Below are 129,637 nucleotides of genomic sequence, written 5' to 3'. Positions count from 1 at the left end.
TACTATGTATTATACCATATACCATACTGTATACTATACTATGTACTATATTATATACTATACTGCATGCTATACCATATACTATACTGTATAATATACTGTATACTATACTATATACTTTACTGTATACTATACTACACTGCATGCTATACCACATACTCTACTCTATACTAAACTATATACTATACTGTATACTATACCATATGCTATACTGTATACTATACCATATACTATAGTGTATACTATACTATACTATATAATATACTGTATATCATACTATATACTATACCATATACTATACTGTATACTATACCATATACTATACTGTATACTGTACCATATTCTATACTATATACTCTACCATATACTACACAATATACTATACCATATACGATACTGTATACTATAATATATACTATGCCATATACTATAATGTATAATACATACTATACCATATAATATACTCTATAATATACTATATACTATTCTGTATACTATAATATATACCTTACCATATAATACACTATATACTATACCACCTACTATACCATATACTGTACTGTATAATATACTATATACTATACTGTATACTATATACAATACCATATAATATACTGTATACTATACTATATACTCTACCATATTCTATACTGTATAATATACTATGTACTATACCATATACTATGCTTATACTATACTATATACTGTAACATACACAATACTGTATACTTTACTATATATTGTACCATATACTATACTGTATGCTATACTATATACTATACTGCAAGCTATACCATATACTACACTGTATACTATACTATGAACTATACCATATATTATACTATATACCAAACCATATACTCTAGCATATACTATATTATATTCTATACTATATACTCTACCAAATACTATACTATATATTCTACTATATACTATACTATATACTTTACCATATACTATACTATATACTACATCATATACTACACCATATAATATACTGTATACTGTACTATATACTACATCATATACTATACTATATACTGTAACATATACTATACCATATATTATATATACTATACTATATACTATATCATATACTATACTGTATACTATACTATATGTTATACTATACTATATGTCATATTATACTATTCCACACTATGTCATTCTATACTAGTCTATACTGTATGCCATACTATACTATACTGTATACTATACTGTACCATACTATACACAAATCCTATACTATATACTATACACTATAGGCTATACTATACTATACTATTACTATACTAATTACTGTTACTGTAACTGTAACTTTAACTATAATTATAAGTATAACTATAACTTTAACTATTAGTATTACTATTAACATTACTTTTATTATTACTATTACGATTATTATTACTATACTGTACTATACTATACTATATTATACTATACTATACTACACTATATTTTACTATACTATACTATACTATACTATACTATACTATACTATGAATTGTTGCTGCTTTCTATAGGTTTTTACAATGAAACATCTCAGAAGCGACATTCAGATAGTTAATAGTTTCAATATTCCAAACTAAAAATGTACGTGTATATTAAAATAACGCATTTTCTGCACTCATCTTAAAATTTATGTACCCTGTGATTTCCGAAAGAGCTTACACAAATACTCACCAACTGTGTATTTAATAACAATTCTTTTTTTAACTGTAACAGAATTGCTTAACTGTGATCAAGTGGTGAGGGAAACGTAGGAACATACCAACGGCGCTCTATCTGAAAATGGCTCTGAGATATGAATGACCTCTTTGTGGGAAGGTTACCCTTACAGAGTGAACTCGGTGACACATGTGCACTAAAATAATGTAGAAATCTCAAAACAGTATAGTTTTTATTTTGCCCTGCACATGAGTAGCAAAAATATTTCAAGATGCTTCACTTCGGGGAATATAATGAAAGAGCAGAAATGGTAGACATGGAAACAACACCATCTACACTTTTCCTTGCCGTGATTTCATCATATGTGTACGAGTACGACCTAACTTAGTACTTAAGATTATAGTTTACGCACACAATGTGCATTTAATCTATGTTTTAACAAATAGGTTGTCTCATATTTTTTAATTATGTTACCTTCATAAAAATATGAGCAAATGTTTTTAACATAAATAACCAATAAGTTAGTATTATGTAACATTGACGTTCACTCTTGTTTTAATATACAGTTTTATCACTCATTAATTATGTAATTATGTCTTTATGTTATAATGTGGCATGGTATAACTCCTAAACTTTTTGTTCAAAATATTTGTATTATTTATTGTACTCATATAATCACCTGAAGATGACCAATGATATGGTCGAAAACATTTGTGATTTAAACTTGTTGTGTACATCAATTCTCGATGCCCGTGCGTCCTACTTTAAAGGGTTCAAACCTACCCGTGCAAATGAGAGTCGCTGCTTTCTCTCTCTCAGAAAGCAGGTTGGCTCGCTTTTTTCCCTCTTGTGAGGGAGAAAGCAAAGATTGCGCGGCGACGAGTCACGTTGGCAGTATAGATACCCCCCAGGCACTGTGACGTCAACGGCGTCCTCAACCACCATTATTCCGAGGGGTATAAATATGGCTTGGACACAAGGCCAGGCCACGACAGAGAGGACAGGAGTTCGGGTTTAGCTTCTGAGCAGAGAAGACGTGAATTTTTCAATTCCTGTCTGCTATCCCGTGCTTTCTTCTTTTTTTCTAGGTTTCGGCGAGGAGTCAACTGCGATGAGCAGCGCGAGCGGTGGAGAACCTCCCCCCACATCGACCAGCGGCCAATCAGGGCCGACCTTGGACACCACTCGACCAGCAGCGGTGGCGAGGAAGAAGAAGAAGCGTTCTCGCCCGACAGTACCAGCTGCGGAGACGACCAGACCAGCCCAACGAACTTCAAGGATGCCACTACCGACCGACTGTCCCTTACCGACCAGCTACCAATCTCTCTCCCAGTGGACCGTGGATCAATCCAACCGATCACTCATTGTGAAGTTCGGCAATCCTGATATCCTCTCATCCTTCCCAATCACTGACGACTATTCCGGTACCTCAACCATCCTATCATCGACCACCTACGCCTTCACTTTTGCAGACCGCGGCCAGCTGCAAAAGTTTACTTCCAAACTACCTCCAACGACCTTCGGCCGGGACGCAGTTTACGAGACGCCACCTAACTCGACAGAAAGACCACCATGGCAACTGCCCGACGACAACCACCACCACCAGTTCCCGAACCAACACATTCTTCGAGTAGGGCCACGCGGCCCTCAGAAGGGTCATCTGACCTTGGATCGGACAGCTCACTCAGCGAGGGCGAACTGACGAATACAACAGGCGACACAACTCTAGACACAGAACGTGACAGCGCCCCGTGGAAAGTGACCAAATATCGAAAAGTCCGCCGCAAGGTCAAACCAGCAGCACCCGGTTCAATCCCGGCTGCCACCCAGGCCCCAACCCCGACACCCAAAGCTCCCCCTACTCCCCTGCCATCATCCTCCCCAGCCATTGGTCCCTCACTTCCAACCACCAGCCAATCCGACCGACCGATTGTACAAGTCAAAGTTACCCGCCACACGACTGACAACAACAACCCACTATTCATAAGACGACTTATACAGACGAACAATCTAGATATTGAACAGCCACGACAATACTGGGCTTATTCCAGCTTGACAACGACATTGACTTTCACAACGCTACAAGACGCTGAACGTTTCGTGCAAACGATACCTGCCACGACTTTCGGCCCGTCAGCTGAACTCCACATCCATTCACCAATGACGACACAACGACCAATCAGACAAAACAAGGAACTTAGTGTCGTCATGAAAAATGTCGGCACGCAAATTCCTTTGGACGACCTTGGACAGATACTCGGCGAGAAGTATCAGGGAATTAAATGACTGGACCGCATCACAGCGGCAGGAAGCGATACCCCGACACAACTTGTACGAATCACGGTGACTGACACACAGACGGAAGACGCATTACTCATGGGAGTGAACATCTGGGGACGTGTATATAAGGTCGAACCTTCACGAGAATCAGTGTTTCACCGCCCATGCCTAAACTGTGCCCAGTACGGACATACCAGAGACGCCTGCACTAACGCAAAGACTTGCTTTAAGTGCGGCAAGAACCCCGACGTGTGCAAACACCACCCGGCCCTGCAGGTTAAATACTGCGCAACGTGCAATACTGCAGACCATTACACAGGACAAGCACGATGCCCTAAGTACCCACGCAACACCACCTCCACGAAACAAGTACCTACACATGTCCCAGTCCGACCACCAGCACCGAAACCAACGACCATACCTAAGCCATCTGACACCACCCTGTTTCCCCCCCTCCCCCTCCCACGACAGTATCCTACGCACAAGCGACACAACAGACGGAGCAGAGACAGAACACGAACCAAAGACCCACAGAGACACGACTACCCGACATAACACCGAGCACGAGCAACAACGAACCCGCAAATATAACAGATCCCAACGCAACCTCCCCCTCCACAATTGAGAATTTGGTCGAAATGGCAATTCGATCAGCTTTGAAAAAAATGGAGCTATACCTCGAACAACGACTGAACCAGATAGAAGACAGACTTGCAAATTTTGCCATCTCCCTACTAACCACGGACGCACAGCCACTAAAATGACGCAGACGACTAACAGCCGCCAATCAGGCAGCGAAAAGGATCCTGAATAAGAGAGTGCTACACCACTTCTTAAACAATCAGATCCAAATTGATCTCGCACCATTCATGACACGAAACACGCAAGACAGACAGACAGTAGACCAAACAAACACGCTGACTAATATACTAAATTAACATGGGACACATCATTAAACATGACATGACGATACTACATATGAACATTCGTCACCTGTATTCCAACAGGGCTGAATTGACTCAACTACTAAACGAATTAACGCCCGACGTAATAGCACTCAATGAAACGCACTTAGGGCAACAAGACAAATTTACGCAAAGAGGCTACACGATCTTTCGACGGGATCGGAACAGACGTGGAGGGGGCGTGGCACTGATGTGCCGAGACACGCTCCCAGCATCTCACATTAACCATCCCCCGCAATTCAACCATATTGAACACGTCACCATTAAAATACATATCACTAATTTTCCCCTATACATCACCTCAATCTATCTTCCGCCCGACGCAAACTTCCCACGCGACTTTTTCACACACATAGACACCTATCATAAGTCAATTATCATTGGTGACGTAAACGCGCACCATAAAGACCTTGGTGACGATCGTAACAATCGCGCAGGCTCATACATACTCAACTTCATCAGAAATTCCAACCACCATCACATTCTCACAGGCCCTACAAGACTACCAGACCAGAGACAGCACTACAACACTACTAAACCTGACAAAGTACTTGTATCCATTCACATCTCACATAGAATTAATGACATCACTACAATAGCGCCATTCGCAAATTCAGACCATTGTCCCATTTTCGTCAATATAGCCACACGGCACTGGACACCCACAACACAACCCCGAACTAGAACAGTATACAAGTACCAACACGCAGACTGGGAACTATACAGAAACTACATTACTGACAACTTACCACAGCCCACGGATATCAATAATATGGAATCCCTAATTAGGGCAGACGAGCTGCTACTACAGGTGACGAATGAAGCACGACTACGGGCGGTACCACACAGACAAAAGACCGCTACAAACAAACGTGAACTACCGCCAGACATAATAAGACTAATCAGGACCAAGCGACGCGCACATAGACTCTACATGCGTACACGAACAGACGATGACCGACGCCTATACAGAGGGCTACAAAACGATGTCAGGAACGCTATAACGGACTTTGAAGCTAACAAACGACTAAGGCTAGTCACCAGCCTAGACAATAACCTACGCCACGATCCTGCCAAATTTTGGAAATTACTTAAGAGACTCAGAGGCAACACCATCCCCCAATATCCAATCAAACTTAACAACAACTACGTTTTCAACACGACAGACAAACTAGAAGCATTCCATGACAGACTACAAGAGATACATAACCACCAAGACAGACCGGAATTCGACCACGCCCACTACCAACGCATCACTGACACAGTCCAAGCGCGACCTGACCTATATTTCCCCCTCGACACACCAGCTGTGAACGGGGCAGAGAACCCGCTCACAAAAGACTTCACGATAGAAGAAACACGACAGACAATACTAAAGACAAATAACAAATCACCTGGACCCGACTACATACCGAACGTCCTGATAAGACAATATCCCGACCAAGCCATTGAGTTTCTAACAGCGATCTACAATGGTAGCTTGCGCCTCGGGGCATTGCCGCCGAGGTGGAAGCATGCACATATTTTGCTGTTTCCGAAACCCGGTAAGGATCTGACAGACCCGGGTAATTATCGTCCCATTAGTCTCACAGTTACAATCTGTAAAATTATGGAACGTATGATCAACCGACGACTACTAAACTACCTAACAGAGACTGACATAATACCAGAAACCCAAGCCGGGTTCAGACCAGGAGTAGACATTGTCGAGCAAATACTTAACATTATCACACCAATCGAACTCGGCTGGACACGCGGAATGACATCGATAATGGTGGCATTAGACATGCAACGGGCCTTTGACTCTGTCAGGCTTGACGGGCTCCGTTACAAACTCCACAACACAGGAATACCGCACATGATGATTAGATGGCTATCGGACTTTATCCGCGACCGCACGGCGCAAGTGAAAATCAACGATTCACTCTCTACGCCCATCACAATACGTGGGGGCGTCGCCCAAGGCACGGTATTATCTCCGGTACTATACAACATCTATGTAGCGGACATCCCACAACCGCAACGACGGACTTTTAAAGTAGGACAATTCGCAGACGATACTATACTCACTGCAACAGGACAAGGAATACGGACACTCGCTATACAACTAAACCAATCCCTAGCCCGACTAGTAGCATGGCTCGATCAATGGAGACTTACAATTAACACAGACAAAACACAAGTCATGCTACTGAAACCACGACGCTACCCATCACTCACGCAACGTAACAGAAACCGCATGCGAATTAGGAATACAAGACTTGACTATCGAAACGAACTGACGTATTTAGGCGTGACTATAACCAGAAAACTGACGCTAACTAAACAAATTCCTAAACTTAGACAACGAATTATTCTTGCGACGTAACTACTACACAACCTAACCGGGCGCCCACGCGAACGAGCCAGCTGTCTCCCGAAAACCAACATCATCATATATAAATCCTTTATCAGACCAGCCATCCTATACGCCTCACAACTATACACCCGATTACCTGCCTCTAGCCTCAGCGGCTTAGGTGCCACGGAAAGGAGACTAATCCGCAGAGCCCATCTCCTCCCCCGCAACACGTCCAACGCAGCTACCTACAGATTGACAAAAATCACTCCACTAACAGAATACATACGCCGCAAAAATATCCAATATGTCCATAAAGCCATCCACAGACCTTACTCCCAACATTTCTTCGTACCACCACCACCGGTAAACCCGACAATCACAATCTCAAACCTATACCAGCAATACGTCCAACACAGACACCAACCCCGACAACCAAATCCCATTAGGCCCTAACAGAGCGGATATAACAAGTTAGTCGACAAGACGATGACACAAATTAGACTCACGAACACACAAACTGACACAACCACCCGACAGCGGAAGTGATGGCGGCGCTGGACGTCGGACCCGGCTGAGCCCTCCACTGAAGAAGAAGAAGAAGAAGAAGAAGAAGAAGAAAAAAAAGAAGAACAACAACACACCCCTCCAAACGAAGCCTCCCGAACCCACCAGCTGTGCGGCTCGTTGTGACAATATCTACGAATATATAATATCGCAACCCGAAGAGGGCACTTAAGTCCCTAAAGCGGGCAGCCCCTGTAGGGGCTAATACCAACTTGGTTAGTTAGTTTTAGGCCAGGCCACTCGTTCGTCAGATGGCAAAGAGGTAGCTCTAGCGCGACCTCCGTCACTGGCAGCAGTCTCCCAACCAGGCTTACGCTATGGTTGTCTTTTGTTCGGACGTGTCTGCACACGGCCACCACTCCGGGAACAGGGAGCCAAGCTGCGCCCCTGTCTCCTGTATTCTTTCCTACACTAGCCTCACTTCTTACGTATTCTAAACTTATTTTATTCTAGTCTCGCTACAAGCCTCATCACCACCACCTCCAACCCGCACACTTCTCTCCCCTGATTACCCTTATCTCTCACCATCCTGACTTCGACTCCCAGCTCTTATCCCGGCTTGTTCGATTAAACACAACCATCTCCTTAGCCTCCCCTCTAGAGTCGGTAAGTCGCGAGTGCGCTCTGTTGATCCGTCGATGATAGAGGTCACCCTTCCCCGCTCCTGAAGTCGGTAAGTCGCACAGTACGCTGTGTTGATCCTCCGATGCCAGGAGCTTGTTCTCGAAGTCGGTAAGTCGCACAGCATGCTGTGTTGATCCTTCGAACTAGAGAACTAACCTCCTACCTCATTCCATCTCTCTCGTTATACTACCCCCCACAACACACCTGAGAGCAAGCCGATTTTCCCCAGGCACTCCCGTTACCCCTACCTCCCTCTCATTCAAGTCGTACTTTACTATCACCCCTCATAACTCTCCTCGCATCGAAGCCTCAGGACGAATTTCTAAACTATCAATTTCTATCACGACTCTCCCGTTACCCCTACCACAGGACTAGGAGGGAACCACAGTTATACTTTCTTTGCTAGCTATTTCTGTAATAAACAAATGTTACTTTAAAACAGTCTTTCCTTTAAACTTCACCACAGTTCCTTATTATCACCCCACCCACAAGCGACAGCCATCTTGTCACGTCACTCCCGTTTCCCCTCCCCACCTCGACAACACGTCGGAGAGGAACGACCACGGAGACCGGCGTACGACAATTGGCGCCCAACGTGGGGCCCTACTCTCAGTTGGTACTGAGACGAATCCACATACACCCCATAGCTCTTCACTCTTCCGAGAGGAGTAATTTTCTCGGTGGCGCCCAACCATGTTTACACGCACCAGAGACCAGTGCTGCCAACGGGGTTGCCCCGGACGCGGGCAATACTACGTCGACTGCGGTACCTGCTCCACCTTCTACCATGCAGTGTGCCTCGGGCTCGAGGACGAGCCCCAGCTCCGAGAAAGCAACCCGTACATTTGCGACTGGTGTCGCAAGAAGAAGAACGAAGATCGGATGGAACTCGTGATGCTGCGGAGACTCATGCGCAGTCTTCGCCCCGCCGAGGTTCCACAACCACTTGTGCTCCCCGAGTTCCATGGATTGGAGCACGAGGATCCGGCCGGCTTCATCTCCAGATGCCGCGACCTACTTACCGAGGCGCACACAGACCCCTCCCAGTGGTCACGTCTCGTTCAACAGCAGCTGAAGGGACCAGCCAGGGACTGGCTACGGCTCTTCAGTGGCATTCCTTTCACCTGGGAGGAACTGCAACAAAGACTGACTCACCGCTTCGACAGCCCGACTGTAAGGGCTACTCTCCAAGCTTCTCTCTACGGGAAGCTCCAGCGAGAAAACGAGGCTGCCGATTAGTTCATCACGGGAAAAATTTTCCTTTATCGGCGACTTTTTCCTAATGCCGATCCCAACACGATCATTCCAGTGATCATCGAGCTTCTGCGGCCACAAGTTCGGCCGTTTCTCAGACATCCGGTTCCGACAACTACAATGGAACTGATACATCGTGCTGTTCCCCTGGAGGGCGACATCAAGCACACCGCTGCCAAGCATCATTCCACTTCAACATCAAACTCTCCACGGTGCCACTACTGCCCGGGGTACCACTACAATCGGGACTGTCCGGTCCGACAGCAGAGACGCACCAATCATGCTCGCCACATCCCGATCTCCAGCCCCGTCGCGCAGATGACCCTAGCTCCCGATGAAGAGGAAACGGTCCCGAGGATTGACATCCGAATGGGACCCCTCGCAGCCACAGCGGTCGTCGACAATGCCGCCTCCAGGAACATCATCAATGCTGCGAAAGTTCCAATTGGCAGCACCATACGATCCCGACAGGATGTCATTCATCTTGCCCAACGCGAGCAGACAATGGCAACCCAGGGCGAAGCCGATATACCCGTCACACTTGCGGGCACAACGAAGCCCATCAACTTCCTCGTCGCACCAGAGCTGCGTGCTGATGCGATTTTAGGGAATGCATGGTTGCGAGATTAGTCAGCGCAACTAGACTATCGACAAGGACAGCTGAGATTGGGAAACGGTGCAGTAGTACCGTTGATCAACAATCCCAGAACTGGAGAGGGTACCAAGCCAGAACCACAAAGCGACGCCGCTCCTGGCGAAAGGCAACAGCCACAGCTACCTGTCAAGCCTCTAGCCGGAGATCCCGCTAAGGAGGAACGGTACTAGCATCTCTCCGGCCATGTCAGTGGCCCTCCCTCACAGAGCAGACGCAAGGAGGTTCCTTTAGCGTCTAGGCCACTAGAGCTCCACATGTTGGAGATAGGAGTCACGAGCGACAGCCACGCCCCCACTGCAGCTGAGGGGATCTGTTGCTCTGAGGAGGTACCACAGGTGGAGGACCCACTTGAAAAGGGAGACCCTGGCGGGTCCCAGACAGTTGCCCAAGACGTCGCTGACACCAGGCACAAAATTACTGCTCCTACTGCTACAGAAGGGATGCCGGATCAACTCCGAGGCGGCAACCCGACATCAGATGGCCCATATTCCGAGGTCACAAGCAACACCAACATCCCTCGGTACATCCGGTCTCCCGAGACCACAGGGACGACCAACGAGCTCAGCGGTCCAGGATGTTGGCGCGCTGTGACCACCTGCAAGGAGGCGAAACCTTCCCCGCCTAATCCAGACCGACCTGCGGACACACCAACACCATCCCAGACGACGCCGGACGCTGCTAGGAGCGACGCTGCAGCACCATTGCCGGTGTTGCCTCCACAAAGAAGAATACGCAGTGGCCAACCTGATCAGATCGCCGTGTGCGCGCTCGCGATGTGTGATCAAACGGAACGAGCTATTGATGCGATTGTAGTGGTGCCTCAAGGCAAACAAAACAAGATTGTTGACACGCGATCGGTGTTCACAAACCATCATCCAAACATACAGACCAAATATGATAAGCACAGATTGGGGCCGAGACCTCCATAGCTTAAGAGACACGGACTCTCGGACTAGGCAACCTAATTTTTTCAATTTATTGTATTAATTCATTGTATTTTCTCATGTTCAGTGTATTCTTTTGTTTTGTGATGCTCCACTTCTGTTCATTGTATTTAATTGTCTTGTTGTAAGGGTTATATTACATAACTTACTAGTAGTACCGCACGGGAAAAAACAGGAGAGGCGATTGTTGTGTATATCAATTCTCGATGCCCGTGCGTCCTACTTTAAAGGGTTGAAACCTACCCGCGCAAATGAGAGTCGCTGCTTTCTCTCTCTCTCAGAAAGCAGGTTGGCTCGCTTTTTTCCCTCTTGTGAGGGAGAAAGCAAAGATTGCGCGGCGACGAGTCACGTTGGCAGTATAGATACCCCCAGGCACTGTGACGTCGACGGCGTCCTCAACCACCATTGTTCCGAGGGGTATAAATATGGCTTGGACACAAGGCCAGGCCACTCGTTCGTCAGATGGCAAAGAGGTAGCTCTAGCGCGACCTCCGTCACTGGCAGCAGTCTCCCAACCAGGCTTACGCTATGGTTGTCTTTTGTTCGGACGTGTCTGCACACGGCCACCACTCCGGGAACAGGGAGCCAAGCTGCGCCCCTGTCTCCTGTATTCTTTCCTACACTAGCCTCACTTCTTACGTATTCTAAACTTATTTTATTCTAGTCTCGCTACAAGCCTCATCACCACCACCTCCAACCCGCACACTTCTCTCCCCTGATCACCCTTATCTCTCACCATCCTGACTTTGACTCCCAGCGCTTATCCCGGCTTGTTCGATTAAACACAACCATCTCCTCAGCCTCCCCTCTAGAGTCGGTAAGTCGCGAGTGCGCTCTGTTGATCCGTCGATGATAGAGGTCACCCTTCCCCGCTCCTGAAGTCGGTAAGTCGCACAGTACGCTGTGTTGATCCTCCGATGCCAGGAGCTTGTTCTCGAAGTCGGTAAGTCGCACAGCATGCTGTGTTGATCCTTCGAACTAGAGAACTAACCTCCTACCTCATTCCATCTCTCTCGTTATACTACCCCCCACAACACACCTGAGAGCAAGCCGATTTTCCCCAGGCACTCCCGTTACCCCTACCTCCCTCTCATTCAAGTCGTACTTTACTATCACCCCTCATAACTCTCCTCGCATCGAAGCCTCAGGACGAATTTCTAAACTATCAATTTCTATCACGACTCTCCCGTTACCCCTACCACAGGACTAGGAGGGAACCACAGTTATACTTTCTTTGCTAGCTATTTCTGTAATAAACAAATGTTACTTTAAAACAGTCTTTCCTTTAAACTTCACCACAGTTCCTTATTATCACCCCACCCACAAGCGACAGCCATCTTGTCACGTCACTCCCGTTTCCCCTCCCCACCTCGACAACACGTCGGAGAGGAACGACCACGGAGACCGGCGTACGACAAACTAACTAAAGTGTCATGAATTGATAGGTTGTTAACCTTCAATATACCTGATAAGTTGATGACTGAAATAACAATAAAATACATTATAAACATTGAGTGGAACCAAGGGACGGAGCGTCAGATTCAGACATATTTTTAGCACATGAAGAAAAAGGCCGCCAAACAAAATGAAAGTTTTAATGGTTAGTATCATTAAGGCGTGCACATAATGTAGTATACTATTGCTGGAACAGACTTGCTTAGCTGTGAACAAGTGGTGAGGGAAACATAGAAACAAGCCGAGAGGGATCTATCTGGAAATGGCTCTTATACATAATATTTATAATAATTATAATTATTACTTGGACCTCTGAAAAGACGATAAAGCCTGCGAAATACATATCCCAAACCGGACCAGAAGGAACTCTTCGTTCTTCTGTCCTCATTTTCTTCTTCCGCTGGAAGGTGCTCCAATGATGCTGCTGGCGTGCGAGCTGGCATAGGTGCTGGTATGGGAGGCATGGGGGCTGTAAGGGAGCTCGAAAGGGAGCTGGTGTGCGAACTAGTATGGGAGCTGGTATTTAAACCGGACCAGAAGGAACTCTTCGTTCTTCTGTCCTCATTTTCTTGTTCCGCTGGTAGGTGCTCCAATGATGCTGCTGGCTTGGGAGCTGGCATAGATGCTGGTATGGGAGGCATTGGAGCTGTAAGGGAGCTCGAAAGGGAGCTGGTGTGCGAACTAGAATGGGACCTGGTATTTAAACCGGACCAGAAGGAACTCTTCGTTCTTCTGTCCTCATTTTCTTGTTCCGCTGGTAGGTGCTCCAGTGATGCTGCTGGCATGGGAGCTGGCATGGATGCTGGTATGGGAGGCATTGGAGCTGTAAGGGAGCTCGAAAGGGAGCTGGTGTGCGAACTATTATGGGAGCTGGTATTTAAACCGGACCAGAAGGAACTCTTCGTTCTTCTGTCCTCATTTTCTTGTTCCGCTGGTAGGTGCTCCAATGATGCTGCTGGCTTGGGAGCTGGCATAGATGCTGGTATGGGAGGCATTGGAGCTGTAAGGGAGCTCGAAAGGGAGCTGGTGTGCGAACTAGTATGGGAGCTGGTATTTAAATCGGACCAGAAGGAACTCTTCGTTCTTCTGTCCTCATTTTCTTGTTCCGCTGGTAGGTGCTCCAATGATGCTGCTGGCTTGGGAGCTGGCATAGATGTTGGTATGGGAGGCATTGGAGCTGTAAGGGAGCTCGAAAGGGAGCTGGTGTGCGAACTAGTATGGGAGCTGGTATTTAAACCGGACCAGAAGGAACTCTTCGTTCTTCTGTCCTCATTTTCTTGTTCCGCTGTTAGGTGCTCCAATGATGCTGCTGGCTTGGGAGCTGGCATAGATGCTGGTATGGGAGGCATTGGAGCTGTAAGGGAGCTCGAAAGGGAGCTGGTGTGCGAACTAGTATGGGAGCTGGTATTTAAACCGGACCAGAAGGAACTCTTCGTTCTTCTGTCCTCATTTTCTTGTTCCGCTGTTAGGTGCTCCAATGATGCTGCTGGCTTGGGAGCTGGCATAGATGCTGGTATGGGAGGCATTGGAGCTGTAAGGGAGCTCGAAAGGGAGCTGGTGTGCGAACTAGTATGGGAGCTGGTATTTAAACCGGACCAGAAGGAACTCTTCGTTCTTCTGTCCTCATTTTCTTGTTCCGCTGGTAGGTGCTCCAATGATGCTGCTGGCTTGGGAGCTGGCATAGATGCTGGTATGGGAGGCATTGGAGCTGTAAGGGAGCTCGAAAGGGAGCTGGTGTGCGAACTAGTATGGGAGCTGGTATTTAAACCGGACCAGAAGGAACTCTTCGTTCTTCTGTCCTCATTTTCTTGTTCCGCTGGTAGGTGCTCCAATGATGCTGCTGGTTTGGGAGCTGGCATTGATGCTGGTATGGGAGGCATTGGAGCTGTAAGGGAGCTCGAAAGGGAGCTGGTGTGCGAACTATTATGGGAGCTGGTATTTGTACTAGTAGGGAAGGTAGTATTTGATCTAGTAGGGTAGCTGGAATTGGAACCAGCAGAAGAGCTTGCAGAGGTTCTGTTATAGGTTCTGGCATGGGAGGTGGTAAGGGGAGATGTCGGAGGGGCGAGCCTGAGATCTTTTGTAGGAGGCATCAAATAAGTTACTAACCACTCTTCTTTTAAGTACTTGATCATATCCTCCATATCTGCAAGAAGTAAAACGAAATGCATGTCATTGCATTCACAGGCATATTAATAGGGTGAGAATTCGTATGCAACTGCATATTTTTACTGTCCATTTGCAAGTCATACAAAATAATTTTTACATGTTTTAAACGAATATTCAGAATTAATTGTACGTATTTTTGCATATTGCAGGCGTTCCTATATATAATAGACTATTGAGCATGCAATGTAGCATATTTTCAGTATTTTGTGGAAAAAACCCAACATAATCATATTTTATAAAAATAATATTCTGAATTGTTTATCAGCAAGTAATATTTTTATTTTAACTCTACGTACTTGATGACGTAAAATTCCTTGCATATGCAGTGTGGGTGTGGAGAAACCAAAACAAAGACACTATGCTTATGTTCCATTGTGCTACGGCAACAACAAGAAGCATTCCCAAACACCTCTACCTACCTGAGTTAATCATCATCACCCATACAAGTATTACGCCATGTGAACTATTGTGATCTCACAATAAAGAGGAATATTTCCCAATCTCTTTTTGAGACGCCCCAGATATCTCTTCCCTTGGGGTTGTAGTGAAGTATAGCTTCATACAGCGCAAATGACTCATCCAGTTCTGATATTTCTATATGAAATGGAGTACTGATTCTAGAACGAGTTCTTCCATTATTTTGTCGTTATGTTTATGGCTCCATTTTGTATACCATGCTGTTCTCGTATGTATGTATGTATGTATGTATGTATGTATGTATGTATGTATGTATGTATGTATGTATGTATGTATCTATGTGTATGTATGTATGTATGTATGTATGTATGTATGTATGTAGGGGAGACTGTTGTAGCTTTAAACACTTTTCATATTTTATTTTTTTCAATTTTGGGAAATTAAACTCTTTAAATGAAAAAATGCATGAAATAATTATTGAAGGTTCCTTTACAACTTCCTGTATGTAATTTCCTGTTTTACAGATCTATTAAGGATGTAAAAAATAAAATTAAGGGATATGTAGTGTGTTCCAAGGTACAACAGGATCATGTACCTTGGAACATACTCTCTTCTAAGTTGAAACACATGGAATATAGGTGGGAATATAGCTGTAAAAACTGACAATCATATTTAAAATGTATTTCCAATCCTAAACCAGAGCAGGCTTTTCTGATTGAGATTTTAATTCCTGGAGGAGCAATAACTGCTTCAACAGCTCTCTTCAAGGAATCTGGATCAATTGTGAGTCTCTTAACTTCAAACTTACTTCGTGACATGACCTTAAAATAAAAGAAAAACAAAAACCGATAGTATCATGTACCTTGGAACTTGTTCCATAAATACAAGATGTTTTGTGTTCAAAGGTACAAGAGGGTGCACGTTTAAACAAATATGGCTCCCAAAACTAGAGATTCGAATAAATCATGGAAATTATAATATGTTATTACTCACCAGATGATAGGGAACAGACTGTACTTGAAAGATAGTAACAAATACAATCTGGTTTTGTGTTAGAAAACATATATCAATTATCGAAATGTTTACTTTTGGTACTAAAAAAAATTCTTTTGTGCACAGAACTCAGACTTTGTAATAAATCAAACCGAAACTACGATCAGAGCTACCTAGCGGCTTTCTCTACAATCTACTTCAGTTTGAGTCCTCTAGATAGCAGCAAAAATTAAAAAATAAAAAATGTTCAAAGGTACACTATGCTAAAGGTACAACAGTCTCCCCTATGTATGTATGTATCTGTGTGTATGTATGTATGTATGTATGTATGTATGTATGTATGTATTCACACTGCAAATGGGTAAATACCCGGTGGCAGTGGCAGGTGGTATAAATCTTATTTCGTTAGCTGTCATTCTACTTTCATCCATCCGCCTTAATGTCCATGCTTCACTACCATAATAGAGTACATAATTTGTTAAAGGCGTATTCTAGTGCTTTTCTGTAGCAGGGAAGGTTTCATTACCCTGTTTATTTTTGTCATAGTTTTGGAGTAGGCCTACTTTATAATTTTGCTCATTATTTATTCCAAAAATATAGTCAAGATAATTATGTAAAATCATTAACTCTTCCTAAAATTTTGTCTTCTAGACATATTTTACTAGGGACAATGTATTTTTCCCAGAAGGCCATTGCTTTATCCTTTTTTGTATTTATTTCCATTTCATATTCTTTTGCAATTATATTTAAATTACGTAGTGAGAATTGTAAATCATTTTCTGGAGATGCTATTAAAACTAGGTCATCTGCAAATATCAATGAATCTATTTTTAAATTTCGTTTTTCTGACCATGTCGCATTTGTCTCCATTTCTGAACAATTTTATTCACGTGTATTATAAACAGGAGCGAGAGACCGCAATCCTGTTTTACTCCTCTGTTAATTTCGTGTCATTCTGAGGTCCTATTATTAATTTTAACTGAAATTAAATATGTCCTCCCTGACTTAAAAATCCTATTACCTATTTTTCTCTGTTTCACTTATTCTCAGTTGGTACTTTTTGCGAAGTTTCTCTATACACATTTAACATCTGCGGTCATATCACGTGTACAGGATCTTTGGGTATGTCACTAAGTCGTGTACTTTTGTTCTGAGGTTTTGCATTAATTTTTTTGGCTGAATATGCTAGAATTTTGTTTATGAGAATATTATTTTGTATTATTTTTTAGGTAGTGATATTAATTCTGTATTTGTTTATTTTAAGCTTTCTTTTATTTCTTTTATATTCTGTTTTTTTTTTGTCTCATAGCTTATGTTCATGTAACTGATTTAGATTTTGTTTTAATGTTTATATATTGGTGATTAAGGAGGTCATGAATAGGGCAGCATTTAATGACCTATAAATTGGTAAAAAATGCATTTATGACCTAAAAATACAAAAAATTACCTAAAAAACAAAAATGACCAATAAAATGTAAAGCATTGCCAATGAAAATACTTTTTAATTACGTTAAGTACTCACTTGATTACTGAACTACATAGAATTTTAAAAAAAATACATGTTACAGTACCTTGTATTGCCGAAAATTCATTTCAAGTGCACTTTTACAACAATTTTGAATTGCAGTTAACAATCAAAACTTGGCAGAGATTTTCAAACAAAAATGATTGTCTTTTGTCTGCTAGTACCGACTTATAAATGGAAAAGCTTCTCTCTACTTCAACGGCAAAAATTGGAGCAAACTGAAAGCAAGCAATATCTCCTGGATTTAACTCACAGTCAGGAAGAGAAAAAATTTCACCAGACAAAGCTCTGCCAATTGAACACAATGTTGTGTACCCCCTGGTCTTGCTTAGACAGTTTTTCATTTTCATTGACATTGCATCACCCACTTTACCACATGCACGGCTCAAATCATTCACCACTTTATCCACTATTTGTAGCTGTTCCACTAATGTCACTTGGGATTTTTCCAGTGCAGTTATGACTTCAGGAAGAATCCAAAATTAGTATTTATGTAAGAAAGTTTACCAGCAATTTCTTTATCAGCTAACAGTTCTTGCGCCTTTTTTATTGACACTGACTCACCATTATCAAAAAAGAATCAACCACTTTCTTCACAACATCGAAATTCTTGCAGTAATAACTGCAAGCTTGGAGCCATGTTCCCCTCTAGTCAAAACAGGTAAAAATGGCAATTGGATTTCTGGAGCTTCTGTTTTGAATGCTGAAATTCGAGAGGGGGCTTTCAAGAATACTTTCTTCACGCATCCAATTAATTTATCCACTTCAGGAAAATTTGCACGTACTCTTTCCGCGACCCGGTGTAATGCATGCGCTAAACACGCCACTTGTACCATTTTTGGGTACAGTGCTTAAAGAAGCAGCTGCTTTCATCATGTAGGGTGCTGCATCTATTATAAAAAGCAATACATTGGAATTTCGAATCCCATCAGGCCAAAGTATTCTCAATGCATGGTCAAATACTAGGCTGATCGTTGAGTAGTTGACTTTGTTCAGCTGCTCACAATGTAGTAGAAATTTTTCTCCAGGGCTGTGTGCTTCTAAAACTCCAACAATAACATTAGCTACATAACGGCCCATAGAGTCTGTTGTCTCGTCAATGGATACGAATATATTTCTTTCTCCAATCATTTCTCTTATTTTTTTCAAAGTTTTGTCATAGCACCGAGCTATGTATGTTCTTCTCAATGTTCTGGGATCTGGAATTAATTTTCCGGTCTCCTCTTCTAAGAAAGTTCGCAGCTTAGGATGATTCAGTTTGTGAAGTGAAATATCAGCCGATAGAAAAGCTTCACATAGTTTCTCACAAAATGGCGAAAACGTTGAACACGTATCCCCCAGACGCATTTGCTGTAAGTTTACATTGGATTTATTTTCAAGTCTCTGCAGGCCACGTTTATGTTTCTCCCGTGACATGTGTTGTTCTATCGTAAACTTTTTTCAGCAGCCACTCTCACATCGCAGATCTTGCAGAATAAAATACGACCGTCCGTTGAAAAAATATTTTCTCCATATTTTGAAACAAATGCCTTTAATTTAACACTAGCACTTTCCTTTACTTTAGGCATTTTGCTCTTGACCTGTTCACACAGACGACTATAAACAACTGACCACCTCAATTAACAGCATAAAAATGCCAGTTTACCTGGAGAAAGGAATCTCTGTGGGAGTGTGGGTAAATTCCTAGAAGTGGGCAAGTTCATTATGCCTTGAAAAATAGGGGTACAAGCTAGCATACGCTCTAAGAATTTGAATAAAATTCCAAGAAGTGGGCAAGTTCATTATGCACATACCTTGAAAAATAGGGGTAGAAGCTAGCAAACATCTACTTAATTCCAAGAAATTGTATTGACAAGGAAAATATTGAATTATAATAAAAATCTGAAATCAAATACAAATAATGTCACAGCCTTCCTGAAAAGTGTATAAAAATGCTCAAAATGACCTAAAAATTGCTAAAAAATGACATATCCGTAAAAAAATTAAGAAAATGCAAAAAAATGCCCTAACGAATTGCTTTTATTTAACCCGGTTTTTAATGTCATACATTCCATATATGCTAGCAATGTTTAAACCTTCATAAGAAAAAGATGCAAAACCATTAATTGCCTTGCCCTAGTCATGAATAATAGTACTGTAAATTTCCAATCCTGCATGTGCCTTCGTGACTGAGGGAACCATGAAAAACTCAATCAGATTGGTTGACGACGGTGTTTGAACCCGAGACCTTCCCAATACGAGTCTCAAACACTATCGTCTGAGCCAAGTCACTCGGTTTTCTTTATTGCTTATCCATTTATTGTAATTGAATTGTTTGTTGATTACAATTATACCAATAAACCTTACATTACAGTAGACTACTAAGACATGCTGTGTTGTGCAGTGTTCATCAGTTGTGCAATTACAAGTTCTTCAGAGAAAATTCTGTCATTCTTTCATTCAGTATTCACACAAAGCAAATCATGCGAAAATTTCGGGGCACTGTAGTGGAACGTGACGCTTTTTGTATTGTAATAATGGTGAGGGTATGCCTTGCTCCAAAACATGACGGACTTTCTTCCTGGAATTGGTAAATCCTCATAAACTCCCATCTTCTCCTCAATCCTTAGGCGCGTGGCAGAAATGAAATAATATGGCAATCACATCGAGAATTGGCAACTGAGCTAAGTATTTATCCCTTGCTCGTTCCTTCACTTAAGTGATGAAGAGTGTGAGAGAAGGCCGATTATCCGCAGTAATATCAGACGAAGATATAATTATATCAAGTGTAGCCGTTGTTATTATTATTATTATAGGCAGTCTAACAAAACTAAAGTTAAAAAACAAAAGACAATGGTGACAGACGCCATCTACGAAAGTCGCAATCGATATGGAGACACTGACTTGCTTCATGATTTACGTCGAATTGAATCGGGACAGTTTCACAACGTCTGTCGCATTTCAGAAACAGACTTCGAAATATTACTGTGCAAAGTATGGCCATAAAATTTCTTGCTTCCTATATACATCAATAAATTTGATGACATTTCTTCAGTCCATTCGAGTTTTGACATCCTGTTGGTGAAATTAAACTAACTGCTGCTTTCTGCTATGAACTGCAAACAAGTGGTAAATCCCGTCCACAACGAACACCAACTTCCTTTGATGTACCGAAAAGCGACAGATCACTACCGAAGGCAAATCAAACAATCGATTTGCCTTTGCTACGTCGTCTACACGTTCAAATTTCAATCAGCGAATGCATTCGTTTCTCGTCCGTTGTTCGTTCGGTACATGTGTACGCACCTAGTGAGAAGAAACTAACTAGGGGATTGTAAACAAACAGAATAATTAAATAACATTATTTCATGATATGGATACTCCACTTGAGGTTGTTCCATGTTAATTTATCTACGTAGACCTATTTCTCAATAAAGTCAGCTCCTCTCTCTTTCTGAGTTGTATAGGCTAGTGGCCTATATTGTATAAAATTCCTAATACAGTGCGTGTTCGCCATCACGTCGCGACGACCGACTGGCAAGCGGCAGCAGCGCGGCCCTCACCGGGCACTCGGTCAGTAGTCGCGGGCGTCATGGTGAAGATGCACTGTAACAAGTGTGTATTATGATTATTTGAAACTACAATATTAAAACTTTCGCTTATGGACATGCTTGTTCAGCAGCTTCATAGTCAGCGTTGAAATCCCTGGTCGTAAGGTTAACACATCTTAACTCCAGTAATCACACGTGCAGATCTGTTGATATATCCTGTGGTGTCATTCTAATTTTTTAACAACCGATTCTCTCCCCTAATGACCGAAAATTTGAAAATATTAAATGACGTAATAATACACATAATGGAAAACTGCAATCCAACATGTTCTTGCATAACAAAATTATTTTCATAATTTAATTTTGACTCGCGTCACGAAGAAGGGGAGTAAACTTCTGACACTTCAACTATGCGCTCAGCGGCGGAGGATTGCCTCACTACAGAAACATCATATCATATAAATTATCATACCTACTATACTATTAATGCACAAATAGCATTATATTATATACATAAATTAATTAATAAAAACAACAAAAGCAAGAAATACACGCGTTTATAAGCACAAGGTAGACACACGTGTTCCTTACTCAAAAACAAATGATGTTTCCTGGAAATGCGGCAGCGTGGGTGGAGTGCTATTCTAAGCATGCGCAGAGTCTTTTTTCCTTTCTCCCAACATTACTATCTTCACTACAATAACGGCAGATATTATTAAGTGTGAGAAGTCCACAGAATAACACCAGCTAACTAGCTTTGAATATCTGTCCACACCGATATATTATTTGAAATATCTCAAGATGCCCCCAGCCAGGAATAGGATAAAGTGGCGCTTGTTTGTTGCTGCCCTATGCTCCACATAAGTAGCTAAAGAAAATACTATACTATCTGCACACATACTTATACAACATATTGTTACATCACGTTAACTTAACAAGTACAATGGGGCATTGACGAAGATGAAGAATAGAAACCGTTTCTGCTTCAACTTTTACACAAACACCAACAAGAGTTCGCAACTCCTTCAAAAGCTGCTCTGACTTTTTTTCTTTTACTGTGTTACAAATTATAAACCTCTCAGCCCAGGAGTGACCTGTAAATGGTAATATTTTTAGTGAAGTTTTTGTGCATGTTTTATACATTTAAGCATGATATTAGACTTGTGGGAATTTTAATTTTTGAAAGTTGAGTTTTTTGGCCCACACTACCATGGCAAGGCATTGGAAGAACCTTGTTACCTACTAGCAAACACATTTTATTTTTAAGTAAAGAATTCTCTATTTTAGATCTTTTGTGTGAGATTCTAGATCTAGAATCTTGATGTAACTAAGTACTTGATTGAGAGTATCGAAAGTATTTTGCGTGTTTAATCTTACTGTTTCTAGTTGGACTGCGATAGATTCGTTATCATGTATCTCTGGCAGATTTAGTATTCTCTCAGGAGATAAAAGTTTCTTGGTAGGTGATCTGTTGCAGACTGGATCCTGTTGTTCTCTCACCAGGGATAGCTCGGTTGAAACATGACCATCAACAGTCTTCCTGATGATAAACATTTCTTGCATGACAAGATGGAGGATGCACCTGAGCATTGCCGAATTTGAGACAGTCAAAGTGAAAACGTAAACTACAGGGTCCCAATTCACATCAGACCGCGCACCTCTTAGCTTTACAAACCACTCACTATTGCTCGTGTAGTGTGGATTTGTACGAAACTGGCCTCGCACCTCGCATGAGTCGGTTCTTGAACAGCCAGCCTTTAGAAGACTTGATGGAACGCTTTCACGTTTCATTGTACTACCCTGATTACTGTGTGGGATATAGATTCAAACATAAGCGCAACTTAAATGATACCGACTGCTACCGACCTAGCGACCATAAAGCATTCTGAATTGTCAATACTTTTAATGAAAAAAAAATCTATTCCATTAAAAATGGAATAAAAGATTGTAGGAGTATTATAAAAGGAAAACGAAGTATCTTATTAATGTGCTTAATAGTACGGTATATTTTGTAGTTGAAAGTCTATTTATGTTTTCGAATAATAAACTATGGTTCATGTTGTGTCTGTAGTATTAGCACTCGAAAGAGATATTGGTAGGCGACTGCCAAAGTAATTGTAGTCCGGTTTCAAACCTGCAAACATAATATAGACGGGCCAGTTCAAAAGGGAAACAATTCAAAATTTAAACTTTTGAGAAAACTGAAGTTTAAAGCTTCATATTGCTGTGAAACATCCAATTAACAAATTCTAATTTGAAACTTGCAGCATATTATAAACATGATTTGAATTTGGATTATGTTAAACGATTCTTTGATTTTTCACAGCAACATAAAACTTCAAAATTCAGATTTCCCAAACTTTAATTTTGAGTTGTTTCCCTTTCAATCTGGGCCGTCAATATTGTATTCCTGTTCTGATTGCACACTTGGATAAGAAACAACGATTTAATAATATGATATGATTATGTTTACTGTCGTATTGAAAAGCTAGAGGATTTCATGTAAAAAGGTTAAATTAATGTTCTTCCTTTCTGTCAAGAACTTAATTTGTTTCAACTTCAAACATCTCAGAACAGGTTCTAGGAATTGCGACAAATTCAACAAGTGAATCTGGCGACTGGTGTGAACTGGCTGAATGACACCACTGGATAACTGCCCTATTCGCTACCAATGAGAATTCAAGTCTCCTGAACTTGTGCACAGAGTACGTCGATATCCAGAGTACCGCAATCCTTAGCGCTGGAAATGCCGACAAATCAGCCATTTTTATTACAGCGCACGTTATTTTCCACATGCATTTGTATGGGGAATGAATATAGCCTAAATCAGAATCAAATATTTTTAATTTTAAGAGCAATTGACACTGACCTAAATTGAGTTTTACTTTAAATGGCACTATCCCAAGCGTTTTGAAATGGAATAACAATGGCGACCGACTAGCTGATGGTGATACTCTGGATATCCTCGGATTCTGCTTATGCATAGCTGAAAGAGCCACTAGTTTAGAATTTGAACAGTTACTTACATTCACAGTTATGTATGAAGTTAAAAAGATGATACTCTAGCCTCGCCAGCTTCCTCCACCCCTGATCCATGACGTCCTCCTCCCACTCGTCGTACTCGCTGCTGGGTTCAAACAAGTAGTCGCTGCTCGAGGTTTGGTTGGCAGCGTGTACCATCATGGGCTTTGGTCCCTTGCGTGCAGTTGATTCATGTTGACCTAAAAGGCAGTGTAATTCTGAGTTGAAATCTTCATAATGCACTGATAGCTAACTATGAAGAGCATACATAGGTACTGTCCAGCCGAATGGTTATGTCGCATCCCGGTTTGCCCCACTCGTTTCTCCTGTCCCCTCTGCAAGGGCTAATGGCTAAGCTGTGAGGCTCTTCTCTGCAAATATTTACTGTGCGGAATTGGAAGTTTATGTAGTATTATACAATTGTTTAAAATACTTTAAAGAAAAGGGCCCCTGTTAAGTAAGTGTCATGTGATTTCCCCCATTTTGACGACCGCGTCACATAACCACTCGGACGGACAGTAGCATGACAGCATGTACGTCACCAAACTATTAACAATAAGTGAAACATAAAAGTAAAGTCTATAAAAGAATCAGAAAAAATGAAACACTAAGTAACGGTTAGGCCTACTTCTAATATAGGTATAACCTCAAACAAAAATTCATTCAGGGAACTTAAATAAAGGACTTTTATTAAACATGAAATTAATTTATTGATATTCTTTTATTTACAAATACCTTCTAATTGTTGTGTGCCCGTGTGTACCAGCAATTACCAGAGTGCTATAAGTGAGTGTTATGTTACTGTTTCCAAATTTCCAATTGAAAAGGATAAGTTATGTGGCTAGAATCTACTCGTCTACCCCAAAATGTCTTCACGCCAAAAAGCATTCAGTTGTCAGTATTAAACACTTTGAAGTAAACGATTTTTACCTAGTAGGCCTACATGTTTCTAGAGACAGAAGGAAATGTGCAAGAATACCTTCGAAATAGATGGATATTTAAAGAAACAAGGATATTTCCAGGTTTGCCGGAATGATTAGATACCGGTAATCTTATTCCTCAACAAGAATGAACCCTGCTAATAGATGACAGAAATACGTTCAATGATTTGAGCAACAACAAATTAAGTAGTTGCAAATGGACAAAATTAATTCGTTTGGTGAACTGTGTGACATAGATATTTTAAAGAAGATAGCAGGTCGATCATTAAGGTTATGCAATGTTTGTGTACTTATTGTTGATTAATTTTGAAGGTATTAAAATATACGACAATTTATCTGTGTAATTGTGTGTAAGTAATCAAAATGATGTTCACTGCATCACAGAGACGGTAAGTGCAAACATGAAATACTGCGGCTGCAGTATCTATACTCTTGCGTTGAATGGGGGCAAGCATGTGATTATGAATTAAGCAACCATAAGGCAAATTCCTGCATGACGCAATCTGCAGTAGATTCTGTAATGTAGACTGCGATTACATAGTAAAAAAATTTGTTTAAAAGAAGAGAAGAGGAATAATGCAACAAAAAGTAAAACATTTCCTAAAAAAATGACCAGTAAACAATAGAAGACCAAAAAATGCAAATAAATGCAAAATAAAAGCAAGCTGTATTGGTTCGTGTTGAAGTGAAACCAGTTTATATTGTATCCTGCATTGTCTGTGATATCAATGAAAAAATATGATATTTCATCAACTTCCGAGCCCCATCATCACTCATCAACTCACCACTATTTTCCCACCTCACTTCTGATATTCCTATCACATCCACTCTGTTTCTTCTTATTGCTTCCTTCAAGTTTTCCAACTTACCTGGTACAATTGGAGTCTTGACATAACACGTTGCAGTTGATCTTCTTGTCGATCTTGCTGTCCTTCTTCTTTTCTTCTCTCCGTTGGATTTCGTCATGACATGTCCTTCCCCAGTATCCCCCACCCGGACATCCGATTGGGGGGATAGTTTACGTCCGGAGTTTTTTACCAGGGAAAGACTCATCATGCCATTTTTTATCATATTTTTGTGGGATGTAGGAAAATGCGGAAGCTTCCCACTGCTTTCCGCACACCACTCTCTCTTTCGCATCTTAAGGGTACACTGATGTGAAATTTTAAATTTCTAAACTATTCTATGTAGATCTCTGAAATTTTGTACAGTCGTCTTACTGTACACAAATAGTCTGTGTACAAAGTTTCGTCTCATTTGATGCAGAAATATATGAATTATTAATAATTTTGTCATTTTGAATTGTGTAAATTTAGCTTTTCAAAAATTGCTACTCCTCCCACAAATTCAAATATTTTGGCCTGACATTTTGTCTACATACTTGTCAGACTCTCGGAAATAAAACTTTCTATACAATTTTGCCTTTTATTCTACTAAAAATAAAATAAAAAATATTTTATGCACTAAAGTGTAAAAACGGTAAAAAAAAATCAACTCGAGCATAAAGAAAAATTAATATTAAATAAAATATGAATGTTAGGTATAATCCTGATAGTAAGTTTTGTTAAGAACACATTTAAAAACCTCTACAAAAAATCATGCATGTAGTACAAAATTTGTAGGAAGAGTAGCATTTTTAGCAATGCAAAATTTACAAAAACTGAAAGTGGAGAAAATTGACTTCAAAGTTCGGGATGATAATAATAAACAAGAACTCTATCTTTTTTATTTTCTAGGCATTTGGAGATATATAGGCCTTGCTTATTTTACGAAGAACTTACTCTTATATACACTACCATGCAGTGCACACCTGATCTGTGCTAGTAAATAAAGGTGGCGACTGAAAAATAGATGTAAACTTATGAAAACAAATCACTATAGACTGCAGACACTATTATAACACTAACAATAAAACTGTTAGAAACTTGCAAATATTTCTTGTATAACAAAACAAAAACCAAGCATGGAAAACACGTTGTTATGGCTACTAGCAACAAATGGAATTTTTCTTTAGACAAGAGTTGTGGTCGCCTTGGTTACTGAATATTTTTCAACGGAAAGCATCCTTTGAAGTGATACCTGTTGGATCCTATGAAGAAATATTTCGAGAAGTCGAGAAGCTACATTGTCTGAATTGGAAATCTAATGTACACAAATGCTTGTGGAAATTGCAACACCAAGAAAGATACATGTGACTGAAATGAAATTGATACCTCAGATTAGGTACATAACAATATAGAAATGATTAGAATTACAGAATTGTACCTGATCTGTGACCGTGAGATTTCAGTATGGTGTGAAGCTTCCATGCGCTGCAATCAGAGCTTCTAAGCTTCGTGGCATGGAATCAAAGAGAGACTAGATATGTTCCTGGGGAATCTCCCTTCACGCAGTTTGTATGCGAATCCATAAAGAGTCAAGGGTCGGTGCTGGAAAACAATGACGAACAAATTGCCAACCAACCATTTCCCAGACATGTTCGATGAGCGACATGTCTGGCGAACGTGCAGGCCAGGGAAGAGGATACCCGTCATTCTTCAAAGAAGGCTTGCACAATCCTCGCCACATGTTGCCGGTCATTGTCCTGCTGAAATATGGTATGTGGAGTTGCCTGAAGGAGGGGCAATACTTCGGGCTCTAAAACCTCCCTAATGTAGCGATTGCTGTTCAGATTGCCCTAAATACGTAGAAGGCGAGATCGCATATTGTATTCAATGGCTCCCCAAACTATCACACTAGCATTTCTCCGCTATGCTGCTCAACAATGCAGGCTCTCAGATTGTGTTCACCATAGTAGGATCTAACATGTATGCAACCATCATTGTAGGACAAGTAGGACTAGCATGACTTGTCCGAAAACACTACATTTTGCTACTCAGCACGCCATTGACGGTGTTCACGTGGCCATTATAATCTGAGACGTTGGTGGTTTCTGGACAATGGAACGCAACGGCATGCGAGCCACTAGTCCATCTCTCAAAAGACGGCGACAAACGACGGCGACAAACGACGGCGACGAACGACGGCAGATAGATCAACACATGATGCAGTACTCCAACGTCGACTCAACATTATGGATGAAGCTGTACGGTCCGTCACGGCCAAGTGGATAAGATGGCGGTCATCCCGTGCTGTGGTCACATTACGTGGTCCAGTACCCGCTCGTCTCTGCGTACGAACCTCTTCTATATACTGTTTCCACATACCCATCACTGTCGTAGCAGCATGCCCTGTATGAGCCGAAATGTCACGGTATGACAAACCTGCTTCCCGGAGAACAATCATTCCCCCCGAACTCATTCACGTGCTGATATTGCGCCCTTCCTCGTCGACGAGGCATACCTACACTAGATTCACGTTTCCACTTCCTTTGGAAGCTCTGCACTGACTGAGCAAGGCATAACATTGACCTTGCTGGTTAAACAAGAGACGTCACTGTTGGGCCTATGTGTATGCCATTTCTCTGGAAATGTAATCAATTATTGATGGTACACTTTTCTACACATCTCCCGAGATTGGAGTCGTTCGGGCCATTCTTTCTGGGTGTTGTCTTTTCACAAACAGTAGTGTAATAAATTATGAGTGTAATAAATAATGTATGAAGTACAGCGTAATTTCCACAATCGTCGCAAAGATAAAAACAAAAAATCAATATTTTTGACCAAAAATGACAAAATTTCACATCAGTGTATCCTTAAAAGATCCCAGGGGGCCCCAGCGTGGAGGTGAGGAGAGTGGATTTGACTAATTAGGCCCTCCGGACTTCACCGAAATTCTCCACAAGGGTAAAATATCAGTTCCATCAGGGTTTTTGACCTGATCAGAGACCGGGAAATCCCAATTAGCCTTTGCCCCCCCTTATTGAGTCTAAAGCATTATAAAGATCATCAATGTAAAAAATCAACTAAGATCCGTCGGCTTGAGTAACGTAGTCTATATTAGCGCAAGCCTTCTGTGCTCGAAGTTGTGGGTTCAATCCCGGTCCAGGTCGATGGCATTTAAGTGTGTTTAAATGCGACAGGCTCATGTTAGTAAATTTATTGGCATGTAAAAGAACTCCTGCGGGAAAAAATTCAGGCACACTGGCGACGCTGATGTAACTTCGGCAGTTGCGAACATCGTTAAATAAACCATAATTTAAAATTTTTCAACTAAGATCCTTGTCGAACATAACACCAAGAAATTAATCTTCAAGGATGATTTAAGATTGAAATAATGTGACTGATATACTAGATATGTAAAATTAACATTATTACTAAAAAAATAACATGATGTTCAATCTGCATTAATAATAAGATTGCTAGAACGACATCATTTTTAAATTCACAAATACTGTATCATTAATTAATTTTCAGTTTGTGCAATACCTAGATGCGAAACAAGGACAAGATGACTTCAGTTTCTATGAAGATTAAGCAAACTAACACTTCAATATTACTAATTCATGTAGTGATAAGAAAAGTTGTGAAACAAATGTTAAGTAAAAGTCGTGAACTGAATATAATTTATTTAAGTAATAATTATAGGATTAATATAATTTTGAGAGAAAAAAGTCGTAACTTCAATTTTTATATTCGTGTGAAGTGGAGAGCACACAGGTAGGCCTAGACATGGGGTAATTTTGATTAGTGCTACGAAAGCCCCATGATTCTTGGTGTCCCTGAGTGAAAATCTGTCTAGCAGAGCTCACATTTGACTTGGACGAGAAATTGTGTGTTTAATGATTATTTTATGTGCTGTGCACTTATCTTTGGATTGACACTAAAGACAGGTAGGCCTACACATTGCGAAACTTATAGGCCTGCAATAAGGGATCTCCAATTTTTTTTTCATATCTGTACATACTCGTAGATCTATGGTTGATACTTTGTACTCAGTTTGTAGCAGCTGGTATTGCCTAAGTTCCAAAAGATATAAAACTCTGTATGGAAGAACATACTGTTTTATCGACATTAAAATCAACATATTTCAAGTATTCGATCATGCAAGCTATCAAAATATCTCTACAAACTAATTTAAAAATTAAGGAGAATTGCCCGTTCAAGACGTTATGAAAATGCAATAATTTAACATGAATATTTCTCAAAACAAAAGCCCTCTATTTCTAGAGGTAAATAATCAAGGGGGTCCGGAAATGTGGAAATCTTCAAATTTTCAATTTTTTGTTTTTTATTTATTCATAATCTACAAAATTTCCCCTTTCCAATGATATATGATACACATATATTATTGTGCTCATAAATTGTTTATATCATTGTTTATAAAATACATGGTGGGGCGTGGCCATAATGGTTTGACAGTTCACACAATAAAATTTTGTATGTTCGTATTCCGCGCCTTGGAGGTAATTTATTTCTTAAAGAGAGATATTTATGCATAGGTTAACCTGTATAGATGTCGCTTATCGCTGTCTGATTTGATTGTTAGTTTCGGTTTGAAATCGTATTTACGTGTAAGAAAGTTGTTTCGAGAAGAAATCTGTCTGAACTTCTGCGATCTTGTTTTCAGTGTATTTTATAGTGAAGTTATAATTTGTGGTTATTTTATCATGGTTTATAGTAAACTGAAAGTGTTCAAAAAGCGAAAAAATATGGGGATACCTATACAAGGACAAGTGGTAGGCTCACATGGAGAGTGTTCCAGCATAAATAACAATCAATTTGCACCTCCACCTAGCAGTAGTCAGAAGAAGTTGAAAGGTTTAGAAGGATACAGTGTCTATGAGGAAGAATGTAGTGAAACTGATGTAAATCATATTTTTAATTTGAATATATTGTGTGATGTGTTTTTAAATTACACCCAATGTAAAGAATGTGGTAAAAATGGTCTAAAACTGGACGCTGACCGAACAGTTGGATTAGCAACACTCTTCAGACTGTATTGTGATAACTGTGAATTTAGTAAGATATTTTGCAGTTCATATGAACGTCACAATGAAGATAGGCCTAGTCCAAAATCTAAATTTTATGATATCAATGTGCGCCTGATGTGTGCACTGAGGGCAATAGGTAAAGGTGCAGCAGCTTCTTCTGCACTTTGTGGTATAATGAATCTACCACCTCCACCTCAGAAGTTTGGAAAATATAATGAATTTATTGGAAACATTGCTGAGGATGTAGCCATAGAGTCCATGAAGAATGCTATTGAAGAGGCTGTAGTTGAAAATAACAACATAAGAGATCTTTCAGTTGCCCTCGATGGTAGCTGGCAAAAGAGAGGCCATACTTCTATGAATGGTGTAGTCACTGCCACAAGTGTAGATACTGGCAAGGTTATAGGTGTTGCTGTCATGTCTAAATATTGTAGATGTCCAAATAAAAAAGAACATTCTGAAAATTGTACAGCAAACTACAGTGGAAATAGTGGTGGCATGGAAGTGGCAGGAGTGGTCAAAATATTTCAACAGTCTGAACCTTGTGACAAGGTGAGATACATAAATTATTTAGGAGATGGTGACTCGAAGGCTTACAAAGCAATCAATGAACTGAAGCCATATGGAGAAAATGTACCCATAACTAAACTGGAATGTATAGGCCATGTGCAAAAACGTATGGGCACAAGACTGCGGCGACTGAAAACATCTTATAAAGGCAAAAAACTACAAGATGGCAAGAGTTTAGATGGCAAGAACAGACTTACTGAGGCTGTTATTGATCAAATTCAAAATTATTATGGCATGGCAATTAGACAAAATGTGAACAATGCAGAAAACATGAGGAAAGCAGTATGGACAGTTTTGTTTCACATCTCCTCTTCAGACGATAAGCCTAACCATGGACTATGTCCTGAAGGAAGAAACTCATGGTGTAAATATAACAAGGCTAAAGCCACTGGTGAACAGTTTACACACAAACGACCCTTACCTCATGCAATTGTAGAAGTAATAAAAGATGTATTCAGGGATCTATCAGATATTCAACTACTGAAGAAATGTCTTCACGGCCGGACCCAAAATCCCAACGAGTCCATCAACAGTGTCATCTGGACAAGGATACCAAAGACAGTGTTTGTTTCCATTAATACATTGCATTTTGGAGTATATGATGCTGTGGCAACATTTAATGATGGAAATATTGCTAGGTGTGAGGTTCTGAAAAGGTTGTTGACAAATGTTGGATTTTTCACAATAAAATCTCTACTTATTTTGGACAAGGAGAGACTGAGGGCTTCAGAAAAAGCTGTAAAAGACATTGAGTCAAGGGCAAGACAACATAGAAGAGCAGCAAAAAGAAAACTGCAAGATGAAGATGAGGAGGATGCTGACAACCCATCATATGGTGCTGGAATGCATTGACAAACTTTGAAGCCAGTTTCCCGTAAGTTGTAAATTTTTCATATAAAATTTTCTTTTTCTCAGGATCTACTTGTCTGAATTGGTTCAAACTTAGAGGATAGAATTATTGAGGCCCTGAGCATATTTTAACACGGGATTTTTTTTATTTTTTGCATTTCAAAGAAGTTAGGGTCTTACAAGCATTGAAAAATGTTGTAAAAATGTCTACTTTTTGAAAATTTTTTTTAATTTTGAAAATAATTAATATTTTTAAAAATCCCTGTGTTGAAGCAATCAGAAATGTACATTATACAACCCATATTTTTTTTTTCAAAATTATAATCCTAACAGTCTCTGAGAAAAAGAAAATTATATGTATGCATATTTAACATTGCTAAGATAGGACCTTTCCGGACCCCCTTACCCTCAATTTCCTGCTAGTGAAGTGTGGACCAGAAATACTGCTGGAATAGTTCATGCTAATTCAATTACTTGACCTAATAAAGAAGATGAAAGCCGCTAGGTCTTACCTGTTGGTGAAACGTTTAGTCCACCATAATTAATTCCGTTGGGTATCCCATTCCATTGCTTGGTATCCTGATGTAGCCAGATGTTGCGGCTGGGTTAGTTGCAGTGTGCCAGTTGTTGCATGTCGATGCCTTCCCACTGCTTCTGTTGTTCCCACAAAATTTCGGAAATGTGCAATATTACATGGTAAAATTTTAATCGACAAGGGTGACGTTTTAAGGACTATAAATGCCGTAATTTGGCTCACTTCAGAACGAATATAATGTAGGGTGTCCCATTATGTAAGTTTACGCAGTTAAATTACTCTTATTCCTGAATAAGTGGATTCTATGAAACATTTATTTATTTATTTATTTATTTATTTATTTATTTATTTATTTATTCATTCATTCATTCATTCATTCATTCATTCATTCATTCATTTATTTATTTATTTGTCTGTCTATCTATTCATTTAATCTGGCGGAGTTAAGGCCATCAGGCCTTCTCTACCACACCACCAGAATACAAATATACATACACAAACAACAAATGCAGAGAAAAGAAGGAAATAAATAGAAGTAAAATTACATAAACAAATACAAAAAACACGAATGCAAGAATGAGAGAAATATTTGAATGTTTATTAATAATAGTTCACAAAAAGTACCTACATAAACATATTACAATTACAATTAACATATACAAGAATAGCAATTATACACAATAAATATACATTTAATACTTCATTTCCCATCATGTATCAATTTCAATTTATGTAATGAGAGAAATATATGTATGTATTTATATATTTATTGTGATCTTATCTTCCTACTTTTCCACACTCTCCTAACCTCTTATTGTGAGATTGGAGTAGTGTGGAATCCGGGCCATGTTGGCATTCCTAGTAACGAAGCAGCGGATGCTGCAGCAAGGGACGGTGCTATGAATGGGTCTGAGGTGTATTGGCGTGAGAGGTGGCAGGATATTCAAAATTACCTGAAACATACAATAAGGTGGCAGTGGGAAGGATAATGGTCTGCACAAGAGGGAAACAAATTACGAAGAATAAAAGAATAAAGTATAGGCCTACTGTTCGAGTTTGGGATTCGTCCACAAGAGCGTTGCGGGTTGCGACACGAAGTTTTACTCACCCGGTCGAGGATTGGCCACTATTATCTGACACATGGCCATCTCCTACGTGGCGAGCCTCAGCCAGAGTGTGATATATGTCATGTTCCACTTACGGTGGAAAATTTTTTATTGCATTGTAGAAAATATATGTCTGTGTTCGTCGCAATATGGAATTCAGCCGACTCTACGTGACGCTCTTGGAAATGATTTTAATTGTACAAATGTAGTTCTGAGATTTTTATCGAATATAGGACTTGACAGGATGATTTAGTTTTTTAATGACCCGTTTTACTTATCCTTCGGACCCTTTACATCCGGAGATTACTTTTATTTAGTATATGTTTTTAACAAACTTGACATTCGGACTTTTTACATCCGAGCATTTTATAAATGCGCCAGATAATTTATTTCTGGTAGCATTTGTTTTATTCTTTTATTGTCTCTTTTTAAAGTCTAGCTAGGGTCTGAGAACTGCTCATTTTTATGTATTCTATGCATGACTTATTGAAACTGCATTTGTGAACCTCGTTTTAACCGTGACAACGCTTTTTAGTTATTTTAAGTATTCTGGTAATTGTATTGTGTAATTTCTGTTTTATGAAGGATTTTAGATAAGGGCGCAAATAGTCATAGTAGCTGACGCGCCCTTTTTAACCCCCATTATCTCTTCCTACTATACTAGGGGCAGAAGAAATAGGCGGTTATGGCGAACCCCTCATTCACTACCCCGACTCGTATACCTCTCAGAACCTGCTGGGTTTATGATCCTGTCCCAAATAACTTACTCTTTCATTCACATATTTTGCACTACGGGAAAACTTAAAAGAACAAATAAAATAACGTGATTTCTAGTAATTACAAATACCTGACTTATTGATTATTGTTGTTTGTTTAGTCAAATGTCCGGACACAGGTCTGAAACTCATAAGTGACAACAATAAGGTATCACTCATGAGGTAACTAAGCCACGAGATAATGGGTTATGGTGGCCAGTTCCCTTTCATCTACCATTGCATACAATAATCAGACTTTAGAGATATCATTTATAATATTTCGCAAGTTAGCCATTTCACAAATGTAATAATTAGGCCTATTATTAGGTAATGTAAACCTAATATAGGAGAAATAAAATTTTTAGAATTACACACAAGTATTTTGTTTTTATGCGTTTTCAGAATATTGTAATGAGATAGTAGATAATAAATAATGTTTATACAGTTATCAACTTTATGAATCATGAGAAAATTAAAAATTAAAGTGCAAAAATGTAATATATATTTTTCCGTGTGTAGAAAATGTAGCCTACGTTATTATAACATGAACGAGTTTCGTAATAAAAATACTTATGTATTAGAAGCACACTTAAGAATGGGTTACTTACTTACTTACTTACTTACTTACTTACTTACTGGCTTTTAAGGAATCCGGAGATTCATTGCCGTCCTCACATAAGTCCGCTATTGGTCCCTATCCTGAGCAAGATTAATCCAGTCCCTACCATCATATCCCACCTCCCTCAAATCCATTTTAATATTATCTTCCCATCTACGTCTCGGCCTCCCCAAAGGTCTTTTCCCCTCTGGCCTCCCAACTAACACTCTATATGCATTTCTGGATTCGCCCATACGTGCTACATGCCCTGCCCATCTCAAACGTTTTGGATTTAATGTTCCTAATTATGTCAGGTGAAGGATTACAATGCGTGCAGCTCTGCGTTGTGTAACTTTCTCCATTCTCCTGTAACTTCATCCCTCTTAGCCCCAAATATTTTCCTAAGAACCTTATTCTCAAAAACCCTCAACCTCTATTCCTCTCTCAAAATGAGAGTCCAAGTTTCACAGCCATGCAGAACAACCGGTAATATAACTGATTTATAAATTCTAACTTTCAGATTTTTTTACAGCAGACTAGATGACAAAAGCTCCTCAGCAGAATAATAACAGGCATTTCCCATATTTATTCTGCGTTTAATTTCCTCCCGAATGTCATTTACATTTGTTACTGTTGCTCCAAGATATTTGAATTTTTCCACCTCTTCGAAGGATAAATCTCCAACTTTTATAGACTTAAGAATGGCTTAGCTTAACAAAACAAATAACACAAGTAACTTATGACTAAAAAATCGTTCTGCACAAATTCTCTGAATCGATCTTAGAGAAACACCACACGCCTTGGCAGTAGCTATCTGCGTTGATGATAGGACACTTTTAATGCCCTTACAATCTCTTAAGTTATTTCAAAAAACAGTAAACTTGATAAATAACGTCTCTAGTATGACTTCTGATATCAGGGCTTGACTGAGACAAGATAGCGATTACTTGGATGATTAGTATTTTAAAATACTGAATATTATTATGTATATATATTTGCGAACAAGCCATAACACAGTAGTATCACAGACGAGCACTTGTCAACAACCAGCATTCGAACGCAGCGATAGGAAGGTCTCTTTGTTCAGGTCATAAACCGCTAGAGAAAGTGTGGAGTGAATAGTTTCCGCACAACACCAAAAACCCGCCTATTTCTTTCGCCTTTACTATAGAATATATATATATATATATATATATATATATATATATATATATATATATATATACACACACACACTATCTACCAAAAAGTAATTGGGCACCCAGGATTTTACGTGCTAGATGCCATGTTTCGGTGGCTACTATGCAATGGTATGCAGACAATAATGTTCACCGGTTGGACTGACTTGCACAGAGTCCTGATCTCAATCACATTGAGCACCTTTGAGACGAATTGGACCGGCGATTGAGGTTTCGGGAAATTCGGCTAACTTCCATTGTCCAACTGAGTGCCATATTGCAAGAGGAATGGCGACGCATTCCAGTGGATATCCTACACAAACTAGTGGAGAACATGCCTGATGGGGTGGCTGCTGTTATAGCAACAAGAGGCGGTACCACGAGGTTCTAAAGAGGCAAAAACAGTGCCCAATTACTTTTTGGTAGATAGTGTATATAGCAGGAAGATAAGATCACAATGGGTACAAAAGGTATTAATACAGTACATTGTTTACCTAATATATTAGTGATTAAGAAAAATGATTAAATATCTACAAGTAAGCTGACTGTGCAAATATAAAGCGGAAAAAACAGTAACAATTTCCAAACAATTGCAATGAATAAAAATAATCAGTTTACTGCATTGCACTCTACGCAGTAAGAAAATGCTTAATGAGTTTGTTTTTGAACACTGTTAAATTCGGACAGTCTCTGATGTCACTGGGTAGGTTTTTTAAATAGGTTATTTTACGACGCTTTATCAACATCTATGGTTATTTAGCGTCTGAATGAGATGAAGGTGATAATGCCGGTGAAATGAGTCCGGGGTCCAGCACCGAAAGTTACTCGGCATTTGCTCAAATTGGGTTGAGGGAAAACCCCGGAAAAAACCTCAACCAGGTAACTTGCCCCGACCGGGAATCGAACCCGGGGCACCTGGTTTCGCGGCCAGACGCGCTGACCGTTACTCCACAGGTGTAGGGTATTTCACAAGCGCTACAGCGAGATTGTATATGATGATGAATACGATGATGTTTTATGTGTTGGTATGGCTAGTATGCGGCTATTTTGCGTACGTGTGAAGAGATTGTGATACAATGATAGGTAACTGAAGCGGGAGGCAAGGTAGGTAAGTGTAGAAGTGTGAAGGACTTTGAAAAGGAGAACTAGGGAATGAAAATTTCTATGTTCTTTAAGCCGTAGCCAGTTTAGAGTTTGGAAGGATGGGGTAATGTGGTCAGCGCGACGGACATCGCAGACAAAGTGAACACAAGAATTATGAATATGTTGTAATCTTTGCGACTGGTTGACATAGGTCAGTAGAAAATCACAATAATCAAAGTGGGGCATTACTAGTGTTTTCACTAGTAATTTTTTTTAGTGATAGTGGGAGAAATTTTCGAATGTTTTTTAAGGAATGCAGTATGGAAAGCACATTTTTGGTAATATGGGGTACTTGGTTATTCCAACTTAAATGCGTTTCGAAGTAAACTCCAAGGTTTTAAACACAGGAAGCCAAAGGGATTATTGAGTCGTTTAATTTGACTGAAAGAACAGGAGTAATATTGCATAATGTAGTTCACTGTCTCTGTCGCAGGTAGATGTCTCTGCAGACCTACAGTACTGCAAGAAATTTCGATGATCGAATCAGAGAATGTAGATTTCTGGAATTGTGTCGAAAGTTCTGAAAGACTTGTAAAGCCGCCTAACATTTTCGGAACCGGCGTAGAAAAAGTTGGGATGTGAGTTTTATTACACTTCGTCTGATTGATTACAGTCCATATGAATATATTTTTTCTTTCCACGCCCTCGGAGGCAGTGCCGAAAATGCAGTGCATAGTGCAGCTTTCCACATTCGAACGTGGAAAGATAAAATGTATTCACGTTCTTTTTATTTTAGACAGCTTGTGAATCTGTTATTTAACGAGGTTACTCAGTGTCAGCTGAATTGGTGGAATGGAGGTGGTATTAAGGCAAAATGAATCGATGATGAGTTACGGGATTATGTGACCCAAACAAGTGATCAGACCAAGTGGGCTATAAGCAATTATGGGAGTCAGTACATTTCAATTTCTATCAACGTTGAGACCGCTTCGATCATAGGTGCACCAGTGCAGTCATGTCAATTAAGCTGTTATTCAAGGAACATATAAGACGGTTTCCGGACGTATTTTCGAATTCTGTTTTGCGAAATCAGACCATTACGAATAGTCATCATTCCGAATGCGTTGTTTCCGATAAACCAATATATACGAAACCAAATATTCTCGATTCCGAAATGGAAATACCAACAATCGTATAAACAATGTTTACTGAATCCATTGTTCTTCGTTGCTTACTAACAAGATTCAACATAAATTCTTTCAAAATTTTAAGTAGTAGTTCAGCAATTATAATGCAGGCAGTACCAAAAATAATCACAGCAACCAAAGGGGGAAAGATGTTGTTGTTGGAAGGATATATTATAAAAGCAAAAGTAGATCCGCGGGTACGGAGTGTTGGGAATGTAGGAGGGTCCGCGTAAAAGTAATCACTACTGCCGCTGGTGGAAATATTGATGTCTCTAAAGATCCTTCCGAGCACACGCATCCTCTCAATAGAGAAGAGGCGGAAGCTGAAATTGTGAAAGAAGGACTGAAGCGGAAAGCAGCAGAACATCCCGAGCGCGCACCGTCCAGCTCAAGTAGGCTACTACGCACCGAACTGCGGCATGTTCCATCCGGAGTGCTGGCATTGCTGCGCTGCCAGAAAGAAGTAGAAGAGAAAGACAATGCCACCTCCCACTTAACCCTACTGCATTGAACAACCTTACAGAGAACCCTACACAAAGGCACTGAACGAGGAGCCGTTCCTGATGTATGATACATACGTTGAGTTCGGGAATCAAAAGGATCGAATGTTAATATCCTGCTCAAGAGAGAACCTCAAACTACTGATGCAGAGTACAACATTCAAAGTGAGTCCATCCTTATTCACGCAAATCTTCACCATCGTGGATATAGTAACGAGGCGTCTCCCACACAAGCAGAGCCAGAGCAACTTGCGTCTCGTATACGACTAGCAAGGAAGAGAGGCAGTATACGAAGGTCCTTGAAACAATCTTACAGAAGGCAGAAGCATTAGGAATTCCAGTAACAGTACCAAACCGTGTGGTGACGGACTTTGAACAAGTCATCATAAATAGTGCAACAACTGTTCTCCCCGATACCCACATATCCGCGTGTTTCTTTCACTTGAGACAGTCGGGTGTATCGTTGAGTACAGGCAGATGGACTGCAAAGGGCCTAAAATTATGGTAATGACCGCCATGTGACAATAGAGACACGCATGCTGCCCCCACAAGATGTTGCTTAGTGCTTCAGGGAATTTCGGGATGACGTTCCCGACGTAATGATGCCAGTAGTGGATTACTTTGATGTAAATTACGTTTCCGGTAGAAGAGCGCAAAGTAGAAGGCGTTCAGTGCCACCACGCTACAATTATATTGTGGAACCAGCACGATGCCACAATACGTAACATCGAACCAACAACCTTAGTGAGGGCTTCCATAACCAATTCCAAGTGGTTGCTGGAAAAGAACATCCAACTTTCTATTACGCCATACAAGAACTGCAGAAGAAGCAAGGAGATACGGAAACCATGGTTATGGGGTCCAAATGAGGCGGACTGTGCGGACACAACCAAAGAAGAAGTGGCGTCGCTACATAAATCCATTCGAAACATCATCCTACAATAGCCCACTTACAAGGAACAAGGTCGCCTCTTGGAATTTCTGCGAGCATTATGACATCAGTATAATCTGTAAATTACTTATTAGAATCTACATAATACAATATATTATTATCACAATTTTCGAAAAAATAAGTCCTTCGGAATCTTTGTTTTCGGAATGGTGATTAATATGTAGGCCTAATTGTTTTCGAAAATATTGCTATATCGGAAACAACGCATTCGGAATAAAGACCAGTCGGAATAGTTCGATTTCGGAAATAACACCGTTCGGAAAACAGGATTCGGAAATACGTCCGGCAGGCTGTAAGACCTCTGATATCGTGAGTTCGTAACATGGATGAAAAATTACAAGCATTTCGAATCACTTGTTCATTCGTACAATATATTTCTGTTAAATCGGAGATAGATGAAGATGTTCATAACAATTACTTGAATTTGAATTAAATGTGATAACTCTAAACATGTTATTGTAATATCATACATTATGCCAGTGTTTCTCAAACATTTTTCCACTGCGGATCACTTTTAACGTACCAGTAATATACAAACTTGGAATTCTTATAGTCCATTTTTATTTTCCTTATTATTATTATTATTATTATTATTATTATTATTATTATTATTATTATTATTATTATTGGACAAGGTAGAGTATTGACCGGCCACTAAAGGAATATTGCACATAAGTTACTTATCACTGCCAATGTGGCGCTATAAACCAATTTTCAGCACTTTTATCACAGCCACAACACATTTCAATTCTTATTGTACTATATATGGCATTATGAACTTTTATAAGATCTTTAAAAGAATTTAAAAAAATAGGCGGAATTGCAAGTGAGCATAGATGAGGCTACAGGATCTATGAAACAAGGCAACAACTTCGGCATCGTGAATTTAAAACCTGGTGTGCATACCCCCAGAAAGGGAAAAAGGATTTGTATTGTTTGAAGAAGTACCTGCAGCCAATTCGTGGATCATCAAGCATGAAGGATTATCTAGTTCTGAGTGGATAGAAATGCTAAAAATGATTGCGATGGTCGCACAGTACCGTACGTTCTCTCCCTGGTCGCTCTACAGGCACAACCCACTGTAGGCACTGCAGTGGTATGAAACTTTACCACATGTGCTTGGGAATTGCCCACAGGGAGAAGTACTCACAACACCATACGTTCTATGATCGCAGATGCACTTCGATCCAAAAGTCTAGAAGTTCACGAGGAAGTTCAGTGTATTGCTGATGGTGGGAGCAATCGTAGGATCGTCATCATAGCTATAAATAAAAATAAACAAATGGTAGTTTCCTAGTACCCAGTACTCGTCACATAAGTCGTTTTTGTGTTTACACAGTGGTTTCTTTCTGAAAAGAATTTTAATAGTTTGTTACTAGATGTGATTTTAGTCAGTTTGTAAAATATTTTTGGTCCATGGAAAAATACATTTTTTATGAATATACAGCAATGGTTGACTTAATAGTACCAGGTGCTAGGAAACTTCCAAACAAATAACCGAAATAATTGATAAATGATAAGAAAATCTACGAGTCCACGATTCAGTACCTATCAGATAAATACAACATTGAAAAATATCACAGTTATCGGTCTCTTCTTCGGAGCGAGAGGCACCATTCCGAAAATCTTTGTGAAGTGGAAGGAAAAATACAAGCTGAAGAGATATCTTCAAGATGCCATCGTCACCACCATAATAACATTCTCTGTGGCGATATTTCGCCAACATCTTTATGGTGTACACTCAATTTAAATTGTACCAGGCTCTATTTTTTCCTATATGTCTTAATCTTTTTTTTTTGTTTGAAACCTGCTTATATAATTGATTATTTAAACCTTATTATGAGCTATTCTGTATCGCAAGGCAAACCCAAAATATTGGGTCAGACTGCTAAATTAAATTAAGTTAAATTCTTGCGATGCAAATGTTAATATATTTTAATAGTATTTAGTATTAACACACGTAATTATACAAAACCTAGTATTTGATTGTTCTGGTGGATGGGATGAATATGTTCCTTTTTAAAAGTTACAAAGTTTTTGTATAATTATCTGATTTCAGGGTGGAAATCTGTAGCCTTATTTCTGCTTCTGCATTTAGTCTATTTCGGTAATTTGTTTCATAGAGAAAACTCAGAGAATCCATATATGAAACTGATAAATATTATATTTCTTTTTAGATTTTAATAGTATTAATGATATTAATAGTAATAAAATATAATAACTATTATTGGTGATGTTTTACGATTTGATTGATTCGTATTTTCGTGACTTTGTATACATTTTGCAGTACTGTGCTTATTCTTCAAATTTAAAATACACTTTACGATTCACAAATTCGAACTTTCAGAAGCGCTGCACTATACAATTTATTTTGTTTGTATTTATTGATAAGGAAGGATGGTTATAAAACAATGTAATGTATTAAATTCATAAACCCTTACAGTCCCCAGTAATTTTTAAATTGCGTCGCGCCTTCGGTAGTGTGTTTTTAAATATGTGTCCAGTCGAGGCTTACTTATCAGCCCCAAAAATACTACACATTTATTCCTAGAATCGCCATTGACGCTACAAAACGTAAATGTTATTACTCCCTAATTATTGTTGCAGTTTTCAAGCAGGAATCGTAATATAATTTAGAAAGCTTACCTCAGTGGGAAGATATTCATCCTGGCTGTCCCATTGGAATCGAACCGAGCTCCTCAATACACATTCTACATAAGGCTTGCTTTAATTGAAAACAAAAATCATAATGGCTCTCCAATATGTCATTTGCATTGTTGAAGATGGCATTGTTACGCATTGAGCAATGAAAGCGAATTCCATAGAGAATGAAAAAATGGAACTACTGTCAGTGAGTACACACACATTTTTAAAAGAAAATAATCTGCCCTCAATGAGGGTGACCATAAAGATCCAGAATAAAAGCACTACAGAATAATTTAGAAAGACAGGAAGTGTTTAGTAAAACATTCAGAGAAATGCAAACCCAACAGAATCATCAATGGCCAAAATATAAATGGTAATGTAATATTTGGATTGAATCCTTAAGAATATTCAACAATTTTTTTTGAATTTCAAAAAATCGGAGTCCGAGTGCTTTTAAAATATCACATGTGAATTTAGGGAATGTGCCACGTGCACCAAACAAAAGACCAGAAACACTCCACTGACTAGTGGGAATGTTATATTTCTCACTTAGATAAGGGATGCAGGACTCATAAATGGATTTCTTCTCCTCATCAACGTGTTGTGCCTGTAGGGCATCCCTCTCGAACCGGATTGTAGGATCAAGGACTAATCCCTTAGACTGAGTCCTGTGGATGGCTACAATATCTGCTCTTCTGTTCGAATCTAAGGATGAAACGCAGTGGACCTCTTCGTGTACCTCCCATCCGCGACGCTTGAGGGCATCAGCAATACCGGTCCTGGCCTTATGGTGGCGATTGTTGCGCAGCGAATAGAGATTACATAGAATGGAATAGCCCCAGCGAATAGGGATTACATAGAATGGAATAGTAAAAAGCTATTGCATAATTATCCAAACTTATATTAATTTTATTTGGGCGGCTAATCGTTGCATATATAATTATGTCTCGATATATTAGCCTTTCAGAGCAGAAGTGGTGTAAGTCAAATTGGGTGATGAGGTTTAAAGTAAACATTCTGTAAAATACAGCGCAAAGTAGCAATTAATATTCAGTTTATTTAAACTATTAGTAGTCAGTGGATAGCACTAAATACATATTAATTGCTACTTCGCGCTGTATTTTACAGAATTTTTACTTTAAACGTCATCACGCAATTTTGACTTACACCACTTATGCTCTGAACGGCTCATATTATATTCAGTGTTTATAGAATTCCACGCATTTCAAACATTTGAGATATGTTGCAAAGCTGTCAGCAGAATACGTCAGCTGTCTGCGAATAGAGATTGCAGTTCATTGACTTATGAAATTGCAGCTAAAGTAACTTCAGAACTGCAGCGAAATTAACAGCGTTGTCAAGTAATGTGAATTTATCATTTGGAATTGCGGAAATGAATCTCCGAGATCCATAAACTATGAAGAAATGAGACAGTTTAGCCTACGTACAATATTGTGATGACAATTGATTAGTATGAATGTATTTCAGCATAGAATGTTGACAAGTACAGTGTTGTATCTCAACCGCAAACCTCAAAGTAGGCCTCAAAGAGTTTGTAATGTAGGCCTACATTGTAGTCATAGAGCCGCGATTTCCGTCGGTTCTGGTGAACCGGAAGGTGCAGAGAGGCAGACTCATATGGCTTACGAATGTCACGGTGACACATACTTCCTCATTTTACTTTTCACGCGTTTCGAAACAAATCAGTTCCTTTATCATTTGCGAATGATATTAGCACTATTGTTCAGAGATTATTTTCTTGAATCTTTATTTAAAAGGCAGACAAATAATCGCTGAAGTAATACATTTGACTTGATTTCCCCATACTTTTCCCAAAGCATTTTTCCCAATAACTGTATTTCCCAATACACTTGTTTTCAAAAACAAATTTTCGAAAGCATTTTCTCCCACTATCCTTATTTCCCAATATAGGATTATTTGGTTCTCAAAATTTCCCAATAGGCCTACCATTTTTGTAGTAGATTTTCCAGTACATGGTTTCAAAATTTACGAAATAAAATAGTGATTGTGGTATGCTTGTATTTACACCTTTCTGACAATTTTATAGTACAAAATTGTGCCCTAATAGAATAGTGATCGTGGTACCTATTGTATGCTTGTATTTGCATCTTTCTGGCAATTCTATAGTATAAAACTGTGTCCTAATGCTCGTAAATAGTCATCAAGCCTTTCTTCTTCTTTCTAGACGTTATATTCATTAACATTATTTTGAATACGAGCTTCAATGCAGAGCCGCTTCTTTTTGGGTTTCTTGCGTACTACCTGACCAATAAACTTTACTGTTTTAGTATCCCTTCCAGTGGCGGATCCCGCATATTTCTTAAGAGGAGGAAAGAAGTTAACTGCACAAAATGACACCTTCTTGAATGAAACATGCTACAAATTAGACTACATGCATACCATGTAAGACCAGATAGTGTTTGGGTTGGCTTCTCTTTTGTATAGCAATAATCTGTTCTTGTTAACTGAGTTTCCTATATAATTGTCCAAAATATAATATATTTTCACTTCCATTCATTCTTGAATAATTGCACAAATTAACCATTACAAGGAAATTCACAACCTCGCAGCATATTCGCGAACACTACAGCATCACACGTGTTGGAAGAGACCAACTACTAACATGTAACCGGAACCGTTTTACGGAAGTGGGAATGCAAAATAATCTGTTAGGAAAGCGAGAACACTGCATCCACAAGCGTGGTCTGTGTTGCCACATGTACATTTTACAAGTTCAGTATCAAATGCTTTTGAAGAATATCAGTTCTTGTAAAGTCTTACTACCATTATTTTTAAAGTTGCCCTTGGCCGATTAATTTTTTATGTTTTGGAGTACTTTCAATTTCAAATATATTTGTACAAAACTGACAACTTGGATGTTGTTCTGTCTAGTAGACAATGAATGGAAGTGAATTTCAGTGGCCAAAATGATCTACGATACTAACGTAGAACTACTTCCTCTTTGTTTTATACAAACCCGACTTTAACTTTCAAATATCCTCGAAAGTTTCAAATCATGAATAGTACCCTATACATATGAAGTGCAATGAATAATATATTTTCATTTATAATTTAAAAAAAGTTTATATGGTGTCTTATAACTTTGCGTTAAAACTGTTTTTATTGTGCCTCCTCCAAGATGTGTTAGTTGGTTGAATGCAAGATCGTTAGATGGCAGCGGTAGCGAGCTTGCTGCATGACCAGTCGGTTTCTATTTCCCGTCCATGCGCTGATTCAGAGGAGGATCTCCTCCCTCTCCGTTCATTTACTCGCTTTAAAACTCTGCTTTTTTCTCTGGCCGCTAGTGCGCTGTTGTCTATGTGTGTTAACTGCAGTAAAGGAGAAACGGATTGGCTTTCCTCCACACAAACAATCTCGCATCCTTCTCACAGTTTTCTACAGCATATGAGCGCACGTCGTTTAAAACTCGATCAACTAAGGTTTACTTATAGCTGTGAACTTAAAAATTATCGAATCTTCCTCGAATTTTAAGGCACATATTTTATTTGGTATTTACTTTCAGAAGAAGAAAAATGTAAGGAAGACGTTCTTCCCTTCCCTCCCCCGAGGAACCGCCACTGATCCCTTCTGTCATATATGAAACCATGCAATAGTAATTTCTTTCCTCCTATTGATGACATAAACATTTCGGGTCTATCCATTTTATTATCCAAAATAGAACTTGTAACTATAGTTAAAAGCAATAGCTAAAGAAGAAAAAAAAACGAGATTATTGGGGAAAATTGCTATTGGGGAAATTGGTTTTAGGAAAAATGAGGATTGACTCTGGGATTGTTAAAAATGTTTTGGGAAAATTTAAATGTGGTAAAAGAGGATTGGGAACAATGAATTGAGAAGAGTATGGAGGAATGATTTGACTTAAATAAATGGGCGTACTAAATAGCTATAACAACTTCGCAGAAATTGACACAAAATAGCTATTTGTTGTTTAGTTAACTGTCCGAAGACAGTCTGAACCATACAAGTGATACCAAGAAGACACCACTTATGAAGCAACTAGGCCAGGAGATAATGGGGTAGTGTTGTCAGTTCGATATACAAAATTTCCAATATTGTTTTCCCTTTTAAAACTCCTCTATTTAAAATTGATATGATTGCAGAAGTATATTATTTAATTAGGTTCTCCACAGAGAATAATTTTTTAATTGTTTATTTAACGACGCTTTATCAACTACTGGGTTATTTAGCGTCGATGGAATTGGTGATAGCGAAATGGTATTTGGCTATTTGGCGAGACGAGGCGGCCAAGGATTCGCCATAGATTACCTGACATTCGCCTTACGGTTGGGGAAAACCTCGGAAAAAACCCAATCAGGTAATCAGTCCAAGCGGGAATCGAATCCGCGCCCGAGCGCAACTTCAGATCGGCAGGCAAGTCTATCTGCAATCAGTCTAAGAACACTGTAACCACAATTCTTACGCAACACACCAACAATTTTTTTTTTTTTTTTTTTTTTTTTTTTAAGAAATTCGTTTTCCAGTCGACCTGGTTGGCGAGTTGGTATAGCGCTGGCCTTCTATGCCCAAGGTTGCGGGTTCGATCCCGGGCCAGGTCGATGGCATTTAAGTGTGCTTAAATGCGACAGGCTCATGTCAATAGATTTACTGGCATGTAAAAGAACTCCTGCGGGACAAAATTCCGGCACATCCGCCGATGCTGATATAACCTCTGCAGTTGCGAGCGTCGTTAAATAAAACATAACATTATCCGTTTTCCAATGCTATTTTGTACTTCATTTTATTTCTTCACAGTACTTCTCATTATCTGTATTTCATCAGCGAGCTCCGTTCCTGATTGTTCTAATTTAACAATGGTGTCAGATAAAAATCCAAAATTTGATTGAGCATCCATTAGATCAGACGCGGGCAAACTGGTAATCATGATTACATCCGGAAGCGGGGAGGGTTCTGACGTCACGTTCCTCCCACCAACTTCCACCCCCTCTGTAAGCGACCCTTAGTCGATATGACGGATTGTTTTTTTGCGATGTTGAATACTCTTAGACGCCCATTCCAAGTAGATCGGGGAGAAAAATTCTTCTGTTGTGCGTATGGAGAAAACGTGATATGCTTACTATGCAACAAAATCATTATAGGAACGCACAGAAGCAATATACACAGACATTATATACATGTCATAAGAATCATAGCTTAATTACAGGTAAATAACCGTAGTTTGAAGTATAATACCTACACAATAAGCTCAACTAATAATATTAGCTAGATAATTTTTCTGTTTTCACAACTTTTTAAACAAAATTTCGCTATATCTTTTCTATTTTCTCTTCTATTTCTCTCTATTTAAATTTATAGGCCGAAACATACGGAGCAGCTTGAAAAATTAAAAACCGAAATATTAAGTAACCGGAATAGAGAGGAGGCGAATGCCTTGACTCAAAAACAAAAGGAAATGCTTGCCAGTGACATAGTTGCATGAGAAGTTGCAAAATCATTTAAACCTTTTAGTGACGGGGAATTTGTTAAAACATGTTTAATCAGTGTGGCAAGTGTTATACCTCCTGAACAAAAGAAACAATTTATGAAAACATTAATTTGTCTCGTCGTACTATAGGGGGAAGAATAGAAGATATTACATATCTGGTGGATGAGAAATTAAAATCTAGTATTTCCCAATTCATAGCGTAGCTATTCACTTGCTTTAGATGAAAGTTCGGACATTGCTCAGTCAGCATGGATCTTAAAGTAATTATCATTTATTTTTATATCAACTTCTTGTAATAAAATGTGTACAGTTAATTTAATTGTAAAACATAGATGAGAGCTTGCTTAACACACGACAGAGATAATGATGTGTGCTCATACCTTATATTATGTTTCTCTTACACTTCGCTACTGCATATGAAAGGGATGAAGTACATGCCCCTACCACACAAACTCTTCTCTGTGTGGCGGGTAGTATCTCAAGATCTGCCCACAACTGCATTAGATCTTTTTCAACTATTGAATCTTGCTATCAATATTGTCAGGCCTGCTGATTTCGCAGTAGATCTCCTGCTTTTATATAAATCTACTGATCTAAGGTAGGTGTCCCTGATATGGCCATGCTAAGGTTTGAGAATTTTTCTAGCCGCCATTTTGAAAAAAAATGTAAACCACTTTTTCTTACTCGTTCTCAGTCTAATGAACTTTCTTAAAACAATTTCCTTTCCCCATAAAAATAGCTTTAATTGTCCAAAAAGTCCCAAATTCCAAAAGTCTACTTAGTGGCCATATCAGGAACATGTGCACATGATATGGCCACCCTTGTTCCATGTTCTACAAATCGTGATTGTTTTCAGTTTGATAGCGCAGTTGTGTTAAAATTAAATAATTTTGGTGTAAAATGAATAAAAATGACACTTAATAATCTTTTTTATAATTCAAAAGTGTAGTCAAAACAGGTTTTTCCATAAAAAATTAAGTTGTTTTTCTTAAAATACAGAATTTTTGCGTAATCCCAACTATAAGGCATGTAAATTTGTCAGGTGAAAGAATAAAAGTGAAATGAACTTGATATGGCCATGGTGCATTTGATATGGCCATATCAGGAGCAGGTAGGCTTTCACGAAAATCGTTTGATTATGAACAACTCGTAAAAGATACGCCATCAACTACAAACACCAATCAACAGAACATTAAAAACTGAATAGAGTACGATGGTTTTCATGAAACAAGTCTTTGAAAAACATGCATAAAACAAAGGAGACTTATCAGAGAAAAATAAGAAAAGGTCACATGAAAACCGCAAAACAGGTAACTGACGCCATATTGCTCAACCTGACTGGATGGAAAACGATCAAGTGACATACCAGGATGCCCTTTCACTGGATGCTGTTGCAATTTAGCGGATTTTTTGGTTAACTAACTCACAATAGGGGGGTGGCCATATCAGGAACATGGCCATAACAGGAGCACCCACCTTACTTCTAAAAATCGAAAAATTAAACAATTCTCCTGTTATTTATCCTTTCACAGATTATTTTTAACAAAACCTTTGTTGAAATGCAATATGAATGGAAGCCTTCTTTAATGCATTACATGCTGTAGGCAAGACTTTCTTTAAAATATAGCAGTCGATAGTGTCGTAAAATAAAAGAGAGAGATCCTGAGTAATTTTTGTACTACCCTCTTTTACGGCCAAATCTTAGGTTTTAGTATGTTTGTTTTTATAATGACGCTCCAAATTTTATATTGGCCACGAAAGTACCAAATATCAGGCATCTCGATCGTTCATCTACTTGAAGGAAGGAATATTTTTATTTTCAATCTATATCCTGGGTAAAGGAACCTGCGCGTCTCCTCTCCAATCTGCATTTTTCGAATCCACATTAGGCCTATTAGAGCGATCGGAGTTTAGAAAATAACATTGAGTATATAAGCATTGTCTTAGCTGACGTCTCCCTCTTTCTACTATAATTAAAACAAGTTATTTGCGTATTTTCTAACGTATATGAAACAACATAAGTAATCTATTTCATTTATTCGGTTATTGGAAATACAAATAAAGTAACATACTAGTGGCTTGTAGCAGCAACTGCTGCTTGATAGAGATTGAAAACCACAATAAAATTCCTATACACAAAATCCCACATTACTGATATCATTCACGACCTTCGAAAAGTCTAACACAGCTTTATTAATAACTCGAAGATGAAGTACATTACGTGAACCACGGCCCTCTGCACAGCACTACGAAATGAACTGGAAGATGTCCTACGGTATACGTTTTTGCTGCGATGGATGCACATATTTTTTAAATTTTTACATCGTAATATGTAATACTGTCTTCATGCATAATTTCACTTCTTGAAACGTTGTTACAAACATCGTTTTCTACATAGTCGTTTGTGAGTTCTTAATGCAGTTACATTTCTAAACGTTCTACCACGTTTTCTTGGTCGACCAGCTACACTCATAATAATGCACTAATAAAGAAGAACTAAATTCACAACGTAACAACACTATTCCTTTTTAAGTAATGCCAGATAAAAAACACACGTACTATATTGAAGCACGAAAAAATACGTGACAGTTGAAAGATGATCAAACCATTATTACGGTATCGAGGTCTCGAAAAGCATGATATTGTGACGTCAACATCTCGCGTGTACAGAAGACTTCGATAACTACATTTGTGAACAATTTTTCCCTTGAAATTATTCAAATCTGCTTGACAGGGAGCTTTACCTGAAAGACTAGATTTGCATACATTTGTGAACGTTTTAAGGAAACACGATATTTGAAATTTCATTATTTGAAACATTGCCTTTCCTATACACAAAGCCCCACATTACTGACACTATGAAAAAACCTCAAAAAGCTGTATTAATAACTCAAATGAAGATAAAGTACATTACGTGAACCACGGCCCTCTGCACAACACTATGAATCGAACTGCAAGATGTCCCACGGTATACGCTTTGCTGCGACAGACACACATATACTTTTTTTAATTTAAAGCTTTTTATGAACTTCGCTACAAACCATTTAGATTTTCCCGCAATATTAATATTATTAGCTTTCGATTGAGACATCACACAACCTCACAGGATGTATAGTTTTCATTAAATTTTCCGCCACAGTTCAAATTAAATATATAGATAGATAGTCCTAAGTCTATTTATAAGCAATATATAGCGTTTATATTTGATGCAATGCTTACAATTGTATTTAGATTTACTTTGTTGTTTTATACACATCAGAAAATACGCAAATAACTAATTTTAGTTATATTACAATGAGAGGGGGGATGTCAGCCAAAAAAACGCGTATATATCCAATGATATTTTCTAAACTTCGAACACTTTATACAGATGCAGATTGTAATGTAGGCCTACTACATCCGCCACATCACACGACTCTCAGACTCAGGAGGCAGCAATAGTAGCTATAATGACACTCCGTGCGTGCACTGTCCCGTGCTGGTCTATAAGACATACGAGATCGATAACAATCCGCATGGAGTTGGACGATGTCCACGTACTTTGCGTGCTGGAACATTTTATACTACTTAATCCTTCTCTTGATATCTTTCACTTTTGCTGTTAACGAGCTTCAGACATTCGAACCGTGAATGGTTACCGACGAGTAGAATTCGAGCTTTTATAGCTATTGCAGTGGGACATTCTTGTTTATATGATGTTACGATGGATTACGTATTTCCATTTTAAAGTAGTATTAATTGTAATATTCTAGAATCACCTGGAATAGAAATTCGGAATTAAAAAGTACGAAACGAAAAGCCGAGCATCGAACCATCCTAGGCAGTCGAAACATTAATACGAACACATCACTCTAGCTGCTAAGAGCCATGAACTATCCTCGAGAGATCTGGGTATTGTAAATGTTTATTTCTTTACTCAAACGCATCGTATTAATTAAAGTATCAATTAACCCTCCGAACCTATGTCTGTTTATTATTTAGCTGTTTTCAATCGTTACTTAAACTAAAATACAAACGCTGCGAGTTAAAGAATTTCAATAACGAAAAGTATTTGAGTGTCCACTCTTAGGCGTGGATACTTAAAACAATTTATGAACTGCTTGAGTTTGACATTCTGTATAAGCGTATAGTATCATAGACTGAGTAATTTTTATTAGTTATATTACGACGCTTTTTTAACTGCCATGGTTATATAGCGTCTGAATGAGATTAAGGTGATAATGGCAGCGAAATGAATCCAGGGTTCAACGCTGAAAATTATTCAGCATAGATGGAGTTAATTGAAGTTATATTCCTTATTATAAATATTCTCTAACCTTTTCCGCAGATGTGGAACGGAGTTTTTCAATGCATATATATTGCTTTTCTCCCAATCGGACAAATTTCAGATTTTTCAATTTGAAAATAATATATACATTGTATTATAATAAATCACAAAATGGGTAAGCTGTTATGTTTCTTGTATGTAGAGTATTTCGTGTAATATATAGATTTGTGTAACTAACACATCATGCATGGTGTATTATTTCTAAATATACTGTTTTCATAGGAAATAGGTAATGTTATGTGTCCACTGTACGTACTCACAGTTATGTAACAATGTTGTTGTAGACGTAGATGATAGCATAGATGGTGTAAATTCAAGTGAGTGAAGTAGATGAAGTGTCACTTCACCTATTTGTATGTAACATGTAGGCCTATAAATTTTATCTCGAACTAATGGGCCTAATTAATTTTAATTACTACCGATACCTTATTTTTTAAATAAAACAAGTTCTTTTCAGCCGATATCAGCAATATTTAGTTGTATAAACAGTACTTGTAACCTCCCACTGCATAGAATAATGCCAGTTGTTACGAATGCCGAGCGCCGAGCGGTGTCTATTGGAACTTGCAATACTGTAGAGGTGAAACTATATTTTGCGTTTCTATTTTCATGCAACACTTGGTTTCCGTCAACGAGCTAGTTTCCGTGGTAAAGTGACGTCACGCACCGGAAAATCATAGTGCCTATGAAGTGCATTAAATTTGTGAGTCTTTCAGTTAGGAGATTTTTTGTAGGTGGAGTAACCAGTTTGCTGATCTAACGGTACTAATAATAGAAAAAGGTTGAAGACGTTGAAGCTAGTCACGAAGGCTGGAGGATACTGTTGAAGCACTGTGGAATTTTAAAATATGTACTACCTGACTCGAGGAAAGTATTTTCATTCCTTCTGTCTAAGCAGTTCCCCTGTGCAACGGTAATTAGATGGCTCTAAGTTATTTTATCAGGAATAAACCCCATATACATTCGCAAAGTTGAAAAGTTATTTTTCCATGGCATGTATTACTTCTTCTCACAAGTTCACGACCTTGCCACTTTTCTCCCAGCTCTTGTATCTGAAAGTTTGACGCGAGCGTAAATATACACATGTAGTCTTAAAAGTGTATAGGCCTACAGAAATATTAATAACTTCTTATTTAATGCAGGTATTTAAAAATACTAGTGATAAGTGTATATAGTGTACCTACTAATCCTAAGTCATAGTGCATATTATATGTAGGCATATATATATATATATATAACCATAGTCCTCTCCGATCCCATACTCTATCTGTAGAGCATAATAATACTATAGGAGCGGGCTATGATATAACATTAAGATTATATTATACAAATACATAGGTATCGTCCTGGTACATAGAAAATATTGATAACTGTGTACGAAATACTTATCCGGAAAGTGACACGGTTTTTAATTTCTTAAAAACACGGTTTAAATAATCCGTGGCACTACAGCCCACGAAGGGCCAAGACCGACCAGCCGGCTGTTGGCCTCACGGCCACATACCGAAGCAGAGGTAGACGATCATCCAACCAGTATGGAGGTATCGTGTGGTTAGCACGATGAGCCCCCCAGCTGCTATAGCTGGTTTGCGTAACCGGATTTCGTTACCTATCGTAGCTCCCCAAGTGCATGACGATGCTGGGTGGGCAACCGTCCCATATACTGGCCGAAATTTCATGAGAAAATTTCTTCCCTCATGAGGACTCGAACCAGCGCGCATTCCGTAACGCGAGTCCTAGGCAGGTTACCTTAGACCACGGCCCGGGACAGAAACATCGTTTGGTAGACTAAAATTTGAGAATTAAAGAGATGCTTTAAATTCTGGACGACCTACAGTTCCATTTGATCTTTGTTTTTAAAAAGTGCTAAGAAAATAGACAAGATGTATAAAATAACTTCAAAAAATTTTGCTGATGAAAGAAGAATTTTTGTTTGAAATGATTGAAAAATTTCACTCGAAATGCTACGTTACAGGAGAGACTTTCATTATTAGCCCCATAACTTTTCATATAGGCCTATATATTCTGTTCACCCTCAGTGAAACTGAAGATATTTTTGAAGACATCATCGACAAATCTGCAGCTTTGAAAGATAGGATTGTCTTCGTATAAAAGAAATAAGGTGAATGTTGAAATAGATTTATTTTCCTGTTTGCATGTGTTCTAGAACCAATACATTTTACGTAGTTTATGAATAGTAGGCCTAATCATGGTATTGGTAAAACTGTACACGCATTTGTGTATGTGAACAGCACTTCACTTACGGTAATATTTTTACTGCGAGCCGCTACTGCAAGTGATGTTCGATATTTAACATTCTCTGACCGTTTCCGTGGGTTTCGAACGGAGTTATTTAATGTATAAATATTTGTTTTCTTCCATTCGGACAAATTTCACACTTTGCAATTTGAAAATGTTATATGCATTGAATTATGCCATATAATAAGTCATAGAATATGTAAACTGTTATGTTTCTTATATGTTGAGCATTTCGTTTAATGATGCATGATTTGTGTAAATAGTACATATAGTTAGGTTTTTTTATAAATCATACATGTTGTATTATTTCAACAATATATTATTGTCATATTGTCATGTGTACCTACCTACCTACTTTTCTATGTGTGTACTCCTAGTTACGTAGCAATGTTGTCGTTCACAACAATGAGGTCAGCAATGTAGGCATGTGCTGCTTCTCACCCCTCGCACTGTATAGGTCTATACAATGTTTCAATATATTATTTAGACCTCCAAACTCCGGTCTCTGCTTATGAGACAGGCAGATAGGGAGACCGGCGTTGTCCCCCGGTTTAGGTAGGTGATCACTCATATAGTCCAGCCGCTAGAATGCTGTACCCACTACTGGAATAGCCTGGAAATAGTTCACCAATCTTAAATTCTTTGTCGTCCAATTTGAGTTGATGGGTGGGACTAAACTCACCTCTAACATCCCAGAATAAAGCGTTGGAAATGGCGAGAGCAGTGACATGTATTTGTCGGACCATCGGATCTGTGCCCCCGTAATATATGCGAACTGAACCCTAATTCCTTCTCAGCCTCGGTAATTCATATCTCTCCCTGCATTCCTATCTCTCTCTTTTCTATCTCTCTCCCTTTCTCTTCCCCACTACTCACAATTTTAGCCTTCTTGCGGGACAGTTTATGTGCACTTGCAGTCCAGTGTTGTCAACTCAACATGAACACTGTAGCATGGAGTGGCGAAAGAAATATTTTTAAGCAAGTACGTAATAAGGATTTTGCGATGAAGAGAAACAGATCAATATCTGTTTCCTATAAATCAGGCAACGAAAAGAGCAGCTGCGATCACAGGTGAGGCTTATTTTATTTCAATTGATTACGTATTAAAATTACTTACTTAACTAATACTAATAATACGTACAACATTTTTATGTAATTTATATAGGCAAGTCAGAGCTCCCAATAAAGAAAATCAGAAGAGAGGGAGTCTGTGCAGGAGATGAAAAGTTAGAATCACCAGGGAAGAATTCTTGTAGATGATATGAACCGATGTATTTTAAGAAGAAAGATACAAGAATTTTATACCGTGCAGAAAAAAGTTCCAACATTGAAGAAATTACTGAAGGTTGCGAGAGAAGCAATAATTTCCAAGGTTGTAGAGAAACGCTACGGAAAGTGATTCGAGACGTGGGATTTAGCTTTAAAACTGTAGAAATACAAGATGTATTTTGATTGAAATAAATGATATCGTAGCATCGAGAACCAGTTATTTATGACACCGTTTGACGGAAGTTTGGCAACATCCCTATTCGGCAAGGTTCGTGGCCTGCTGTTTGAAGTGGTGGGAGGAAAGCGGGCGGAATGGAGTGAGTACAGGAGTTAACTTTTCTAAGAACGACGACAGCGCTGAAGGGGCACAGATCCGATGGTCCGACAATATCAATTGCACGTACGAGTCTCCCTACCCTGAACCACTCCAACTCGACTTAACCTTCCCATAAACACCTTCCAGTTTGGAGTGACAGAGCTTAAATCGGTTACTTGTGACCTGGAATATACCTTCGGGAATGACTCGAGAAGCGACAAACAGTCATTGCTTTTTGGAAGCTACTGATCAGATCCCACCTCCAGCCTCTCTTAAGACAAAGTCACCGCCCTTATTTCCTGTCTTTCCCTCATCGCATTTGAGCGGACGGAACTGAACTCGGTCTCTGGCGACCTGGAATACAGCATAGGAAGCGACCTGAGAAGCGGTAAGCAACTATTGCCTGTTCGAGTCTCAGGATCAGGACCCATGTCCAACTCATCTTATGCCAGAAGCATCCCGGTATCATGTCTCGTGATGAACTGCAATTCGAGCTATTATGTACACACCAAGGATTCTATCTTTCATCCCTACACATGGACATGGGTTTCCTGTCTAGCCTGGCATACAGCGCAGCGCCGGCATAGGCGGAAGAGAACAGTTTCCTGGGGGTGGAAAAGAATCCCGATATAACGAGATTATGTGGGACATAATTTATCTCCTCCCCCCGTTATAAGTTGACCTTGTTGCAGTATATCGGAATATGATCATTTAATAAAGGTACTGTAAAATAAAGTAAAATTGTAACAAAATGTACAGACAATTTTACTTTGTTTCCTCTTATACGGAGGAGAGATCCGAAGGCTTGCACTGCAGCCTGAGGCTTATTGTGCTTACCACTCCTATTCTGTGAATGATTGGATAGCCGAACGGCTGTGCTCTTGTACAAGTACAGCATGCCGCACCATAAACTTAAACCGGGCTATTGTATGGATGATGATATGTGAATTAATGATGGCGAAATGAGTCCGAGCTCCAACACCGAAAATTACTCAGCAATTCTACTTCAATTGGTTGAGGGAAAATCCCAATCAAGTAACTTTTTCCAACCAGGATTTGAACCTAGGCCCGTTCGTTTCATGGCCAGACGTGCTAGCCATGAGTCCACAGTGGAGGACCGATTTTACATTTATCTGTTTATTTAAAAAAAGCAAGATATCGTATGAAATGTAAGTTCTAATTATTTTATTTAATCTCGTATTTATGTTTACACATTATACCGAGATCACTTTTCTTTTTTTCTGCATTGTTGTGCAGTATGTTATTAATATTTCTCCAAGTGGCTGCTTGAACATCTGCAGAGTTCTAACGCATAAGTATAGGCTGATACAAAAGAAACATTACAGTGCTTCCATTCCTCAAATGAGGTACAGAAATTCTTATACATTCAAAAATTTAAAGTAAATATTCTAGTTCAGAAGCATGGTCTGAAGACATTAATTCGTCAATTTAAGCACAGAAACTTAATCATAAACAAAAGCAAGAAAAACGTTTTGAATTCAACATTTTGTAACGTTAATAAAAAAAAAAAGAGTTCGGCCAAGTTTGGGGGGGGCAGTGCTCCCCCATGTAAGAGAACAAACTCTTCCCACATTATGCCCTTACGGCCGATCGGACCATATTTTACTAGAATCTTCCCACAGCCAATGGCTAAACTGAGACAGCTTATCCTGCCTGTGGTTTTCGTGGTGTTCCTAAGGCACTAGGATAATTGTTGGCATGAGCCCTAAACGAAATGAGCATCGGATCTACATCTTTCCTAACATAAGTTCGGTATTTTCCTAATTAAAGCCTTTTGAAAATGGAAGTCTTAATTTTTGCGTGTCGCCTTCGTTATTGCAGAGAGAGTTCACTCGAGTGTCATTCGCGACTTCTTCTCTTGTCAGGATGCGTCTCCCCCGCTCTCCCCACTCGCTGTCCAGGCTTTTAACATCCTGTTGCTGTCCTATCGTGCTTCTCTCCCTTCATGTAGTAGCTATTATGTTACATATCCATTTTTGGCTTTCCTCTTTCAAAATTCTCTAACGTTCCTCCAAATGAAAGGCGAAAATCGGAGTATGACAAGTGGCGAATAGGCTTGGAGCTGAAATAGGTACCACTTCCTCTCAACTCTTAATTTTCCTTGCAAGGACGCGTCTTCCTGTAGTCTATCTTTTAGTTGTTTCTCCTCTCATGTCTATTTGTCTATGATTTAAATCGCACCCGTCATGAAAATTTTCAATCATTATCTTTGCGAATTTATAGCACTTATCCTTGATGTTGAAAATAGCGAGTTAATGTAAAAATATTCTGAAGCTCACTGAAGTAAAGGAAATTTCTTGTATTAACTTCATATTTTTCACCTTTTGTGACTTTTGTCGTCGCTTCAAATCTACCGCATTAAAAAGCAGTCTAGTCACTCTAGTCTCTTTGGCTAGCGTAAGCTGAACGTCTTTAAGAATAACAGGAAACGGTTCTCTTATTAATTCTCTTTGACTAAATAAGAATCATAACATTGACTTTCTATATTTGTAATGATCTGCAAAACAATTTGAAATAATATGTATGTTATAGATTTTTCTGATTACACAGGGAAATTTATGCTGTGGTAGTACTGACGTATTGCAAAACAAAGTGCCGATGCGCAACATGGTATTGTGAATCACATGACAACCACATCGAAGCTGACTCAACAAGAAAACATCACATGACATGTCAACCTGGCGGTAATCGACTGTTACAGTGATTTAAAGCTTTGTTGTGTGCACAGTTAACTTACAGGGAAAGGGCCAATTTCTGTATCGGTACTTTTGCTCTCCCTGATTTCGAGAACTTCAGCTGAAGCATTACATGGCTTGGAATCTTTTATTTTCGGCGGTGTTGGCCATCGTTTTTGTGTCTGGTAAATATAATACTTATTTTCTGTAAATATAATACTTATTTTCTGTACTCCAAAATTATGTTAACCAATTTTTTTAAAGGTATCAAATTGTAAACCTAGGAGACGTCGTTGCATATAGACCACTTTTACACTAAATCTATCTTTAGTGAATACAACGTATACTAAAACACTAACTTAACCTAACCTAATGTAACCTGTCACAAATTAAGGAAAAGGTTAGGTCAGGTTAGGGTTTTAGTATATCTTGCAAAAACAAACGAGTCTCCTAGCAAATTACCATGTATTGTACAATATTCAACGAACAGTTGTAGTACAGTACACATGACAGAATTCTGCTGGCAAGTGCTCACAGAATATAAAAACAACGCTCTGTTCTTTCCACGGAAATTACAAAAATACGCAAACAAAATAGGTATTTGTACAGACATTGTTAACAACGCAATGACTGTTTTAAGACATCTAGACATATACCATAATCTTCCTTCAACTTAACTAAATTTTCTTGTGCTCTGTTCTAGTGCTGGGTGCAGATCCAACACCACCGAACTTCAGTGATACTTATACAGTAAAGGGAACACTTTACATTCCATATGCAGAGATTCGTGAGCCTTTCTTAGCGTATTACGACTTGACTGTTGGGTCTAGCCGCATTGATTACTATGGAGGTAGGTACCGGTACACATAATTCAGTCATCTAGCCTGCTTTGTAATCCATACGACTTGTCATAAATACTAATTTATATTGTAAGTATGTTAATGGGTGATATTTTGTTGACCGTACCAGAGAAAAGATAGATTGCTCTTTCTCCCTTTGCTCAGTTTGGAAGAACTGTATTTGAAATTCCTGAATATTATTAGGTCATGATATAGTATTCACCGGTCACTGAACGAATATTGCACGCTTTTATCACTGCCAATGTGGCGCTATAAACCATTTTTCAATATTTTTATCACAGCCACAACACATTAAATTCTTATTGTACCATATGTATGGAATTATCACGACATTAGCACATTTAATGTATCATAAAACCAGGGGCGATTTCTTTGGGCATGCTATGCTTGCTGCGCAAGCCCAATATTTTCGTAGAATGTGTATTTCCAAAATGAGATTATGTACATTAAAATTTATTTTGATTTTTGGAATATTGTATAGGCGTAATACCATCCGCAGGTTGCACACCGCAAATATCGCAACGCTTGCTCGTTTCCCGGAGCTACAGGAAAGACGTAGAAATAGCGAGAATATGATGCACATGCAAGTGCCTTCCTCCTTAGTCCGTCCTAGGCGCACATGCTTCTTTTATGTGTTGTTTGAAGCTCTGGTCCGAGAGCTACACCAACGACTATTTAACGTTACACAGACCAGTATTGGCAGCGGAATGTGCTGTGAATTGCGAGTGCAATGTAATTGTATGAGCTGAATGCATGTGTTAGCTGCTGCATGTATTAGGTCTATTAATTCTTATACTTTAATGTGAAATATTGCAATGAGTTCGGAATTGTGTGTTATTGAAACCCTATTATTAAATCCATTTTCCCGAAGGACTATTCATGAGAAGACAGACATTATAGAGAATATGTGCGCTCGTTCAATGCAGCTCAATACAACAATATGCAATGGTTGGCAGGGTCGAAAAAAACTAAATAAACTGTTTTGTTGGCCATGTTTGTTATATTATATCGAACTTCTACGTCTGATAAGCGAATATGATCCATGACTCATAATAATTTCATAATTATAAAACAAATTATTTATGTGGGTCTGATTATTTTTTATTAATTATGAATTATTATATCCTCCCATCTTCCCCTATGAATAAAAGAGCAAGCCTAACTTTCGTGACTAGCATTCGCCCCTGCATAAAACATATTTACTTCAAAGTCCCTTCAGAGGTAACGTGTGAATGAAGTGAGACAAATGGCTAGGAGCTCATTTAAAGGTCAACATGAATCTAAAGAGTGGCAATGCTCTTAAGAGGCTTCGAAGCTTATCCTATTTTCTAGTAAGAGTATATAAGTTCGTAATAATAATGTATCGTAACACTTGGTTTCACTTCGATCCTTCCATATATGTTGTTGTTGTTTTCTAATGCCAGGCGTTTGGCAATAAAGTCATTTGACCTCTTGCACTCCAATATTTTTCAAAGATATTAGCATGACCAGCCACTGAAGCACTCTTCCATATATTAAATTCACTGTTGGCAGTCACTCTAGCATGAACATTTCAGTGAAAGAGACTTGTGGCAGGAGCCTCATAGCAAGGCGCGACGGCCTCGCTCACAGGCAGTAGCACTCGAAAGTTGAGAGGAAGCCTGGGAAGAGGTATCGATTCGCTACGACTCAGTAGCAGGAAGCAGGATTAGCCTCAACTGTGATATATGCTGCACTACATTGGTGTTCTGTGAATGCATTGTATTGTAGGCTGACCAGATGTCCCCGATTTTGAGTTGCTGTCCCTGGGGAGCAAGTGTCCCCGTTTTTTTTCGCGAGAAGCTTTGATTTTGTTTCGATAACATTTTGCACATAAATATTTAAGGATTGTGATGGAACTGCTGTGATTCATGCATACTTCTGAACCAGTAGCGGCTGGTGATCAACAGTAGCGGCTGGTGATCAAAATAATAAATGTGCTACAATCTCTTTATCGGCCTACTGTATACACTTATATGTATTTATCTTAATTTGAGACTCGCCTAGTGATGAAATATGAAGTCCATACGACGTTCCTTCCTACTGCAGAACTTGTCAATTACCCTGGAGTTAAACCCCTCCATCTTGGACGTCATACTCTTTTCTGTTGACAGTATTGCAAGAGCAGTGAGGCGATCCTGGGACATAGTGTCCCTTAAAAACGTTTTTATGCGTTTAAAGAAAGAAAAACATCTTTCTGGCTCAGCAGTGGTCATTGGTGTTGTAACCAAAATATTTAACAACTTCGTTACTTCACAGAATAGATCCTGTGAATTGTTGGAGGCTATGTTATGTATTGTAACAATTGAACAGCTCCATCTATATTTCGGAAGTCGGGTCTTCCATATAGAACCCCAAGTTGTGTCTTTAACACTCTTTTGTTCAGTACAGTATAGCTGTTGACAGCAACTTCAAGTTCGCGTTCAGGAAAATTATGCGAAAAATTGTCAAAAAATTTGCTGTTTAACAATTTTGTTGCGTCTAGGTAGGTTAAAGACTGACACGAGAAGTAGTTTCCTGAATTATACTGTCACATACTTCCTTGGCTTCAATTTTCTAGACTGACTGATTCAGGAAGAACCTCAAAAACCAGGCAGATGGCAGCAGGAGTCGGACACTTGAATTACCAAACAAATTGTACATAGTTCCGAGTTCTTCCACAAACAAGCATTTTTTCGTTACACTTTACTTTTGTAATCTCGAAACTGTGTTGTGCTGAAGCTGACTACAGCACTTCCCCATGTAAAAATAGCCAATCAGAGCAGTGATTTCAGCTTTGCACATGCACATTAGTTGTCAACATTCTCATATAGAGTTTTGAGTAGCACAACGTACCGGCTGAGGCACCAAAGAGCGAAGACTAAACACTCTATAACGCGTCGTGAACATAACCAGGGAAATTGTCAAATGGCAGATCAAATACTATGGTATTGCAAATACATTATTTGAGCAAAAATTATCATTGTACTGTAGCACATAAGGACGGGCCGCCCCTGTTCTGAACGCTTCTCAGTATCAGACAGAAGAACCAGCGAGCACAGTATGAGATATTCTGCACTCTTTGAGAAGAACACAGCATCTTTGTCTTTGATCATGTTAGCATTCGCGTTGCGCGGAAGTGTTAGAACTGACAAAGCATCCATTTTTAAGCAGTTCAAAAAATGAGGAATTTTGTGACAAACCAACAGGTGAAAAGTACCGGTATGATGTTTTTCAACATAAAAAAAAAAACATTCCGTTTATGAAAATCTTCTCAAAGTAGTGCCATTAATCATGTGTCTTCCAGTCAGTAATTCATCAGTTGAAAGATTTTTCTGCACAGTGAACTCAATCTGGACTGATGAAAAGTCAAAAAAGAAAGTTTAAACAGTTACAGCTTTGTTAGGCCTACAAGTGAAAAAAAAATTCATTCCTCATTTGAAGAACTTAGTGTGAGGCTGCATGGGAATGAACACATCCTTAAAAAGATATATTCTTCAGACAAGTACTTGTAAAATGTGTGTGTTATCATTCAGTGTGTACAATATTATGTGAAAGACTTCCATGCATGCGTCAATACTGAAATTGAATTCTTAGTGGCTATAATTATCAATATAGGCTATAGCAGTTACGTGTGTTTATGCATTCAATTCAAAACGTTAAAATACTCTATAAATTTAGTATGTAAAGTTCTATCATTGTATCTACTGTTACACGTATTTTCTGTAACATATCAACGGAGAGTGACTAGATAAGCGTTTGTGGTTTTTCTTGAAATTGCCGATGTCCCCTGCTGGACCATAGAAAATCTGGTCAGCCTACTATATTATTGAGTGTTAGTTTAATCCAAAGTGCTTGCATTTATGTGCTACATACTGTTTTGTGAAAAAAATTGCTTATGCTGAGAGAACATTGAGGTCAAAATTTGGAGAATTAAAAGAGAAACGGTTTTCAAGTTTGGCATATGAAACAAAATGTGCTTATAAAGACAGGAGATCGACACTACATTTACATATTAAAATAGCGGATGGAGGAAGACAAAATAGAAAATTTCAATTTTCATGGTATAAGAAAATATCCTTGGCTAACAGGGTGCTCTGAGACAAATAGGTTATATTGTTACACCTGTATTCTGTTTGGGGGTGAAATGAGTGGTAATCATCATCTTGTGGGGTTTGTGTCCCAAAACATTTTGATAGAAAAGCCGAGAAACATCTGCTGTATAAGAAAATATAAAATAAGATTTTTTTCAGCATACCCAGTATTTACACCTTAGCTTCGCTACTGAATCCAAAGAGCCGCTGAAGGACGCAATTCTTATTGTTTATCTTTTAAATGCTTCTCCTTCCATTTCTCTATTCATTTATTTGTTTGTTTGTTCATTCATGAGAATGTAGCAGGACATTTTTGCAGCCTGTATTGATATGTGACTATTTTTTGATAACAGGAATGGTGAAAACGTATCAAATCAGCAAGTATGGAAATTTCGGAACAAGTTTAAAGGTTGCACCTGTGACAACAGAGAAAGTAGAGAATAAGGAAACTTGCCTACAAGTCAACGGAACCAAAGACAACAAAATCGAACCACAGAGTATTCTTCCAGACTTAACAGGATTCAAGGTATGAGTCAGTGTCATATATGAAGCAAGTTATATGTTAAAATCTTCTAATTCTTTCCTGTTCTTGCTGTCTCTCTGTTAAATAATGATAGCTTATTTCCAGAGTTCATAGGGTGTGAATTAAGGGGAGAGGATGGTATTTTTTGGTGAAAAATGAGTAAATTAAAAAAAAAAATCTTTAAAATACACTGTGATATGTGTGGAATGCATAGCATAACATTTTGTGGGTATTTGTGCCCTTGTTGGATGTTGAGTCGCCATTTTTAAACTTCCTGCATTATAGATTTTTAAATCACTCCCCCACTTTTATTGTTGTTTCTGGTAAATTAAATTTTCAAAAAATTTTTTTTTCTTTAAAATACCCTTTGATATGTGTGGAATGCATTGCATAACATTTTGTGGGTATTTGTGCCCTTATCGGATGTTGAGACGTGATTTTTAAACTTCCTGGGCAATGGATTTTTAAATCACGCACCCGATTTTATCGGTTTCCAGGAACTTCATTTTTTTTTTTTGCTACATTGCCAGACAAAAATGGATATCATTTCTGAACTATTAAAGATACATGCATGAAATTTAGAACACACATTCTGTAGACCATTAGGATACTTTTCTCTGTAACAGAATTTTGTTAATTGATTTCATTTTAAAAATACGTCCGTTTGTTTGCAAGAAAGGAAATCAGAAAATTGTTATTAAATTTTAATTGTTTATTTTACTAACAGGGGGACTAATATCAAAATTCTGTTACAGACAGTTTGTAGAACATGCTTTTGCAAATACACTGTAAAAAACTGTTTGAATCTATCTTTAAAATGGTTTAGATATATCGGTTTTAGTACAATCCTGCATTGGGTATACTTTTTTCAAATTTGGGCCCCAAAATATTTTTTTTTTTTTTTTCAAAATATTTTTATTTGGTTGAGTTGCCACAGCTATGAGCTGTCTACATACAAATAATTAATATTTTAAACCAAATAGGAAAAAAAGTTTTGAAAAATACCATCCTCTCCCCTTAAGATTTCTGATGGGGTGGGGGGGGAGTATAGAATTCTAGATAGAGAATATCATACATAAAAAAAATAATAATAATAATAATAATAATAATAATAATTATTATTATTATTATTATTATTATTATTATTCCAGGAATGCATATAGAGTGTTAGTCGGGAGACCGGAGGGAAAAAGACCTTTGGGGAGGCCGAGACGTAGATGGGAGGATAATATTAAAATAGATTTGAGGGAGGTGGGATATGATGATAGGGACTGGATTAATCTTGCACAGGATAGGGACTGATGGCGGGCTTATGTGAGGGCGGCAATGAACCTTCGGGTTCCTTAAAAGCCATTTGTAAGTAAGTATTATTATTATTATTGTTATTATTATTATTATTATTATTATTATTATTATTATTATTATTATTATTATTATTATTGACATTACTGTGATGAAATGTAAACATTGGAAGTAAGAATAATGAAGTAATGAATAAACTCATCTCTATGTCACATCACAACTGGATCACACTTTTAAAAATAGTTGATAAGATGTGTAATTCCTAAGTTATTGATTTTTGTCAGCTTGCCAGTGATGATCATACATCAATATTATTTTCTTTGCTTACTTTACTCTTGGAAGGAACAGGGTCAGAGCACAGTATATTGTAGTAAGCAGTATATCCTTGCCCTTTCTCAGAAACAGATAGTATGCGGACATTACTTTGCAGCATGGAAGGACAGTGCTAAGACAGTAAAAACATTGAACACCTTGCTGACTGACAGCGATTCAAACTTCACTGTAACAGTGATCGCCATTTTCCGCTTATTCAGCGAAGGAACAAGAGTGTGGTTCTTTGTAAAAACAGCGGACATTTTGGAATCCAGTAGTTCAGCCCCTCACAGCTACTGCCACTCATCAGAAATTAATAACAGAGGTAGTGTTGTCCAGGCTGAATGCAACCAGTGTTAACACTGAGCTAGGAATTTATGTAGCAAGCTTTTAAGGTTCATCGCCGCCCTCACATAAGCCTGTCATCGGTCCCTACCCTGTGCAAGATTAATCCACTCTCTACCATCATATCCCACGTCCCTCAAATCCATTTTAATATTATCCTCCCACCTGCGTCTTGGCCTCCCCAAAGGTCTTTTCTCCTCCGGTCTCCCAACTAACACTCTATATGCATTTCTGGATTTGCCTATACGTGGTACATGCCTTGCCCATCTCAAACATCTGGATTTAATGTTCCTTATTATGTCAGGTGAAGAATACAATGTGTACAGTTCTGCATTGTGTAACTTTGTCAATTCTCCTGTAACTTCATCCCTCTTAGGCACAAATATTTTCCTAAGAACCTTATTCTCAAACATCCTTAATCTCTGTTCCTCTCTCAAAGTGAGAATCCAAGTTTCACAACCATACAGAACACTCAGTAATGTAACTGTTTTATAAATTCTAACTTTCAGATTTTTTGAGAGCAGACTAGATAGCAAAAGCTTCTCAACCGAATAATAACAGGCATTTCCCATATTTATTCTGCATTTAATTTCCTCCCGAGTGTCTTTTATATTTGTTACTGTTGCTCCGAGATATTTGAATTTTTCCACCTCTTCGAAGGATAAATCTCCAATTTTTATCTTCACTTGCCTTGTGATGCTCGAAAGACAAGTGACAAATTCATTTTTATTGGCTGTTCAAAGTGGACAGCAATCAGGAGGGAGTTCAAAAATAGGAGTTACGGAATTATCAGAAGTCTGTTCTTTGCTTGCAACAGTTTTATACTTGTTTTTTTGAAAGATGGGACATGACAGGAGCGTTGCAATTGGAAAAACAACTGAATGTCACATAGCGTGGTAGGCCTGTTGCTATGGTAACAACAATTGAGTTGCCAAACTTACCGTTCCCACATGGCGAGTGCTTAATAGCTCTCCTGGCGACATTTATTGTGTACACAGTGTTAGCATTGGTACGTTTTGTCTTTGATTCTCTGTCGATTTTTGTGTTGTTTTCTTATCTTTGCGTCAATTGTCAGTGAATGTTTTAACGTCAGCCATCGTAACGTCAGTTGATACCTTCCATCAGCTGGCAGCATGGTAGTCCATATTGGTAACATAGCACTGTAGTTCCAAGTTCGGCTACTAAACTGTCATGTCCCATCTTTCAAAAAAACAAGTATAGTTCACCTCTCATGGTGCACCAAACGCAAAAAGAACTGCAGCTTTGGTGCCTTGCGTACAAATGAGGATGCTTGAGTGAATGATGCAAAGTCAGTATATGACATTGGATCGAAAAAACAAAATAATAAACTGATTCTTAATTTCTCTTCTAATTATTGTTTTAATATTGCCTATTTTCTATTACAAGGTACTTTTATAATTTGTAGAATAGAAATAAGCATGATAATAGTACATTATGCAACGAGCCTATAATGGTAGTAATTAAGATGCGAGGATGTTTATGAAACGAGCACAAGCGAGTTTCATAATTTTCATACAAGCATCTTAATTACCATTATAGGCAAGTTTCATACGACTTTTTATGCTCGACCATATTTCTAACTTGAAATTATTCATAAGTATTCATGTTATTGTTATGTGAGTGAGTGCAATAGCCTACCTCATAAATTGTGAGATGTGCGCAGACGCGAAAGTATTGATTTTTTCCGGGAAACAAATGTCGACGACCTTGATATAATCTAGAGAGTAAGATAAATATTAATCTTGATATAACCTTGAAATTGAATTCGACATTGAAAAACGAGATGACAAATTGAATTTATTTGAATATTATTTACAATTAACGCTAATTATTATAGTAACAGAACATAACCTTCTGCGACAATATTGGATTTCCAGTCTCTGTGACGTTTCCCTAGTTGTCTTTCGATTGCATATCCGAGAATAATCGAAAACCTGAACTTTAATGAATAGGTGTACTTTAATGACATGCATTAAAGGACTGCTACCAGGTGTATAATTACTACATTTCGGCATGGCCGAGCATAAAATATAATAAAATGTATCTCGTTTCTGCTAAATATTTGTTTATAGGCAAATTGGGTTCAGTAAACCACAAATTATCAAAGTAAAACTAAACAGTTCCTTTTTATTCCAGCTATACCCATACTTCTTGGATAACGCGCATTTTATCTGGATAAAGCTAAGTTTACCCAATTTCTGTTCTATCGAAGGTGGGGGGGGGGGGGAGCACACACACCAGAAATAATATATACAGATTGATTGCTAGACCTCAGAAAATGAATTTGTGAAGTTTGTGAAGCTGCCAAGTTAGTATTCATTTCTTATGTCAAAGCAAGCTTGCATTCTGAAAGATGCAGTATCGTTAAATATTATGAAAACTACGTTTAAAATTGGTGATTTCCTCTTCATGTAAGTTGTAAGATATTACTTTGTGATATAAGTAATTAAATTTCATGCTAATGTTCTTATTTTAATTTTGTGCTGTAGTTGATTGGTACAGAACCAATAAATGGCCTGAATTGCGAAAAATGGCGTTTGGTGGACACAAAAGGAGCCAAGGTCAACAAATACACAATGTGGATTCGGTACAAGGTAATTTTTATCTCTCTGTGTTTCTTTATTATGCTAAGACCTTTTATTACATTGCAGATCCATTTCAGATTAAATTTTATGTGTGTTTGGAATTTTGCTGTAAGAAATGAACTTCATATTTTTGCTTTTATGTCCACAATAAACCAGGAATGAGGACAGGAAGCGGAGGACGTGAATGTAAAAATTTTTTATTTGCAATAAATCGAGAACCAAAATGTCTATGCACATCTATATGTATGTCACGATATATAAAGTCGATATTATGCATTCTGATGTTATTTGTATATAATTGACCAATGGCGTTCTCTCATGAGTAAAGGCCACCCAACATGAACACAGATTAACCAACTTCAAAATTTATGACACAGGATATTTAAGAAGTCAATTCATGTGGCAATTTGGTCACATTCACACGTAACATATATTGAAATGATTCTACTGAATTTATCAGTTAGTTACAAAGGATGTATGAAGAAGAAATTATGCTGCAACCTCCTTGCTACCAAATATACGATAACCAAATAACTTTATATTGGCAACAGATAGAATCTAGTAGGCTGTGATTGGAAACAACAGCAAGGTTGAAAAACTTCGCCAACTTTCACGTTCCTGTTCCCTGGCTCTGGAAAGCTTCTTGTTAATAAATTGTGAATGCTCACATTTAAATATATAACAATTTTTCCATTTTCGTTGTTTCTGTGGACGAAGCCATAATTTAATGCATGGGAGGTTTTTCTTTAATTCCTTCACTTTTAACAAAGCGGATTTCTCTCTTGGAAATATGTTGTTGTTGTTATCCAAATCTGGGCTTTGGCAACGAAGCCATTAGCACTCTTGTTTTCCAATATTTCTCTGTGGTGGATCCAACAGGTATAACTTCACAGGTTTGTAGATGTTCTGCAGTCATTTCTTCTTCTTTGTGGCATAGAGAACAATTTGGATTCATGTAAATTCCTATTTCATGCTAGTGTTTGGCCAAATAATCATGTTCCGTAAGCAGTTTGAATTTTGCTACTGCAGTTTTACGTGGGATTTCCAGAATAATTTGTTTGTTTGTTTTTTTTTTTTTTTTTTAAATTAAAATGTTCCATTTTTTATCTTTGTCTTTGTTACATAGTGCGTGGTTTTGCTTGATTTTATATTTGTTTTTAATTAATCTTTTCATGGATTGAAAAGGTAGGCTTTTATTTACATTCTGAATTAAATTGGAGCCTTTTTGGCAAGAAAATCAGCAGTTTCATTTCCAGCAATTCCGCAATGTGTAGGTATCCCTCTTGGAAATATGGGTTCCCAAAAAATAGACATCAGTAGAAAAATATATGTGAAAGTTTCATGCTAAATTTAAAGATTGATCACCTAATAACCAATTTGAAAAAGGCATACATATCATACACTATCCTAATTATTGTCTCTTCATATGCATACAGTGTTCACAAAACTCGATAGAAATATGTTTAGAATCCACATAGTTCTTATGGCACAAGCTGTAGATGCACAGAATGTCGCTGTCTCTTGGTCTGAAGAGTTATAAGTTTGAGTCCCAACTTGAGTATAGGTGTTGCGTTCATATTAATTTACTATTAATCTACTATGCTTGGACTGTTTAATTTTAAAATGATGTAGGTATTACGAACATTTTTCCAGCTACTTTTACCAGAGAAGTTTCAATGAATTCCCATGAATGAATTGTTTAGACATGACCATGCATGCCTTACAAGAGCCTGAGCAATCTCAAAAGATAAAATGTAATGGTAACTTGTAAAGACTATGTTATTGATATTTTGGTTTTGTGTTTCTTGCATTGTTTCTTCCATGAACTCTTTCTCTAAGGCAAAATGTGATACAGCATTTCTTGCAGGTTTTCAGAAGCGAGCATTTAATGTTTAAATGACCGTATAACATCATAGTAATAGGATTTTTGTTGAATTGTTGGTCATTAGAGAAGAGAGGATTTCCTCTATAAATGGGGTATGAACCCATAAGCGTTATTTAGCTTACTTTTCTAATGTAATATTTGTTTATGATACATTTTGGTGTATGGTGCACAAAAATTTTTGATTTCAAAGTGGCAAAGGGATATTTCTTTTAACCAGATCACACATTAAATCAAATCAGAATATTTAATTTTATTATGATGACAAGTCGAAGAAACTTTGACAGTTTGTGGAGTGCTTTGTATTTTAGAACAGCTTAAGTTAGTCGCAAGAAAATGATTAATTTTTAATTAATTTTTTTCAACGATGCTTAACAAAAAATGTTCCAAAATGTACTGCTAAAGCAGTGAGTTGAAAGTTACACAACTTTCATAACTGACAGGTCTCAATATTCTTAGTGTAACGGAAAAATCATTAAAAATAATAGATTTCTTAAAATGAAGTAGGTTTTTTCTATTTTAACAGTGTATATTTTGTTATTTTTAATGCATATATCTTGGTTTTTAAGTGCATACATATTTTGCTGCTTTTTAGTGTATATAAATCTGCCCCCTATTCATAACACATGGACAGTGTTCCTGGTGCCAATTACCTTCATACAGGTAACCTGTTTTCTTTTTGTGCACATGTTCTTTTGCTTAAATTTCATCAACACAAGACAAAATCTGATACCATCTTTTAAATGTTTAAATGATATAATTTGCTATTGCTGTTGAGTGAAATATCTTGTTCAGAACTAAATTTACATTTTTATTATTTCACTCTTTGCTGTCAGCTGATATTCCTCCCCCCCCCCTTTTTCAGTAAATTTAAGTAACATAATTAAGAGAAGATATTATTTAGAGTTATAGATTTCTAAATTACAGTGCAGATAATCTCTAATCCACTGTAAACAAGAACTTCAGCGTGAAATCATTTTTGAAAGAAATTGTAATGCAGAACTGCTATCATTTTGTGATTTTTCTTTTTATTTCTATTACCATATTTGTATTTCTGGTGGTGTGGAAGAGAAGGCCTGATGACCTTAACTACACCAGAATGAATGAATAAATAGCTCAGAAAATTACGAAATAAAAATAAGTCAGTGCTTTCAACATCAATTTTAAGATGCAAACAATCTCTAATCCATCACAAACAGAAACTTAATGTGTGTGTCATCATTCCTCAAAGAAAGTGTAACACAGTATTTATTTCAGAAGAAATACATAGGTCTGAAAAGTACGAAGTAATCATAAATCAATGCTTTCAACATCGGCAATGTAAAATAAGATAACAATAATCACACTTCTGTAGCGAACTAATTACATTGGCCAATAAAGTATGTCTTTATACAATAATACTAAAAATTTCTTTTATTTTCCTTCGTTGTGAAAATAATGTCTATTTTTGCAGACAAGTTCGAGATGTAAGAGAAAATCTGATGATTATGATCACCTCATGTTTCTCCGAAATCAAATTGTACTTTATCTTTAAATTTATCATTGTTTTGTATTCTCTCCGCAAATCATATTGTATTTTATTTTTAATTTAACCTCTGCTTTGTATTCTGTATCCTAGTGGTCAGCCATAGATGTCAGCCAGATGTCCCAAATTGTGGAATTAGTAGTAGTGGTTTAAGATCTATTATTAGACAGTACATCTCGCTTGATGACATGTGTCAGAGGAAGAAAAATTGTTTGTATATATTTGACGTCTGATTTGTGTAATATGTATCTAGTTAGCTATATATGGAGTGGAGGGGGAAAGGAACTGGCCACCATACCCCATTATCTATTGACTTAGTTGCCTCATGAGTGATGCCTTATTGGTGTCGTTTGTGAGGTTCAAACCTGTCTTCAGATAGTTGACCAAACAACAACAACAACTTGGTTTAAGAAATTCAGACCGTGTAAGCTCTATTTCCTATCCTCTCAACTCCTAAAACTTTGTTTTGTCTGATTATGATGTGAAGATAAAGGTTTTAATTGGAATTTTAAGAAGTGACATTTTATCGTTTTGAATAATATGTTGGTGTGTTGATAGTCTGAAAGTAAATAAACAGGACAACCAATCAAAATATCCCTAAACAATATTTCTCCACCACAAAATAGATCGTGATCATCTGAGAATTTGAATTCAGGTATGCAAAACTGATACACCTGACATTTGTCTGTTTTCAGAAGTCTGCAAATGATCCTGGTGTAAAAATCGCCATCCCAGTTCGATACGAAATGAAGGGTTACAACTCTTTGCTGGGTTCTCATTATGACCACTACTACCTGGAGTACGATTGGTTTGCTTTCAAGAAGCCTGATCCAGTTGTGTTCAAAGTTGACAGCAGTAAGTGTTTCTTGCTTAAAAGTGATAATACTTAGTTAAATTATGGATAAAGCTCGGATTTATAGGAATTGTAAGTTAAGTATGACACAAAGTACAGTTGAATGAATGTGGTATCCATTAGGACAGTCTTGAAGCCTGGTTCACAAAACTTCAAATGCAATATTAGAGAACTGAGCCAAAAGTCGTCTTGTAAAGTGTGCACTGATTTGTACATAGCAGTTAGGAGCTTTGAAGACCGTTAATGGTACAAAGGGAAAATACTAAATGACAAGAGTGACATCTAAAATGGGTGGTGGCATGGCGTTTATGTTTATAAACGTATACATTTTACCATTTACAAAAATTGAAAACTTTTTTTACGAAATAAATTTTTGTTTGTAATCATCTTATATAACAATATCTAAACTTTCCTCATGTTGCTCAGGTTTTCCTCATTTAAAAAATGTGTGTTTATAAGGAATGTTTCTTTTCATCAGTGACAGCTTTTCCCTCAACTCTGTTATCTTATTTTATACTCGTATACTTACAAATGGCTTTTAAGGAACCTGCAGGTTCATTGCCGCCTTCACATAAGCCCACCATCAGTCCCTATCCTGTGCAAGATTAATCCAGTCTCTATCATCATGTCCTACCTCTCTCAAATCCATTTTAATATTATACGTCTTGGCCTCCCCAAAGGTCTTTTTCCCTCCTACCTCCCAACTAACACTCTATATGCATTTCTGGATTCACCCATACATGCTACATGCCCTGTCCATCTCAAAAGTGTGGATTTAATGTTTTTAATTATGTCAGGTGAAGAATACAATGTGTGCAGTTCTGAGTTTTGTAACTTTCTCCATTCTCCTGTAACTTCATCCCTTTTAGTCTCAAATATTTTCATAAGAACCTTATTCTCAGACACCCTTAATCTCTGTTCCTCTCTCAAAGTGTGAATCCAAGTTTCACAACCATACAGAACAACCGGTAATATAACTGTTTTATAAATTCTAACTTTCAGATTTTTGGACAGCAGACTGGATGATAAGAGCTTCTGAACCGAATAATAACACTCATTTCCCATATTTATTCTGCTTTTAATTTTCTCCCGAGTGTCATTTATATTTGTTATTGTTGCTCCAAGATATTTGAATTTTTCCACCTCTTCGAAGGATAAATCTCCAGTTTTTATATTTCCATTTCATACAATATTCTGGTCACGAGACATAATCATATACTTTGTCTCTTCGGGATTTACTTCCAAACCTATCGCTTTACTTGCTTTAAGTAAAATTTCCGTGTTTTCCCTAATAGTTTATGGATTTTCTCCTAACACATTCACGTCATCCGCATAGACAAGAAGCTGATGTAACCTGTTCAATTCCAAACCCTGTCTGTTATCCTGAACTTTCCTAATGGCATATTCTAGAGCGACTAGACTCTGCTTTAAGTTTCACTGAGACACATTTTAATTAATCGAACTAGTTTCTCGGGAATACTAAATTTAATAAGAATGTTATATAAAACTTCTCTCTTAACCGAGTCATATGTTTTTTTGAAATCTTTGAATAACTGATGCTACTGTACCCTTATACCACTGCCATCATGATCTAATACAGGCCGTAAGGCAGACCACGTGACTCGCTTAACAGCTGATCGCAAAAGGCGGTCTTTCAACCATATGAATTAGTTGCAGTGCATGAAGAATAACATATTTCTCTGAAATGCAGTGTAATTGCGTTAGTAAAATTTTAAACAGTGATTGTGAGACACTTGAGACACAATTTACTTGCAATTTAAGGTATAATATTATTTTTGGTGTGAAAATTACGTTGTTGCAGGCAAAGTTCGTATGTGTAATACCCGCCTTTATTTCGATTAAATATTGCGCCCTTATGTGGTTAAGTGAAATTTTGGTCTTATAAACAGTAGGCTAAATATGTGTAATAATATATACGTGAAAGTGAAACACTGACTGGCATGTAAAGTAAGTTGTGATTGGGCCGAAGTGCAGCGTTACCGATGTTACTCTTGTCTAATCCATTATTGTTAGTTTAACGTATTTGTCTTATTAAATTTAAATTATTGCGCCCTTTTTATTTGTGAATAACCTACATTATACGAGTAAATAATACGACGTTTGATAATATACACAATTTGAACTAAAAACGAGATACATATAGTATATTACGAAAAATTATACCCTATAGTTTTCATTACTGTTACAGTATCTAGAATTGTAATTAGTTGAAATAAAGCACTCATGCTTCATTACGAAATTCTTGCACATTCATTTATGCACGTTTCAACAATTTTCAGTTGCATCACACGCATATTTTAATGTGTTGAAGTTATAGGTTATGTTTATTCTATCAGTACTTGCCTTATTTCCATATTCGCAATTATGCATTATAATTAAGCATAACGCTACGTATAACTTATAAATGCAATTTGTCTACACTTCAATTGTATTTATTCGTTTCAGACGGTACTCCAGTCTGAAGTCTGATTAGTTTAATATGTTACTAGGGCTAAACTAGCGCTGAGGTAGTTCCCTTCATATTCATACATCTTGCATATACAAATTAGTTCGGTTCATTCAGGATTTTAATATGCCTTGCTTATAGGATCAAATGCATCTCCACAAAAAATAAATTCAACTGTTTTCAGTTCAGAAATTACCGGAACTATACCTCAGCGCTACTAAGTAATATAACGTATGTACATTTCATATGAGGGACTGTGGTGAATTTTCTACCTATAAGTAAGGACGGTAACCGTGTTCTGAAGTTTATCCTAAAAATATATTCTTCTTTATTAAATCTCAAAACCGTTTTCGTTCTCAACTTAAGCCTAAAATGTTGACGCAGATAGGTTATGTTAACATGGTAAATTCTCTTCACATAAAAATAACACAGTTTTATTTATTATTCCTGCCACATTATGCAACACATAAATGGAACTTATGCACATATTACATTGAATAAAAATGTAATTGTATTATTTATTTGTTCCCTACTTTACTGGGTTGTAATGAATTGTATTTATCTAACCTACCAGATTAACACACAACTGTACATACACTAATTTCATAGGAGGGACTGTGGTAAATTTCGTACCTACAAGTAAGGAAGGTAGACGTGCTAAATTAAAATCACAATATAAATAATTCTTCTTTATTAAATCTCAAAATAGCTTCCATTCCAAACTTAAAATGTTGATGCAACCAGGTTATGTTACCATGTAAAACTCCGTTCACATTAAAATAACACAGTTTTGTAATTATTTCTGCAACATATTATGCAATAAGAAGTGTGAAGGGGTCTTATACACACATTACACTAAATAAAATTGAGCGCCGACACGCTATAAAGTAATATCTTTCTCTCAGCTCCGTATACTCAAATAGAAAAGCCCGACTCATCGAATGACGTCACACAACCTGCATTACGGCCTGGTCTAGATCACGATGGCAGTGCTTATACTCTCATTTTTTCTCCAATATCTGTCGAATACTAAAAATCTGATCAATAGTCGATCTATTACGCCTAAAACCACACTGATGATCCCCAATAATTTCATCTACATACGGAGTTAAACTTCTCAAAAGAATGTTGGACAAAATTTTGTACAACATCAACAGAAGAGATGTTACTCGAAAGTTACTACAGTTAGTCTTATCCCCTTTTTAGAAATAGGTACAATAAATTATGGACTCTTTCATTTGCTCTGGTACAATTTCCTTTTCCCAAATAGCAAGTACAAGCTTATAATGCACTTCCACCCTCTTGTATTAATTCTGCTGAAATTTGATCGATATCTGGAGACTTGTACTTTTTCAGATTTTCTATCGAATTTGACTTCAGAAAATGTTGCTTCGGGTATAAATGGGTCAGCAGTTATTTTATACTCTATATTGTTTTTAAATCACCTAATTGATGGAGTCGTGTATAATTTCATAAAACAATTTAATTTTAATAAATGTATCTTATTCTTAAGCCACAATTACTGTATATATATTTTTAACTTTTAGTGAAATCATGCTTCACTGTTGTATATTAGTCCATATACAGTAACTGTAACTTTGTTTATTTATTTTAGTACAATTTATATAACAAGTATATTTTGGCAATTTAGTACTGAGTAACAGAGTTGAGAAATATGTTCATAAAATATTGCTGAAATCAAAGTCTGTTTTCAAAGATAACTCCATTCTAACAACACTGTATAACAATTATACAATAGTACTTAATTATGAGCAAATAGTATTTATAACAGAGTTGAGATTTAATTAAAATAGGTACTCACCACAATTTTGGATATCAAGTCCGGCAAAGAACACAGTTTCTGTTGTACACAGCTTGCAACCATCTTGAATATATACTAAGGATCAGACCTTTCTTCTACAGATGCTAGCACCATCTAGCACATTATTTCTAGCTGTTTTGACTAGTAACAGAGTTGAGGCAGACTCGGGGACAATATTAAAACATGTGAAACCTGAAAAATTCCAGTTATTTATTAAACATTTTCTGTAAATATTAAAGAATACAATAAAAATGAAAAACATAAAGTAATGACATTTTATATTATAAGTATTTGACAAACAAAAGCAAAATGATAAAGAGAACATTCCATTTCTGTGTTCGCAGTGACAACTTTTTTAAATTGATCTTGTAATAATATAGAAAACAGGGAAGTACAGTTTCTCAAAGTCAAATACTTGTGTTTAAAAATTTATAAGAAACTTACTTTTATAATGGTTATTAGAAGAGAAAAATTCGCTCTGGCACCAGGGATCCAACCCGGGTCCTGGGTTTTATGTACAAATGTTCTGACCGCTGAGCTACGCCGAAGTTCAATCCACAGCACTGGATCGAATTCCTTCCTCTAGTGTTTTTCCCATTTGTGGCCTTACTCCATGTTCGACATAGGCTACGAGGTGTTCAGAGTTAAAGTGGATGAAGTCTATGTGACGTGGTTTTGAGATAATAGGACTTAAAGTTTACTTGCTCTAGTGGATTATCTAATTTGACTAAGAATAATTTTATTGCTCCATTCTCAAATTCTAGATATATAAAATTGTGATGTTAATTGATGCAACGCTTTGGTGACTTAATCCACTATGGCTCAGAACATCGTGAACAAATAATCTGAGCCGAAACTGACTGGTGTGACATAACGGCGAATGCTTGGAATTAAGACCTGACTGCTCGGAAAAGATCCAACTTCAGATAATCAGAAAATGCATTAAACTCAATTTATGAAAATTTGTGACTTGATCCACTTTAGCTCTGAACGCCTCATATAATATGTTGACATATCTGTAATGCTCGGGAAAAGTGACACAAGTCAGTTTCCACAAACCTTTTTTGATAATCTATTGACAACTTACGGAACATCTGCTAGCTTGGAAAAAAATACGTAGGTATTCCTCCCATTACAATAATTCATACAGAAAAAAATCAAATCGACATAAACCAGTGTAAGTTGTCAATAAATTATCAAAAAAGGTTTGTGAAAACTGACTTATGCCACTTTTCCCAAGCACTGCGGATATATTAAGTCAACTGCCATTATACAAGGAGCACACTCAATTGAGTGACTTGGTGGCTGGGGCCCGGGCTCGATCCCTGGTGTCAGAGCGAATTTTTCTCTTGTAATAACCATTGTTACCATAACAGATAAATTCTGTAGGACCAAAAATTGAATCTTTACGTAGTTAATTTTGCAAGTTAAGGAACAACATACCTCAATTTTTATTATTTTAACTTGAGACATCAAAATGACCCATAAACTATTCTGTTTAAAAATATTAAATTTTAGCCCCTGTAAGTCTGGACTTTAATTATGAAATGATATAAGATGAATAAAGTCAGTTTTGTTGGATTATTTCTAGATTTGACATGCACCAGCTTCCCAGGTCCAGGAGACAGACATATTTACACATTTAACCCTATGAAGGAGTTCATTCATAATTATGACGAACATGTAGAAACCGCATTTGATCACTTCCGAAAAAGACACAGCAAGGACTACGCCAGCAATTTGGAACACACAAAGAGAAAAGAAATTTTCCGACAGAATTTGAGGTAAGTATATAATGCAAACAATTCTAAAAACTTCAATTTTCATTAAGGCATGTTTCAATCATAATAAGATGCTTACATGAACGAACTAATACCGATTTCTTCAACTGGGGTTTTATAAAGGACTTTGTGCATCAACAACATCCAATCCAAAGTTTGTTACAATTGAGACAACGTATCAGATTAGTGATTGACCACATAACGCCTCAAATGTTACAAAACACTTGGAGAGTTTTATATAACATTAAAACAAATTTTCAGTTAATTACTCTCATGGTTAAGTCGGGGTTTTTTTATTCCTTTTTATTGCTTGATACCTCTAGCCCAGGCACGCGGGGGGGGGGGTTGGGGGGGGGGTTGTGTGCATGTGTGCGCGCTTGAGAACAACAACAAATGTCTAAAAATGCAATATTTTTATGTACGAAAACAGAAAAGAAATGAAGTGCAAAAATATTTAACACACACGAATTTTCGTGCCAGTGTCTGCAAGGGTTTATATTTTTACCCATAAATGATCTGTTGCTTATTTGTGTTTGCCTACAGGTTCATCCATTCTAAGAATCGTGCTAGATTAGGATTCACTCTGGACGTGAACCATTTGGCGGACCGGACAGAGCTCGAACTGAAAGCTCTGAGGGGGAAGCAATACACTGACGGGTACAATGGAGGTTCTCCATTTCCTTATACCAATCTTGACGCAATCATGGACCAAATTCCTGATGATTTGGACTGGAGAATTTATGGTGCTGTGACTCCAGTTAAAGGTATCTCGTATTTCTTTCATTTTCTATCTGTTACCAGATCATAGTTCATAGAACTCGTTCCTGTGGAAGTGCTATGTACCTGACAAGCAAAGCTAGATAGTTTCTACAAGTAATGTTACAATAAAAATGGTGAAGTTTCATGTTATGAGAAACTGGAGCAATCCGAGAAAACTCGTTGCTAGGAAGCCATCTTACTTTCTAAACAACTCATTGATAAGGAGAGTGTCAGCTATATTCATATGTTGTATCATTACGTGTATTGTATTTTTACATTATTTTGTACGTTATTTCTTGCTTTTTAAAGCGTAGATTAATATTAACCCTCCGCGACACGCACGTTCGATCGTAATGCAACTACAAGCGCGCAAACTGCATTTAAAGACTTGCAATTTACTCTTAAGTACGTAGGCTATACTTCATATATTTGTTTATTTGAATTCAGTCATTGAATGTTTCATTGTGTAGGTGGTAGACCTACCAAAAAGTCCCCACAACATTTAAAATAGCATAAAATAAACAAATATAATCTTACGCTGAAGCAGTGTTGCTTTATAATTCAAACATAAATAGAATATGATCTTAATGTTATAAAACATAGGCCTACTTCTAACATATCTCAATAGGTCTGTGTTATAAGATAAGAAATTGATAATGCATATGACAAAATATGATTAAAATCATTATTATAAACTAGTAATTAATTACAGAATGTAAGTAGGAAAGTTACGCATTATCATCACGTTCTGCCTCGAATATAAGTACAATCCTGTCACTAGGCCTATGTTCACTATACAAATGTGAAAACACATCCGCAGACAGATTTTAATATTATTTTCGTTATATTTATTAAGGATATCTATGGTGCGCGGTAAAAAGGGGAGTAATTCATAAATTTCAAGTTTTCAGTAGAGCAAAAGCAAAAATGAGCACCAATGTAATTACGATGAGCTGGAAATCTGACACTCTTCATCATTATGGAAGAGGATCAATGTATACCCTTTATACCATCTGAAGAAGTTACTTTGCTGTAGTAGTAGTGTGGAGTTTATAATTCAAAACTACCAATTTCTGACTTACGCCCTTTTAATTACCCCGCACCAAAGATTCGTGACATTTTATAAATGTAAAACCATTATTGTCAACTATTAATATTAAAAATTTAAAATTTATTTTGTGCTTGAACATTAAATTTTACTATATTACTAAATAATATAAATTGTTGCCTTCTGAAACTAATTCATTTTCGGAAAACATGTTTCAGTTAATAAAGACAATGTCATGTTGAATTTCAAGTTTTTTAACCACTAAATATCAATTTCGGAGCTAAAAGTAATAATCACATTTTTATAAACTATTTATTAACTTATTTATAAAATGCAGATAATTCTATGTATTTCATCACTGTCCCAAATATATTATCTGTTACTTCTCTATGACACTGAATGCGTAGGCCTAATTTGTATATGTACAAAGATCTATTGGAGATGGCTGGCTATAAAAGTTTCTCTCTCTCCTGAAAAGTTTTCAAAAACTGACATAATGCCCTTTAGCTGCGACAGATTCAGTTAGGCCTATAGTCTTTTTGTATAGGCCTAGTGAAGTTTCTAGATTGAAATTAATTTTAATGACCACATTAATATGGAATATTTATAAAGTTAAAAGTGTAAACTCTACTTACAGACTTCTATTAGTTGAATAACATTTTTCAAAGTGCCACATCAATAAATTTAATAATGCAGTTATATTGTCAGACTCCAAAGCAGCTATTCTATCAATAGTCTCTAAACACACACCTTCATCTCAAACAACAGAAATAACTAAAATGCTCTCTCAATTAATATCACTTAATAAAAGAATTGTATTCCAATGGATACCATCCCATTGTGGAATCCTGGGAAACGAGAATGCGGATGTTTTAGCAAAGAAGGGCAGCACTGCTACTTACAGACCTGTTACTAAATCTACGTATTAGTCTGTGAAAAGATTTATTAAATCTACATACTTAGACTTCAACAAACAAAATTTGATAACACAATCTCAAGGGAAAAAATGGAACTCTCTGCATCATAATCCACAGTTAATTCCCGATTTACCACACAAATCGTCTGTAGCTGCATTTAGATTGGCAACAGGCCATGACTGTTTGGCCAAACACCTGCATAGAATTGGAATATGTAAGTCCCCCAACTGCCCATTGTGCAACTCAAACCAAGAAATGGATTCGGAACACCTGAAAATCTGTGCTTCATTGGCTGGCCATGATAATATCTTTGAAAAGTATTGGAGTGCAAGAGGTCAAATGACTATTGTCAAACGCCTGGCATTAGAAAACAACAACAACAAATTTTTCAAAGTGCCCAGAACTTACGACATAAATTATTACTGTACGTGATGTAAAATTTGGAAGAGAAGTCTAAATTTTAAAAAACACTTGCCATAAGACCCTCATATACAAATTCATGTAGAACATGCAATCATGTTATTATTAGGGAGCGGATTTTTATGTGCTAAAAATGTAAATATATTTATTTTTTATGTGCTAAAAAGTACGAAAATATTTGCTAAAAGAAAAAAAATATATATATATATATATTTTTTTAAATATGACAAAAATACCTTACTTAGCTTGAAAAAAAAAATGTTACTAGGTACTCACCAATCACACTTGAGTATCAGTTGCTAGTAGTTGTCCGAGAATTGCAGTGAACAACAAAGGTCATCTCCAAATTCTCCATCACAAATGCATGCCCATTATGTCTGAACGACAACTTATACTGTGAAAACGATCTTTCCACATCACAGGACGTCAGACGTGCATATTTAAAGAGAGGAATATCATAAACACCTACATCGTCAATTTCACCTACAGGCTCACCCTCCAATACTTGAGCAACTTTACACATTTTTTATATCCACTGTTTTACCGTGAATGCACACGTAAAGCAGCGACAATGTGCTTGTTTCCAGACAAATGTTGGGTTACCTGAGAGCTCTGATCTGCATTTACTGATTTACCACACGGTTGGAAAAATAACACTTTCCATTGGTAGTAAAAATGTTTTTAAATTCATCTACATATTGCTGTAAACGCGATCTTAAACTCGATTTGATTTTAGTCACCTTAAGAGGCTAATATACATACGTCTTAACGTAAAAAATGTTTCTAGCTACTGACTGACAATGTCGGAGGAAAGCTTCCTATAGCGACGCCACCACGTCTACACTATGCAGCTTATGCTTATGGTCCGATAGCGGGGAATCACAACAAGATGTATTTCCTCACTTCATAGGCATGAACGAGAGGCGAGAGATTTGTTTAAATTAAATAATGTTTATACCTGAGCTCTTATCCGTTGTGTTTCACAAACAAAGCGCGGAATGAAATCATCTTCAGCAACAATAAACTCCCTCTTGTCCATGTTAATTTATTCTCATATAATGACACTGATATGCTACCTAGCAGTTCTCAGAACTTGAGGCGATACTACTATTACAAAAATGGATCACGGATATAGTCGGAGGCACAGATTTTGGCAGATGACCTCGATGACATTTCCAGTAGGCGAGCCAATATTGTTTGTGTAAGCTGCGAGAATGAGATGCGATAACATTCTGAGTCGTTCATATTTTCATAACAGCAGCTCATATCAATTATCCTTATTATGAAACACACCACAGTACAGTCCTACTCAAAGAATACCTTTAATAAATGTAAATGACTTCCGTTCGCAATGATTTTACAATACGTCTCCTACATTTTCCAAATTAAATTAATTCTTAATTAAAAGGAAAAAGCATTGCATTGCGCATATATATATATATATATATATATATAATCCTACCCTTACCAGATCAATATACAAGATTTCTCCAGTAATAATCTAGGGATCGTTTACTGGTGGTGCGACAATTCAAGTTAATAAAATTACGATTCTTCTTAATAATCAAAATGTAATTTGGTTAATTGGGTAAAATTGCATGCTGCGGAAGTTAGATTTATATAAGAGTATAATAAATAGGATTGTAATGGATATTACAAGGGCAATAATTTCTTCACAGCACATTGTGAATAGAACAGAGAAGAAAGCATTTTAAAATATTTGAAATCGTGCAAAATATCGGAGAAACCAATTTTCCCTGCACAAATTGCACCAATTGAAAAATATAATTACCATTTACAATAAATACTGTATTTTATGGATTCTAAAAAGTTGTTTATTAATCTAGAGGTATCGGCTGATGACTATACTAAATTCCAGCACAACATTCATTCAGAATATGTAGAAATTACACTTTGGATTTTACTACATATATAGGCCTACTATCAAAAGGTGTTACATACCCCCTTAAATACTGTACATGTGTTACCTGTATGATATCCGATGTTTAATTTTTTTTAATATAATTCATAGTACTGAAACTGCCATATTGAATTCGCACAAATTGTATTATTCATAATTTTAGTCTCGAAAACCCCTAAGATATCTAATTTAATTTTTCACCCATTTTTGTCCCACTCCACCACTTTAGGGACAAAGTCGGACTAAATAATACCTTATTTGTATTCTGTGATCGCAAAGATCCCCAGATATCGACTTTCATCGAGATCGGATGACATGAGATTTCTCAGTACCTTAGGATATGGTATTTAAAAAAAAATCTAAGAATGTTTACTGTCCTGCGCCGTGGCGTCGCGGTCTAAGGCATCCCACCTAGGACTTGCGTTACGGAATGCGCACTGGTTCGAGTCCTCATGGGGGAAGAAATTTTCTCATGAAATTTCGGCCAGTGTATGGGACCGGTGCCTACCCAGCATCGTGATGCACTTGGGGAGCTACGATAGGTAGCGAAATCCAGTTGCAAATACCAGCTATATCGGCTGAGGGGATCATCGTACTAACCACACGATACCTCCATTCTGGTTGGATGATCATCCACCTCTGCTTCGGCATGTGGGCGTGAGGCCAGCAGCCGGTTGGTCGGTCTAGGCCCTTCGTGGGCTGTAGCGCCACGGATTATTATTATTAAGAATGTTTAACCAATATTGTAGAGAGTAACCTTCATTTTAAATTTTACGTCTCTAGTTAAATATAGTTTAGTGAATTTTTACAATCGTCGACTTCTTTCTCTCTCCTCTCTGCTCGGAAGTAAAAAAAAAAAAAAGAAGTTATTTCAAGGGAGTAGCCTACATGAAATTGAATTTTTTTACTTTCCTTATACATTTTAGAAACAATTCTGAGAGATTAGTGAATCTGGTAAAAAAAATAAATTGGTATAATTATTTTGATCATTACTGCCTCCTATTTTCCATCCCTTAATGTTCGTATTTCGTAAAACTCAGTCTTATTTATTGACTAAGGATTAACATATTTCCATATACATATATATTTCCATATATATATATAACAGATTATATTTCCATTTTGTACAATATTCTGGTAATGAGACATAATCATATACTTTGTCTTTTCGGGATTTACTACCAAACCTATCGCTTTATTTGCTTCAAGTAAAATTTCCGTGTTTTCCCTAATCGTTTGTGGAGTTTTTCCTAACATATTCACGTCATCCGCATAGACAAAAAGCTGATGTAACCCGTTCAATTCCAAACCCTCTCTGTTATCCTGAACTTTCCTAATGGCATATTCTAGAGCGAAGTTAAAAAGTAAAGGTGATAGTGCATCTCCTTGCTTTAGCCCGCAGTGAATTGGAAAAGCATCAGATAGAAACTGGCCTATACGGACTCTGCTGTAAGTTTCATTGAGACACATTTTAATTAATCGAACAAGTTTCTTGGGAATACCAAAGACACATATAGACTACTGTAATATTTGTTTAGTTTTTGGAGGTGACTGTCCAGAGTGCACAAATACTCGGGCGTGCATGTTTACTCTTATGTCCTACCCATTCCACTGCGACAGAGATAACAGCCGATCTTGCAGCGGTGAGGAACTCGCTCTCCAGTTCACATTAAGAAAATCCATCTGCCAAAATCCCTGGCGCGACCTATACACCACAAGCCCATTGAAACACGAAGCAACCAAGAATTCTTAAAAAGATAACGTCTTTGTGAGTGATATAATTGATTTAGTTTTTAAATATTTCAAAGTTCTTGTAAAAAATTATTTAAGTAAAAAAACTCCAAGATTTATGTGTTTATAATAGATTTCCTGAAAATATATATTCACATAAATTTTTTGTGAAAATGTGTTTTTATGTGAAATAAAATTCGGTTTTTAAACTTGAAACTTGACATTCGGAATTTTTAACTTTGTTAATTATGTTTTATCACACGCAAGAAAAATATTTAATTACATAGGAATCTGCTCCTTAGTCATTATTATGTTAGAGACGGTGGTAGTTCTCGCATCAAACATAACTGCAAGGTTTTCACGAAGACCATTCTATCTTAGCTTAATGTCATGAAGAGTTGATCTTCTTTCGAAACATAATCAACATTCTACCCACTGTAGTAAGATAGGCCTACCAGTATTTCATATGTTTCACAAAACTGTACACAAGTTTAAAAACTTCCTTATTTGGTAATCCATAATACAAAAGTGTTAATTTATCATTGTCTCCTATTGATCTGAAAAACAACTTTTCTTTCATCATTGTCACTGTAGTCTTCAATTTTTCTATTTAATGTTTTAAAAAATAATTTTCACCTTCCAATGCTGCTGATGTTGCAAGCAGTACATTAGATGTTTCTCTGTCTATGAATACTTCCAATTACTCAGCAACATAATTTTCTCCTTCTGCTGCATTCTCACAAGAGACTAAATTGTAATAAAATTTGAGAATTTAATTTAAGAAGCTAACTATGTATTGTACCGTTAGTCAATGTACAGGACTTTTGGTTAGGGAATGTTCTCTTTTATTAGAAATACAGAGCTAGGCTATAGACTTACTAATGTTTTTCTGTTTCTTCGTGTTAGATTCTGGAGTGGGACAGTCTATACGTTTTCTTAAATTCCTGAGGCATAGTGAGGGACAGTTTTCTTTAATGACATTTTTAAAGTTACCTACAACTGCAAACTAGGCAGTATTTTGAAGGTTGTCTATCAGCTCTCTGCAATCATGTACAATGGAAGCATTGCCATAAATTTTCTTAATTATAACTTTGATATATCTTTGATGGGCGATCATAAAAGTACAAGTCAATTTGTGGCAAAATTGAGATATGTACACTTTTGTCATCATCAGCTCGATATCTATGTCTGGTAAAAAGAGTACAAGTCAAAACCTGCTGTAGAACGCCGCATTCTCTGATGCACATAACAGTATAAAATAAATCTTCAAAATCATGTACGATGTTAAACAGTTTTTTTGCTCTCCTGTGAAATAAGGTTTTTTTTGACTTGTACTCTTATGATCGCCCATCAAAGATTTGTGTATGAAGGTATGTCCTTTATACTAACTTGATAGCAGTTATCCATTTCATAGCTTGATTCTTTTCTTTAGGAAATGAGAAAAGCTTGTAAGAATTTTTGTCACTGTTGTAGTGCTTGTAGAAGTAGAAACACATAACATCACTTTGTACCAATATAATGAAACAACTAGACCTCGTGTGCTTTGAATATACAGACACACACACAAAAATTAACAAAACTTGCATTTAAGCTACTTAAACTATTTTTCTACTTTACTTTAACACCATAAACTTGCTGTCAACTTATAACATAATACACGACTTAAGAGTTGTTTAGAAAGCAAGATGACGATCACCATGGCAACAGCAGCCTCTGACGTCAGACTTAAGGAGTCAATTGTTGTCGTCTTTTTCATAAATTCTAACTTTAACTACATAGCAGTAATTTAAAATCCCGCAGCACGCTTCTATAATTTAAACCAGCGTGGGGGTGGGATTTTTTTCATAAAAATAAGTAAAATACTATATCCTGGATGAATATAATAGGATGCGAAACTGCAGTCAACACCATCTACTTTCGCCCAACCAAAGTAACAAAACCATCACCTGGTGTCGTAGGTGGTGAACTTTTGGAACTACATGATGGGTAAATCCTCCAGAGATCTCCACTTATCCATTAGGGCTAGAGATGGGATAAACTGTTCTTTTTAAGAAACAGTTTCGACTGTAACTGTTTCATGAACGAAGCTATTCCAAAATAACAGTTTCAAAGAAACAATTTCATAAGAATATGTGTACAACATCAGTACCAACTGTTCCAACTGTTTCAACCTCTCATCTGCTACGGGAACATGTTTCAAAGCCCTTGAATCGTCTTTAAATCAGCTGTTCAGTGTATTATGACAACGAAAGTCATGTTTCGTAGGTTACTGTTAAGGGTACAGTGAAAACTACAATTCAAAATGAATCGATTTTAGTAAAAATTATGCTTATAACCCTAGGAGAGTTTAACAACGATGAGATTAGCCGGTCTATTAATAATTAACACTATGTTAGGGCACCGTCAACATATTCTCCATCAATAAACAGCTAATAATTAATATCAGATTTATTAGGAAATTTGACTTGTACAATTAAATTGTGCTCTGTTGCACGAAGGCCATGTGGAACATGGATAATATTATACCTCTTTCGACTGGAGGTCATTGATAGCGCTACACGTGGCCTTTGTAGACAAGAAGAAGAAAACTGTTTAGAAATTGAACTGTTTATGTCTTGGAACCATTTGGAACATTGAAGTGATCACTGGAATAGTGTAACACCATTTGGAACAGTTTCAATTTTGTAACAGTTTAAAAAAAACTGTTCCAGCTTTTTTTTACCCATCTCTATTTAGGGCTAGACAATTAGATGGGAAGACAAGATGGAAGCCAGAAACTTGCAAAAAAAATTGAGGAAAATATTCTGCATCTGGATGTAAGTGGTACATATGTGTGTGTATGCAGTGTATGTTAAACAGTGACATTTATGGACCTTGTTTAAATAGGTTATTGAATATATTGTAGAATAGTAGATAGTAATATAATAATTTAAATTGTCTAACTAGTTTTTTCAGACTTTTCCAATGCACTGTACACTAAATACCCAAAGAATAACTTTTTGTTTTCTATTCTGTCCCTTTTTGGTTGCATTTTAATAAGTTGTATTAGAAGGTGGTGTAAAATAGTGTCTCATCTTGCTGTTGGCTTCACTGTGAATTTTTCAGTGGAAGATGGGAGAAATAAAAATTTTGTTTATTTTAAATTTAGTGGTTTCAAAAGAGTGGGGTGGATGTTTTATGCACGTATTTTGTACTTTCCGCCCTTGGTGCACTGCTAGATGTGTGAAGTAATTAGTTATTCCTTCCACCACTTCGTGTGCTGCTGTATGCAAGGAGTAATTATAGTCCCGTTGCTCTAATTTCCAGTAGCCAATCACGTTGCAGGTCGGCTACATTTAAACATGTGCGTCTTGTGATTTGCTGATGAAGATGTAAAGCATTTCCTAATGCTGGATAAATACTTAATATATAATCGCCCGCCATTTTGGCTCTTTCGTTGGCATTGACGTTATTTGCCGCTCAATTATTTGCTGAATTACAGTGCGTTTGATTTATTATCAAAGGAGCTATGACATGATAATGTTTAACGGTGTGACAAATACATCCCTCGTCTGGTAACTCGGAAACGAAAGAACAAAAATGGCGAACGATACTACCTACCTAGACTTTATAGAGCCTTGACTTCCTAAGACGTAAGCAAAGAGGAGGAGTCACGCCGGGAATAACAGTGTCGCGACTATAGTTACCCAGACAAAAACAGGTGGCACCAACATCAATTTCTACGTTAGTGCCTCTAGTGTTTGTGAAACGGGAAAGTCAGTAACTTTCACATCTTATTATATTCATCCATGACAATATTTTTAAAGATTGGTACGATATTTTAACTTTACTGAGCTGGCAACCTTGACTGGGCATTCAGTCATTTTCTTTTCTTCCGCTCTTACACATACACTGTGTTTACTGAATTTTGACTTGTGCTGTTGTGCTGTGTTAGCTGAAAATTGACTCTTGTAGACTCATTTTCTTTTATTACTCTTTTGACTTATTTTTCCAATTTTTGCTACGACAACCTGCACTATTTTCATTTTTCAACTGGTCTACAGTATACAAAGTCCATACAATAACATTTTGTTGCTATCACAATATTAGGAAGCTGAATTTTAGTAACATTGCCTTCTTATATGTCATTTAATTAGTTTAATGGAGAGGCAAAACTATTTGTACACAGTAACATATTCACAAGTCCACCTATTTACTTTATGTTTCAGACTTACGGAGCAAATAGCAACTCAAATTTTCTTTTTCAATTAAAATTTGTTTGCAATGCATTTACCAACCAATTCATTGGTTTTTCTCAGCTGGTCTCTCCTTAACCAATACACGTTTTTAGTTTTTATATCTCGTACTACTATACAGTGTCAAGGGGTTATTCTTTGAGATATTTAAAAAAAAAGTTTAATATAATTTGCTTGTTTTTACTTCTTTCCCATTAAAAAATTATGATTGATAGAATTTTAGTTTTGTCCTTTATATGTGCAGAAATCTGATCCCAGTAAATGTAACTTTCTGCTCTGCAAAGGGATTTTAAAACTTGATGCACTCTGACAACCCTGTAAAGGTTATTGCCTGCTGGAGAGATGCAGCTCGCGTAATGCGAGACATGGATGAGACGAGAAATGTAAATGTAACACACACACAATTGCTTTTAAGGGAAATTGATTTCTTGTATGTAAATTTACCAGTTACTACTTTAAAAATTGAAGTGGGAGATAACTAGTGAGAGTGAACCTTAAAAGTTATCCAATAAAGTGAAAAAGTGATAAGTAGGGCTAGGATTTTGATGACCTATAAATAATGAAAAAATATCTTTCAAAAATGCCCTTAAAAATGCCCTAAAATTGATCTTACATAATTGGCTTTGTAGGAAAAGAGGTTTTGTACTGCTTAATATTTAGACTAACAATTAAATTAAATTTTACATAATTTTTTCTAAGTAGTACACTTCAATTAATTATTTTACCTGGTGTAGTTCCCATGTATGATAGTTCACCTCTGCATCAGCATGTGGACGTGAGGTCAGCAGCCGGCTGGTCGGTCTTGGCCCTTCATGGGCTGTAGCACCATGGATTTACTTTACTTTTAGTTTCCATGTAGTCTACCACAAGGCCAGTCTTATCCGGAATTAGCAGGTATAGAGGAGTCTATATTGAAGGGGTGGTTGGGGCAATATTTGGCAATATTTGTGTGGAAAAACGATTAAAATATTATACAAAATAATGGGTATTAATGGACAAAATATGTAAAGAAAATATCAAAGGAAATAAACATTAATTTACATTAATAATGAGGATTTATGACCAAAATTAAATGAAAATGCCTAAAAAATGACCGAATAAAACAAAAGATGCTCTTATGAGTTGAAACAGGCAAAAAATGCAAAAAAAGCCCTGACAAATGTCTTAAAACACTCAGTTTATCACATAACATATAAATACTAAAGCAGCTATGTTTCTGGAAAAAAATGCAGTTTCATCAAAATCCTAGCCCTAGTGATAAGTGAATTGAACAAGTAATAGCAAGGATGTATTATGAACATTAGAACAATAAATGAGACAAATAATACAGTAATGTAGATGAGAAAGGAAAAAAATTAGTGAATACTAGTCAGAGATAAAAAGGTTTTTAAGATAAACAGAAAATTAGGGATATCAGTAATGAAAGATGACAATGATAGTAGTGAAGATGGATGAGTAGATGTAGACAAGAATGTTTGTATGTAAGAGAAAGGTAGACAGGATTGCATAGTATTCGGGAATGGGATTGAGGAGAGATAAAGAAGGTAAAGAGTTGAAAATACTATACATCAGAAAGTATGGAGGAAGAAATAGACAGGAATAGGGTTTAACTTTAGGTAATTGGAAGATATGGGGAGATATAGATGATAGGAGAAATATATTAGGATATGTGATTGAATGTAATCAAGGGTAGTGGTGGACCGTATGCAGAAATGTGAGGGAAACCACTACCTGAAAGCCGTATGATGATAATAAATATGATTATGAATTGGCTGAAGAAAATGCTTGTAGTACGACAAACGGAGATTTTTTTAATCACAAATTAGATTTGTAAAATGTAAGATAAGCTTTTCTTATTGTCTGTGTTTACCAAATATTTAATTAAAATTAAATCGAAGAGTTTAAAAATAAAATTTTTAATTTAGTTCGTTTAACGTAAAATAAGCATATCGTATTTTTATTTTTTCCTTTAGAGTTTTAAATATTTTAAAATTTTCTTTTTATGATGTGACATAAGCATCATTATTGTTTACATTCTCTAGAATATTCAATTGAAATGGGAGAGTAGAAATATGTCTTAATGTTGTAAATTTATTTTGAAATAAGTGTATCTTAATGTCTACATTTTCTGAACGTTTAATTAAAATTAGGTTGTAGAGTTTCTTTTAAATTTTCCAAGATTTCATTTAACGTGAAATGAGCAGTATTCATTCTCCACTGTCTAACACAGATTAAACACAAAAATTGAATGGAATATCATCTGTATTCTATTTTTTCTTGAGAGATTAAAAACAAATGTGGCAATGACTTTCAACTTCCCGTTCATAACAAGCCAGGTGAAGGGGTTGTTTAGAGCAACACAGCCTTATGTGCACTTTCTGCTGATTACACAGTGTTGGATGATCTCGTAATCATGTATTTTAAAATGCACATTTTTCTGTAAAGCTATTCAAAATACTACAAAATGGTATTTGACTTTTTTGTTGCCCTTTAACTAAAGGAATCATCCACAAGAATTAATGACATTACTTATGGTTCACCCTGTATACATGGGCAGGGTCACTACGATTACACTAATTGCTCTGAAGAAGAGACATTAAGAGTCAATGGTCCACACCTGTGGAGTAACGGTTAGCGCATCTAGCCGCGAAACCAGGTGACCTGGGTTTGATTCCCGGTTGGGGCAAGTTACCTGATTGAGGTTTTTTTCGGCGTTTTCCCTCAACCCTATATGAGCAAATGCTGGGTAACTTTCGGTGTGAACCCTGGACTCATTTCACTGGCATTATCACCTTCATCTCATTCAGACGCTAAATAACCTGAGATGTTGATAAAGCGTCGTAAAATAACCTAGTAAAATAAAAAAAAAATAAGAGTCAGTATATTATTTCCACTCTTTTCCATCAGAGATCTTTCCAATTATCATCGTCACCATCTGTTATCAATAGTTGAAAATGAAGTAATGGCAAGTCTGGGTATAGAATTTTGCGTGAATTCATCTTTATTTATGGACAAAGGAATCTTCAGTAGCTCACGCAAGGAACGATTACTGAAAAAGCAATGGTGGCATTGCTGTCTGTTTTGACGTGTGTATATAGGCACTCCGAGGGGGCTAGAGGTGAGGGCCGAAGGAAGAAGATGAACAGATGAGGACATCGCTGTGGAAATAAAGAACGTAGCGGGAGAAAAATTCGAAGCTAATTAAACACGCAACATATGTTTACGAATGAAATAATAATACTGTGCGACACAATACATGTATTCACATGCAATGGAACAAACTAAAGTCGTAATGTAACTATCACAGCGCAAGACTGATTCTATCAATCTCATTTCTCTTCCGACTGTACTCTTGAACATCATTCAAGCTATCTCGTGACCTTTCCTGTCACCCTCTCTTTCTTATCACATTGTTTCATTCGCATTCCTTCTGTCGGTATTCCCTGCTTGTGAGATCTATATATGCAATACATTTACTACATGGGGTCAATGGCTCTACTTCATCTGGTGGGAGTCCTATTTAGAATTTTTTCCTACTGGTGAACTCTGTGCTATTGAGAACAACCACAAAACATTCACTGTTTATATCGATCAAATGTTGATAATAATTGTAATTTGACAATGTGACACTAATTGCTTATTGCTTGCTTGACAAAATTGTTAATAGTATTGTCTTTTCTATGTTCAGATCAGTCTGTTTGCGGCTCTTGTTGGAGTTTTGGGACTACTGGCACCATCGAAGGAGCTTATTTCTTAAAGTATGGACATTTGGTGCGATTGTCACAACAGGTAAGTCTGTTGTAACTGTCTTGGTTAATAGCGTCCAAGTTCAGTCTCTGAAATTATGTATCTAAATTTAATGTAAATAAAATAACGCTGACCCTAACAATAATACAAACCACTTTAGAGAATTAAAACACACACTGTGAACTGTACATACAACCAGGCGAAAGCATGAATTAAAATTATTCACACTTTCGAGCCTATTATCAGGCAGAAAAAAAAACATGCGCTTAAGTATGCAGAGTCCAAACTGCAATTTGTTACATCACATTCCAAAAACATCAACTGCTTTTATTACTAACAATGCATGTGTGATGTAGCTGTTTCTTAAAATGTATTAATTTGCGGTTAACATTCTTTGGAACTAAACTTTCTGATCAATAGATGGAGTACAGCTATAAATAGAGGAACATATGATGCAGATTGTATTTTCTTAGTTAATGTTCAATTCTGTATTTTTCCTGTATGTTCAGATTTTGATGACCTTTCATTAATGAACTATTATTTATATTTTTGTATACATATAAAAAGTGTGGATTTTGACATATAATTAGCAGAATTCTTTTCATTAATGAACAATTTACTTACATTTTATACAGGGTATATTTTAGGAGATGATCACAACAAGAAAATAATGTCTAATAAACATGGGTCATACAACACATACTTTCTGAGATCTGAACACTTTTTAATAGGAGGTGCTCATTGTGACGTCCATTTATGGCAATGCATTTTTCTGCCCTACAATGCAGCAGACTACCAGATAATCATACCGTAGTTGACACTTCTGGCATGGAATACTGATATGTCGCAAGGAATACTGAAAACGAAGGTTTGGTTGCGGATATGAGTGGGGGTTAAGCAGAGATGGTGTTGTGAATTTTCGTAATCAGCATGTGTGGGCTGATGAAAATTGCAATTCAGTTGGAGAAGCAAGGCATCAGCACCGATTCTCAATCAATTTATGGGCAGGCGTTTTTGATGATAGATTAATAGGGCCATATACGTGCTACACAGAGATTAACTGGGACTCGTTATCAGGACTTTCTTATTAACAACAAATTTCAAAGAGTGTGTGATTCCTTACGCCAAAGGGCAGAGGAATGCATTGCCATGAATGGACGTCACATTGAGCACCTCTTATGGACAAGTGTTCAGATCTCAGAAAGTGTGTGTTGTTTATTAGACATTATTTTCTTGTTTTGATGCATACTAGCACCTCTTAAAATATTGGATACTTTTTTCTTAACACCCTGTATACATATAAAAAGTGTGGATTTTGACATAGAATGAGCAGAAACTTTCCTTGTTAAAATATCAACAATATCACTTCCTCTATTCCTGAATGGTCAAGGATTAGAGTAAGATAACTTGAATGTTGGTTACATGGTTAACAATGTAGAGTGATCATGTCTTGCCTGATTGTATACAAGACACAGTGAGTGATGGAAATCTATTCCACCCAATTGTATTTAAATCTGTGTCTGAAACATTAACCAGGCGGTTGCAGACACATGTTTTTGATACTTCAGCACACAAAATCCATTCGTGATAAGTCCTTTAGACCAACAAATTTCAAACTGCATTTATTGAACTTGGGAATTAAAGTTACGATATACAGTTTATAGTATTTTGTTGTATTCTTCCTTTCCATTTGTTGTATTCTTCCTTACGTTTTCCCTGTTAACTATTTGTACTAACTGAGTTGCTTTTATTATATTCCAATCTTTAGATCTGTATTTTACTTTCTTTTTCTATTATGGTATTTTCATATTATTTAGTGTCGATTTTGTTATGCTATTAGTTTTTGTAATATGTTTAATATTCTGTTCTTTAACTTTTTGTTAAATTTCACTGTTTGTATACTTTGTAACCTGGTAGAATGTAAGAGAAGGCCCTGTGACCTTAACAAATAATAATATTACTATTATTATCATTATTATTATTATTGTTATTATTATTATTATTATTATTATTATTATTATTATTATTTCTAAGAAAATTGTGTAAAATGACAGAGTTACGTTCAAATCATATTTCATAACCTTCCCATTGTGGAATCCTGGGAAATGAGAATGCGGATGCTTTAGCAAAGAAGGGCAGCACTGCTACTTACAGACCTGTTACTAAATCTACGTATTACTCTGTGAAAAGATATATTAAATCTACATACTTAGACTTCAACAAACAAAATTTGATAACACAATCTCAAGGGAAAAAATAGAACTCTCTGCATCATAATCCACAGTTAATTCCCGATTTACCACGCAAATCGTCTGTAGCTGCATTTAGATTGGCAACAGACCATGACTGTTTGGACAAGTGCCTGCATAGAATTGGAATATATCAGTCCCCTAACTGTCTATTGTGCAACTCAAATCAAGAAATGGATTGGGAACACCTCAAAATCTGTGCTTCAATGGCTGACCATGACAATATATTTGAAAAATATTGGAGTGCAAGAGGCCAAATGACTTTGTCAAACGCCTGGCATTAGAAAACAACAACATATTTCATAACCTTTGTACATCTATAATTGAAGACCTTCCTTGAAAAAGGGTGTAATATCAAAATAATGAAATAAGTGACTTCGGTGGAAAAAGTAATTTTGAAGCGTTCATTTATAACAACAATAAATGAATGCATCAAATAGCTGAATTGACTTTTATCCTTGATTAATCAAACGATTCTGCTAGTAAATATAGGGCTAACAAAATATGCCCCTGAAACGTTTTTCTTTTCACCTGAAACGTGTATTATAGATTTGTTTGTTATACCCTTAACTCGAGGAAGGTCTTCAATTGTGCTTTCTTCCTTTTGTTGGATGGGGCGTTGTTTACTTAGTCTCATTTCATTCCCTGTTCTCCTTAAGCAGACAGCTGGTCATATTGGAATCTGTTTCAGTTCTGATTAACTGTGGTTTTCGTAACTTAAGTGAATCAACTTTTCAAATAATATACTTTATATATTATATAATATTTTGTTTCAAATTCTTTCTTCATAATGCTTCATGAACCAAGTACGAGGGGGATCCAGGAAATAACGACCGTTCGCGCATACCCGCCGCGCAGCTGACTCCCCTTCCTTGTTTGAAGGTCAACTGGCTTCCTTAACATGTGTTCTCATAATGTTGTGAGTACTGGTTGCAACAAGTCGCCATTGTACATTTTGTGTTACTTCAAAATGAACGACGTGATTGATAATCCCGCCGACTGTGAGCTGAGGAGTGTGATTCGATTTTTGAATGCCCGACTATTGAAACCTGCAGAAATTTACCGGCAATTGAAAGAAGTGGATGGTGATACTGTAATGAATGAAAGAAATGTGAGAAAATGGTGCGAAATGTTCAACAATGGGCGAACAAATGTCCACGATGAAACTCGACCCGGACGCCCATCACTCATCACAGAAGACCTGAAGACTAAAGTGAACGACAGAATCTTGCAAGACAGGCGCACATCACTCGACGAATTGCATATTGCCTTTCCTGACATTTCTCGTTCTTTGCTTGGTGAAATTGTGTCGCAACATCTTGGCTATCACAAAATCTGTGCACGATGGGTTCCACGGCAACTGAGTGACCAACACAAAACTCAGAGAATGGCCTCAGCATTGACATTCTTGATGCGATATATCACAGATGGAGACGCCTTTCTTGATCAAATTGTGACTGGTGATGAGACCTGGGTGTCTCACAACACCCCAGAGACCAAGCGCCAATCACGTCAGTGGCATCATCCCTCATCACCCAAGAAACCGAGAAAATTCAAACAGACTCTCTCAACACAAAAAGTCATGGCTACTGTCTTTTGGGATCGCAAAGGTGTTCTTTTGCTGGATTTCATGCCAAAAGGCACTACGATGAATGCAAATCGTTATTGTGAGACTTTACGAAAACTACGGCGAGCCATCCAAAACAAGAGGCGAGGAATGCTTTCGAGAGGAGTTGTGCTTCTTCACGACAATGCCCGCCCGCATACTGCTGCTTCAACTCGAGAATTGCTGGATCAATTCGGTTGAGAAATCTTTGATCATCTGCCCTATAGTCCAGACCTTGCTCCTAGCGATTTTCACCTTTTCACTAAGCTGAAAGACTTTCTGGGTGGTACGCGTTTTGGAAGTGATGAAGAGTTGAAGACAGTGAACACCTGGCTTAATGAACTGGCGGCAGAGGAGTATAACACGGAAATTCTAAAGCTAGTGAACAGATAGACAAATGTTTAAATGTAGGTGGTGATTATGTAGAGAAGTAAAGGAAGCTTCAGTTATGTAACAGACTTTGTTTTTTCAAATAAATATATTTTTTTTAATTATTACAACAAAACAGTCGTTATTTCCTGGATCCCCCTCGTACAAGCAGTTGCAGTGATCCTGTTGTAACAAAAAAAAAACACGTAAAGTTATTAATGGATATGGTATGGAGATAATGTGTTACATGCACAGTTTTTGAAAGAATCACACAGAAAAGAGTGCAAACGAAGCTGTGTTAGAAAGAGTGGGTGAAGAAAGAATGATGCTGAAACTGATCAGGAAGAGGAAAAGAAATTGGCTGGGTCACTAGGTGAGAAGAAACTGCCTACTGAAGGATGCACTGGAAGGAATGGTGAACAGGAGAAGAGTTCGGGGCAGAAGAAGATGTCAGATGATAGACGACATTAAGATATGTGGATCATATGTGGAGACTAAGAAGAATGCTGGGTTTGCAGTGAAAGACCTGCCCTTGGGTCATAATTTTTTCAAGAACCAGATTTGACTGCTGAGATATATTGTTTTGTGTGTGTACAGTTTCGACAATTTTCAAGGAAATCAAGAATTCTGTGCAAAGTAGAAATATGCCATTCTTCAGGTCTGGGAAGGTTCATTATAAGCTTCAAAATGTAAGTGTTGGATGACTTTTGAAAAGAGATTTGTTGGTCTTCATGTATTTGTAGTTAGTGCTAGTTATTGATTTATCAAAATTTTGGAGGTCACATTGACGGTTATAGTGATTATGTTGAAGACAATGATCATTTGGGAGCGGATTTTTATATGCTAACAAATTTAAATATATTTATTTTTTATGTGCTAAAAAGTACAAAAATATTTGCTAAAAATAAAAAAAATATATATTTTTTTTTAATATGACAAAAATACCTTACTTAGCTTGGAAAAAAAAAAGTTACCATGTACTCACCAACCACACTTGAGTGCTAGTAGTTGGCCGAGAATTGCAGTGAACAACAAAGGTCATTTCCAAATTGTCCATCATTAATGCATGCCGATTGTCTCTGAACGACGACTTATACTGTAAAAACGATCTTTCCACATCACAGGACGTCAGACGTGCATATTTAAAAAGAGGAATGTCACAAACACAAACACCGTCAGTTTCACCTACAGGCACACCCTCCAGTACTTGAGCAAGTTTACACATTTTTTTTATAGCCACTGTTTTTCCCAAACACATTCTGAAATTTGTCCCTTACTACTTGTACTTCTGAACCTGGTAGTGAGTCTAGTTTAATTTCCATGGCATGCACCTCCCTATTTCAGACAACAGGTTTTTGGATGTTCGAGTTTTTTTTTATGGTGTCATACAAAAAGCTTAGATTTGCTAATAGGAAAGCGAAATCGTTTTTTAAATAACCATCTTTCAGTATATCTTGAAGGATATCGATTGACGAAGCCCGATAATAGGGAATGACAACAAGACATTGCCTTACTTGATGGACATGAGCGAGAGGGGAGAGATTTCTTTAAATTAAATAATGTTCATACCGAGCTCTTATCTGTTGTGTTTCACAAACAAAGCATGGAATGAAATCATCTTTAGCAACAAAAAACATTCCTAATTATGTGTTGCAAGATCTCTCCTTCTTGTCCATGTTAAATTATTCTCTAATAATACCATTGATATGCTGCCTAGCAGTTCTCAGAACTTGAGGCAATACTATTACAAAAATGGATTACGGATGCACCGCACAGTGCTTAGAAACACGAAGCAACCAAGAATTCTTAAAAAGATAGTATATCTGAGTGACGTAAATGATTTAGTTTTAAAATGTTTAAAAGTTCTTGTAAAAAATTATTTAAGTAAAAAACCTCCAAGATTTGTGTGTTTATAATAGATTTCCTGAAAATATGTATTTACATAAATTTTTTGTGAAAATATGTGTTTTTATGTGAAATAAAATTCGAGTTTTAAACTTAAAACTTCATGTTCGGAATTTTTAGCTTTGTTAATTGTGTTTTATCACACGCAAAAATAATATTTAATTACATAGAAATCCGCTCCTTAATGATCATACATTAAATATTTCCCTGTAGACCGAATTTAGTTGGATAGAGATTGGCTACTTATTATCAAGGTAAAGACTGAAATAAGACTTAACCCATCAGCAAGGATGCTTGTAGTTGTATTTCAGATGTTAATATGTGAGAAATCGTCACTCACTGTCTTATGTACGTAAAGCACACTCCTAGTATTGACTGCCATGCGTCATTGAATAACCTGTTCAATGAATATAGAAGCATTGCTATCACTCAGAATTTGGCTTGGAAATTCGTGCTGTGATCAGCTCTAATGTTACTGAGAATTGAACCAAATCTAATACGAAATGCTCTAGATAGTGACAAACTGTTGAATTTTCACAGGCTCTAATTGACTGCAGCTGGGGCTATGGTAACAATGGTTGTGATGGAGGTGAAGATTTCCGCTCTTATGAATGGATGATGAAGCATGGTGGCATCCCACTGGAAGACGAATATGGAGGCTATTTGGGCCAGGTATTTTAAATGTTCCTTTGTGTTAGTGCAGTTGCCATTATTCTCATCCACCCGTTCCATTTTATCTTCTTATTCACTTTCACCTCTTCCTCCTAGCATTTAAAATGCCCATATTTTCATATTATAATGACCCTCAATATAAGGAGTTGGGGCTTAAATTGAATAGGTTTATAAGGATATAATGAAGTCTCGATTTTGGTTGAATTTTGTTCCACAAAACTGTTGACTGCTATGAAAATGACAATAATGAAATAGTTTACTTGTACACCATGTTATAGTAACAATTCGTTCCAAAAATAAGACCTAACCTAACCATATATAAATCTTACTTTTAGGTTATCCATGTTGAATCTTTTGTACACTACTTTTAACACTAGAATATAAATAATAATTGATTAAATGGCGATCTTACTCGTGTTAATTATGTAAGCATGTGTGGCTTACAGCTGTTTCGGTGCTACTTGACACCATCCTTAGAGCCTACTCAGAGTAGGCAGACTGGTATCATCTTCAGAGTAGGCTCTGAGGATGGTGTCAAGTAGCACCGAAACTAGTGGCGGCTAATTGATTGAGGCAAGTGAGGCCCGGTCTCAGTCACTTGGCTTAACTGAAATCAAATTTTGTGTTTTTATATAATATAGCCTATTAGTTATTTGAATGAAGCATATATCGCTGTAGAAGCATTTGAAAACTTTGTGATGTATATAGACCTGTTTTGCAGTAAAATATGTTCCCGAGGCCAGGATCGCTCGTGCCTGGTCTGGCTTGTGATGTATATAGACCTGTTTTGCAGTAAAATGTGTTCCTGAGGCCAGGATCGCTCGTGCTGGGTCTGGCTTATGATGTATTTTTTTATTTTAGTAGGTTATTTTACGACGCTTTATGAACGTCTAGGTTATTTAGCATCTGAATGAGATGAAAGTGATTATGCCAGTGAAATGAGTCCGGTTTCCAACACCGAAAGTTACTCAGCATTTGCTGAGGGAAAACCCCGGAAAAAACCTCAACCAGGTAACTTGCCCCGACCGGGAATCGAACCCGGGCCACCTGGTTTCGCGGCTAGATGCGCTAACCATTACTCCACAGGTGTGGACCTTATGATGTATATAGACCTGTTTTGCAGTAAAATTTGTTCCTGAGGCCAGGATCACTCGTGCCAGGTCTTACTTATGCATTTCCAGTCTTTTCGCAGGCTTTGAGTTTGCGCTTAAAACATTGTAGCTGAGGCACAATTTGTCAGGCCTCATGGCCTGGTCAGGTTTCACTTCTCCCATCCATGAGCCGGCCTCAAGGGTAGAGTGGGGTGGGAATAGCAACGGTGACTTGTCTTCCTAAATAGGCCATAAATAACAAAATTCCAGCTGTTTGGCAGGCAGAGTTCCACTCTATTCTCTCCCCTTATGTCTTGGTTTATGACTTAAGCGAGGGTGTTCTACTATTGTACTTCGTAGTACAGTAGTGATTCTGGGCCAATGTTGTTATATATTTCGGGAAAATATAAACAGACACAAATTAGAGAAATAATGCTGGTGCAGTTAATTCATCGTTAGAGTGTCCTTTTTCGAGAAGAAATAATACTGAAAGAAAAGAAGTTTTAAATAAAGAGAGAGTCTACCGAGATACTTACGACATCGCTGACAATTTTTCTGACAGATAATGTTAAAACGCGAGTTTCTATTGCATCCTGATATGGGCAACATAAATTGTTAAGTGGTAATGTGGTGCAAAATAAACTTCTCTTGGCCTTGTTTGTTGCTGTCAAAGGAAAAAAATAAAAAGAAAAGAAAGGAAGGGGAATTTCAACACATAAAGTGGGTTGCTTCATCACACGAAACAATCACTGAAACTCACAGCATAACAGCTTATTTGGTGAGTGAAATTATTTTTCATTAATAGTAATAATAATAGATTAATAATAATAATAATACAGTAATAATGATATTAATAATGTAATAACAATAATAATTAATATCATAAACAAACATTGCCTATCGGAGGCACTTAAACTAGTTGCATCTGGCCTCACCGAAGATTTCGATCACCGGCCGCTACTGACCAAAACAGCTGTAAGCCACACATGCTTACATAATTAACACGAGTAAGATCGCCATTTAATCACTTATTTTAGATTATACTTAAAAAAATGTATGGTATTATAAAAAATATATCTTGTGTCAAAAACAAGTCCATTACGTTTCTTATAAGATTTCAGTAGAAAAATGTATTAAATGCTGTAAAATCCAATACACACCAAATCATGTGTTTCGATGGTAAATGCTTCATTTTCACCATAATGTCACCAGTCTCTATTACTTTAATTGTTTCAGTTACTGATATATTATCAAGGATTCTGTATTGATGGTTATATCTACAATTTGTTCACCTGCCCAAAATCACTAATAATGTTTAATACTGATAACTTCTAAACAAATAACACTTCTGTATCTCTTTACTGTTTTCAGACTCATATCATTTTCTAAGAGCTATTTCCGTAAAATAAACTTATCATTACAATGCAGACAGTGAACGAACTTCACCCATGGCCAGTGGTTTAGTTGAAAAAATATTTAATTTCAACAGTACCTATATCAGTTGATACTGCATCAGTCTTCAAGATGTTAATAACTCAGTTCTTTAATCCGTGTGGCCAGCATTATTCTGGATTCCCGAAAATGGTATATAAAATATCATCACTGTGTCTTCAAAATCCGCTATATGTTCTTAAAAAAAATTGCATGAGAAAGAAAAAAGCATTGTCAATTTTAATTCTCTTAATTTTCAAAGCTAATTTCGGTATATTTTTCAATCATTACAAGAAAAATACTGAAATTATACTGAAAGTAGCTTTGAAAATCAAGGGAATTAAAAGTGAGAGTGCTTTTTTCTCTCTCCTGTAAAATCTTTTAAAAAACACACAGCGGATTTTGGAGGCACAATGACAATATGAAATAAAATAAAATAATATGAATGTAACATTCCTGGAACTCTACTCCATTTAGCTCCTACTCAACTAAAGCATTGCTCATGACTGTGATTGAACTTTTCGGTAATTAATTGTGAAGACTGTGAATCCCCAAAGTCAGGCCTGGTCACGTGACTCACATTACAAAACAAACATTAGGGCATTTAATTGGATGCTAGAATTCGTGCAAATGTTACTCATCTACAAGAAATGTACTAGTATGTGATATGGCAAAATTGATGATTAATATGAGAATTGCGATAATAATCGAATTGATATTGATATTTATTTGTGAGCCAACTTTACAATACATAGTTATGGTGGACCTTTACTAATAATCGAATTTGATGGTACTAGAGACTAAATGGTAGTTAGCAGGGCCGCCGAGAAGAGGGGGCAAAGGGGCCAAGTGCATATGGCCCTGTGAGCAGTAAGGGCCTGTCAGATTAAGTGAGTCTGATTACTTTTTATTATCACGAATAATTATTCGAAGATACATACGGGTACTATAAAATTTTGTAAGAACATTTGTTACATGAATCTGACATATTAACTCAACAATAGTAGACTTAATACAAATTACCACTTCATTATGTAAATGTTTAACTTTTATATAATAGAATATCGGTTTCCCATGTTAACAATCATTGACACGACACTTGAGGACTCTGGGATTTGCCTGAAATATGTTCCCGTAGCTTGTACCGAACACGTTCAATTGGTTTGTCCTCTTAACTACCAACCCCTGCTGGCCCACTGCAATATGCTAGTGGACTCTCCCAAATCCAAGCCGGAGGATTGCATTTCCTTTTCAGTAGGGCCTACATAGTATGTTTCGTGACGAAACTTTCGTCTTTTTGTTGTCGTTTATCTAGTAAATTCTGTTCATTAGTGTCACCACTGGATAATGGACAAATAGAAGCATAAGTCGGGAGCTGAGAAGCGCAAGGAGAGACAGAAAAATTGGAAGATACTAAGAAAAGGAGTAGAACTTTATTTGAAGTTGAGCAACCTTGGAAAACTAAAAGTAGCAGACAAATTGTGTCACTGAATGTGTTGTTCGAAAACAAGAGGCTTTCCAAAAACAGTATTGCAGTATTTTCAAACCTCAAGAATGGAGAATGTGTTCCCAGAGACTGGCTAATGTGAAGTGAAACAAATCAGAGAAAATAGTGCATTGAATGATTTGTTTCACTCCACACTAGCCAGTCTCTGAGAACACATTCTTCATTCTTGAGTTTTGAAAATAATACTGCAAATGCTTTTGTTCCGTCACTTAGAAAGTTATTAGGCAGGTTGGGGGTACTTTTTCGAACGACACATTCAATAACACTTACAATTTGTTTGCCACTTTTTAGTTTTCCAAGGTCGCATGTTACCTGCCATGACTCAGAGTTAGGAACTGGTGTATGTAAATTTGTTTCACTTGCACATAGTAACACATCATTTTTACTATTGTTTGCTTGTTCTGAACAATACTACTGTTATCAGAATTTTTTTCTAGACAGCCACAACCTCAGTATTCAATTCTGAGTATGAACTGTCTTCATTTTTGACAACCTGAACAGACGAGCTTGAGATTGGTTCAGTTTTTGCACCTTCACTAGCAACGCTCAATTTCACACCAACTTCAAACAAAATGCAGGAAATAAAAATGTATTCAGAGTAACGATGTGCCAAGAAAGACCGATAACCTTGGCCTCCTTAGTCTGGAGAGCGTGGTAGGTCTTTAAATTTTGATGATATAATTGATGATTTTGCATCAATGAAGTCAAGGAGAGTTGTTTGTTGATTTTGGCCTGCAAGTCAGAAATTACAGCTGTTTAAGAATAGTGTTTTATGAAAACGGAATGAAAAGACGAAAGTTTCCTCACAAAACATACTATATAGGCTCTGCTGAAAAAGAAGCGTGATGAATATAATATATTGTGCTAATGTGAAGTTTTGCTAAAAGTTTTCAATGTAACAAAAGTATATATTTTTAGATTCGTATCTGGGTATGGGGTTATTTTTTATTTATTTTGCAAATAATTATTATGGTCAGAATAATTGGTAACTTGTCATCTTTTAACTTTTTTTCAATGGAACCTGAGCACAATATTGCACAGGGGCCCATAAATCCTGTCGGCGGCCCTGGTAGTTAGTAGAAATGACGATAGTTGAAGACAGTAATGATTAAATCTTCACTGTATTCTGATTGTTTTGAAGTCGTTCATTTTTTCTAGTGTTTGTATATTACTGTTTCATCTAGTTTCTAGGTACTAGGAATTCCACAACATACACATGCGAGTTCTGTTACACCATTATTAGAAAAGAAACATCCTCACATCGTTCATGAAGTCACTATTATTCCAAACATTATCATTTGTGTTACAGGATGGCTATTGTCATGTCGAAAATGTAACTCTCACAGCAAAGATCACTGGCTATGTGAACGTCACATCTGGAGACATTGATGCTTTGAAGGTAGCACTAGCCAAGCATGGTCCCATCTCTGTTGCAATTGATGCTTCTCACAAGACCTTCTCCTTCTATTCGAATGGCATCTACTATGATCCTGAGTGTGGTAAGTTCTGCAGCATTATAATCCTTCTCTTGTCTTTAAGAAGTAACAACAACGCATGTGAATGAACAGACCCGAAAACAAAATTCTGGTGGCCCAAATTTTGTTTCTGGATCTGTACATTCTTGTATCTTATATATCGAAATACTGTATGATTGGTTGATCAGTATCTAATGTTAAGCAGTTGACGATGATGTCATTCAGTCTCACACTGCAATATTTAGTAGGAATATATTATCCGTATATATGTGAATAATCCACACACACATAAAAAAAAAGTACCATTGAAAATCAGGATGCACGAAATATACTGGGCAATGTTAATGACCTACTGGCCAGAAGCTGTGGATTACAGTCACGCAACAAGAAGAGGATGTGAGAAGCATAGTTTCAAAATGTATTAAGTCCACCAGTGAACAAATTTAATTTTATATATTTTCTTACTTGATCTTTCATGTTGTGAAGTTTGATTATTTCAAGTTGTCGTATTTGTAAAACATAAAAACAAGTGCTTAAAAATGTTTGTGTGTAGTGTAATGAAAACTTGTCTGGTTTACAAGTAATTCACTTTTTCGTATTCCTGCAAAAAAAATTGTTTCTTGGACATATAGGATTTGAAATGATGCTCCTCATATGATATGGGCTAAAGTTCTATCCATGACTGACACAAGAATAAAGTATGCTTTCAACAAACGAATAATAATTTTTAACAGAACCCAAACTTTCCAGAAATCGAAACAAAGTTTTGTGTTTGTGAATGATAAGAAACAGTTTGGCATTGCTGTTATGAGTGAAATGTGCATTTTAAAATTCTTGTTAGTAGCAAGGAGAGTTAGGATTCGGGACAAGCAGAGGTGGTTTTGAAGATTTTTAACACTAGAACTGCCATAGTGGTCATTTTGACTATTTCAAATTTTGGAAGCATACTGAAACGACATATATCATATATGGTTGTGCTTTTGTGACATTTCCTAAAATTTCTCCTAGCTCATCTAACAAGCAAACATTCTGATGGAGGCAGATAAAAAAGTTAAATTTTTTTCCTCCACCATGTTAATAATGTCAAAAGAAGTGCTTATACAAATTTTGGCTACTCAACCACAATTGAGGGCTGTAAAAAATAACTTCGCCAGGGGCCGTTAACAGAAAAAAAAGCACAATTTCATTGGACAAATTTATTGAAACAGACACAGCAATTGTTGAGCTATTTTTCAACATATTTTCCATCGGAATTGAGACATTTCTCATCATGGGATCGACAGAGACAGGTGCAGAAGCAGTCAAACGCTGGTTCCGATTTGAGGTGGCTGACTTCTACGACACAAAAATTGATCCCATGGTATGACAAATGGCTCAATTTCTGTGGGGGATATGTTGACAAATAGCGCAACAATTGCTGTATCTGTTTCAGTAAATATTTCCATGCAATTATGCTTTTTCTGTAAATGGCCCCAGGGGAAATCACTTTCTGGACTGCCTCGTAATTGTGGTCGAGTGGCCAAAATTTGTATAAGCACTTCTTTTGACATTATTAACATAGTGGAAGAAAAAAATTTAACTTTTTTATCTGCCCCCGTGAGAATGTTTGCTTGTAAGATATATATAAATCCCACAAGGGTAGCTGCCCTTCAGTAAGGGTTGCCAAAAGACACAGCATACTAAACAAATAAAATAAAAATAAACATTTGCGTTATCACTATTTACGATTTTTATTTTCAAATGGAAGCTACCCTTGGGAAAGTACTTTTATTCAACAATTATTAGTAATCAAAGAGAATATAAGGAAATTTAGGTGTGCAAGTGATTACATAAAATCTGAACAGAATATTTCATTACGTCTATAGCAATAATTTTCAAAAAATTCATTGTCGTTATTAGTTAGGAAGTTATTGATGATAACACCTATGACCTTCGCAATAGTCATGTAGACCATTACAATATTTAATATTGTATGTAATATTACATTACATGTTTGCTCTTCAGTTTTAAAATTCAGTTCATGATCACGTGTAGAATTTCAATATACGATTTAAATACAACAATTGAATTTCTTTAAATTCTAATGAATTGGGCGACTGTTATTCTTAGTATTTTGTTATGGTTTGTTTGAGAAAAATGCTCTGAGAGGTAAACATGTCTAATCAAACACTACAGGAACGTCAATGGCCACTACAGGAAATTTCAGAACAACCAGCATGGGAATGTCAGCGACCAGTCACAAATAAAGGTGTGGCAAGACTTTTGAAAGATATTTCAGAGGCTCTGTCAGATGTGGAAAATGCTGAAAATATTGGGGACATAATTAGTGATACTGCAGATGAAGATTACCATGTTAGTAATTGGTTGGAAAGTAGTAGTTCATACATCCGTGGAAACCTAAATGTAATTCAACAAGTTTATTGTTAAAATAATAATAATAGTAATATGATGATAATAATTATTACCGTTATATCTGAGACTAAGGTCTGATCAGCATCTATATTTTCGAAACAGAGGAGATCCTGAACCCAGCAATGACTGGAGTCAGAGATCATGCACCACCCAAGCACAGCATCTACAGAATCTCTATCGGCACTACCTCATCGAAGAGGGAACTGAAAAGTTAACACACTTCCAGAGCCAGTTACTAAATTATTGAAGAGAGCATCATAGAGTGAACTGTAACAGATTTCAGTGTTACCACTCCAGGTAGAGTTGCTCTACATAACATTTTGAAAGAAAATACGAAACTTACATCATACTCAGTGTGGTGTTTCTTATGGCAGTGCAACCTATTTTTCGATAAATCAGTCAGTGTTGAAGTGTATAAAAATGCACAGAAACTTGAGGTGTGAAGGGTTGTTGTAGACAATTCCTGGAGTGTAATTTTAGAAGAATTAGATGCCTTCATTGCTTTAGTGTTATGCACATGGTTGTCTAGGAACCTGACATGTTGAACCTAATGAACTATGGTCTAAAAAATGGAGGCCATCATTCTTCAGTAAAGCAGCAAGTATAAGTAAATTCCGAGAAATTGTAAGATTTTTGCTATGACATAAAAAGCATAAAGTCAGAATGCTTGAAGTTAGATAAATTTGTACTAAATTCAAGTATCAGTAATGGTCATTGAAAACTGCCAGTTAATCTATATACCAGCTGCAAATATTACTGTAGACTAGCAGGTTTTTTCCTAGCAAAGCATGGTTTGGGAAAAGGAACTCCTAGGATCTTAAGCCTGAGGCCAGTTAAGGCTACGTAGTCACAAAGGCTATGTGATGCTGATTCATCATCCGAAGAACATTTCCTACATTGAGGATTAGATACAATCCTCAATAAGTGGAGATGCTCATTTAAATGACAATGTCCTGTTAGAATTTCGGCCACTGCCCTGATAGTCATACAAATGGTTGTATGTTTGCGTAGAAAACAATTCAATTGTTATTTAAATTAAATGTCATTAAAATGCCAGTATATTATTGTGGCAACCAGTAGCGGCCTGCAGTTACAAAGTTTGGCAGTTCTGCATGAAAAATAGTGTATTTAGCAAACACATGCTGTTTATTGCATCTAAATTAGATAACGCATGTAATTACAGTCCCTTCTCGAAGTTGACTGTGCATCCGAAATTGTACTCCAACCATCCGTGCACTACACCTCTCCCACCTGGTACAACTAGTCACGTAGTGGAGATGTGCCCACATGCTTTTCTAGTTTTTTAAGTTAAATTAACTAAATCCTTCACTCCGGTGTTTGTCCATGTACTTTCTCCTCTAAACAGAATACATGGGTGGGGGGAGGGGGGAAGCATTTTCATGAGCGCAGCAAAAAACCAATCGTTTCCATTACACATATCGGTATTAAAATGACTAGTAGGCTACATGATTTCCTCGACTTTTTCCAGAAATTTTAATATTTAAATTTTGTGTAGGACATCCTAATTTCTTAAGTTAACATGCAATTTCTCTTTTAATTTCGAAAAGGGTTGGTCGATTAGGTTTTCATTTCATTTATTTTTAATATAAAATATTTCCTTAGACACACTGACTAATCACATCACACCATCCACACTACTTAACACACTGGAACCGTAATGATATACAGTAGTCCAGAAGCCTATGTGTTCTAACAGGTCATAAAGAGATGAGGGTGTTGGCGGTTCTTTTGTATATTCGGAGAGAGCTGCTTCGGTTGCAGCTCTAATGCAGTCTTATGGAACGGTGAAGAAAACCAGTTTTCTGCTGCCGACTACCCTACATTGAGCTTCAGGAACTGCCGATCACAGATCTGAAAAGTACACTACAGATAAAATTCTCGAGCAGTTCAAGGCTCCTACAGACAGTAAAATCTCAAATCGAAGGAGAATGAATTGGAAAAATAAATGAAACAATGAACTAGATTACATAAAAGCACGTTTTATATTCATTTTGGTTCACAAAAATTGAAGAAGATCTAAATAATATATGGTAAATGAACTGTGGTGGTGGTAAACATTTATCATGCCAGCCAACTATAATTTTGTCGTTCTCTGTGGTTGCCATTGGTTCAAACCTGGCTGAGCGAGATGGATTTTAAAACACAATAAAATCCTTAGCATGGCTTGCTTTGTGAGGAGAAGTAAAGCTGGGAGTCCTATTTGTAGATTTATGGCACATAAAAGATCTTGTTTCTGGTCAGTCATTTTTCTCATGTGTTATATGTGCCATTGAGATGTGCTTTTTCTAGCTTTTGGCACTAGTAGGTGATATGATCAACACCCACGCTGCAGCTACATTACAGCCACAAGAAAGACCCAGTTCTCCATTTTATACGAGGCTGGAGATCCCACAACCATTCTCAAAGTTACAGTGAAATGAAATGAAATACGGGGTTTGTTTGAAAAGTTCATAGCTTGCCGCAAAAATTTAACTAGAATTATTCTGAAACATTTTATCTCAACATAATCTCCCCTGAGAGTCACACACTTGGTCTACCAGTGCTGCTATACCCTCCTTGTACGCAGATTTCTTGAGGTCTGCAAACAAGCCTTCTGCTGTTTGCGATAATCTCTTCATTCAACGAAAGTTTCTTCCCAGCCAAGTGACTTTTGAGCTTTCGCAAAAGAAACAAGTCTGAGGGTGCGAGATTTGGTGAGTAGGGGGGAGGGGAGGTGTGCAACAATTCGAACCATAGTTTGTGTAGTTCAGCAACTACAATTGTAGACATATGAACAGGTGCATTATGGTGATGAAACAACACTTTCTTCTTGGCCATACTCGGCCTATTCTCGCAAAATTCTCCTTCAGTTGCTGCAGGAGATTTGAATAATATTCTTCGGTTGTTCTCCTCTTTGCTAGATAGACAATCATTATTATTCAGAACACGGATGCCATGGCTTTCCCAGCCGATTGAACAGTTTTTGCTTTCTTGGAAGTGGAGAATCACTGTGCTTTCATTGTTTCGACTGCTGTTTTGTCTCGGTATGTAATATGTAGTAGTAAATTCAGATTATCATCAGTGGTCACAAACCACCTCAAAAAATTGAGCGTATTTTTCTTTAAATGAGTCAGATAATCCCTCGAAATTTGACATTGGACGTGCTTTTGCTCCAGTGTTAACCAAACGTGGAACCAACTTTACAAAGACAATGGACATGCCCAACACATTGTGGCACACCTCTTCAGTTGAGATATGGATAACCTCGCCAATTTCCCGTACTTTCAGTCAATGGTCATTCAATACCATATCATGGATTTTTTCTACGAGTTTTTCACTTTTTGCTATTATTGGACGTCCACTGCGGGGGTCGTCTTCCACACTCTCTCGGCCATGTTTAAGTAGTGCTGCCCATTTTTCAACAGTCGAAAACTCTGGAGCAAATTCCTCCAGTGTAGCATCCATTTCTGCTTTAATTTCTGTTGGACTCATTCTATTTTTTACGAAATATTTAATGCCAGTACAAAGCTCGATATGTTCCTTTTTTGCCAATCTGTTCGGCACACTAACTTCAAAATTAAACTACACAAAATGTAGTCAACAGAAAATTATGATTTTTTATGCTTGAACTAATGTAAAATGGCTGCTGATAAGGGCATTGTTGACACGTTATCAAAGTCATGTGTCAGGCCACGAACTTTTCAAATGAATCTCGTATATTGCCTCAGTCTGGACTTGAATCTGTTTTCTCTCGGTCAATGCCATTGACAAAAGCAGAGAAGTAAATGGCCATGGGCATAGCTCAGATCCCACTTGGCTTGATTGGGGGTTTTCCGAGTTTTACCCCAACTATAGGCTAAGGTGAATATCGATTAATTCTGTGGTGAATCCTTGGACTCATCTCTCCAAATACCTTACTGCCCTCACATAAGCCCGCCATCGGTCCCTATCCTGTGCAAGATTAATCCAGTGTCTATCATCATATCCTACCTTCCTCAAATCCATTTTAATATTATCTTCCCATCTACGTCTCAGCCTTCCCAAAGGTCTTTTTCCCTCCAGCCTCCCAACTAACACTCTATATACATTTTTGGATTCGTCCATATGTGCTACATGCCTTGCCCATCTCAAGCATCTGGATTTAATGTTCCTAATTATGTCAGGTGAAGAATACAAAGCGTGCAGTTCTGCGTTGTGTAACTATCTCCATTCTCCTCTAACTTCATCCCTCTTAGCCCCAAATATTTTCCTTAGAACCTTATTCTCAAACACCCTTAATCTCTGTTCCTCTCTCAAAGTGAGAGTCCAAGTTTCACATACAGAACAAGCAGTAATATAACTGATTTATAAATTCTAACTTTCAGATTTTTTGACAGCAGACTAGATGACAAAAGCTTCTCAACCGAATAATAACAGGCATTTCCCATATTTATTCTGCATTTAATTTCCTCCCGAGTGTCATTTATATTTGTTATTGCTGCTCCAAGATATTTGAATTTTCCAAAGGATAAATCTTCAATTTTTATATTTCCATTTTGTACAATATTCTGGTCACGAGACATAATCATATACTTTGTCCTTTCGGGATTTACTTCAAAACCTATCGCTTTACTTGCTTAAAAAATTTCCGTATTTTCCCTAATCATTTGTGGATTTTCTCCTAACATATTCAGGTCGTCCACATAGACAAGAAGCTAATGTAACCCGTTCAATTCCAAACCTTCTGTGTTACCCTGAACTTTCCTAATGGCATATTCTAGAGCAAAGTTAAAAAGCAAAGGTGATGATGCATCTCCTTGCTTTAGCCCACAGTGAATTGGAAAAGCATCAGATAGAAACTGTCCTGTACAGACTCTCCAAATACCATCTCTAATATTACAAATTCCATTGACAATAAGTCTTTAGTCTTCAGTGCGTTCAGAATAGAGGAGGAAGAAGTATTAAAATTTCACGTAAATTGGTATGCTAAAACAAACAAACTTTACTCTAGGAGATATGGAGGGCAGACTTGGGACATAATGAAGGGAGAGAAACATATGGTACTTCTCAGTATATCTGAAGTTTTAAGATTTGAGTTCAGTATTTATGAAGTTGAATACAGATCTTTTTTAAACCTGTAAAGTGAAAGTAAAATATGTGAATATTTTCAGGAAACAAGCTAGATCAGTTGGACCACGCAGTTCTGCTGGTTGGTTATGGCACCATAAATGGAAACCCTTATTGGTTGGTCAAAAATTCCTGGTCTAATTATTGGGGCAACGATGGCTACATCCTTATGTCACCTAAGGATAACAACTGTGGTGTTGCAACTGACCCTACCTACGTAACAATGTAGAGGAAGACATGACTTGGCGGCATATGTGATAATTTGTTGCCTCAACACTTGGGGCTGCTTACGGGAGGTACATTTTACTACGTTTAATTTAAGAGCTGCATCAGGAGAGTATAGTATATTAAGACTATATACAGCTTGTCAAGTTCCTTCTTTTAATATTATAACATTATGCAGGGTTCTGAGGAATGAATTATAATCAAATCGAATGAAATGTCTGATCAGATCATGAAGATTGAATGATTCCGCAAATGTTTTGTAGAGAATTGTCTTGAGGGTTTTCTTAAATATTACTGTATTGTCATGTTCTTGATGCATCAATAGGGCTAAGCATAAATTTGAACTTTGACTTCACTGCCATTCTGGCTACCAACTATTTCAGTTCTAGTTGTTTCAAATTAACTTCTTGACAGAGAAACAATCTTCAAGTTTCAACCTTCATACTGAATATGTGATTCAGATATATTTTTTAGTTCACATTTTTGTAAAGTACATTCAACTTGTGAATGATCTATAAAAGTATGTATTGACATAACAATGACTCTAGTTATAGCAGTCTTGAGTTGAAAGTTGAAAAACATTCTAAACCATTTCCCGTAAACACGTTAGGTCTGAGAAAGACTGATTCTAGCCAATGTGAGAACTGTATGAACTTTGCAATTCTCTCTGGTTTCGATCTGTGATCCTGTTCTCTTGTCATTGAACTGAAAGTGTGATAACTATTTTTAAGACGAGAAGCATGTATGTTAGAGCTCTCTCATTTGGATTAATTATCAACTTAATTTTCAGGGATTGACTGTATATTTGAACTTTTGATTAATTTTTAAATGTATATTAATATAGTTGGTGTCCAAGCAATGTACCTGTGCTGCTTTTCCTATTCAGGGTTTTTCTTTCATTAAGAAAATTGCCCCTTACCTCAGATACAGAGATTGGACACCATTGGGTGAAACAGATACAGAATGAGACTGTAGACTGAAAAAAAGACTTTGATGGAGTTGAAATAAAACTAGTTTGTTTCAATGTGCAATAAGTAGTTTGAAAAATAATTTCTAATTCCTATCCTTGACATTGTCTTAATGCATTTGTGAATGAAACTTCAGCAACAAAGCTATTTGTCTATTGCACCTACTGTATCCTAAAGGAGGACTTAAACTTGAAAGTTGGATTCTGGTATCCTCTTCCTCTCTCCTTCATCCCCCCCCCCCCCAAAATTATACGAAGTACTGTCATGGTGCAAAAAATCAGTGTCGAGATTTTCACGGAAATATACATTTTCAGTATCTCTAATACTGAGAAAATGATTTTCAGCCTGTTATCTATTTTCATAACTATAGGACAGAATATTAAAGATTTTACTAATTTGTCCTACAGAATAACATCTGTAATATTGACAATTAATATTTGAGGAGAAAAATCTTCAATATTCTCATAGCTAGCAGTGCATATTTCTGTACAGATTACTGTGCACTTAACTAAGGGAATCCCGGCCAAATAAGTCACTCAGCGGAGTGCGCCCCTTGTATAATGGCAGTTGACCTGGACATAAAAATGTCAACATATATGCCTAACTTGGAGTCAGGCCACAAAGGGAAACATTGTAGGAGGAGAGTTCGATCTGGTGCTGTGGATTGAATTCGGCGTAGCTCAGTGGTCAGAGCGCTTGGTACGTAGAACCAAGGACCCGGGTTCGATCCCCGGCGCCGGAGCGAATTTTTCTCCTCAAATATTAATTATAGAACAGAAGTTTAAAATTGTTAATACTTTAATAACAGTCTGTTGCAACAAACCAGTGTATAAAATAACTTAAACAGTAGTACTATTCCAATACAAAGCTCAGCATTCGAAGACAGCCTATTAATGGTCGTGGACTCACAAAAACAAAGATCTTATCGCCAAAGGAGTGCGTGATGCAACAATGAGTTATCGATTAAATTGTAAGTTGACTAATTTTTGCAGTATGATGTTGCTAGGTTTGGGGATTTAACTATTTGCTTTAGATTTTTATGGCATATCCATTTGGTAAAAAAAAAAAATCTTTCCGTCTCTATTTTTATTCTTAAATCCAACTTATGAATGTTTCCTTTCACACTTTGAACAAAACGAGGACTTCATGCATTCCTGGTCTGGTTTTTGTGGGATACCATACATAAGAATGATTGTATGTACTAACATTTGACATTTAAAGAGATATTGTAATTTGTTAAAATAGGGAATAAATATCCAAGGATGTTGTTCATTAGTCATTTCATACGAACAAAAATTTTGGACAATCACTATTATTACAATTTCCATTTACTTAGCCTGACCAGATATTTTATGGTCCAGCAGAGTACATCGGCAATTTCAAGAAAAAGCACAAACGCTTATCTAGTCACTTACCGTTGAAATGTTGCAGGAAATACATGTAACAGTAGATACAATAATAGAACTTTGCACACTAAATTTGTAGATTATCTTAACTTTCTGAACAAAATGCATAAACACACGTAACTCCTATACATAATTTATAGCCACTAAGAATTCAATTTCAGTATTGACGCATGCATGGAAGTCTTTCACATAATATTGTACACACTGAACTTTTAACACACATTTTACAAGTACTTGTCTGAAGAATGTATCTTTTTAAGGATCTGTTCATTCCCATACTTCTTCACACTAGTTCTTCACATGAGAACTGAAAGTTTGTTTTCACTTGTAACAAAGCTTTAACTGTTCCAACTTTCATTCTTGATTTTTCATCAGTCCAGATTGAGTTCATTGTGGATGAAAGTCTTTCAACTGACCAATTACTGCCTGGAAGACACATTATTAATTACACTATTTTGAGAAGATTTTCAAATGAAATGGAATTCTTTTTTTCGATGTTGAAAAACATCATACCACTTTTCACCTCTTGGTTTGTCACAAAATTCCTCATTTCGACCCTCACAAATACTAACATTGTAACTCACTTTCTTACATTTTTCAGGAGATGAAAATGACGTTTTAAAATGATCGTGTAAATTAGTGTATACAGATATGTAGAGTAACAATAAAATTTTACATATAAGTGGGGAGGTTTAGAGTTACAATGATAGTACTGGGAGAAAAAGAAACAATATAAGACCATATTAACTAGGACAACTCAAAACCATAAAAAATTGAGTTACAATGTTAGTATTTGGGAGGGTCGATTTTTTGAACTACTTAAAAATAGACACTGTGGCAGTTCTAATGCTTCTGCGCAACGCGAATGCTAAGATGACCAAAGATAAAAATGTTGTGTTGTTCTCAAAGAGTGCAGAATATCTCATACTGTGCTCCCTGGTTCTTCTGTCTGATACAACCATTCAGAAATGTGCATGAATCGCAGTAGTTCCAGTAAAATGTTACTGAAACAAAAGGATTCTGGGGACAAAAACGGGAACATATGCTCCCCGGGGACTGTCCCTGGAAATCGGGGAAGTGGTCAGTCTATATTTACTAGACCTGTATATGAAGTTAGTCTATATAAACATGTACTTCGACTATGGTCGATCTCTGCATAATGAAGTCATTGGTAGAATGGTGGTGAAGAAGGGAAATAACGTATCATCACTATCCTAGGGACTCTATCACATACGAATGAGTAACAATACTTCAGTGTAAAATTAATTGTATGATAAGGAAAAATTTCCTTTAGGTTATAAATTAGTCCTCCAGAAGAATACACATCGATGACTTAGTGCACACATGACTAAGTACATTTTTCGGTCAAATTGAGTTAAGTACAAAATCGAAGTCCTTTGAGGTGTATCTTTACTGTGCACAAATGTAGGAAGTGAATAATAAGATTTTCCTATGTTATGTTTACTTTTTGAGAATAGATGCTACTTGAAGTGTAAGTATTGAAAATTAAAACTTGTTTTCCTCAAAATTAAGAAATTAGAACTTACCACATATGTGTACTAAGCCATCGACATATAAAAAGAATGTTTCACATTCCATTGGAATTTATTATTTCATTTTCTGTTATAGAAATATTTTAATGAACTATAATTTCTATATTATTGGTTAATAGGTTTAAATTATTGTTATTAGTAGTGAAAGGATTTTAAGATGCAAATTATGGCCGGAAAAGGGGAGAAAAAAGGTTCTGAAAATACATACAAAAAGGTGCAAAAAAGATGTTGATGAAATAAGGTTTAAACCAGTTACATGATTGATCATGAACATTCTTTATCCCACTTACTGGGTTTTAATCAACTTGTTGTATTGAATTACACACAACATTTCAATGTTTTCGACAGTAAGTCGCTGGCACTTTGATCCCAGGACATCCTTGTATGTAGAGAAACTCCACTCGACATCTACAGAAACCAATGGAGCTTATCTTGTCAGCACTCGTAAAGGGAGTTCAGTCAAAGTTGCAAAGGTTTCCACATCAGGATTGTTCTTCAAATTTAATTCGAATTTGGCTTTGCAAATTCATAAAGGTTGCCTCTAACACTCATCAACTTCTTCCACTGTTCCTCCTCCTCCATACCTTCTTCTTCAAGAATCACATCAGACAGATACTTGTAACAGTGACGTGCGGTGACCCAACAGATTACCCAAGCAGCCATGTAGTCAAGTTTTCTTTTCCTTCCTACTATTTATATTTGATTCAAATACTTATAACATTACTAATTATAAAAATACATTGGTATTTGGTACCATTTTTTTTACAAAATCTATAAGATTAGGCCTACTGCAACTACTGCCTAAAATTAAAAATACTGTTATAAAAGACTACTTTAAGTATTGGTAAGTCGTTACGAGTAAATTCATCTTGTTGGGGAAACATGTGGTAATTGTCGACCCAGAAATTTATTAAGAAATTTTGTGCGCTTTGATGATTTGGAGAAAAACGCTGCAAGCCCAGAAAGAGTAGCAAAAATGTATGGCATTCAGGAATACTTGAAACACTTTGGGACACTTTATACACAGTTAGAATTGGAATATATCAGTCCCCTAACTGCCCATTGTGCAACTCAAACCAAGAAATGGATTTGGAACACCTCAAAATCTATGCTTCAGTGGCTGACCATGATAATATCTTTGAAAAATATTAGAGTGCAAGAGGTCAAATGACTTTATTGTCAAACGCCTGGAATTAGAAAACAACAACTTTGGGACAGTGCTAAATTTAAACAGTGTGTATAGCAGTGAGCAAAGAGAGCTTGTGGAAAAGACGCATTAATATCAGCTTGTACACCATGTAATGAAGAGGCCATCACTGCACTTCCATCGTAGCTCTCTGCGACAAGTTTCTTACTGCAGTTTGAAAAGTCTTGAATATATCTTAAAATAGGATCAGAAAGTGCTGCCGCTGTTTTGTCCTCACATCACGGAAGCACAGAAACCGCACTACTACCCTTCCTTCAATTGTATATCGATAAATGAGATAAAATTGTGATTTAATCGAGACGTCCGTTGTCTCATCAGCTAATATGGCAAAAAATCAGATCTCTGTAATTGCTGTTTAATTTCCTTATTAAGCGCAGTGGCAACAGATTTAATTAAATCAAGTTGAATACGATTTTATACACCTTTGAATACTGTAGATGTCTCCAAATGACTTTTTAGAAGAGGGTCATACTGGGCGGTGTAGTCCAAGAGTTCTAAATAATTATCGCGGTTGTTGGATATTTTTGACACACTGTTTCCTCTAAATGAAAGTTCCAGTTTTGCAAGTAAACAAGCGGCGTTTATAAGCCTTTTCAGAATGTCTCTATTGCATGTTACCTTCTATTTATGTAGAATAATACTTTATTATGTTTGATCACTTAGCTCAGTTTCAATATGCACAGTTCCAAAAGTCGCAAGTGCATTAGAAGCACGAATATGTGCAATAGCAACATCATGATGCCGTATTGCTTTAGTTAAATTATTTAGCTTGCTGTATCCTGTAGTTGTCCAAGTGGAGCTTCTGCCACAGCTAAACAGTAAACAATTCCAACAAAATAGTCTGTTATACTTAACACTTCCAGTAAGCCAATCGCATCTTTTGTAATTGGTATTCTGAAAATGGCGAGTAATAGGCCTATTCTTTTGTTGCTGAATTAAATTGTTATTATCACCAAACATAATCAAAACTTTTTATTGCACTTATATACACGTACACAATGTAACTACAACGTATCAGTACAAACAAACGTGAGAGAAACAGTACTTTTACACTCATTCGACTTCGTGCTTTGTGCACACAGCCAGCCCAGGCAGGCTACCGGCTGCTTGGGATATATGCATCTACTAGAGTCTCGTGAGGCGTCCCTCATTAGTCTGTTATACTTAACACTTCCAGTAAGCCAATCGTATCTTTCATAATTGGTATTCTGAAAATGGCAAGTAATAGGCCATTCTTTTGTTGCTGAATTAAATTATTATCACCAAACATAATCAAAACTTTTTATTGCACTTATATACACGTACACAATGTAACTACAAAGTATCGGTACAAACAAACGTGAGAGAAACAGTACGTTTTACACTCATTCGACTTCGTGCTTTGCGCACACAGCCAGCCCAGGCAGGCTACCGGCTGCTTGGGGTATATGCATCTACTAGAGTCTTGTGAGGCGTCCCTCATTGGTTAGAAGTTATGATAATGTGGGTTGTCATGGCAACTTCCATGCTAACCTGCATTCTGCACTGCTGGCACCAAGAGGGCTAGAATCCACTCCTCTTAGCTGGCACTCTGCTGCCAGCTCGAGACTGCAGTATGTGCATTGTATATGCCCCATCACGCAACTTACAATTAAAACATATTTAGAAACGTTTCGGGACTTTATGATTAAATTAATATAAAGTTTAATCATTGATTTACGTAATGTCGTGATTCTTATAATCAGTCAGTGCTGCTCAAGCTGTGCTTGGGTGGACTGCATGTCACTGACTTGTAGCCATGCACTGCAAAAAGTTCCAACTCTTAAGTCTTTGTTGTTGAGTAATTATTGTTGGGCCTGTTTGTGGCTGCTGCATCTGTTGAATCTAGGGCACATTTGAAGCAGTTGATTTTATCAAAGTTTTTGCACAAGAAACCTGAGCATCTTATCCAAGTACTCCACCTTGTTATGTCAGGGAATTGTGGAAGGTGGAGCCCAGTGACTTCTTGGTACAAAACTTGACGACTGGGGGCTTTTACAAGAATGAAGTCATTTACCCTGTTGTAATTCTCCCTGATACTTTCACAAGCAAGGTGTAGTCCATGTGCAATACATGACATGGTTGAGGTTGGGGTACTTGCCCTACATTGTTGGAAAGCCGAACGCATGTAGTATGCTTGTCACCACAAGCCTATGATTAATTTTTCTGTCCAATCTTTTAAAAACGCAGAGAAAATTCCTGAAGCACCAAAAAGGAGGGAAAAGGTGGGGAAATGTAGTAATCTCATGAAAAAGGTGCAACAAATTGTGTTTATTTCGCTTCATTTCATGCCCCCAAATACATATCTTGACCTGTCTGTAAGAAAACAGCTTTAATTTTGGAAAGGTGCTGCACCTTAAAATCCTCTCCCTAGTTATTAGTAACAACATAATTCTGTGATGCGCGGTAAAAGGACGTAAGTCAGAAATGAGTGGTTTTGAGTTATGAACTCCATGTGAATACAAAAAATGTAGGCCTACTTCTTCAGATGGTATAAAGTGTGTGTGTATTCCCTTCTATGATTATGTAGAGTGTTAGAGCTCCAGGCTTGACATTGGTCCTCATTTCAAACTTTGCTTTTGCTTTACTGAAAACTTGCAATTTATGACTTACGCCCTTTTTTACTGCACCAGAAAATTATAATAATGTTTGTTTAATGTTGCTTTCTTGACATCACAAGCTCTTCCAGCTGTAATAGTGGTGGTTGTTGTAGCAACAGTAGTAATGTTATTGGTGATAGTAATACAGTAAAACCTTGCTGAAACGTACCCTCTATAAAAAGGAAACCTGGACAAACGAAAAATAAATTTGGGAACGGAATGATTTCCTATATAAAGTAATATTTTAAAACGGAAAACTGCCTAACGCGAAAACAGAATCATTTTTGGGCACCATTTAGGTAAAAAACCTGACTAAACGGATAGTTTTAAGCGTAACTGTTGCTAAATTCTTTCAAACCATTTTTAATTTTGCGATAATACTGTACGAAGCATGACATAATTTTTTTTGTGTGACTGTACATGCAATGATCTGGAAGACTTTCGCTATTCTTTGTCAGGCGTTGGGGATATAGCTTCTCTAACCATGTCACTATTCTGTGCTTATTGTCAAGGACCCGGGCAGGTTACTGACCTCCTGTACTGTTACTTCTTCCAACCCTCTTGCATTTTCTTTCATTTATTCTCAGTTTTGGTGCTAACAAGCCAATACAGTGATAAAGGATAGTGCGAGTAGAATAAAACTGTGAATAATTGTAGTGTAGTGTCAATTTAGTTTCACTTTTGCGTTTATTTATTCTGAGTTTTGTGTTAATATGCCAATACAGTGTTAAATAACAGTGCGAATAAAGTAAAACTTTGCGATTTAATAAAAGAAGCCTAGATGACCAGGTCTGTCATGGAAGAGTGGCTTCATTATTTTAATGGAGCAATGAAACGTCAAGGTCGTAAGGTCATACTGTTTTTAGACAATGCTACCTGCCATCCAAGGATTGATTTGTCTAATGTGAAGTTAATCTGTTTTCCATCAAACACAACTTCAGTTACACAACCAATGAGTCACGGCGTGTTCTTTTTACAGTGAGCATATTGCAATAGTCTATTCTTAGTTTTGCCAAAACTCAACCCTTTGTAAAACGAAAACCTGTGAAGGCGGAAAAAAAATTCTGGAACCATCACGTTTCGTTTTATGGAGGTTTTACTGTAGTATTAATGGCATCAGTAGTGATTATCTGTTATTCCCCCTTCAGGGGAGGGCATGGACTGGGACTGTCCTTGCACGCAGACCACTCCGCATGGATTGGTGTGCATGCCCTAAGATTCCCCCCCCCCCCCATGCTACAGATTGCCATGTGTCGCTTCCAAACTGCCCTACAGCCTACATGATCCATTTACCTTTCAGTGTAGACCTCACCGCTGTCTCATCCCCAGTCCCATGACTTCCCATGAGCTCAGTGAGGAGTTGACGGTGCATAGTGCTACCACCAACAACGATGACCACAGATTCACGGGTCCAAGTTCGGCAGTGACCCACAGTTAACTCTACATTGGAGCAAGCCTAAAACCTGGGAAAAAAGGAGATGATGATGAAGGGCAAGTGTAATTATGATGGCGAAATGAATCCAAGGTCCAGTGCCGAAAGTTACCCAGCAATTCTGCTTCAGTTGGTTGATATAAAACCTCGGAAGAAACCACAGGTAACTTGTTCCAACCAGATTTGAACCTGGGTCCGCTCGTTTCACAGTCAGATGTGCAAACCATTACTCCACAGTGGTGGACCATGATGATGATAATAGTGTAGCAGTAGTAAGAGTGATCTAATGGGATAGTAGCAGTGGTTGCGGTAATAGTAGTAGTGTAATATGTTATTTAGCGATGCTTTCAAATACAGAGGTTATTCAGTATTGAAATTCAATGTGGGTGATAAATACCCAAGAAATTTTCCCCTCAAACCATCTGTCAGGGACAGGGTTCCATGCCATAAATCTCAGTTTTTTTTTTATTATCCAATTTAATAAACCCTATTTCACCCTGAGGTATATTAGGGTTATAGTTGGCATCAAAATACATATTTTATAACCAATAAACAATAGTAAAGTGATTATATAAAATAGTGGTCACAGTCACAATTCCAATGAATTATGTAGAAGCATGCACATTAGTGAAAGAATGGTTCCTGTTAAAGATTAATGAGATGTTTGAGGAATAATCAATGTAAAAGTTATACAAGAATGTCTAACCATTTCAGAGTACGGTAAATCACGATCTTAAAAAGATAATAGTAAATTAATAAAACAAAGTTTCACTTTCACTTTCAAATTAATACTTAATTCATAAACATTGAAACAGGTAAGAGTAATAAAGAGATATTACAAGCAATGATTTACGGTTACAAGTTACATACATGATTCTGGAACAATTACAATAATTAAAATATAACACAAGTAATGACTTACAACTAACGAATACCGAAATTCTTGAAGGGCAATATACTGTATAATGGTAGGGGCAATACAAAAGATTTAAAAACAAATGTAAACAGTACAGTAAAGGAATAGTAGAAAAAATGACTTAAGATTACAATCTCAGTTTTACTTGTCTTCTGGCAGAAGCCATGTAAAAAGTTTATTGCCCTTTAAAAGCCATCGTCCTCAGCCAGATTTGAACTCGTGAACCTCGAATACTACTGGTAGCACAGTGGAACTCCACAAATAGACACTCACTCTCGTATACTTCACGTACAAAGTAAATCAATGCACCCTCCCCCGCACTGCACAGGGCTAACCAGTTGAACCAGTGAAGATACTCGCACACATTGGCAGGGAACAGAAAATGTGTACTTATGTTGAAGCAGAAGTTACAAGTATTGGAACAGTTTGAAAAAGGTGAATCAATCAGAACCATCACTCAAGAATGTGACATTTCGATCAGAACAGTACATTGGATAAAACAAAATTCATCTAAATACCAGGCATTCTGTAGTGATTATAAGAAGCGTTGTTATAATCAGTTGATTGCAGGATGAAAACACAGCTTATTTTGTGTAATTTCCTAAATGTAATCAATAAGGATGATTTATGTTCTCTCTTGAAGGGTATACACTATTTTAAAATAATTTAATACACACAACTATTACACGAGTTTTTGTAGCTTCATTCTCTTCAGCTCTAATCAACAATAACAATAATCCAGGTTGCCAGGTGACGATAGAAAAGAAAAGATGCGAAAACAAATGAATGCTCTTTCATATTTAAGTATAAAAATGTAGGGGTGCCATTTGAAATTTCAAAGTGGGAGTGGGTGGGGGTGGGAGGTGAAATCTAAAATGTAATTAAGCCTTGTTTAAGACTTTCCCCCCAATATCTAAATTTAATCCATGTTGAATCTTTCATACACTACTTTTAACACTTGAATATAAATAATTGATTAAATGGCGATCTTACTCGTGTTAATTATGTAAGCATGTGCGGCTTACATAATTAACACGAGTAAGATCGCCATTTAATCAATTATTTATTTAAATTTACGTGTTTTTTTTTTTTTTAAATTGAATTCAATTTAATTAACTAGTTATTTAGAGTAGGAAAGTTTTGAAATGAAAGCCCTATATGTAGATACATTTAGAGAGTTTTTCCTCCAGAAGTTTATTTTATGTTTCAGATGTATCACGTACAGTATATATTAAACTTAATCACGGATTTGTTTTGTTTTGTTATATATTTTGCATATACTACAGTATATTATTTAAAATTATATATGTTAATTATTTATGTTTCGGTCTGCACACCATAAAAAACATTGTACAGCCCTTATGTTTACCAATGTTCGCAGTGCTCCGTAGAAAGACAGAGTTTGTACTTTGTCTCACACACAGACCATTGCTGTGTCTGTGTGTGGAGTTCCACTGTATGGTGGCCACTAAGATGACTCGCAGTTGTATCACTGCTACAACTGCAGACGATATCACAGCATATGTCTGCTTGCATTATGTAATCAGTCAATGTTCCTCTTCCATATCATATAATGTATTTGTATTTTTTTGTATCAATAATTAGACGAAATACTGCAATACTGAAGAGCATATTTCCGTGTAGGCCTACTGCATGTTATTTAAATACGAATCCACAGGAAGAGTTAGAAGAAAGTGAATTACCCTTGGGTTTTCATTTCATAATAATGATTGATCTTATAAACTAACTCATCCATGCAAATAAAGCCACACTTCACCAGAAAACAGCACCAATTGAAGATTTGAGGAGACAAAGAGGAAAAGTGGAGAATGCTGGGTTTGCAGTGAAGAACCTGCTTTTGGCAAAAACTATGACTCAGAAACGTTGGTTGCAGTGTAAAGGGTACAGCTAGATGAGCTGTAATTGTTGCTGATTTTCAGTGACAAATGAAGCTAGAATTATACTCAGCGTTAGGTGAAATGCAAGCGGCCAGACAGAGGAGTAAATGTAGCTTGTGAAACGTGTTCCAAGGTTCTTCCGCAACTCGAATGCATCTGGGTCCATTTCTTCTGCTACAAATACTGTTGCTGGGTGGCGAGATGTATTGTAGCCACTGTGTGAGTTTGGTGTGTCAGTATGTTTGTCATTTCGTTTACATATTGTAAATGTATGTTATTTCTTTTCATGGGGCATCTAAAGTGTAAGGTATATGCAAACAAACCTCAAAACATTGAACAAATGAAGACAGCAATTCATAAAGAAATCTGAAACATCACATTTGAAAGAGTTGAAGTTAATTCCTGATCTACCTCGAAAATCCACTGTGGCCATGTTCAGATTGATTGATTATTGGTCACGATTGCCTCAGTAAATATCTTCATTGAATCGGCTTATTGACTTTTTCTAAATGCTTCTTATGCATAAAGGAAAAGGATATGGACATTGAACATATGGCAAATTGCGTATCACTTGAGATTTTTGTGTCTTTTACGTCCAAATATTGGGATGCTAGAAGGAAGAAACTTCATTGCTAACTGATCATTAAATACACAGATAATTATTTAAGTGTTATAAAATATTTTATAATTTTTGTGAAAATGTTAATTATATTATGCTTTGATTACCATGAATTCAAAGCGCATTTCTAATAATAATAATAATAATAATAATAATAATAATAATAATAATAATAATAATAATAATCCGAGGCATGATAGCCCATGAAGGACCATGACCGACCAACTGGCTGCTGGCCTCACGTCCACATGCCGAAGTAGAGGTGGACGATTATCCTACCAGAATGGAGGTATTGTGTGGTTAGCACGATGATCCCCGCCTAGCTGTTAAAGCTGGCTTTCGTAACTCCACAAGTGCATCACGATGTTGGGTGGGCACCAGTCCCATACACTAGCCGAAATTTAATGAGAAAATTTCTTCATTCATGAGGATTCAAACCAGCACGCATTCTGTAACGCGAGTCCTAGGCAGGATGCCTTGGACCACGACGCCACGATAATAATGATAATATAATAATAATAATAATAATAATAATAATAATAATACAAACACTTGCGGACCTTTGGAAAAAGAACTAAGGAAGAGACTAGTGAAATGCAATGTGTGGAGTGTGGCATTATAAGGGACAGAAACAAGGACATTACGACGAAGTAAACAGAAACGACTAGAAGTATTTGAATTGTGGATATGGAGAAGAATGGAGCATGTGAAATGAACAAACAGAACAAGAAACGAAGCTGTGGATAAAGAAAGAATAATGCTGAAATTTCAAATTGATCAGGAAGAGAAAAAGGAATTGGCTGGGTCAGTTGCTAAGAAGAATGCCAATTGAAGGATGCTTTGGAAGGAATGGTGAACGGAAGAAAAGTTCGGTGTAGAAGAAGATATCAAATGATAGATAACATTAAGATATATGGATTGCAAGTGGAGACCAAGAGAAAGGCGGAAAATAGGAAAGATTGGAGAATGCTGGGTTTGCAATGAAAAACTGCTCTGGGATAGAAAACTATAAATTAATAATGATAATAATAATAATAATAATAATAATAATAATAATAATAATAATATACAAAAATAACAAAAATAATACGATTTTTATAACTGTTGATATAACAGTTCCTTCTCCCACATTACACGTGGAATGCAACAAAAGTGACATGACTTTATGACAAAAGATTTTCTTCGAAGTTAAAACAGCTGAACATACACTTCCACAGCATGCAAGTCGTTGTGGTTATTGCATGCGTGTGGATATGCAGGACCCTGCACAACTGAAGGAATAGAAGAAGACACTCTTGGCTTGGACACAAATATTGACTTCTTTCTGCGAAGACAGTGTAATTTTTAAGGCTGTACAAAATCGCATTTACTTCACAAACCTTAAGTAATCAGATTAAGAAGGAAGCCTTAGATATTCTAAAGGAAGTAGGATATTGAAAACTTGTAATATTTTTATGGTTTCTCTTCCTGCAACAGTTTGAAGACAGTTCGAGTTTGACTCCCTCGTCAAAACTATATATGTCAACAATATTTGTAAATAATATCTTTGGTAATAAAATGAGCGATAATTAAAGCTTAAACGTGGTTTCATTAACATTTGTATACTTTCCAAATTGCGCAATAAAAAATTAATCTGTTTTTATAATACTACGGACTTTAACCAACAATATGATGTAAACAGCAAGGAGAAATTTATAAGCAAACAGAATGGCGGAGAGTTTCCTAAGTACTGATATTATATTTAACTTGTAAGGCGACTTATGATTTATTATTACAACTTCCTACTGGCTGTCTAATCTGACAAATTGTGCTACATGTAACATGTTTTCATAAAAAAAACAAAAAAGGGATACCTGTAGTCGAATGGCATTGTAGGGGGGGGGGGGGGGGAGGAAACTGCATACAGCAGTCATTACCAACTGGTCGAGTTGTGACATCAGAGCACGTTTTTCCTCTCAGAGAAGAGGTACAGAGAAATAGTCAGAGCCGAGCTCGGAGCTGTGGTGGATCATGGATTGTCAGAGCTACTAGCTCTGGTTGAATGTATAGGTCTAATAGTGTAATGTGGAGAATAAGTAATATACAGAAAGGAAAGTATAAATCGGTTCCTTTGGTTATTATGAAGCCGTGCTGGCAGCCATGTTGAAACCAGGCCTGCTATACATACTAGTACCGGTAATACAAAATACAAACATGAAAAAGTATTAGGTACAGAATTAGACTTATTATACATAATAGAAAAATACAATAGTAGTGGTAGTAGTAGTAATAATAATAGCGTAATAATGATACTAAT

At 37.0% G+C, this 129,637-nt stretch overlaps 1 protein-coding gene across 1 annotated transcript; it reads left to right on the top strand.

Annotated features, from left to right (window-relative positions):
- Positions 1 to 59,522: 59,522 nt before the first annotated feature.
- CtsK1 (C1 family peptidase 26-29-p) lies at positions 59,523 to 115,128 on the top strand. The gene is made up of 11 exons (XM_069820505.1): positions 59,523 to 59,714; positions 60,233 to 60,379; positions 64,834 to 65,006; positions 69,473 to 69,577; positions 73,671 to 73,830; positions 79,709 to 79,901; positions 80,442 to 80,662; positions 94,618 to 94,718; positions 101,346 to 101,477; positions 106,816 to 107,005; positions 114,544 to 115,128. The coding sequence occupies exons 1-11, from the start codon at positions 59,663 to 59,665 to the stop codon at positions 114,726 to 114,728; spliced, it is 1,659 nt and encodes a 552-aa protein (XP_069676606.1). The 5' UTR covers positions 59,523 to 59,662; the 3' UTR covers positions 114,729 to 115,128.
- Positions 115,129 to 129,637: the final 14,509 nt, after the last annotated feature.

The sequence above is a fragment of the Periplaneta americana genome, chromosome 3, assembly GCF_040183065.1.
Source record: "Periplaneta americana isolate PAMFEO1 chromosome 3, P.americana_PAMFEO1_priV1, whole genome shotgun sequence".
Taxonomy (NCBI): Eukaryota; Metazoa; Arthropoda; class Insecta; order Blattodea; family Blattidae; genus Periplaneta; species Periplaneta americana.
This window is presented reverse-complemented; position numbering and strand designations above follow the sequence as displayed.

What these genes read in the sequence shown, in the direction of transcription:
- CtsK1 (XM_069820505.1), top strand. Translation starts at nt 59,663, where the DNA reads ATGGCTTGGAATCTTTTATTTTCGGCGGTGTTGGCCATCGTTTTTGTG. An exon ending in GGCCATCGTTTTTGTGTCTG is followed by an intron (nt 59,715 to 60,232) that starts GTAAATATAATA and finishes GCTCTGTTCTAG; the next exon opens with TGCTGGGTGCAGATCCAACA. An exon ending in ATGGAGGCTATTTGGGCCAG is followed by an intron (nt 101,478 to 106,815) that starts GTATTTTAAATG and finishes TTTGTGTTACAG; the next exon opens with GATGGCTATTGTCATGTCGA.